Raw genomic sequence first — 144,179 nt, forward strand, 5'->3', positions numbered from 1 at the left:
CAAATGACGTCATGCAATTGTTAGAAGCTTGGAAACGAAGTTTGGCTACCCAATGTGACAGCATAAACATCGATCTAAGAATCGTTGGGCTCTAGCTGGTACGAAAATAAAACCATGGACTTCATATCCTACAGGACACAGAGCTCTACCCACTATAGTGTGGGAGCAAAGTGAGATTTAATTGTTGCGAGAGTTCCAAACGGTTTGAGGTGTAGACGGACCCCAACTGACCACAGAAACCCAATTCTAGTGAGGGAGTAAATAGGGGGCGCGACTGAAATGACCTGCTCTCTTACAGTCACGGTACTCGGGCTAGCTAACGGTATGCGCTCCCTACCCAAAACATTTTAAAAAAAGAAGAAAAAAGGTCAATTGGTGCAGGGAATGATTTTGAACATTACGACCATCATAGCATACACAGTGCCTGTTTTCAATTGTTTGTTCAATACCACATGTAGCTTAAAACAAAACATGTGCCAACATGAATCAGAAACGGGGTCTGAATCCTAACGTTTCACAAAGGGGTCTCGGCACCCCTGTGATCCCAGCGTCCATCCTTGGATTCGCCCCTATATTAGACTGGTGGGAATTGGTGAATTAAAAAAAAAGAAAAAAGGAACTCTCGAGGGTTCCCTGAAATTCTTAAAATCCTAGGTTAAAATCTGTGTCATCTGACACATTTTGGAGGAAACGCAATGTTCCATGTGAAGAAAACAGCTGATCCGAGGAGAATTCCCACTCCCGATTAGAAAAAGAAAGTATGTTCAATGTCGACATGCGGACATTCCTTTACTGAAAGACGTCACATGTGTGTTCGTACCAAATGGACAACGGTCGGCGGATAACGTGTACGGAAGCAGGTGCAATAAAAATAAAACGGATAAATCTGACCGAGGCCTTATGACAAACGTTAGAGTGGCGCGAAATAGACGTATACGGCGAGTGATCAACAAACGCCGCAAATAAGTATTTTAGAACGACTGGTGTGTTGTTACTTGTTGGCTACGGTAAAAACGTAGTTGTCTAAAGCGTAGCAAAAGTGGATTTTAACCACTGAGAAACGAAAGTCGACTGTTAGTAGGCCTAGGACGAGTCAAGTGGCAAGGATATTTTTTGGAAGTCCCATCGTTAGTCAGTGTGGATGTAGTTGCCACATTATGTAATTCCATAATTTCGATAGCCATAGAAGAGGTAACATAACGTTTTAGTATAGGTATAATATTTCAGCTTCAAATTTGCTTACTGAAAAACTGAGATTACGCAAAAGAATATCAAGGGCAGATAACTTGTTATAGCTTGTATTTGTGTTGGCACGTTTCGCGTTTAAATTACTTGCTTTGATTAAATCGTGACTGTCATACGTATATTTTAAATTTTTAAAGTATATTATTGACATATTGAGTTGAACATGTCTTTGATCTAATTGGATATGTGTTAAAGTTATTGCTAAGCAGTATGTCATTGTGACTGTCAGACAATTGTTCATATCATGATCATGAACCCACATGCGGTGACATGGCCGGTGGTTCACTTATTACACTAATTTAACTCTCATCTGCCTATTCTATGTCCTGGTTAGAGGTTGCTTGTTAGTGTTTGTGAAGAAAGATGTCAGTATATTGGAACCCTTCACTGTATATATCCACTAGGGTTATTAACCTTAACCATGATGGCTTAGGCGGGTAACACTAACAGGTCATGTTGACCTTATTGCTGTATACAGTTACGGTTAAAGGACACGGTTTTAGCACAAAACTACCCATGGCGGAGGGCAATATGACCCGATCAAGGGGCAAAACAACTCGGTGTGAACTGGTTTAAAGCGAAATGATCCTTTAGGCCTAACTGGTGTGTCATTCGGAATATATTTGTCTTTAAAAAACTACATTATTAATTTATTATTTTGATATTTTATTTAATCTTTTATTTTAACTGACATTTTAAGAACAGACCTTTAGAAGTATTTGACCTGCATGCATTATAATTGCACTGGATTTTTTTAAAAGGAAAAAACATGACTCTTGCCACTATTATAGGTCATTTTAGAAACAAAATAATATAAAACTAACATGAAAATAAGGTTGTAACACCAAAATACACAGAAACAAACGACAAGTCTTAGAATAATGCTGACATCTATAACCTGTATTATTCTTATGTAATTTTTGTTTTTGTTACTTGTCATTGATCAAATATTTGTAAACGTTTTAAAAGCAATAAAATTTTCATATTACATGTACACTAAGCTGAATATAATATATATATACAGGGCTAGCTCTGACATTTGCCAATTGTGAATTAAAAAAACAATTGGCAAATTTTATTTTAATTTAGTGAAATAATTTCATGAAATCATTGATATTTTGTTACAAGATAAATTAGTTTGTGCAGTTTTTAAAGTTTAATAGATCATTTTGCCAAATTTTCTGCTGACCCAGAGCTAGTCGTGCTAAGATAATATATAGGTCTGTGAAAGTCAATTTAAAGTCATGTGCTTTTTAACACGCTTTTATTTAATAATTAGTACATATTCCACAGGATATTTGTGATTATGAATTGAATTATTCATTTATGAATATCTTTTAGATGAAGAAAAAAGGTTTTGTCATGGTATGCATTTTTGTGAAAATATATTTTTTAATTTTACATTGTAGATACATTTTAATCTAAGTTATGCCATATTCTCGTCTGTTCTCTGAGCATATTGACCCAGAACAAGAGAAACATCATTTGCAGATCCAGCAAAATAGGTAAATTGTTTCAATCATGTTACATATTTCCATATCATTTTAAATAAAAACTAATTTCAGATTCTTAGTTTTGTAATATGAAGACTTTGGTTGACATAGTTGCAACATAATGTTTGTTAAATTATTTTTAATGTACATTTATTATGTAAATTTTAATTTCATCTCATATACATTTTTTTCTCACTGACTGGCAACTTATAATAAAGTGAAATGGACGGGACAAAGCAATATATAGTTGGATTAAAAATATAAGCAAGAAATGTATTGGATTATAAAGTTTTAACAAAAAAGATGTTTAAAATGTTCATAAAATCAAAATTATATACTTTACAATTTATAAAATATTTTCCAGTGAAATTTTATAACTTCACAGGTGATTTTTGTAAGTATTATAAAGATATTTTTACTTCACATTTTAGATGTTGTTCTCGTACTCATTATGAAGTTCTTGGAATAAATAAGAGTGCTACATCAAAGGAAATCAGACAGTCCTTCATTAAACTTTCAAAGAAGGTACAATACATGTACTAATCATTTCATTTTGACTTATATTTCGTGCTTATGTCCATTTAACGTTTAAGAACAGTGTCCTCAGATTTCTAGGCTATCTGTCCAGGACTGTAAATAATTCTGTAATACTATTGATTAAGTAGGATGTCCCATCTAAAATCACAGAACTGACCAATTATGTACATGTAGTTTCAAAATGAAAATATCACTTGGTTATCGTGGATGATCGTTTCTGCTCAAACATCACTAGGTCTACTAGTATAGATGTTTTTCTTTGGATTTTAGCAGCTATGGTAAACATACTGTAACTCCATTTTGTTCTGTTAATGCACATTGAAATATGTTTAGTTAAATAGTTTATTATATTGTCAGAACATTTATGTTGTTTTACAAGCCAGACTGATCAAACATTGCACATATAATTTCGTTCTTCGTACATGATCAAACTGGCAAGTTGTGTATTATGGCAAATGTAAACCATGATGTAATGTTCTACATTCGATCAATTAAAATAATTTTCAAGTTTACTACTATTACTGCTAAAAGTGACCAATGTTTATTGCAAAAATAGTTTATATGACAGCAGTTATACTAATTTTTAAATGGGCTGGAAATAATACAAGTTTAATGACACATTTATTGTGTTTTGCATTTAATACATTCTGTAATCAAAACTAACATTTCTTTAAAATGAAAAAAAGATGAAGGTTATACAAACTAAAATCCCTTTTCACATTAAGCAGAATTTCAGTTTGTGCAGGGCTCAAAGTCCATGTAGCAAAATCAAGAGGTTGTAATTTTCAGTTTTCTATTTTGAAAAATTTACTTTTTGTTTTTGTTTTCATTTTACCAAAGTTTCTGCTCAGTGTTTTATTACATAGGCGAAGTAACAAAGAAGTTGTAAACAGTGAAATGGCTGATTAGCAAGCAAATTGTGGTAAATTATTCAACACAGTTTAAAGGGACATTCCTTAGTTTGCAGCAATTTCTAAGATGTTATTGACTAATAGAGACTTTTTAACGATTGTAATTATATATCAAATATATTTTTCTGCATAAAACATTAGTGGCTGTATATTAAAAGTGTTTCTGATCGTTCTAATATTTGTACTAGGTTACATCTCATTTTATTTTCTAAAATATAGTTTTTTCGTACGTACGAAATTATGTGAAGACAAAATCCAGTTTGGGCTTCTTACAAATATTAAGACGACCAGAAACACATTGAATATACAGACACTGATATTCTAAACAAGAAAATGTATTTAATATGGAAGTTTAATCATATAAATATTTTATTAGTCAATAACATCTTACAATGCAGCAAACTCAGGAATGTCCCTTTAATAGCCAACAATTTGTCTAGAATGTATGGCCATGTATATTATTAATAAATTTATATTATTGTGCATATAGGGCTTTGTTAGAAAACAACATCACACATTTCTTGTTGAGTCTGTAAATGCAATAGCTGATATCTGTATACAGTGGTCCATTTGGCACATGAAAAATAATTTCCAGTTCCAGCAAAACTATTTTAGTCATTTAAAAAAAAAAATTCTGTCTTCATGCCCTATAAAGAACTTATTAATTTGCCATAATGTGTCCTCAAAAGTTCCTGTGGTGCCCTTTTGATCTAATTTCCCTCTAAGGCAATAATTGCAGTGCCCCTATTTCAAACCCTGATAATAGAAGAAAAGAAATAATGGAAAATAATGAATTGTGAAATCGATATACTTATTTTTAACAACTGTTACACATGTATGTATAAACAACAATTTTATTTTTTATTTTTCAGTTACACCCAGATATCAACAAGGACCCTAAAACTCATGAGAGATTTATCAAAATAAATGAAGCGTACTCTACTCTAATAAAGCCATCCAACCGAAAGGATTATGACCAGACTCTTGCGTACCGAGTGAAGGCTAAGCAGTATGAGGCGTCAACAGTATATGGACCACACACCTCTGGCTCTTCAAGCCGTCCAGGATTTCAACATGAAGCTGGGTAAATATTTTTATGGGCGTCTGTATTAGAAAACACAACTTAGTGTATGAATCCACTGTATGTTTAACCGATATCTATATATTTTTTTTTGATAAACAGATCTATGTACATGTTTGAATGCGAAAATACACACTTAAAGGAATGCTAAAGCAAGGCTTTTGGACTGGTGTGCATATTCAACGATACATAATGCACATTATTGCTTAATATCAACAAGTATAATCGTATAGTTAATTAATAAAACGGTTAAATGTGACAGCTATTGTATACATAACGAGCGCAGCCATTTTGTACCATCCCAGTGAGCTGGTGGTTACGTAATACCTAATGTCAGAAATTAGTCTTCGAACTGAAGAAACAAAACATACCTGATTTTTGCGGAAGCATCGCAATGTCCTGTAATAATATTCATCCCAGTAACAGCAATGTTTATATGACAATATGTGGTTTATTTTTCAATACAAAATAAACCACCATTGTCAAAGTGTTGAAATAACTATCTTATATTTTGTATATAAATTAACCCATGTACTGAAATAATAGTCAGAGTGTTTTCTTGCTTAATTGGTCTCTTCTTTCCGTGGCCTGTACCTGTGGTTCTTGATTGGCAGGTGTATATTTAGACGGTCCCTAGACACTGTGTCTAGACACACTAAAAAGACGTGCCTCTTTTATAAAGATCACATGGTATTGTGTGATAACCTCAAATCGTAATGGACTTTACCAGCTTTATTACTGTAAGTAATTCTGTAAAACCCTTGATTAAGTGGACTTTCCCATCTAAAATCACAAAACTGACCAATTACGTAGTACCAGAGAAAAGAAAATTATCACTTGGGTATCGTGAGTGGTAGTTTTTGCTTGAACGTATCCTACCAATAGGCCAAATAATTTTTTCTTTGGATTTAAGAAACACAAAAACCTATAACTCCATTTCGTTATATTGATGCAAATTGAAATATGTTTAGTTAAATAGTTTATTATACTATCAAGTCATTTATGTTGTTTTACAAGTCAGGTTGATGAAAGCGAAGCACCTTGTCGTAAATTAGAGCATTTGTTTACACTGTGCATAATAGAGAAGTTGGACCTGAGCTGATGTCACAAAATGGCTGCCCCCAGTTAGCAGGAATAATCACGGTTTTTTATTAATTCTAAAATTACGCGTTTTTCATTTGTTAAAGTGTCAGTATGTCTTGGTGGTCTGGGTATGCATCTTTCTAACACATAAGGCTCTTGTTGGAGTTTAGTCTACCTTTAACATGCAACATATTTCGACTTGAAAATTGCAGTCAGTAAAACACTGGTTTTACCACCTGAATTTTAGTTGAGATCCAGTTAGATTCATTCTTGCAAATATGTGGAATTAGAATATTTATTTAAGTGAAGTTTTGAACAGGATATTTTTTTTTCCAGTTATTGACAAATTACAAAAAAAAATGTAATTTTTATAATATAATGTTTAATTTTCACAATATATGTTTTAATTTCAGAGCTGATGAAGGCCAGTTCTACTATGATGAAACATTGTGGCACTGGAGAGACCAAGCAGAAGACAAAAATTATGAACAGCAAGCTGAGCAACGTGGTTACTATGGCTTCAAGGGCATAAACAGGATTGCCAATCACAGGATTGTTCTCGGATGTTTGGGACTAATTATTTTTGGTGGAATGATGCACTACTTCACATTTTAGTAAGTATATTATTTTAACATATTTTAACAATTTTATAACTTTATGCTGCTGTTCTGTTGTGTGCAGGTATAAGTCAGTTTTCAATTTTGGAGTTTGAAAAGTACCGTACACAATAGCTGTCTCTTTCTCTTTACCCTCTTTCTCTTTACCCTCTGTCTCTTTGTCTCTGTCTCTCTCTCAGTTGACAATATGTTGAAATAGCAAATAGCCTTACAGTGTAGTTTAAAATATGCTACGGTTTTGTAAAACAAATATTCCGTTCCTTTCCAATCATCCTTATTGTCTGATTCCATCCAATGATCCATAACTATTAAAAGCTGTGGTATGTGACTATCCTGTTTGTGGGGAAGTGCATATTACGGTAATCAGTGGGTTTCTTCTCTAACTATAGACCACATTGTTTAAATGATATGGAGTGTCGTGAACAAAATATTCTTTCCCTGATCCACCACATTCATCTTTTGTAAAAAAAAATATAAAAAAATAAGCTCATTAAAGGTTGTGACAACTAATAATAGTTTCACTGTCTTCATTTTGCTTGTTTCTGATTATATTTTTCAGCCAAAGTAGAAGTCGACAAGTAGAAAAAATGAATGAAAGAGACCAGAAGCTTGCAGCCTACCATACTTCGGCCAGGAAAGATGCTAAGTAGGGATATACACTTAATTTGGTTATGATGTGTTTTAAGCACTATATATTTATGAATGAAGTAGAATGAAACAGATTACCACCATTCTCCCAAAGTTGTGTAATTTCATGTTTACCATCAAATTAAAAACGATTGTTCAATACTGTTTCTTACATTTCCAGTTCCAGCAAAATTGTTTCAGTCATTTTTATTTTATTAAATATTTATGCATTTTTTTAATGCATTTATTTTATTCATTTATTATGTCCCATAAAGTACATCTTAATTTACCATTCTACACCTTATTGTGTCTTAGTGTGCCCTCAACTTTGCTCTGGTGCCCTCCTGATCCCATGCCCCTCTAAGACAACAATTGTAGTGCCCCTCTTTCAACAGAATTCAAGCCCTACTGATTGTCTGCTTTTAAAGGGTACAATTACTTCGGTGTTCAGTTTAGAGAGGTAAACCTCAATGTTAGAAGATGTGCTAATCAAAGGACCATGAAAAATGTGTTATTTTGAGAAAATTCTCATTTATAGAGGGTCCGGTGTTGAAGACTTTTTCTGTTCCATGTTTCTAAGTACCCTATATGATAAGAGTTAACAGGTAGAATATAACATTGACAAAACTATTTTAAACATTAGGGCATCTCCATATATGGTACCTGCTAGTTTTGATATGTTTGTGTGTACCACTATTTGTGGATGGACATAAGAATATATACAGCTGTATTAATAATGAGCATTGTATAAGTTAAACTTACCTTGTTTCCGTACAACTTTCATACAAATGGAGAAATTTTGTATCAATATACATAAAAGTGGGATTCATTTGGTCTCTCATTCTATTACTAATAAGTATGAGAGTATTACATTGTAACAAAATTACTAATACAAAAGCTAAGTTTCATAAATAAGCAATGCTTAAATCAGAAAATCCCAAATGTATCTCAAAATACAAAATGTAATTGGTAAATTCATTTGATATTTGACAACATAATTTGAAAGGTTGGGTAATTATTTAGTGAACGAAACTGGGAAGCTAGAGCTAGTTCTGATGATAGGTACAAAATTTAATGTAATAGGGAAACAAGTTGTTCAGATCACGTCGCAATTCGCTATACAAGTTTCAGAGATCACTACACAATTTTAAAACATTAAACAGTCGAGATTTTGAAAACAAAATGTTCCCTGGGTAAGGCATTAATTTATGATTTTATAAATTATTTGATATTTATGTTTTAATACTTTAAACAGATCCATATACCAGATTATAAATGATAATACTGTTTTTTTAATTTGTATATTATGTTACAGGCGTTTTGGCAATGAGTATCAGTTGGAACGCTTGAAGGCAATTGCAGCAGCGAATAAATACACAACACAAAATGACACAGATTGACACAGTAAGTAACATTATGCTAAGCATATAAATCGTCTTAAAGCTACAATTCCACATATACGTTTTCCGTAAATCCGTAAGTCTATGAATTATAAAAATAATGTGTTTGTGTATCCATGCTATCCATGAACTGGAATCACTTTATGAGCAATTTTTCATGGGTTCACCGAAGAACGTAATCCCACAAGAAATTACGGAAGAAAGCATCTTCATCAATATGGGCAAGAAGTCTAAACTGACCGATGTTTTTACTGTAATCCTTTCGAAATTAATTTCTGTCATTATGCTTTCATGGTTATGGAAACAATCAACATATACAGATTCGCGGTTTCCCACTGTATGTACACAAAAAACGTACATATGGAAACGTAGCTTAATTAGAAGTACTGGCCTCAATGGTATAGTGGTTAAGCCATTACACTTCAGATTGGTAAGTACTGGGTTCACATCTTGATACCTGTGTCTACCCAGAGCAAGTTTTAAGGACTCGATGGAAGATACAAAGCTACCTTAGTGACATCTATCTCACTAACCACTCGCAACTAACCATTAACTCACTGTGCCAGATCTGAAATGTCATTAAATTTTTATTTATCTCATGGGATTGTAGATTATATTTTTCCCATTTGAAATAACTCTAGAGGTGTGGCAATTCACATCAATTTATTATAAAATGATATTAATGCAGTGCTCTAAAAAATATTTTTTTAAATTTGCCATTGGTGAAACCACCCACCGATGGTAATTTTGACACAACCTATGGCAGTTGTTAACATATTTACAAACTATGTGCTCTCCCCTATCAACTTCAGTTTAATAATTGCTACTACAAAGTTGTCTGTGATAAAACAATCACAGTCAAATAGCAGGCTACATGCATGTCCTTGTGCGGATAGCCTTCTGGCTAACCAAATGGGAAGATAACTGTGATATGTGGCCTGTTTACACACCAAAACAGAACACATCATTATACATGTATTGTTAAATACTAGCAGATAATATATACCAGGTGCATGCATTTTGCTGTCATCAAGGATCTTTATCAATGGCAGTAATTTTTATCCAGCAAGACAAAAGTGCCATCAGTGATGCCCCAGACATTCGGTTATTTATGTCTCAATGATGATAATTGCTGTCAGTGCTGTACTGATTCGAAAAATCCTGAAAAAGTCATGGAAAGTTATAGAATTCAGCTGTCATTTCATTTCATGTCAACTTATTTTTGTGCTTATATCCAATTACAGTTCACGCTGGCATGGGCACACACCTCAGCTATCTGGTCTGTCTGTCCAGGACAATGGGTTAGTTGTTAGTGAAAAAGAAGAGGGTGTAGTGGTCTTACATCTACCCACTGAGTCATTAAAACTCGCTCTGGGTTGGAGCCAGTACCGGGCTGTGAACCCAGTACTTTTGACTTAACCATGACACCACCGAGGCCGGTAATTCAGCTGTCAACAAATTGTGTGTACCCTAAAGGTGTATTTAGGTTGAAATTGAAGTGTATGAAATTATTAACAATTATTAGATTTTATTTACATAAAAGTACACGTGAAGATGAATGTAGGCCTACTATAAAACATTTAAAGACTCACACTTGAGGAATGGGAAGAAGCAATGTAAGTCGGATGGCTTGAAAAACTGTTAAAGGCACAGACCCTAATTTCAGCCGGTGAAAATGGACACTAAGTTTGGCTAATCTACAAACGGGTAATATATCTGGATAAAGTTATAATAGAGTGAAACTAAAGGCTGTGAGGTTTAAACAGGGATATAGCATCTAAAAATAGATCAGAGTTTAGCTCGATAACCGTTGCTTCTCAGACGAACGAGCATTTTTAGAATTATGAAAAATGTATTATGAGTATTACAAATACCTGGATGACCAGAAATGTTACGAATATATCAAAATGAATTATCTCAACTATAAAATGTAAGTAACTTCTAATTTTAAATATCAAAACAGTTCTAATAGTAAAAACTTTGTCACAATGTTTAAAAAACTAGGGTCTATCACTTTACAGAAAATAAAGATTGAATTCGATTTGGCTTGTCTGTCTGTTCTTTGTTCCTTTATTTGTCAGACATTCATCACTTTCTGTTCAATACTATATTTTAAAAAGAACATACTGTGAAATGAGCTTATATTTTCATGCTTTTGATAACAAGACATAGATTCGTGGATTGAAAAGGCAGTATTATAAATTCATATTATATGTATATAATAATACATTGGAGAGGTTGACTGCACTAGTTCAGACATTACAGAAAAATAGACCAACATGAACAAAAGTGATTTCATAGTAATTTAAGTACATTATATTTTGTACAGACAATTAGATAGGGCACCAGTCACAATTATGTTTGGGAGTTATGTCCCTTGGCGTGATAGACATTTTGTTTGGTTTTCAGTTTAATACATGTGCATACAGCAAACAACATATTTATATTTTGATATACAAGACTATTTTATGTTTTAGTTTGGGATTATTGGAGATCCATTAAGCAAAATGTTTGTGAAATAATGGAATTTATCATACCTAAGAGTAATCTGCTACTAAAGACATAAAAAAAACGTACATTTTTGTGACATTGTGCACTGCCTATGAATATGCTGAATCTTAGAAGCAGTGGTAGATCCACACTGATAAAACAAGGATAAAGTCAAGTGTAGGTTGTTCTAGATTTTAAAACCTAGGTCTGTGCTTATAAAACTTTTAGTGTCAAGACTCACATCTTTAGTGATGTCACATGCATGCAATTTGCAATGTGTTGCCATGACTTTACAGGCTCAGATTCTGTTGGTCTTGACTCTGAACTGGATAAGCACCAGGCAGGTCCACTTTTCTGAAGAGGCCTTTCTAACCCATACAAGTGACCCTATATCACATCCCCATTTATCAGTAGAAAACTCTGTTTTACTTCTGACTGTAAATACCCATATTTTTTCATAAATCTTTGCAGTTGAGCAAACTTTCTTTTATGTCCATATATCCATTTTGTTTTTACTTTTATTTTAACATATAAACATGAATGTATGTCAGGTAAAAAAATAATTAGATAATAATTTCTTTAAAAAGACATATCATTCACATAACCGAATAGTGAGTTACCACTGAAGGTAAAAAAAACATGTGAACCGAGTTCCGGTGACCCAAGAGTTTGAAATTTATTGTGCCCTGAGTCCCTGCGTCTCAGCTGCTGGTGTGCTTTGTTTTCATGTGAACATATTTCCCAGTGAACATATGCTTTAGCTGAATAAACAAAATATGTTGTCAAAAAACTCTATCAAAGTTGTAAAATGTTGTCTTCCAAGTTTTCAGATATGTAGAATATTTGTTTGAAAATTATTGAAAAGTGTCTAATTTAAACAACAGTTTATTAGTCAGATACTAAATGTTTAACAATTTGGCAAAGGGCAGGGTGAGCCCTGGGTTTCCTGCCAAATGTATTTATTAGTTCCCTACCAGTACAATTGGAGGGGCCTATAGGTTTCATCTCCGTCCATCTGTTTGTCTCTGTGCTGTTTGTCCATCTGTCCCACATATAGTTTTCACAGTGTCTGTTGATATTGAGCTGAAATTTTGTGTATAGCTTAATCATGTACTGTTACATATCACGTTTGATTTTCATGGTGATTTATCCATTTTTGGGAGAGTTATGGCCCTTGATCTTAGGAGATAAATGTATGAAAATTAGTTTTCAAGCTTTTTTCTTCCTTTTTTCAGCAATGCCTCAAGATATTGAGCTGAAATTTTTATGAATAGTTTTATCATGTTCTGTTGCAGATCAAGGGTGACTTTTATGGCAATTTACCCATTTTTCACATAGTTATGGCCCTAGACTTAGGAGACCCTTGTATGTATCAAGCTTTTTTAGTTTTTGTCAATGCCAGAAGATATTGAGATAGAATTTTGTATAGCTTTATCATGTACCATTACAGACCAAGTTTAACATTCATGGTGATTTATCCATTTTTCACAATTATGGCCCCTGAACTTAGGAGAGATGTGAACATCTGTTGGGCCAGGTAAGGGACATGTATTGTTTTATAAGTACTCTCAAAGTAATTGTTACTTTACTTTTAAAATAATCTGTGACTACATGCTTAAATCTTTTTTTTTTTTTTTTTTACCCCATTCCTTTCCTTTCCATCTTATTTGTTCCCAATCTGGCAGCTATTATCCTTAAATGTTTTTTTGCTGTCCATCTCCACATCCCAGTCCTTGACTTTCCAACTGCAGCAAGTGCTTGTCTCTTGTGGCCATCCATACCTCATACCTGGCATTTCCCATCAATTTTAGCTGTGGAAGTGGTTTGACCACTTCGAAGAGTGTTCAAAGATTACTACTTCTGGCATTGTTATGAGGCTTTTGTAACCACCTACTCTACTCTCTTCCTACCGGTGGTTGTTAGTGCTGTGGGTCAGACCAGCTTTATTAACGGCAGAGGACGATGATGCCAGGTGGGTACAGGGAAGTACACAGACACCCATAGAGGAAGTTAACACTGGTAGGTGATGGTATGGACAGCTCAAAAGATGAGTTGCACAAAACTAAAAGAACATGGTCGAAACAGATTGACATAATGGGAGAAATTGTTGTGTTTTTTTTTTAAGAGAATGATAGGCAGAGGGTGAAAGATAAAAAATTAATGAAAGTGTGAGCCAACATTTATGAAATTTGAACCACTGTTGTTAGCTTGACAGCTCAGCAGCTTATTCACTGGACCACAGAGCTCATTGAAATATTACATAATTATTGCAAATAATTTCTTTCACTAATACAACAAATTATTTTATAGGCGGGAATTTGTCCAGGTTGCTAGCTTACCACGTGACTGTGAAATTAAGAATACCTTACAGTACTTTGCTCTTGGCAGAATTCTTGAGTGTTAAAGAAAAAAAGTTTGTTTTGTTTAGCGTTACCACTAATTAATTAAATATCAACTACTGGATTTCAAATATTTGAACATTCTGACACATAGTCATCATATGAAACCCGCTACATTTTTCAATTAGCAGCAATGGATCTTTTATATGCATTTTTCCACAGACAGGAAGCACATTCCACATGATTGAACATTATTACATTTCTTGTTATATTTTCATACAGCTTCACACAGTTAGTTCCAGATGTTTAAGTGGTCATTGGGGTCTGTTTTTTAGACAAATCAATTTGTCATGAAAATAGGATTTTTAGCTAACCTGGTCTAAAGGGCCATGAGAACTTGCATCATGGTACAGTGTCTGGCTCCAATGTGCCGTATCCGTCAATGTTTCACATTTTTAATTTATACTCCAGTTCCACCAGGCAGGTTTCAACTAGATTTTATCCGAATGATCCTTTCATGGCCCTGACCAAGTTTTGTTATTTTTCTAGCTAATTCAAAATCCAAGATGGCCACTCTGGCCTCTTATTAACTGAGACAATGATTACTTCTTCTCAAGTTGCACCAGGCAGGTTTCAACCAAACTCTGTTCATATGATCCTCTCATGGCCCTGACCAAGTGTTGTTATATTTTGAGCTAATTCAAAATCCAAGATGGCTGCCCTGGCCTCTGATTTACTGAGACATTTTTTTACTTCTCCTCTAGTTTCATCAAACTTGGTACAAATAATCCTATTGTGGTCCTGACCAAATGTTGTTATTTTTTTCAAGCTGATATAAAATCGAAGATGGTCACCCTGGAGACATTTTCGACTTTTTCTCAAGTTCCATCAGACAGGTTTCAACCAAAGTTGGTCCAAATGATCCTCTCATAGCCCTGACCAAGTGTTACTTTTAATGCCAATTTAAAACCCAAGATCACCACCCTGGACCAATGATTGACTGAGACCAGATTTCAAACAAATGTGGATTCAAATTATTCTCTCAAGGCTCTTACAAAGTGTTGTTATTTTTTTGGTCACTTCAACCAAACGTGGTCCAAAAGATCTTCTCGTGGTCCTGCTAATGTTGTTATTTAGGGGGCCAATTCAAAATCCAGTACATAGCCATCATGTTTCATCATGCATACTTGGATAAACAGTTTTCTCATGGCATGACCAAGTGTTATTTTTCGCGATGATTTGAAAATCTAATATGGCTGCTCTAGCCTCTGATTGGCTAAAGCATTTTTGACTTGTCCTCAAGTTCCAGCATGCAGATTTCCACTAAAGCAGGACAAATGATACTCTCATGACTCTGACCATCACCAATTTACATCTTCATTTTATTCCCTAATTATGTCAGTTTAATCCATGGTTTGATTTATTCATAATATGTTCTGAAAGTACGCCAGCTATCACACACATTTTTATCTTCCCTGTATAAAGTAAAAGGTGAGATGTAGGTATTATATTCCCGATGGCAATGGTGGTGACAGTGTCAACTTTTGCATTAAAGTTTAATGATAATTTTCGTGTTTAGATCAGTTTGTCACAAACTATAAGTCCTAGTCAATGAAGCTTGGTTTATAGATGCACCTATGAATGTTCATCACAGTGTCACAAACTATAAGTCCTAGTCAATGAAGCTTGGTTTATAGATGCACCTATGAATGTTCATCACAGTGAACCAAAAGTGTTCATGGTAGGTGAGACATTTAATTCTGTAGAATTCTTGTTTAATAAACTATTTTAAGAGCAACAAACTTAATTTTTAATGATCACTTGTAAAATAATTGTTAATAAATGTATCATAAAAAGAAAAACTAAAGGACAAAACTGTATTTTAACTAGAAAACAAAAATACAATTTGTTTACCATTTTACAACACCCATGATAGTGTGTGTATGGTCTGAGGTAGCCCTTTCACACACATCGCATGATGCACTGTGTTTGACTGAAATACCTTGCCATATCATCGGGATTCCCAGCAGAATGCAAGCTACAAAAATGCTGATGTGGCATTTTAAAAGCTCAAATTAAACTGCTATTCATTCACAAATTGAAAAACGGTGCATTGGACCATGAGCCCAAAACAGCAAATATCGTGAACCATGATTAATTGTCGTGCTCAGTGGCAGAGCATTACAGTGATGATGTTCTCAAATTACATGTAATTATATCAAGATATTAAATGGATTAATTTGTGGTTTGGCATGTAGTATCCTATTATGTAATGCAAAAATATGAGAGAAAAAAAGAACAAATAGGAATACTAATCATACATTGAATTGATGTCAATTTTTTTTCAAACAGGTTTATTTATAATCTGCAGAGTATAAATACAAGTAAAACATTGACTACATATATATTTAAATACTATGTGAATGACTGTGATGATTAACTGGTTGTTTATGTTGCTTTGTATTCCAACCTGTATGTATTATTTTCTTTTATTACTCCAGTAGGCACTCATAACAGGGAAAAATAAAAATCATAATTTCTCACTGAGAAATTATCATACATTGGTCTAACAAACAATACTACTGGATGATTTGACGCTTACAAATCAATGACCTTGTCGGTACTAAATGTGACATCATCACAATTTGGCAAACATACACAATGATGTCATGTAGTTTAAAGAGTTTGGATTTACAGCTGTCTGTTTTTGGTGTTAAATTTATAACAAAATGTCATTTTAATGCAGTTAATCATACATTTTGTACCAGAATAAAGAGAACTTTTGTTTTTGAAAATTATCTATAAATGTGATTAAATTACAAAGTTATAGCAATACTCAGAACAGTGCGTAAAGTGGTTTATATCATTTTAGAGACTTTTAGAGAGAAAAAATAGCTCAGGTAATAAATAGAATAACAAACTCTGTACCAGTTATTATCAAATTTATGTCACTCATGAAATAATTTTTATTTGTCACTCACTAAAGGTAGTACTAAACCAAATAACTTCCGGCTGGGTCAAAGTTCGAGGTGCACCGAACTTTTGATAGAGAAGTGAACACCACAAGTCCTGTGATTGGTTATAAATGTGAGTGTGTTGGTTGTGAAAAAGAATAGTTTCATCTGGGTAAAAAAAATGTGCAATTTTATTTCATCTAGTACCAATGTGTCAAGTAGCCTTGTGCTTGAAACATGTATGGGGTACCTGTAAAAAAAAGTACTAGAATTTTGTGCAAACTAGGGTAGTCATAGACGCTACACGTTATCTCAGAAACGAGCAGCTTGACCCCCATTTTTTTCTGATTCACTTTAAGTGTAAGGGGCGGTAGTATTTATATCCGTGGCGTTTATGTCGGTTGATACGTTGCAGGTAGGAGTTTTAGCCACATATGTTACTATTGTCGTCTATGGGATTTGATTTGGTAGTATACACCCTAAAGCTTGTGACAACTGAAAATTATTTCACTCTGAACATAAATTTCATAATAACTGGTAACTTGTTTATTATCCTCTATATAAATGCTTGGATTAGTCAAACTGATAGAATGTGATTTAGAAATCTTTTATTAACTCAGTCTCATTTGGTAGTGTTTACACCCAGATGGAAACATGTGTGGAACCTTGACACCAATAAACAAACATGACTGAACACAAACCAAACCAACTGAACCAGAGTGCAATAATGCCAACAACACAAATGGTTATTTAATATTATTATCTCATGCATATTCTGCATGACTTCCAATTGGTTAATGTTGAGTCATGTGTGATTCAATTTGAGATCATATTGCACCACTCTGTGGTTTTGCGAACCAATAAATCAATATATTGCACTATTTCCAGTGTAAAATGGGGAATCCCCTTTCGATTTTATTAACAGAATAAAAAAATTGTAGCATCTTAAAGATAATGATGTAGTGTGTCACGAATGTCATCATTGTGCAAAACTTATAGTTCTTGCTGGATTGCACAGTAAACTTGCTTGTATATAATGTGTAGGGTTTTTTTTTTTTTTGGCATTGTGATGAGACCAATATAATGTTTTAAGGAGTGCAAAAATTAATATTGATTCTGGGCATATTATTATTATTATTATTATTATTATTTTGCTTCATAAAACATATTGATCTCATTATAATACCATAATTGCTTAATACAGTATCCTACAATATATCAAATTTAAGGATGTGATGTGGCTCAATGGTAGAGCAGTTTCTGAAGTGCAGTGGGTTGTAGGATCAATCCCCATTAATGGATTTATGCTCACTTGTTCTCCAAACTCTAAACAAAATTAACATGCCCATATTCATTCAAGGTTCAGGCATGTTCACCCTGGGCCCAGTTTTAGGCAGGTCCAGTAGCTTGGTCCACGGCAGAAGAGGTGCCAACCAGTTTCCTGTAACTAGTATATTAACGGCCATTATTGGGTAGGATTAGCCGTTTGAAGTAAATATCTGTAAAAGTCACACTAAAAAGGATGTTCACATACAATCCATAATCATACATTGATGTCTGTGACCTCATGAGCCCAGGAGATCTAGAAATGAATCAATGGCATGATGGCATAATTTGTTCACTGAAAACAACAACCCACTTTTATCTTGATCTGTTTGGTTCAGTCCTTTCAGCATCAAAATGTTGAGGTTTAGAACTTTTCATGAGAATTTACTGAGTATGATTATTATTATTGCTAAATGTTATTAGCACAGTCCTAAATGTTTTAGTCATTCTGTATAAAATTAGCAATAACCTCATTTGTCTATTGTCAGCTAAGCTGAGCCCTGATGTAACATGGAGCTATGGAGTTTAGGGGTGGGAGTGGGAGGCATGGTTTTCTTACTCATGTTATGGGGCAAAAGGCAAATATACATTTTGGAAGGTGGGCATAGCCTACATACTCCCCTGGTTACACTAGTGAATGGAGAATGTTTTCAACACTAGTGAATGGAGAATGTTTTTGAAAACTTTATATGTAAAAAATATACTTTTAGATACTGACCGTGTAAAGTGAAATATTTTTTAAGCAGCCGCCTAAGAGGAAAGAAAAATGTGGCCTGTTAGGACAGATTAGTTATTATTATGGTTTAGTCTGTACTATGTTACGGTAGTTTAAAAAAAACCCAGTGATTTACCTTTTAAGACAAGTTACTGCATATAATCTAAGTTAGTCTGTTCTATACTGAGAGGCATAAATAACACGATGGCTATTTCACTGAATAATCTTCTATAGAAATGTCGAATCATATATATTAAGTATGTGGACAAATAATATATTGGTAATAATTGTAAGTGAAAGAGGATTTTGTTCAAATCAGAGAAAAAATTGAATAAAATGAGTTTTCAGCAAAAAGCATAACTGGTGTGTTTATTACAATACAATATTGTATATGAATTTTTTTTGCATGTGCATTGCCTGCTCTTGTCTCCCCAAAAGCAACAATTTTTTTGTGTTTTCTGTCTTTTTTAATATGCCATGGTAAGTAATGTTTAAAAAAGTGCTGTTTTATTGCCAAAAAACTCAGTTGTGTTTTTTGTTTAAAACCACATTTTAAATTTTTTAAATCCCGATTTGAACAATATCTTCTTTCAGTTGCAGTTGTTACCATTATATCATGTGTCTGCATGCCTAATACTGATGACAATATTTCTATAAGAAAATATCAGCGAAATACCCAATGCGTTATTTATGCCTCTCAGTATATATTAAATTCAGGAAAATAGTGTGGTAGCCTATTAAGACAGGTGGCTGCTTAAACAGGTTAGTCTGTACTGTTAAGTTCAGAAGACTAGTAAGGTGGTCTGTTAAAAGATTAATACAGGTCAGTTTGTTGTATGTTAGTTAAAGTTTGTTTTGTTTAATGACACCACTAGAGCACATTGATATATTAATCATCGGCTATTGGATGTCAAACATTTGGTAATTCTGACTCGTAGTCAACAGAGGAAACGTGCTACATTTTCTTAATGCAGCAAGGGACTTTTATATGCATTTTCTCACAGACAGGAAAGCACATACCATGGCCTTTGACCAGTTATGGTGCACTGGTTGGAAGGAGAAAAAAACCCAATCAGTTGAATGGATCCTCTGAGGTGGTTCAATCCTGCGACACAAGCACCTCAAGCGAGTGCTCAACTGACTCCTGCCCCTTGTAATATATTAGATTCTATAGAGTAGTAATATGGTATTTTAAGACAGGTGGCTGCCTAAAACAGATGGCTAGACTTGCAGGTTTAACTATAAATTTTACATTTTGTTTTTTATAGCGATAAAATTTTATTAATTGATTAATTTAAAAACTCTTTAACTGTGATAGTTTTCAAAATGTTTTCAGATGTTACATATTGTTCTGTGTTACAACCATAGTTATAAATAATTTGTGCTTTAATTAAATTAACTAATCAATCAATCAATCAATCACGGTGCGTTAAAACTGTGAAGAGAAAGCTTTGAGGGAGGTTAAATCCAGATTTATTACTACCACAAGCCATGGATTAGCTGTTGTGTTGAATGAGCTGATAAGACATTCAGGCTGTACCATTGAAATAAGTCATCATTCATGGGACACGTGAAATACAAGATTGTTCTACCGCATTGTGGCCAGGTGTTCACTTGAATCAAGTGGCCATTTGTGTGAGTTGACATTCGTTTGTGCTACAATGGACTGGCAATCTCTCAGCCCATGTAGTGTGTCATTGACACTTGTCACTGAGCCTCTCAACGCTGCTGTTTACCTGTTGATTTGAGAAACCACAAAATCTTTTACAGCTCCCTGATCCGTCGTATAATGTAGCCCAGGTGGGGGCTGCATAATACCACTTAAGTGGAAGGATTTTTGTTACTATAGAATAAAGTGCATATTTACTTTCAATTGCCCTTTCACACGGAATAGGTGTCCCGTTTTATGAACACTACGTTAGCTGCGATAACGAGAAAGAGGTGGCCACCTTAACACGTGCATGGTCTGTATGGTGGAGTATTTGATGCAGGAATTCGTCTCAAAGTGATATGAAGTAGTTGTGTAAGATTTTGTCTCATCTCCCAGGCACATGCCAAATCAGGCCCTAGATTGTGTGATCCTGTTCAAATGTTACAATGGAATTTTTATGGGCCATTTAATAGGTTTTGATATGTCAGGTGTTGGGTGGTGAAATATTGGTCAAACAGTCTCGGAATATGTGCAAACACACACGCACACCTGCAGAATGTTTTAATAATATTTTTTTCTTTTCATGTTTTATTGTGGTAAAGAAAGATTTATTATTGTGTATTGGTTTACCTGCACATGTAGGACTCAAGTTTTGAGATTCGTCTTATTTGATTAGTTTGAGAATTTAATATGTACCTATTAAAATTTGCAAAATGGAATAAAAAAAAGAGAGACTTACATTATCCATTTGTGATAGTATTGTAAGGGTAGCATTTGGTGGGTTTTATAGTGGTAGAGTGTAGTGATATGTTGTAATGATCAATTATAATTGAAATGGCTTTACCAATATGACGATGATCATAAAAATGCATAATCAATTGTGGGAAAGTAAAGTAAAGTAAAGGATAGCACAAACCATGGCCTTTTTTGAACCAGTTATGGATCACTGGTTGGTGCAGTGGTTTACACCTATCCATTGAGCCTTGCAGAGCACTCACTTAGGGTTTGAAGTCGGTATCTGGATTAAAAATCCCATGCCTCGACTGGGATCCGAACCCAGTACCTACCAGCCTGTAGACCGATGGTCTAACCACGATGCCACTGAGGCTGGTCCAATTGTGGGAAATGTTAACTAATTGTTCCAAAAGTTTATATGCAGGCGTGTGGCCTTGTTTTCATGTGTACCTAAAGAAAACAGATATTGAATCTGTATTAAATGTAAAATTTGAAAAGGCTTTGCTGGTGAACAGGACATAGGTGCATAGTCCTAATGTAAAACTTTCTTAAGTTTATATTATTCTAACCGATAGTATAATTGATAGTTGATCGGTTGGTGCAAACTAATTATAACCAATGATCAGTGATGAAATTCCCACCGATTGCCAACTCTAGTAGAGCGTGCACCTGAGGTGTAATTTAAGGATTGACACCAGGCATGTGTGTCAGAAATTGTGCACGGTGGGGGGTCTAGACTGGCAAGTGAAGTTTATAGGGTTATGTTCCAGGACTTGAAATAGAAAGTAAAGTATAACTTGCTGTTATTTGTTTTTAAATAGCAGGTCAAAAGAAATATGGCCTGCTGAAAATAAGGCAGGGGAGGGTTTGAGATAGTGTGTGAAAAATTAAGACTTCTTAGATGTATTTTAGAGCATTATGGAATTAAAATAGAACAGAAAGAAAGAAATGTTTTATTTAACGATGCACTCAACACATTTTATTTATGGTTATATGGCGTCAGACATATGGTTATGGACCACACAGATTTTGAGAGGAAACCCACTGTCGCCACCACATGGGCTACTCTTTCTGATTAGCAGTAAGGGATCTTTTATTTGCGCTTCCCACAGGCAGGATAGCACAAACCATGACCATTGTTGAACCAGTTATGGATCACTGGTCGGTGCAAGTGGTTTACACCTACCCATTGAGCCTTGCGGAGAACTCTCAGGGTTTGGAGTCGGTATCTGGATTAAAAATCACATGCCTCGACTGGGATCCAAACCCAGTACCTACCAGCCTGTAGACCGATGGCCTAACCATGATGCCACCGAGGCCGGTTTTAAAAATAAAATAGAACAGAATCACAAGCTAAATAGTAAATGAGATAGTCATACATACATCTCTTGACCTGCAGTTTTTTGCTGGTTTTAGCAGGTAAATTTCTGGTCCACCTGCTAGGTGTAAAAAAAAAATGACTGTTTTTAGCAGACCACTTTTTCAAGCCCTGTACTACCTCGGAAAATACATTTAAAAATTAGAAAATGTTCTTGGAGCTGGGGTAGGGGAATGGTTGGGGGGTGGGGGGTCACCTGGGGACACCTTCAGCGTACAAAATTTTTGTTTCATTTGAACAAGTGATATAAAGCATGAAAATCCAAGGCAGTAGTGTGTGCTGTCCTGTCAGTAAGAAAAAAAAACCCCATTTAAAAGACCCATTTCATGTAACTGGAATGAGTATCTTGCATGTTTGCATCAATAGAAGGTTGCCTTTGTTACACCAACCCATTAATTCAGGCCGACAGCCCAGGAATGCAACAGAGTTGCATGCCAAAGACAGCATGTGTGAATATTAGTTAAATATAAATATGAAAATATGTCTTATCGTCCCCCAAGTAAACCTCTGTAAATCTACCTCTCCATTATACTGACTGATGTGTGTTGTATAGGCACTCAAGTGTTACTCCTTGCGACATGCAGGGTAGTTGGCAGTAGTCATTTATCCGGTTATAAATCATCGTGTATAGAAAGTATAACTTTTCATCCCAGAATTTGTCACTTATTGAAATTCGCAGTTGGATATAGCTATAGACCCCATTGTCCTCGTCTTAATGTGAAATTACTGATGCAAGATGTGGAAAATTTGAGCTCCCTTAGAAAGATATATATCACTTGAAAGTATTTAATGTATATTTAGACATACTTTAGACCTTGCCTGTGCATTGTATCCATCAGCATGAATCAAATTTTTATTGACTGAAATGAGAGCCACACTGTTTGCCATCACACAAAACCATGAAGACGTTTTTATTGTTAGTGTTTCCATCCACAGGTCGTCCGTATTGACTGGTAACTTCTTTATAGTGTGCATCTGGTGTGGCTGTAGGCCCATACATAGATCACCATTCTCTTCCAACACCCTATGTTCCTAGACGAGATCTTTTGAGACTTAAATAATAAAAGAATGACTCTCACCACCCACCATCACCACAGAAAAGAAAAACAGAAAGACACACCCACTAATCTGGTATTGATCTTATTTCATGTAAATTAAAGGGACATTCCTGAGTTTGCTGCAATTTTTAATCTGTTATCGACTAACAGATACTTTTTAACAAATTGTAATTACATATCAAATTTTTCTGCATAAAACATTAGTGGCTGCAGGACTAGCTCTGGGTGAGAAAAATATTTTGCCAAATTGTCTATTCAACTTGAAAAATTGCAGAAAATCAAGTTATTTTCTAAAAAATGTCAATATACCATTATTTGGCCAAATTAAAATAAAATTCACCAACTGCTTTCACAATTCGCAATTGGCGAATTTGTTGAGTGACAGAGCTAGCCCTGGGCTGTATATTACTATATATGTGTTTCTGATCATTCTAATATTTGTACTAGGTTAAATTTCATTTTATTTCCTAAAATATTTTTTTTCATATGTATGAAATTATTTGAATACAAAATCCAGTTTAGGCTTCTTACAAATATTAAGATGACCAGAAACACATTGAATATACAGACACTAATATTCTAAACAAGAAAATATATTTACCATGTAAGTTTAATTGTAGAAATATTTTATTAGTCTGAAACATCTTACAATGCAGCAAACTCAGGAATGTCCCTTTAAATAACTGGTGATTTATTATGAAAGTTGCTATTGGAGAATTTGGGGAAATATTAAGCTGTGTTTTTGATACTTGTGGCTGTATGAACATATTGAGCTGTCTTTTGATGACTCTGGAGTTCCTGGCTGTCAATGCAGTACTTAGTCACAATGAGCATAATTATATACTGACGTCCAAAAGAAACTATACCAAGAACAATTTATTTAATTTCCTTTATTGGAAATAAAATGGTGGTTAAATAAATTTCTGCTTTCATGGATTGAAATTTTGTTCCCAACATGCCAAAACACCACTCTCCAAAATGCCAAAACACCACTCTCATTAATGTATATATTTTAAACATGCATGTTTTTCTTCAGTAGTCTCTCAAGAGTGTTGGTATAATTTCTTTTGGTTGTCAGTATGTAATAAAAATAATATATTGTTTTGTTTTAGTTTATGAAATAAGTAATGTTAATTTAATAATCTTGTGGGTTTTTTTTTTTCAGGTTGTCTGGCTAGCTTGCTGTGTGTGTGATGTCTTCAACTAAATTGTATGTGCTTACCTCAAACCTATAACAAGGACAGTGTGTTCCACCAGAGAATCATTGTATTATATAAGGGATATCTGATGCATTAACTGGTTACATTTTTAATCTTCGGTTCAGTGTTGGAAGAAGAATTGTGTAATTTAATGTAACAGTTGACTTTCTGCAAGACAGTTCCTGGCAGCTGGTCATTTCGGTATTGGGATCATGTTGGTGAACATGAGTGTTTAATAAGCTGGACTTAACCTTTAATATGCCAACCATTTGTTAAAGGAATTCAACCCAATGAAAGCGAATGTAAGAGACATGACACTATAGTTTTAAGTGTTACTTGACAATGTATGAACAAATTGTACAACTTTATGTAGATAAATATTTAAAGTGTGCAATTTGGATATTATTGTAGGAAGTGTTGAGGTAGAAATTACATGATTATAATTTTGTGGAGTTTGTTGTTTAATTTGCTCATAGACTTAAAAATATCAATGATTTACTGAAATAAATATGTACAGACATTAATGTAGTCAATGTTTTTTTTTTAATCATTGTCAACTAAAACCTTTTCAAACAAAGTGTGTAGGTATGTGTATGATGTGCATTATGGCTTGTAATGTAGTTTTTACTAATTTTAATAAATACTTAACAATAACATGTAGGTCATCCTGTAACTTACACAGTGAAACCCCTCCAAACTGGACACCCATGAGACCAAGTAAATGTCCAGTTTTAAGGGGTATCCAGTTTAGAGAGATTCTATCCCCTACTGATATTTTAAAAGGGACTGGAAAATGTCCAGTATTGTGGGAATATCAGTTTACGGAGGTCTGGTTTAGAGAGATTTTGCTGTATATTCTACTTGTATGCTTATCAGACATGTACACATATCCGTACATGTTTGATGATACCTAAACTCATTTTAAAACACAAATACTCACTTTTAAAGAGTAATTTTACATGGAATTTTGTATATACATTGTCAAAATATACCGATTCTGTAAATGGATTGTGCTGGTGAGTTGCTAGTACTAGCAGCAAATCTGCAAACATATGTTATTGAAGAATTTTTTAATATTATTTTTATTATATATATAATAATATGAAACAATATTTGAATGCTCAAAGATTGAGATTTTGTGATATGAAAATGTCATATTTTCGATTATAAGGAATCCACAGTAACAACTCGGTTAACCAATTAAAAAATTTGAATCTCATTTGGAAAAATGTTGTCATGAGTGTAAAATAAAGTCTGTTGACAGAATTGTGATTTTTGCTAGTCTTTTCTGAACAGCTACATGGTAGAATTGTCTTGAAGACATTAGTTAAAAGAAACAAGTATGATTGACAATCATGGCTAGGTACAATGCTGTTGTGAAATGAAATGAAAAGAAAAAAAATATTTGTTTAATGACATCTAAATACATTTTAAACAATGTTTGGTGTGTCTTAACATCATTATTTGGGAGGGGACAACCAGGAGGCAGAGTCTCCGAGGAATGAAGGAATGTTTTATTTTAATGACTCACTTAGCACATTTTAATTATCGTTATATGGCATTGGACATATGGGCGTCTCTTTCCAATTTTTAGTTGGGAATATCGTATATGCACATTCCACAAACAGGATAGTACATACCAATACCATTGCCTTTAAAAAAAAAAAGTATTTATTTTTTAATTTTCAATAAAGTTTGGCTAGCTTTTTATTGTCAATAAAGTTGTCGTTTACATGTCCCACGCAATCTAATTAAAATTAGCTCCACTATTACATGTGGATCTAAAGACAGCCAGTTGGAGCTCATGTCCACCAATCAAAACCTTACTTGCAGAATCCTGCCAGTGATTTAAAAATAATTTGAAAACATTCCGAATTATCCTGAGTGTATACGACATGTTTCGTGTGAATTACGAATGCCTTAAAACATGTTTTATTTTATAAAATAAATAATTTGTAATGTAAAACTGAAGACTGATTTAGTTTTTTTTTTAATTTTATAAATAAATAAATAATTTTTAATGTAAAATTGAAGACTGATAACCCACCCCGTAGGCCTACGTATTGGTATGGTTCGCTGTACTGCGGCCACTAAAATAGACTCGCCCGATATTTTTAGAATTTGTATGCTCCCAAATAACGTTATAAAAGGCGAAGTGTGATTGGTCAATATTTAAATTATTATTTACAGACGAAATGTTACCTGGACATTGGGGACTACGCAGTGTTGTTAGTTTTAAATCACTGGCAGGATTCTGCAAGTACGGATTTGATTGGTGGATTTAGATCCACATGTAATAGTGGAGCTAATTTTAATTAGATTGATGTCCCACGTGTATGCTGATCCTCCTCGTGGTGCAGGGATGGCGACATTACCATCTGTTTTCTTGAGACTGACGAATACAGCTCATATTCAGTATATCTTGGCAATTTTAATAGTAGTTCTATATGCATCTGTGATAATGTTTTCAAATATGTTTTATGTCGACAATTCGGTGCCATATTGGTTTGTTTACCACAGCTCTATATATAAAGAAATTCATTGTCTGACCAAAGCGTTTATTTTTGTCTTTTTCATATTTAATATTAATATACTTCATTTTGTCTTTCATAAATTCGACTCTTTCATAGCTGTCTACATTATTTTTATGAATAATTTTGGAATTTTAAAGTGATGTTAATCTTTGACACCCAATGGCTGATTTATTTTTATTTTTTTTGTGCTGGAGTGTTGTTATATATTCATTCGTTCATTCATTCATTCACTCACTCTCTCACTCACTCATCCATGCAGTTACATGTACAGAACTGATCCTTAAATCAAATATACGCAACAGAAATTAATTGCTGTCGGTGCACGTATAGTAGAGGCAAAACAATGCAGTTCCGTGACCAATTTACCGGGACAAAGGTTTGAAGGTGTTTTTCGTATTTTCAAAGCCACCTGAATAAAAGTATCTGGGTGACCCTCTCAAACGTGTGGGCTAACTCTGCCAAGTGGCGAAATCCAAGATGGCCGCCATAGTCGCGACTAATCGCAATTAGTCTAGGCGTGAGAATGCAGCTTAATCAATGGGTTTGACGTGCACTCTTGTCTTGCATCTCGGTGCAGTGTTGGTGCAGTATTCGTCCACCCTATTACAAACAACACCTGCTGTTCCGATTCATGCATCAGCACATTATTTATGAGTTTAATGTCTCTGTACAATGTGGGGTAACTGGTGGGGACGTTACAAAGGCGTGTTGTCTGGTTTGTGATGTATGCCTGTGTGTCTTCTGACAGGGACTACAATTTCGCCTATGAAACCTTTTGGGTATAATTCATCGAACATTTAGCTACATTCCCTGTATAATGTGTCCATGAATTCACACACTCGAGTCATGGCCTTATTTAACTGAGGTGCACATGGGTAGTTGCACGAGCATACGTACGTACACTCACTCTTACACCACCCCACCCCCACCCCCGGAAAATGCCCTTTTTAGTTTAAAAGTTTCCTCATTTTTATACTGCCACCCCACTTTTGTTAGGCTAGATACGACACTGTAATAAGTTTTAAATTTTAAGGCAACAGTTCTGTCCGTTAAACCAAGGTGCTTTTAAAAAACTAAATCTCAAAAGAATTTAAGGGTCAGACGATATTTTCGACATTATTTTCTGAATGTCAATTATATTAGCTAGACCATAATGTCACGCATGGTATTGTTCCATTTTGATGAAAGTGGGTCTAAGCAACCCATAAATGAATTAAAATCCACTGTCATTGACACTGTCGACTAGTTTTAATGGCGAAAACATGCTTACATTTGCACGTAAATTATGGCGAAAGCGAAAGGTCTGCTAAGTGCCCATAACTTGCTTTTTCACAAAGCGCTTCATTTTCACGCTTTGCACGTGTATTCCATGTTCCCAATGCTGAATTTCCGTATAATTGGAGCTTGCGTTCGTGTACGGTGCACACTCCAAATTCGACAATGGTACGACTTCAACTGACTATCGAAGATCGAGGAAGGGCTATTGCTTGGCTTCAGGATGGCAATACGCAAAGAAATGTTGCTCTGAGACTTGGTGTCAGTCAGAGTGTCGTTGGCCGACTGTGGCAACGGTACTAAGCAACGAATTCTGTTCGAAATCGTCCACGTTCGGGAAGATCCCGAAGCACTACAAATAGAGAGGACCGCTACTACATCACCAATATGGCTCTACGTCAACGCACAACCACTGCACGCCGATTACGTGACAATCTGCGGACTGCGACTGGAACTCGAGTGTCTGATCAAACCATACGCAATCGTCTTGAGAGCCAATAATCTACGCTGCCGTCGCCAGGCTGTTCGACCACCACTCCTACCACGTCACAGAACGGCCAGACGTCACTGGTGCACGCTTCATCTGCGGTGGCAACGTGTTCAGTGGGGTCGAGTGATGTTCACTGATGAGTCCAGGTTTAGTCTCCAGTTCAACGACGGTCGGGTTTGTGTCTACAGACGTCCTGGGGAGCGCTTCGCTGACGTTAACGTTAGACGACGTCACCGGTTCGGTGGTGGCAGCGTCATGGTGTGGGGCGGCATCTCTATCCACCACAGGACCCCCCTCTATGTGGTGGATGGCAATCTGAATGGAATCCGCTATCTGAATGAGATTATCCGGCCGTTGGTTCTCCCAGGCCTTCAGCAGATTGGCGGCGGGGCAGTTCTGCAGGATGACAATGCCAGACCCACCGCGCCAGGGTGGTAACGGACTTTCTCAGACAACAAGGTATCGCCAGGATGGATTGGCCAGCATATTCGCCTGACTTGGCCTGGGACGAATTAGGCAGGAGAGTTCGGGATAACCATGCCCCTCCGGTCAACCTTCATGATCTGGGTCAACTTCTTATGGCAGAGTGGCAGGCCATTCCCCAAGAGTTCTTCAGACGTCTGATCAACAGCATGAGGCAACGATGTGTCAAGTGTATTCGCGCCAGGGGTGGATTCACACACTATTAAACGAATGTTCTAATGTGTAAAATCCATGTTTGACAACCTTCAACTTTGACAGCATGTCATGTGACTTTCTTGTATACAGTGACGTTTATTTGTGTTTTTTTGTAAATATGGAACAATAAATTAAAATTTTGGTGTAGTTTACATCATCAATCTAATACACTCTGAAACTTATTTGGTTATACATTTTTGACCCTTAAATTCTTTTGAGTAGTATATATCTCTATCTGTCGTAGTATATATGTGGCGGTGATTTTATAGAATTATTAAAATTAATTAATGTTTACACTTATGTACGTTTCATATAAAATCAGTGTGTAAAACTTCATTCTTTCTATGGCCTGATTTCTTTAACAACTCAAGAGATACCTAAATATCGAACTACGCTCCCCACTTCAAAAGCCTATGAAATGGACACATTAATTTTGCACTTCATGCATTCTTTACAAGTTTCATATGTGTTCCAGGTTTATAAAATTATATTCATATACAAAGGAAAATTAGAACTGTTCCATCACTAGAAAGTGTGTTAGTAAGCAAATCTAAATGCAACTGCGTTCGTTGTTTGCATTTTTACTTTTAAAAAGATTGGTTAGATGTGAAGTTGGTAACTAAGGGTACGCGTACCATGCAGCGTACTGGCAGAACCAATAAAAGAACTTGAAAGATGTCAATGATCAGGTTGCGTTCGATTTTAAAACGTATAATGAATTGCTAACATCAACACATATTGTTGAATGTTAAAGTCTGTATCAGTGTCGAGTTATCCGATTTAACGAAGGTGCGATAAGGTGTGTGTGCCGCCTTTCGGTGTCCTGTATCGGATTAACTCGTGAATCGATTCATGTAGCATCAATGCAACATGTTATCATTTTGTTTCGGGCAACAGTATTCTTTGACCTTTTTCCTTTTTCTTGTGCAGGTTTCATATTTCTGAGCAAACGTGAAAAACTCGACGTCGTCCCTAAACCCAATTTTGCACCAGATACTCTGTGTGTGGTGGCGATTTGTTACATTGTATTGTTGATAAAACCTGTCAGAGAGGAGATTTCGTAGCCCAGACTCGTGTGTGTAAAGACCAGGTCTGACTGACAGTGTTGTCTTGTCTTCTGATCAAACATACCGCCAAATGAAGTACATGTCGCCGTGCTCTAGCAAACTTCCCCGAAGATCCTCTCTCTTTCTCTCTCCAGACACAGTTACAACAGTGCTCATACTTTCAGCAAGCGCTTGTGTAAAGGGGTGGGGAGTGGGGTGGGGAGTGGGGTGGGGAGCGTGTTCAGGTCGAACCCATAACCTTGCATAACTCGACCCCCCCCCCCCCCCCCCCCCCCCTCCTACCTCCATAAATTTCTCTCGCCGCTGTCTAGACCCCTCCTTATATAAATTCCTGCACACGCGCCTGGTTCAACATGCCTTTTTTAAACTTTGTGTCAATTCTTTTTTCTTCTTCTTCTTCTTCTTTTTTTTGTTTTTGTTTTGTTTTGTTTTGTTTTTGTTTAAAATAATGTTTACAAAATAGACGATTTTTCATCTGAAAAAAAAGACATTTGTTCATGTATGGATTACATTTTGCACAGTTTCTCGTTGGTATACTAGTAGCATTTTGTGACATTACGTTTTATATTATGCATTTTTTAATACCAAATGTGAAAATATATAGTATGTATGTTTCGACCCCTGAACCCCCACCCCAAACCTTTGCACACGCTTCTACAACCAAACGTCGACAGTGTTCTTAATAACAGAATATTAAAACAGAAAAAAACACCTAAATAATTAAATGTGTGTGTATATATATATATATATATATATATATATATATATATATATATATATATATATATATAGTACAGTATTTAAAAAACAAAAAACACAACACAATGTTGACAAAAAAGTTTATTTAGCTCAGGACATTTTGCAACATATCTACGGAACGAGTTAAAATGAAAACATTATGACTTCCTTTGCACAAACAAATTGTAGCATTGCTTGATTAAAACGTGGAGATGTACACAGCAGCGTTGCAACTAGTATCAGTAATTAACAAACATACATTGCATGTATATAAACATCAAAACTAATTTACTTTGCAGAATAAACAATAACTTAACCATAACAAGTGCACACAATGGGCCGTTGTATATTTTCGAAGCTACAAAAGATCTGTAATCATACCGACTCAAATCCATTTAACAAAATGTGATACATTTGAAAAAATTATATTATTTTTCTGACTAAAGCAAATAATGATCATATTTAAAATCTTCTAAATAATTTGTAATGATTAATTTGATCTTAATATACGACACTTGAAAACGACATACAAACAATTAGACAAAAAATAAATATACCTAACAACAATTTTAATTTAATGAAATATATACTTGTGTATAATGTGGGCATTGTGAATTTTTTTCCCTTTTTGTTCCATCAGTTGATTGTAGCTGCATACTCAGTTAGCATTGTTGTTACTATGTTCACCACGTATACACCATGTGTGGTGTATTTATATTTGTTTTAAACTAAGTGCTGTCTTTTTGTATGTCGTTCGTTAGTGTCGTAGGATATATCTAAGTATTGTTACGCTTAATATAAATCATGCACCACAAAGAACACCTGATCGACGTTTTTCAAATATGTCAGTCTTATGAATATTCATAACTCCACTATAGGATACCACCCCAGCCATAAGCTAGCACCCATTTCTATGGTATATATGTTTTGTTTGCTTGTTTTTAAATATAATGACTCATTAACATTTAAATTCAGACATGTTCATGCATGAACAAACACATTTATTTGCTTGAATGAATGTATAATTATATTCATTTTGCATGTTAGTTGATAATCGATACTCGGTCACCGGTTTGGGATTTCAGTGAAACAGTTTTGCGAACAATAACGAGTGGTTTGGCTGTCTGTGGAGTAAACTATATAATTTTAACGTATGTCAAACACTTATCAACAGATAATCTGTCGCGCAATGTATTACGGCCAGTTTCTTTACAAGTTTACAATTCGAAGTCCATAGTGACATATTATGAAGAAAATTAATATAGAATAGGGCCTAATTTAAAGCATACGTTTTTAACATTGTTAATGACGTAGCCACTTTAGAAATATACGGGGTGTCTCAGTTCTCCCTCCATTATTTGTCCACAAAAAACAACTCCTTGTACACAAAAGTTACGCTTGTTTTGCGTGTTACTGGAGTTCGTTACAACCCTACTCTTGTCTTACAGGTTGTACTATACCAAACACAATTTCAAAGGCGACAACGATAACGTATGCAGCAAAAATATTATATGCAGTATATCAACCATAAATATGAATACTACAATGTCTCCCATAAAATATCATATTGACTGAAAAGTGGAACCTATCATGGCGTATTTTCGATATAATGGGATCTTTTTTATAACACCTCTAGTTTTACACAAAATTGTAGTACCTTTACGTTTTACACGAACATGTTTCAAACACAAGGATACTTTACAAATAAAATAAATGGCATTCATTCATGCCCTCCCTTAATAAAAAAAAAAGAACCAAGGCAACAGACACTGTCACATGTATCACCGATGGCAGGACTGGCAGTGTTAACTGCTGTATCAAAGTTTCGAGTCGCTTTCAACTTTGACCCAGCTGGATGTTATTTGGTATAGTGCTACCTGTAAACAAATGACTGATCTTGCTAAACATTTGGAAATATAACTGTGTGCTCATTGTCCTTGTAGACTTATACATTGCTTGTGTTTGTAAGTAATTAAAATGTCTTGCATGCACACTTGGATATAGCAGTAATGCATATAAATACATTTTCTTGTAAAGCACCCTGTAAGTCCAGCTTAAAAACTTTTATAGTGTAGTTTACTCTATTCATTCTAGCTCATCATGAGTGATAGCGCTACTCATTTCTGGCAAAACCATTATTATAGTGTACAAGTCGGATATCAATGGATCATTAAAGCTGACAGAACCAAAACACAAGAAAGAACCCAATGTACAATCTGATAAAGCTCTTTGAAGCAGTAAACTAATAAAAACGACAAAAACATTATCACATTCGTAATCCTCTCTAAGGTTCATTGTGACAAAATCTTTAAAACATCATTTAAAAAAGAGTTTTGATAATAATACTGGCAGTTCACGTAATTTGATGATAGTGCGGTAGTGATCGATTTTCCTTACACCAGTGATACTATGATTGCAACATATATAGTTGTACAACAGTGACCACAATAATAATTAATGATTATTCACGGAATCCAAAGCTCTGTATTATTGTGCTTGGAGTAACCAGATGATTTTTGAAACACGAGGATGCCAATAATGCTATGGCTGGAACTAGAAAGCACATGGAAATTCACATCTCCGCTTACAGCGAATAACACCAACCGTTGAAAAGAACACAGAACGATTCGGTCAACTGTGTGGGATTCTTGCTACCTCCGTCTTTTAGGACCAGTCCTATCGATCCGCAGCAACACAAAATGCACGTGCAGTCCCCGATCTAGGCACTCATGTCAACTGATCAACTGCAAAAGACCGATATTTAAAACTTTTAGTGAGAGAAATGACACGTTGTGTTGGACAAGATGTGATTGTTTAAGTGATAACATTAAAACCTTTAAACAACAAATTTACAACAGGTCTAGTCAAACCCATTTCTGATCATAATGACATCAGATCGACAATTTGAAATAAAAATGTATGGGTAGACTTTAAATTTGTTTTGTTTGTTTGAAAAAGTTGTTAATATTTTGGTCAAATTCATTTGTGTTCATTATTCGAGGATAATGATTCGTTATAGAAACAATATTTTCAAAAAAGACGTGCTCAGTTGTATGGTGCCTTGCGGAAACTGCAATGCTGCAATACGTGGACAAAATGTAAACGTGCAACAATTAACGATATCAAACTAAATAATATGCAGCTTACCTGTATCGGACAACAAACCATTGACACCATAGCTGTTTTATGAACCACAACACAACGATAGTTTTACCTTCCGAGACTGAACATAGCGGGAGAACTAGACACCGGTAATTGAAACCAGATGCATTGTTGACTATTGTTTAAAGACCAGGGCCCCGTTTTACGAAGCGATCTTAGGTCTAAGAACACATTAAGTGCATAAGGTAGTCATGCAACTAAGGCGAGGGGTCTAATTCACAAGGATCTCTTAGGCTCTGTTAGACAACAAAGCATCCTCTGCGTAAGTCTTTTAGCGAGATCGCAAAGTTGCGAGAGTTTACTGAATTAGGCCCCTGGGCACTAAGCTCGCTTCATAACACGTGGCCCTGAATAGTGTATAGATATATCTCAACAAAAATATATCATTCAAGACGCACAACCTGACGTGGCATAAACACAATTTAACAAATGTTTCATGTTTATTTAAAAGACTCCACTGACAAACAAAACAAAACAATATACAGTAGTTCAAATGAGAGAGGATGCCCTTTTTATACCTTGCTTGCTACTTATTGTAACCGTTTTGCCGTCCCCGTGATAAAAAAAAAGGTTTAGACGCGATGTCAACCTTGTTGTCTGAATTGTTTGATTCATTGTAAATATAGATGCTGCTGTCGTGAGAAACACCTCAATGGCGTAATGCAGGTAAAAGGTTTGGAATACCAACAATCTAGACTGTAACTATCGTAACAACTGAACTACAAATACAAAGTTGAAAAACTTAACAATTCATGAATAAATCATTCTTATTATTATCTATTTTTATCGAGTCGCAGGTACCAATCACGATCAGTTACACAATATGGATTTGCACCTGAACAGTATGTCAATCGCCGTTCTTCTAAACAGATACATGTATATCTTAAACATTTCAATCGTTTGGACATCTGTGCATTGACATATTATACTTTAACATTTTTACTGTCATTAAAATAATAAAGCAAATTAACAACAAAACTAACATAGATGTTTGGGTATATGCTATAGTTTGGACCATAATCATGCACCAACGCAGTCTTCTTTTAACAAATGATTTTATATACACATAATTAAAGAAATTGTAAACTAGGAATATGTGACACCACGTTAATACAACATAACCAATCAATGCTAATAAATATACTAAATTATAACCAATTATTTGAAATATTTTTACTAGCTATTTGTGGGAGGGGGATGTGGAAGTAATTGCTCCCCAGTAATGCGTTAATGTTTAGATGGTTTCAAACGCAACTTCCTAGCATCTTGAGTACAAAATTTAATGTGTTAAACGACAATTTTTAGCTTTAATTAAAAAAATAAATATTTAATTTAATGATCTCAGGTGAAGAGGTGGGTTGAGGTACAGATCCTTGTTCCTATGAACGTGCTTTCTAACTAAAATGATTCTATTATGTTTTGTCATTTAAGTGCTATTAATATCTCTAAATACTGGATACACATTCTGTACTATTTCCACATTGTATATTACACACTATTTACATGTCTATAACTTAAATATTACATAGCTTATTTACATGCCTTTGGCAGTGCACCCATTCTTGTACAAAAGTTATTGAGAGAAAAATAGCTATTTTCAAGGCTTTGCCTTATTTAAATGACTTCATTGACAAACAGAATCAACAAATATTCATGTAAAGCGAGGTCATGGTTTCTTTTTAAGACATTAAATGAAATACAATTAGTGTTAAATTATTTGTGGAGAAAATTACAATGCACGAAACGACAGGATATCATTACGTAAACACCATACATTTATAATAAATAGAATAAGTTTAGTTCTGAAAAGTAATTTGAGAATGCATATCTTAATACTGATTTATATCATAATTTAATTTTTGTGTATATGTTGACGAATGAAAGTGGAAGAAAAAACACATACTATTTTCTAGTGTATTTTATTATACAGTACATAAGTACGATATAAGCCTAACATATCTACCTTATATACATTATATGTGTCATGTATTTGCATAAGAATACGTAAACTATATAGTCTAACACTATACAATTGTTATGGTAACCAAAATAATAACTCAAACGTAAAACTATTGCCCCAAAATATGGTTTGTCACATAAAACTGTGTTTGAATTTGTGTCTGATTGTGACCCAAGTTTCCATACATTGACCTGATTTAAAATGTTTACCAATTGATTTTACATCTGAATTATCTTATGCTACTGTTGATGTGATATATTCATCACAGAGTCTAATCGGACACATCTACTCTGAAAATAATCATTTGTATTTGGCAGATTTGCACGTGTCACTTGTGTTCATGTAATATCCACTGCACAGACAGACAGGTCTATTAAGACCATTGAAGGACCAGTCCTTTATACGCAAGCCAAAGGATATCTGCAGACCCCTTGATAAGCTGGTGGTTGGTATATTAGTCCTGCGTCCAGTGACAGCGAATGTCACTAACCACCGTGAACAGCTTGATTGGTTCCCGATGTAGTCATTCGAATTAACGTGAAGCGAACGTTTTCCTGTTCTGTCTGGTTGAACGCACGCCATATTCGATTTCTATCTTTAGTTATTAATTCTATATTTATCTGCATAATTTGTTCACAGACAACTAGATGGAAATGAATATAACAGGTCACAAAACTATTTGTGTAGGTAAACAGTCGGTCTCGATGCCATCACATTTAAATAATATCCAATCATAAATTAAGACAAACGTCTTACATCCAATCACAACGACGTTTAGGCTGTTCGGAGAGAACACAACCAACCACCAACAGTCACCACTATCCAATCAATTGCCTTGTAGTATTGTTAACAGACATGGTCATCAGAGTTGTTCAAGCTGTAGCAGTGAAAGCCTTTTTAGTAAAACACGACCATGTTTATAAGCATTGTGAGTCAATAGAGTCCATCACAATGTTGTGGACGGTTTACGAGTCATGGAGATACTTACTAAAGGGATTTTTTCGTCCTCTTCTGTTATTATTTGGTAGCACATTATAATAGTTATCTGAAATAAAATAATTATTATTACAAAGTGAGCAAATAATCATGAGAGATTTAAAAGACTAGCAAAGTACAAATCTACATAAAAATGTTCATTCATCTATCTGGTTATAAAGAACACGAAATATAATAACCACATTTAATAAATCCCCTCTGAACACAAATTCCTATGTTGAACGTCTATATCAAAATTGCCATCACGGTCAATTAATATGGGGTTCACTATAATAACTGATGGAAAGTATAACTATATGATATTCTACAGCAAGAATGGGCATCCTCTATGAACAGTTCAGATTCTTGCTATTATTATAACCAGTATAAATCGCTATTAAATGCTGAATGTTATTTACACATGAATATCCCTTTGAGATTCCAAATTGCATTATCAAAATTTAGATGTAATAGTTTGGGTTTTGTGTAGATACTGGTAAATTTAATAATATTGTATACGAGAGAAGATTATGCACTTTTTGTCAATATAATAACCAGGGTTTTTTTTTATTGAAGATCAGCTCCATGTATTATTTGTATGCAAAAAATAGTTATTTGAGAAATATGTACATTTTACCCTTTGTGAAAGTAAATGCTGGCCTACCATTAACAATTATCTTCATTAATCTGATGTCATCTCAAAACGAAAACTGTTGACTAAATTTATCAAAATTCTTATACTATGTATGATTGAGAATGAATGGTGAACTGGGTTTTTTACACTGAATATTTATAAATGCACTGCCTTACTATTACTATAATATAAAATTAAATGGCAGACAGTTATGTGACTAAATCATGTAACGCATGCTCTTAAATTGTGTAAATTGATTGTCTATCTGTCTGTCTGTCTGTCTATTTACTGTTATTTGTGTGATTTCTTATCTCTTTCTGTCAGTATATAATAACTGCACGAATCAATTTAGGCAAATTGTTTTCTTACTGAATCATCATCATCATCATCATTATCATTTGATCACAAGTATGATTATCACTTCTAAAATTATTACTATTACTTCTACAACTATTATTACATTTAAAAATTTTTTATAACACATATAGTATCTTATGTTATTGACATTAAACAATATTTAATATACTTTTCCATAATTAGGCAAAAGAACCAACTTTGGAGAAAGAAAGAAAGAAAGAAGTGTTTTATTTAACGACGCACTCAACACATTTTATTTACGGTTATATGGCGTCAGACATATGGTTAAGGACCACACAGATTTTGAGAGGAAACCCGCTGTCACCACTACATGGGCTACTCTTCCGATTAGCAGCAAGGGATCTTTTATTTGCGCTTCCCACAGGCAGGATAGCACAAACCATGGCCTTTGTTGAACCAGTTATGGATCACTGGTCGGTGCAAGTGGTTTACACCTACCCATTGAGCCTTGCGGAGCACTCACTCAGGGTTTGGAGTCGGTATCTGGATTAAAAATCCCATGCCTCGACTGGGATCCGAACCCAGTACCTACCAGCCTGTAGACCGATGGCCTGCCACGACCCCACCGAGGCCGGTAGAACTTTGGAGAATGACCCAAGTACAAATGTAACAAAACCTGATGTCTAACATCACAATAAATGTATTTCTATTTACGATCTCTAACATTACCACTGCCTATATGAATACTAGCATGATACTGAAGCCAACAGTCACTTTCTAGTAACATGACATACCTATATGGAGGGTATTTGAAGAGGGGTGGGGGTGGGATGCTTAGGATATATGAGAAGTGAACAAATAAATGCTAATTTAATTCAATTAATAAACAAAAGTATTTAATGTTTTAAAAGATGAAGATAAAATACATGTTGCTCAATACTCCAAATCCTGGTTGTTTTGGGGAAACAGTTTTGTAGCATTAATGTTAAAGAGATTAATCAGTAACACATGATGGCATGCAAGAAAGCTATACTGAACATACAAGTGTTAACATGACAAGCTTTAGTTCACCAAAGCGAAATTAATTAAGTAATTAAACAAAATCCATCATAAACAAAGGTAAGCTTGAAAACCCGATCATTTCGACCATTAGGCTAATTTCATATATTTCTTCAAGTATTGTGAATAAAATAGGACACTGTTTAATTATTTCAAAGTAATATTGCTTATAAGTTGGCATAGATTTGCATGTGTCCAAACACTGTATAAGTAGAATTACTAAAAGTTTAACACCATCCAATATGAACGAAAGAGACTCCCAAGAAAACCCCCACCCCTCCAACCCTTAAAACACAGAAATAACTCATTGGTTATTGGATGTCTCCACAACAATATATAAAGCTAGACAAATTATGCTCTAACATTTCTCATAATAATTGTTCAGTTAAAATTAATTTCGGTTAAAAACTGAAGTAAGTCCACCACAGTAAGTACTGAACGATCTGGCCTGTCGAGCTATATATAGGCCTACTGTTGGTGAAAAATAACAGCCATGCACAGATAATGCCGCAACAAAAATGAAGGAAGCATGAAACGAAAATCACCCTTACGGTTCAGTCCCATACATTCTCTCCACTCCGCTACGGTAACTTTCTTGTTGTTATCACTGTCACAATACCGTAAAAAGTTCCGCCTACATTTTCGAGGATAACTTTTATTTTTTAAATTAGTTTTTCTAAATGTTTTCCATTCCTTTCGGTCCAGTACCTGTTGGAGAAAAATAACATCAAGAAGTTAAAGAAATGAATTAAAATGGTAACATAATTTTGTAAATGAACGTTAATGTAGTAATTTTGTACAAATACAAACATTGCAGTAGTGTCGGTTTAAACAAGCATTTTGATAGTACTGCTAAAGCAATAAATGAGTAAATTGCCATGAAAGTCAAACTTGATCTGCAACTGTGCATGTTAAAGCTAAATTAAAAAAAATAAAATAAAAATCAGCTCAATATCAAGCATTGTGAACAACAGGTCCGGAAAACTATATATGGGACAGACGGGCAGACATATAGAAGGACGGAGATGCAACCTATAATGCCCTCCAGTTAGACAGATAGGGGACTAAAAAACCCCCAATTAATATGGTATGTGGACATTATTTCCAGTTCAGTTGAATAAACATTCTATGAACGTTTCCAATTCACATGTCTACTTCTTATATTGACTGACCGAAATTTAATTATATTCCATCTGGAAGATATACTTTTCACGCTTCAAATCCTTCAAATTTCAGTAGAAAGTTTAAAAATTACATTAAAGGTAAATGGTTACGTTTGACCAAGGTACCCATAGTTAAAACACTGGTAGTCTACGATGCAAGCTCGGTGAAGTCCATTCACAAGATGGCGCGAAGATCGCGCAACCCCTACTCTCTTATTCCCGCATGAATTGCTTAGACTGGTCGCGCACAATATTATATTCCATTTATACATGTACATCCCTTTTTATTCTCTAATTTAGGTGGAGGAAAATTTACACCCACCAAAAAGGGATTCCTCACTGCTGAGTACATTGTACAGTGGCGGATCCAGAAAATCCATTGGGTGGGGGGGGGGGGGGGGGGGCAATGATATGAGGCGGAATGCCAATGGAACTTTGGGGGAGGTTAATTAATATATAATAAAATTATGACTGTCCCCGCTAGATCCACCTCTGAATCATCTTGGCTTGGTAACAATCTACTCAAATTAAGAACCATCATGAACCTGAAACAACGGACGATTCGCTAAAGTAATCTTTTAAAACTTTTAAAGCACTTTTAAATTAATTTTTTTAACAATGTGAACTTTTGTATATCAGATAACACAAAATATATATAAGTGCGCACTAATTCACAAAAAAGGCAGCGGGCTCCATTAACCGCTCTCTGGATCCGCCGCTAATTTGTGCCAGTGCTACCATCTTCTGTAACTTGAGATATAAATGAGATGCGAGAGTAACAGGTTATGCCTCGTTCAAGTCACGAGATCTGCCAAAACGTATTCAAAATAGCAAATAAAGTGGCGATATTGCCCATCGTATCTTGTGAAAAATATGATAGGTGATAAGAGCTATCTGTTTAACGCCCACAGACGTGTGCCCGATTCAGGTGTTAACGTCAAATGCAGCAGGAAATATTGCCATAACCCATAATCCTCATCCCAGTTTCACAAGATAGTCTCTCTTTATTTCTTCTGGTTGGTCTTTTTTTAGGGCAGTGCGAGAGTAATGGGAATAAGCAATGTACATGTGGAGAGAGAGAGAGAGAGAGAGAGAGAGAGAGAGAGAGAGAGAGAGAGAGAGAGAGAGAGAGAGAGAGAGAGAGAGATAGAGAGAGACTCTAGAACGGAACGAAAGTTTATCTAGAGAAAAGAAAGTCGATCTAAAGGAAATCTAAAGAAAAATTTCTTAGACTATCACTCATACCATAGAATACAGTCCATTTGCGAAAACAGGGAACCATGAATAATACTAAACCTCATAAAAAAAAACCCCTCCACTTTGGGTCCTCTATGTCAAAACAGGGTAGGTAGAGAGAGAGAGACAGAGAGACAGAGAGACAGACACACACACACACACACACACACACACACACAGAGAGAGAGAGAAAGACATACACAGAGACAGACACACAGACAGACAAAGACAGACAGTCGCACACATATTTTTAACATCATTCAAGATCCAAGTGTTTGTAAACATTAGGGCTGAATTTACAAAGCCTGTTTATGTCTTAGACGCGTGTAAATACATACATTTACAATGATTAAACACCTGCGTTACAGCAAAAAAAGGGCTTCGTACATTGGCCAATAGTCTATACCCCACTCCCTGTACTTTCTCGAATATTATATTCTTTTCAATGACGCTTAAACATAAATACTGTAATTTAGACAACGTTACACATTATGAATGCAATATGTTAGTTGGTGCTTATACACGACATGAATATACAAACGCCTTACCCCATTGCCATTCATATCAAGAGACAAGAGCTTCCATTCTGCTACTTTTTCTCTAATCTCGTTTGATTTTCTATAAAAATAAAAAAGTGTCAGCCATTACATTCATCATTTAAGACAACAATACTAAAATGTCACACATCAAAGTAATATATCAAACATTATATATTAAAATGTCCTAATTGTAAATTCTCGATGCACAAACAAGTAAAACCCTGTTTGTTAGGTGGGGCATGTGTTCAGGACAGTGTGCTTGAAACTTAATTACGAAAGATATAAACACGAACGTAGGTGTAAGTACGAACATATTATTTTTAACTTAAAATACATCAAACGAATCTTTATAATGGTGAAAGCCATAAACCCATGCTATTAAATATAACTTAGAACACTTTTTGTCTATCTGAATTCATAACCATAGACCTACAATATGGACTGGACTTACAAAGCCCGGTTTTTTTTTGTCTTACACAGGTGCAACTACATGTATTTACAATGCTTAAACACCTGCGATTTGAGAAAAAACAGGCTTCGTAAGTTTGATCCTGTATGAATATATTACTGTTTAAGCACAATAAATGAAAAAGCCTCATACGGATATTTATGGTGTGTCATAGGAAATCAAAATCTCAAATGAACACGTGTTGTTGTGTGAGGCAAAAAAGGCCACGTGGTTAACATCAATACTAATATTTAAACCAACAAAAGGTAATCAAAAAAGATATGAGAAGCGATGACACTTGAAAAAGTACCCATACTGATAATAGATAATGCATCTGTGTCCATGCTATTTGTTACATTTAAACAAACACAGGTGCGAACGCGACGCATCCAGCAAACCTATTGGGGGATTAACCTTTTACCTGTAGAAGATTACCGGCAGCCTAGCCAGCCCCTGCGTTCACATGTTGCCACAAGAACACGCCCACCTCATGTGACGTAGTTGGTCAAAAGACACTGCGTGGATTACGGACGTGACGTCGTTGCTTAGAAGACGGCGGCTGGCTTACTGCTAGGATAAACGGACTTGGGAGCAAGTGGTGTGCCCAGCATGCCCAGGAACGAATTCTACGTAGCAAATTTTGGATAAGCCTGCAACGAGTCCGACCAACCCGCACGTTGTGCTTTGATCTCGCGGGGAGGCCATTCCACGTCTTGTTGTATATTTAAAATATTAACTACCGTCCTTATTTCAATATAGTCTAGAGGGTTTTTTCCTTTATTTGACTTGCTTATCTTGATCACTGGTTTAACAAAGTAATTTTGTCTAGTTTAAAAGTCTTCACTCAAATCAAGACTCAAACGCTATATACGTATACTATGTAAATGTCCAACACTCTACAAACTGACTTTGACCTATTCTCTGTTTTTCCCCGTTCCAACAAGTGCCCCACAACTGGTATATTAAAGGCTGTGGTATGTGCTTTTCCTGTTCGTGGGAAATCCTTGCTGCTAATTGGAACATGTAGCGGGTTTCCTCTGACTACGTGCCATAATAACCACGTCTGACATCCAACAATCGATGATTAATAATTCAATGTGTTCTAGTTGTGTCGTTAAACAAACTTTGCAGACTACATGCCATTTGAGTCCCACGTTTTAAGCTCACGTTTATTTGTTAATGCGACCCACTATCTTATATTATAATCAAGCTATTAACAAACAAAAATACATAAAATCAACAAAAATAACGTTTTCAGCATTCTGTATAGCCCATCAACTCTTAGAACCTCATTTGTAGAACCACAGCACATACACGTGGGTAATTCCATACGTATCTACAATACAACAACATTCATACGGTTATTAGGGCTGACCTTAGCTGACCTTGGTGCTATACCAAACGTAAGGGTACTAACCTTGGTAATGATGTGTTCCCCGTTGCTTTTGCCATCTCCTCTGCAAGGTCATTCATAAGGTCGACCAGGAAACGACGTTTTAAACTTAGAGGACATCCTACATCACAATGTATAAGAGATACGGTTATCTTATATTAGAAAAAAATATTACATTTCCATACATTCACTCAAATACTTATACACAATGGTACTTTTGTATCATTAATTCCATGTAGGCATTCGCAACATTTTAAACTAATTATTTTTGATTGCGACTTATATAGAGATGCGATTTTCAACACCATTATTTCATAGAATCGGAATATGACAGCGACTGGTGAGAGAGATGGGGTGGGTTCAGCTATATATTAATAATAATTGATTTTCAACTCGGGGGGACGGGGCATCCGCTACAGACTCTTATGCGGTTAGCTCCATTTTAGATGAAGATATTATTACCTTTTTTTAAATACAATGCATACATGATCAAAATAATATTAAATTATAGTCAAACATTTGCGGAAACACTTTTACATTTATGACATTTTGGTTAACTTGGGGTTTGTTCCATAAATAACCACATGGGATGGAAGCGTATGGGGAATATAGCATTTTATTCTCTACGTCTGCTTTATCTTTTTTTCGTGCAAATTAAGTTAAGTTGTAGATGGCAGGTATTGAGAGAAAACCCCCAGTAAACCACGTGTGTAAGCATTTGTGGTGGAGAACAAAGAAATTGGTGGAGAGTACTAGAAAAAAGAACAATAACAACAACATACACACACACACACACACACACACACACCACACACACACTTCTAATTAACCATCTGTGGAACAGCCCTTGTAAATGAGGGAAAAGAGGAAATAAAACTGGAATGTACCTTTTATCCTACCTTTCATCTGGCGGTCGTCACTGATGGTGCAGTTGGGTTCCTGCTCGAACGATGACGTAGTTCCGGGGATGGGCATGCCGGTCTTCTGCTCCACACACCAACAGATCCTGGTGACGTTGTGGCACTGCGCCTTGTCCCACATGCCGTTCGTCTGGCACGCGGGGATGTAGATGTTGGCGTTGGGCTCCTTGTCCGCGTTAGCCTTAGCGGCTGCTCGCTCCTCCATACAGCTTCTAGAGTCTAAGGAGCAAAACCAAAGACGAGTTATTCTGGTACTATACAATTTTAATAAATCACTACATATCATGCTAGGTAATAACTATCAACTGCCAGCACAAAGTTTGCCAACTTTCTCTTCTCACGACTACGACTGTCCAGTTGCTAGTCTGGGTGCTCTTACAACTCGATTCTCGTCGTATAACCCAGTTAATCTGAGCGCACCCGTCTAAGTTGTGAGTTGGGGAAATTACAACACAGCCATCGAGTTGGCCAACTTCATCGTGACAGTTAACAGTCTGAACCTAGCATTAGTTATGGTAGTAAACATAATTACTGTTTTGGAACTTTCAATATTATATTAAATAGATTATGTATTTAAAATATTACTCGGTGTATCATACTTATCCTGGATCATTTAGCCAGCTTTGGTAGTTGAATCACTGCGCATCTTTCACCTTTTATCAAAGTCATCAGTTTGACCTGGGTATCAGCCGCAAACGATGAGACGGTCAAACATAGACATGTGTAATGCTGCTTGTTTTCGAGATGTAACAGAAATTTTGTACGGACATTTATTTATATTTTTGATGTTCAAAATATATTAATTTTGTTAATTATGTTTCATGTTGTTTTTGTTTTTTGTTTTTTTTAAAACAGCCAAAATATGTTCGCGGTAAATATTTTGACCTTTTGCTTAGGGTTATGGATGCTGCGCATTTAATTACATTAAGGTTTCAAAAACACAGTGGTCTATAATTAGATTTCAAAACAAATTTGTTCATTACTTTCAAAACAAATTTGTTGATTACGTTTCGTAGTATGATTATTATTTTTTTGTTTTATCAGCCAATGACGTCTGTTCGCCATCCTTTCCTCCGCTGCCTCCCTCCAAGCCTCGTAGTACAAGCAGACGACAGCAGATCCAACAGAGCTAGTCCCTGGTCAGAAGGCTTTGATAAAAGGCTACATGAAGTGCAGAGCAAAGCACTCAAACTAAAGTCACTACCAAAGCACGGACCCAGTCCACCAAACTACATTCACTAAGCTGTCCTAGGCATTCTCTTACTCTTGTCTCTTCTCAAGGTAAAGCACTTACAAAACATTTTAAAGTTTTTTTTTTATTCAGAAATAACATATATATTTAAAAATTTGATTCATAACATCAGAAATCATACTAATCAAATGACCTCTCCGTAGCAAAGCCCTGTTTTCTAAATAAATACCGTATATGTTCAGGAATAAGAATATTTCATGTGCAACTGTTCGAATTAATGTTTAATAGACCAACTGTTTAATAACTCCTTAATATTTATTTATACTATAATTTGATATCTGAAAAATCCACAATGTGTGATAAAAATCATGATTAAATAGGTTTAGATACATATTAAACCGTATTGTGCAAATTTTAAAATGCAGAAATGCTCAATCTGATTAGGTAAAGGAAGGGTTAAGGGCTCTGTACGGAGAGGTCAGTTTTAGCACGTGATCTTACGGTCAGACTTTTGTTTCCGTTTTGGCTGTGAAGCGCTCGACAGCCGCGGTAAATGAGGTTGAGGTTTCCACTTTGCAAGGTAGGGAATACCATCTACAGATTTAGAAAAAAGCAAAAAAAGACAACAATCCATTATTATTTTTACTGCGGCCATCCACAATGTGATTTTCAAGGATTGGAATGTATCTGATACGAACGAACGCGACAAGGGAAGGGTAAACTGTAATAGAATGCTTGAAATTAAAGCATTATGCCTGCGCTAGTGTGGAAGAATCATGCAAGTCCTAAACCCACCGCTTCACCGTGTCGTTTGTACACGAATCAGACGAGATGAAGACACAGAACACGCTGAAAGTAACACTTGAAGCACACTAAGGCAAAACTCTTGGACAAAGCAAAGCAGAACAAGCAATACTCAGTTAAATATACCTGGTCCTCTTACAACGTATGTTATTTCAGAACAAGCAATATTCAGTTAAAGATACCTGGTCCTCTTACAACGTATGTTATTTCAGAACAAGCAATACTCGGTTAAAGATACCTGGTCCTCTTACAACGTGTGTTATTTCTGTGAAAACTTACAGTCTTCCTTTAAGTAGTAATTTATCACATTTAGTTGTGTGAACTTTACGTGTTAATCTTGAGACGATTACATTTCGATGGTCATGATCATTTGAAGTGTTCTAAATTGTTACACACCCTGCAGATTCTTCTCTATAATGTATTTGTATAAGATACTTTCAAAAAAGAAAAAATGCACCCTCACCCCCCCCCCCCCCCCCCGAAAAACCCCCCAAAACCCCCAAATAAAACTCTCCACCAAAACAACTCAAGTATCATGAAAATTCGGAACCGCGTTTAAAACCACATAAAAATACAATTTTGAGCTTCTCTAGACAACAAGTAACACACTGAATGTAAAGAAAACAAACAGTCTAAGCTAAAAAAAAAAAAAAAACCCAAAACAAACAAAAAACTGGTAGGTTTCAACGCGAGATGCTATACAATTGCTTTTTGATGACAGTGTACCTTTAAGTAAAGTTTTCGAAAAAATCGGTCATCAAAACTTGGCATCCATTTTTGAAACTAGAGGAAAAAATTAAACAATATAGAAATATTTCTATGAGTATATTTAAAAGATATATAATACTTAATGGTGAATAATAATAATAATACACGGTCATTAAAACAGAACTGTTTTTATCGCTGATTCCCTGTAATTACTAAAGTCCAAACATGTTAATTTTCTTTTTAGAATTTCAAATTATGGTGTTTTATGCAACAAGAATGATCGAGGGTTCAGCGCTACGCAGTTATGTTTCTATTTTAGTTAGTCTTGTTCTGCAATGCTCAAAATGTTCTCAAACAAAAATAATTGTCAGTATTAATTGCCTTCTTCGATTTTTAAACCGTTCTTACCCAGATGTTACAAAATATAATAATATGGAATACAGTTGCAAATGCTGGTTTATAAAGGGTTAAACGAAACTGTCTAAACGGTTAATAGTATCCTAAAATAAAACTGTTAGCTTTCTATATACTTGATAAACGTGCTCCCAAGAAAACCCCCACATACACGTAATAAGATGTTAACTGGTGGAACCCATGTGGTTGTTTGGCTTTTACAGTCTTGTCTATAGCAACGTACGTATAAAATAGTCCTTGCTAATTGAAAGAAGCAACTTAATAGTATACAACAGCAGCTGGATTCTTAGCGTATTATCTCCTCCTCTCTCTCTGTTCTCTATTCCTATCCCTCTTAACCCCCATCTTTTTTCTCTCTCCCCATGTCTGTGTCTGCTCTCTGTCTGTCTGTCTGTCTGTCTGTCTGTCTCTCTCTCTCTCTCTCTCTCTCTCTCTCTCTCTCTCTCTCTCTCTCTCTCTCTCTCTCTCTCTCTCTCTCGTGTCGACATTCACAGTGTTAGACATCAAAATTGAATGACCACTGATTAAACAATTTGAGAAGATGTCCTTCAACAGAATTAAACATTCCCTTACATCGACATGGGTCCAGCATTCAATTTCAAAGTCTATTCACTAATATTTTGTATTTAGAACACATTGTAAGTGTTCTCAACTTCCTAACAACCTGATCCTATACTTCTGAAATCGTCCCAATACAGGTTTGACGTAATACACGTCAACAGTGTACCACATACTGTTATTACAAGTTACTCTGTCAAACAAACCTTCATCCAAGCAATCCAACGTAGGCCCTATATAATGCATTAATACTTGTAACAACTTGAGTGTACTTCACAACATTGAAAAGACAGGACGACCTGACCGGAAAATAAATAACGTTTAAAGTTTCGATGACTTTATTTCTTAAATGTCAGAACATCCGATAACCATTATAAAGAAATGATTTGCAATTCTAAACACACAAATGGACGAGGCAATCCCTGAGAACACGTGCTGTGTGATTATCTATAAACAGTTGAGAGTACATTAGTGGTTTCACAAAGTGGGTTAGGAACGGCATACTTATTGACAGAGCTTCCCTGTCAGGTGCGATGAATAGTATGATAGATCTTTCTTATTTCCCATTCTAACCAGTATTTGGGTCGAGGTATGTTCTATACTGTCGGAATGTGCTTATAAAATACGTTTTCTGCTAACAGGACGGAGCAACATATATGACAATTGTCTATATAATGTAGTCACGGGTATTCTCGCTATTTTGACACTAATCACCAACAACCTTTATTTGTAATTGGTGTAGAAGATACAAACATTAACGAAAAAAGAAAGGAATTTGCCAAAGCAAGTATATCAAGCATGTATATTTTACTCTTTTTTTTTCTCCGCTGGCGGCACTTGAAAATTCCTCGGTGACAATAATCCATTTCACTAAAAGTGTCGTTACATTTGACCTAGATTGCATTAACACTCACAAAAATCGAATAATGGGGCGTCGCAGAAAAAAACGATGACGATCTCTTCTAAAATGTTAAAATAAATAAATATAATATATATATATATATATATATATATATATATATATATATATATATATATATATATTTGAGAATGCAGCTTCAAATGCGATAAAAACATGATAAATATTCTTTTGTAGGGTAGATAGGCTAAATAAATAAAGTTTCCTTACGGTAATATACTTTATTTCAGTTTTACTATATTAATATTAAAATCAAACCATCGAACTGAAGTCAAAGAAATAATATAGATAAATATTAATTCGGTCTGAGCCATTGTTTACCAGGCCCGTATGAATCGAAGATGGTGTTTAACTCGCACAAGTTGGAATATATTCACGACATCTTACGGGAACTCATTTAATATTTCCATACACTATTTATTACTATTATATGCTTCTATAATGCCCTAGTTTAGATACTGGAAATCCGTAATGAGCCGAAGTGATTCTAATATCAATGACTAGACGATGCAGAATCATCTACCCCGATTCGTTACTTTTTTGCGAGCAGTCAGGCTCAACAAAGCAAGTCATTTATTATTGTTTACGAAGACACTGCACATTCACACCACAGCATACAAAATATATCTAAATTTAGGTTACACTAAACTCCTATTTAAACAGACAATGACTATTGTTTCTCTCCCTTCTTCGCGCAGTCAATAACTAAACCCGTCTAAATCTATTCATGTGTGAAATGTTTGTTCCACTTGTAATATGTTCTAACGATTTTAAAAAGATATACCCCAGCTATATTGTTATATCTGCCTTTGTAAGAACACCCATATATCTTGCAACAGAATATAAAATAATTATAAGATGTGTGTATGTTATTACGGGTCAACGATTCTCAAAAGTCAGACTGCAATTAAAATTAATGTATGTATTGCTACAATTGTTATATGCAAAATACTCGTTCTAGCTGACTAGGTCTAACAATCTGTTATCGTCAACGACTATAGTGTTCACAAATATGAACAAACCAAAAATCGGCTTCAGTATAAACATTAATATCAAGATAGCTGAAACTTCAAACAAACACAAAAAGCATCTTATTGGTAGTAGCTCAAATGTAGAACAATAGACTCTAAAAGCAGTGTCATCCAGACAAAACCATACTAAAAAAAACCCAAACAATAACAAACAATATATTGATTGTGCCGTGAAAAATGTCAACTCAAAGGTGGCGAAGTTCGTAACAAAAAACGTAGATATGAGAAATATGAGAAATTTAGATATTAAACATATATGAGAAATTTAGATATTAAACATATATGATACATTTAGATATTAAACATATATGATACATTTAGATATTAAACATACACGAGAACTTTTAAACGTGTATTCAAACCAATAAGAGAAGGAAAAGAAAACAACTTTCATCAGGTTTTGTTCTAAATATTATTTAGGCAGGTTATACAAGTATAATCAGATTTTTGGCGAATAAGGGTCATGTCTGGACGAAACTACCAACTTGACTATACATTTTGATATACTGAAACATTATCTATAAAAAGCGAACATAAATCTACCAACAATACAGACATGCACAAGCAGACGTTCGAAGCTGGGAAATCATGCATGAATATTCATCAGGGATGCAAGCAGATGATAATGGTATGGCGGAAAGACAGACTGATAATATTGTACACAAAGCAACTTCATTGTACTTTATTCCATCAACAAGTGCGACTTAGATTTCAGATTGTTCTGTGCCTCACATTTCAGTCTGCATTTTATAGATGTATACAGCAATCCTTCTTAAGACTTTGCAACTAAAAGTACCCACTGGTGACAGGGGTGCGTCTGAGAGTGGGTCGTCCCAATAAGTTTAAATTAGTAAAATAAGTATGCCTTGTTTCACAAATTTATTTTACTATTTTGATTTATTGGGACTTTATTTTATAGTCCAGTTTAAGTTTGGATATCAGATGATATCTCAAATAAGACACTGGTGAATGTAACGCAATGAAGATAAATATAGTCTAACTGAAAAGGAAAATTACCCAACTACTATCATTATAACGTTTTTACTTAGAATATTTGCAATATAAAAACATAGACACTAAATGCATACCACAATAATACAAATTTGACCGAACACATTAGACAGATAAACATATGGACTAACGAATACAGTAGAAAGAAAGATTAGATCGCCATAAAGAAATCAATATTTAGACATGCACAATATTCATCACTAACATTGCATTCGAAACTGTGCCAGTTAACTCTGTGTGTAATCACATGATATATGTAATCAGCTAATAGTTTTGTTCTTGTATAAAATATTGCAATGTTTAAAATAGTTTTATTATTAATAACTTCCTTAATAATATTAATAATGTTTAAACCACACAAACTAACTACATATATTTACATATCATCTGATATTGAATTTTACTAATAATATATTAATTAGCTTTAGCCATCAAACATTACATAATTTTTTATTTCACTATCCCTCTTTCCCTTTTCTTCTTTGGATTTAATTTCTTTCCAATCTAGCAGATTTTGTTTTTTGTCTTTGAATTTTTCAACAGCCAACCTTCACACTCCAGTCCTTGTCTCCCCAAACTCGACATGTGCTTGTCTCTCGTGGCTACACCTGCCACTTCCCATCAGCTTTTGCTGTGGGTTTTAATGGTCTGACCACATTGTAGAGTGTTCATGGGTCACTTCTGGTATTATAAAATGGCACCTGTAACCAAATATTATGCACTTCTTCTAACGGTGCCGTGGGTCAGACCAGCTTTATCAGCAAAAGAGGAGGAGGATGTCTGGTGGCTTTCAGGGAAGTACGCAGAGACTTCACCCGTGGAAGAAATTGAGATATATTGGCGATGGTGTGGACAGCTAAGAAGACAAGATTTGGTGAAATCTGACAGAACAGAGTTGAAATAGACCAAAATTGTAGGAGAATTAGATTTTCATGTTACAATAGTGAGAGTGATAAGGAGGAAATTTTAAGTATCACCAGTGCAAGACGAAAAAAGTATTTTTGCACAAGAAAGATCACACACAGTGAATGAATTTAAAGAATGAATGTTGACACTCCAATACAAAGAATGTGTCAGCTACTGGGTGTCAAACAAAGGTAATGACTGGGCTTAAATTACAAAAACATTCGAATTACTGGTGGTCTACTAACTAGTAACGTAGTCAGTGATACAAATTGGAACACATTCAGCAAGGAACCACCCGATTGAGTGCACTTGAGACAGGTGACGTATGGTTAATGATATTAGTATCAGTCTACTTGGCCAGATCAAGTAGCCTACAGGAAGAAGGCAAAGTAAAATATTTAGCACAATATCCTATCATGCTATATGGGGAGTCACAGCAAACGTCGACGCATGCTTGGATAAACCCTCTTGATCCGGAATAAAAGGCTGTTGAGGATAACCGAAACGTGTAAACACAGCCTTACATGCATCGGTGGGTAGCAGTGACAAACAAATGACGTCATACCAAACTGGGAATTAGTAATTAGTTTTTATGACGTAACGCGTAAATAAAATATTCCAAAACGTTCCAAATAACTGTCATGCGCTATGGCAATATGTTAAAATTTGTATTTTATCGAAAATATATAATATAAATATATAATGAATTATAACAAGTGTTAATTAACATCAAATACCTTGTTTAATGACGTCGATTATTGATTAATGTACATCAGTTAAAAAACAATAAAATGACGTCATGTGTTAAATAACATCAGTACCACACAGTTCAATGACATGCACATACGTCAGAACACGGTTAAAATGACGTCAAACAAGAAAGAAACTGTCTATACCTTCCCGTCTGTGCTTGTCTTGTGGCGGCTCCGTTGTCTGCCCATCTGAGTTTAAAGTTAGGAACAAACGAAAAGAAACTATAAAATAGGACGTATACAACACTGTTCAAAACTACGTAAAATATTGCACGTGCCCGGTCTGCCGGAAGTATTAGTGTTAGTAATGACGTCAGTGCCATCACTCTGCAGGGAAACAGAAGCAAGAATATAGACAAAAGCGTAAAGCAAATTAAAAAAAAAAAAAATTGAAATCGTTTGCAAGATTCTTCTTTATTTATGATATTTCGAATAAGTATTTTTGTATTTTATTACTAGTTCATATATTCATATTTAAACAATAACTTATTTTATTCCTGTTATATGTATATGTACGAATTGCAATCCTGGCCGATTCAGGCGCACGAAGAGACAACAGAGACCAAGAGAAGAAACCCCAAATATTTCTTATTATGAATTTAAAAAAACCACGACATTTTAACCATATAAATATAATTACATAACAATACAAACAATTCGATCATCAAACAAGACCAGTATCGTAAATACGTTGCTAAAATTTGAGGCTTTGGGACACACTTTCTTTATTTGGGCATACTTGGCAGAAAAACACCAAAAACGAACTTGGACTGTCTCAGAAGATTTGTGAGAACTCATTACAAACGTATATCGATTGGGCATAAAACAAAACAAAAATTAAAGTTTTTGTCGCTGAAATACAAAGGTGTAGGGAACATTTCTTTATTTGAGAATATCAGGATCAATATAATTAAAAAGTCATGAGCTTGGGATATCTAGGATAAGTCACTGAGAGCTTTTTAAAAGCAAACTGTGATAGTGCATCAAATCAAATAAGTATCAAACTATTGTTTTTACCTTTAAACCCTATTGACAATTGTTTTCTCTCAATCTCCGTTTCAATCAGAAACGTTACACATAAGTAGAAGGTTAATGCAAAAGGGAGGCGTGTCCCAGGCAGTGCGAACAATCAAGAGTCTGACAAAGGACATCATTTAAACAAGGTTCAGTTGACATATTCCTTCAACAGGCTATTGGTACGTGGTAAAAAGCTCTAGAAGTTGCTACATGTGGACCTGCTACTTCAAAATAAACTAGCAGGCAAATTCTTAAATTCTACAATATTATCCAATTCTGACTTCTATACGTATTCTGTTCTTCATTACTTTACTCATATGGACACAACAATTAACACTATCCCCTTGTTATTATACCGCTATGTGTACAAACCTTTAGAACATCCAAAGCTTTTGTTTTTAAATATTAAAACAAATAGTATGAAAATTAAATATTGGGATTTCTTCTCACGAAAGTTACCAACACCAAAGCAAATTGTTATGACAAGAACTGCGTTTATTGCTTGTGCAGTTTTGTCGGCATGTTGAATGAAAATCTGAACAGAAGTTTAAGTTACACATTTTCACGCAACACAGTTTTTGGTTTTTGAAACACTGACCAAGCAGTCTTTCAGACCCGTTTGTTTCTTTCAACTGAGCTGCAAAACATCTAATTTGAATATTATCAAGTAATGTAGTCACACATTTTTCATTTGTATTCATGGCGTCATTATTATTATATTGATGTCACAATTCTTTGATAACGTTTTTAGGGTATTCTCCTTTTTAAAAATTTCGTTTTTGGTTTCATTTAATCAGCTATTTCATAACATTGTAAAGAGGATAAAAGAGGTATTTAAAGAAAAAATATGATTAATCGTGTTTAGTTAATTTAATTTAGGTTTTAAGTGTTAAGTTTAAAACACAGACTAACAAAGCATACATTTAATACATGAGCTTTCTATCTTATTATAATTATTATTGCGTTTCATTCCCGTTTATTAAAACAAAACACATGTAATTCAATATGAACGAATTTAGCTATTACGTAACTCACATTAACATCTGTGCTACGTATTTCTGTGTTACATAAATTAATGTATGTTTTAGCTAACATAAGCTATTTAATTATGAAATTAGCAACCACAAACCCAGTAACTATTACAAGACACGCATATTGTCAACTGTAGAGAACATTTCGTGTACATATCGCTATTTTATTCGAAAAGTGATAGAGTTGCAAGAATGAATTAATGTTTAACGACACCCCAGCACAAAAATACACATTAGCTATTGGGTGTCACAAATATTATAATATTTTGTTAGAGTTGCAAGAATGCTGTTTAAGATCCATCTAAACATCTTACAAACGAAAGAGAATATAATACTTTTTTCACAAGACGAAGTTGGTAAAATAAATTAATAAAAGACCGTTCACTGCTAACTGGAATGTCTATAACCATGTTGTAGAAGTGGATTTTCACTATTCTGGGGAGGAAAGGGAACAGAAAATAACAATTGTTTAATAACGCCTCAGCACATTTTATACTAGAGCTATCTAGTGTAGACAGGACAGTATATGCCACGATTTTTGATGTACCTATCATAGGAATATTGGTTTGGATTGTGAACAAATTGGGTCCATTGACGACGATCGATCATATGTCTTATCAAACGTTTTACCACTCAGCTCCACTCCCTCCCAATCCGTTATTAGAAATGACCAAAGTTGCAGCCTTGTAGGTTAGGTTTAAGTACGAACATAAATCTGAATGGCAAAACCGTATTCCGTGATAAAAATCGTCTCTCTTCATAATGCAGAGTTGAAGAAAAGGTGCTCGTCCTTAAGAGGACTGCCAGTTTCCTAGGATATTCGTAACAGCCTGTAGGATTGTTACTCCCAAACTAGTTCAGAAAAAACCCCACTTGCACATGAAAAAGCTCAACGGAATATATACAGCTGTGATGGCATGCGCTCATGAATCACTGTAAAAGTAGTGATGATATCAGGTGTTCGTGAAAGATTGGCATATCCTGTCTCACCGTCACGAGCACAACCTACAGCCATCAAATACATAGTACAATGTTTACCAAAAAGATGAAAAAGCATGTACATGGTCAAAATAGTGTATTGCATCAGACATTTTAATCAGTGATGCGTCATATCGTGAAAATTGAAATGGCTTCTCAGTGTCTACCATAAAAAAAATTTGAAGACTTCCAGGAGTCCTTGGGTGTTATAACCATGACCAAACAACTTCTTTACCAGAATAATATGTTGGTCTTTAAAATCGGCATATGATGAGCATAAGTTATCGTCGGGCTTGCCATCATTACCACTAGTACCACCCTTATCGCCACACACAAGTTTGATTGCATAATCTAGACGTCTGACACCCGCAGAAGGTATTAGAACTGTCACTGATAAATTTGTCTCAACACAAAAATACAAATTATAAATGAGTTTGCCAAAGCTATCTTTCATTATCTTAATTTTGTCAATGCAAATAAAAGTGTTTAAATGCCACTGGTGTTGTTTGTTCAAGCACACGCTGGTATTCCATGGCTATCAGATTATTGAACGAGTCACCAGCAACAAATACGATTAACCTGAGATAGTTTTACTTTTCATTAATGCTCAGACGTAAGTATTCACCCAGTGTCATACATATTGAACATCGTGACTTATGTCGTCGTTTTCTAGTTGAATGTACTCAGTTTCACACTATACTATAGTACGATAACGGCGTTGATGCTGAATTTCAATAGACAAATCCAAATCCGAACAGTGTTGTCATGCCTATATGATATCCAATTGGATTCAAGAGACGTCTAACCTGGTTCCAAAGTAATTCACTAAAGGTAGTTCAAAGAATAGTCATATGTCGTGGAAGATTGGGGTTTGATAGCTGTTAGGAACACCTATTATTCGCCAAGCGGTGAATTAACCCGTATAGTTTGTTGTGTCCTAACAGGTGATTAAAATAGAAATTAAAAACAAAATGTGTAGAAAAACCTAAGCATATTGCTTAATGAACGGTTATTAGGCGTGAAATATATAGTAACAACTATGCGGCCTTCAGACTATATTGTGTATCATGGAGTGGCGTAGTGACGCGCTGTATTTCAATTACTTTAAAAGAGATTCATACGCCATACGAAGTAGGACTACTTAGTACGTTCACAGACAACTGGCCGTAGCCCAATGGTAAAGCGTTTACCCGATGCGCATTAAATCTAGAATCGATATCTGCCAGCGGACCCAGTCGCTTTTTTCTCGTTCAAGCCAGTGCTCCACAACCTGTGAAACAAATGTCGTATTTGCTTGGTCCTTAACCATATGTCTGATGTCTTATAACCGTCATAAAAATGTGCTGAGTGCGTAGTTAAATAGAACATTTCTGCCTTCCTTCCAGACTGGCGACTATAAATGTATATAGAGAATAATACATGAGTGGCCGTTTATCTCACAACGAGATGTTTTAAAATGTATCTAACGAGCGAGCGAGCGAGTTTCATACATTTCTAAACAACGAGTTGTGAGATAAATGGTATCTAACGGAAACGAATGTATTATAATATTTCTTACATATCCTCAAAAATCAGGTTTTAAGCAAATTTTAACATCTTTTTCGACTTACAGTCGTTCCACTTAAAGGTCACAAACACATGATTGTCAGGTTAATTATACGTCATAGTCTAATCGATTTCCATCGCGCTGGTTTTTTGTATTGGACGTATGGCATTGGTGACCTGGTCATGACCTAGGAGCAGCCAGTCGTATGTCTTAAAATTGTTAACACATGTACATGTGTTAACATAGTACGTGTTATCATAAATAACACATGGTGTTCTCACGAATGGTTGTGTAAGAAATATCTTTTGGAAAGAGTTAATTTGCTGTCAAATTACGCGTTGCTGACGTCACGCTGCGCCCCGTTTACGTCTTAATCTGTCTCCAGCATTATATTTGTTCTATTGTTCTTAGAAGAAAACATTGATGCTACTCTTTAGGCTAATCCTTACAAATGTATGCAACGAAAGTCTCTTTTCTTCTTCTGATTGTACATTAAAAAACAGCTGATACTATCTCCTTTCTCATACCAGTCGCACAGCCTTGGTAGAAATGGCAACCAGTCCACACCGACAATGATAAATCGCACATATCTCAGGCGAGCGTTCAGTTGCTGAGTTACATAGCACAACTTACTCAAACGTTCGCATTTGTTTGGAGATAATCTATACGGATATACATTTTTTATCAAGAGTAGAACGTTGTTTACATGTAGGTATTTCGTTTGAGTTTAATATTTTACACTAAACTCAAAATGAGTGAATTGTGAGTTAATTTTTTACTTAAAACAGTTATGTCAGACTGTAACAGAAAACTATCTAAAAGACCATAATTTTACAGGCAATCATTTTTTTCTTAAGAAAATTATGTCGGTAACAGAAAACTATTTAAAGACCATATTTTAAACTATCTAAAAGATCATCTTTTTACTGGTAATCATTTTTCGTGAGAGAATTATGTCTGTAACAGAAAACTATTTTCTCAAACTTTATTTTATACCTTATTTTTACTTTATAAATGTCAACCGCATGTCATAATTACTGTCTACAACATTTATAACAAATATACCTTGTGCAAATAAATTATAAAATATCGCATTTCATTCATTTAGTTGAATACAGGTGTATTTTGGTATTATGTGTATTGTGTTATGCATAGTGTAATTAAAGAAAGCAACAGATCTTCCACACCATTTCCAGGAGATAATATGTTGTACAATTTAATATATAGTCTTGATTCAACTGACTGCAGTTCGCGACCAGCCTAGACAAGTTGAATCTCTCCTTCCAAATGTTTATATAACATTGTTGTGCCAAAACGTGGGTTCAATCTTAATTTGTAACCTAACCTTTCGTTAAAATTGAATATCGTAGCTACGACTTTTGAGTCTAAATTTTGTGTCTAAGCACTGAGTCTAGAAAATGTATAAGTACAGCCCTGGATGTAATCAATCTTAAGTAAGTGCATTTATATCATTGACTTAGTTGACAATATACGTGTTACTTGATTTACACTCAGATTCATTTTGAGCATGGTTTCAATACTTGATATACAAATACAATGAATGTATTGGGACGTTCTTGTTGTGCAAGTTTTTATAAAAAAATTAAAATATTATCTAAAAACACATTCGTGCATAAAAACGAACATTCATCTTATCTTCATACACATCATTTGCTTACAAAACACTCAAAATGCAAACACTTCCTTTGCTCACAAAACAAAATACAAACACTTCCTTTGCTCACAAAACAAAATACAAACACTCTCTTTGGCACAAAACACTCAAAACAGCAACACCTCCTTATCTCACAAAACATCCAAAATACAGACACGCAACACGAATATGTTTAAAAAACAGTTACATTCAAATCTGTAAAGAAACCGAAAGAAGAAGAAAAAATCCACGAGTATTTCATTAAATGTTTATGGGCGTTAACACTGGAAGTGCTCAAAATGAATCTTTAAACAGAAGAGAGCAGAAGACAGCAGTTAGTTCCCATTCCCACATTTTGTAACGTCGATAGAAACAAACGGGTCAAACAGCTTACTACAAATCAGATGTTTGCTAATTGTGCAAAAAGTAATCTGAAATGGAGCAAGATGTTTGCTGAAAATATCAAAAACATGATTATTTAGACAGCATATGTAAATAAATCACACATTAATAAAGATTTTAAATATAAGGAAATAAATTTAAACTGATTCTGTTCCTGTATCAAAATATCTATTAATTCTATATTAAACCGTACCAAAATATTTAAAATTTAAAAAAATAACTTTCATTTCTTTTGGTTTCTTCTATTTTTTGCGTGTATTATATTTGACGTTTGTCTTGTTTCCAGTTAGGGTGAAAATAAGAAGTTAACTTCATAAAAGGACTGAATTTGCATGGTCTTTAGTCTTTAAAACTGAATTTTCATTGTCTTAATTTTTTAAAGAGTAAATGAGCATAGTCGTAATTTTAAAAGCTTTAATGGTAGCATATCTTGAATTCAGATTGACACAGGAACACATTTGTTTCCTGTATGTGATATTTGTTTTCAAGAAAATCTTACCGTACGTCATTGCAATCACATAGTAATCCAACAAAACACACAGTCTGGTAAACCAGACGTCATAATCCAAGACGAAACTCACAAGCACAGAAGATAACTATATCCACTTGTTGACAAGGCATACTTACATTTCTGGTCTATTCCGAGACACAACGTCCATTCCGTTGGTTCTATCCTTTTATTACTATTGCTATCACAGAAACGACGAAATCTTTTGGCACATGCCTTTGGTTTAATTAGTTTTTTCACCATACGGTGAAATCCACGAATTTCCTTAAAACGTAGCACGTTATCACCATCATAATCTAACTGAGTATATTTCCACTCCACAATTATACGTTCCTTCTGAACGTCTTTGCTAGAATCTTGTTTTAATTCTGAAAGATAAAATCAAATCAAATCAAATCGGTACATATTTTTGCTTTAAGCTCTATCCTTTTGCCTTAACGGTGGTAACACGATCAGATATAGGTATCCGATTTTTAAGGATACCACTAGGGCACATTGATTTATAAATCATCAAATATTCAGTGTCAAACATTTGACTAGTGTGTGTGTGTGTGTGTGTGTGTGTGTGTGTGCGCGTAACATATTCGCTTTTTTGTTGTCCCGTAGTTCATTATTCAGGATACAAATTAAAGGCATGGTCACACTGCAGTTACTAGAGGCAAGAGTTGCACGGACTTGAAATAAACATTGTACGCACGACCCTCTTCAACTAACGCTCACTATCATAAGCTAATTTTTAAACATTTGAAACAGCTAGCCACAATTAAATTATATACTTAAAACGATAAAAGTAACGCAAGGTGAAAAATAAGAAAGTGTGTTGTTTTGCGTGGTGATGTGAAAATGACAGTTACTGTAGTACATTTGTGATTTCAAGTTAACAGACATTTAAAAAAAAAATCTATTTTAATTTATACCATATATAAACATTCACACTATGGGAATTATTTAGAGGTATTTGTATATATTGGCGTCTCTCTTGTTACCCAGTATATACATTTCTATATGAATATACCAATATCAAGTACTTTTTGTGACAAACAATATATAAACATTTTCATACAATTTATTTAGTTGGCATTCAGTGAGTTCCTTTAGTAGGGAGACTGCTGTGGTGAAAGTCGGCCCTTAAGGGCGTTGATAAACTGGAAACAACTTAAGGTATTTTCTCTTTTAAAAATACTTCACCTGACCTCAAAACAAATGCATATTCCCCTAAGGATAGTACTATGGTTCGAACATCCCAACAGCCAATGGGATGGCCTACAATTCTTCCAGTGAGTCCTCCTTTCTGTTGCCTGTTGGGATGTTCGGACCATACTACTATGCTTAGTGGAATATGCATTTGTTTTGAGGCCAGGTGAAGTAGAAAAGAAATTGTAATACCTGGGGAATTGAGCGCTTCTGCTCTCTGTAATCTGTTATATTCCTGCGTGAATTCCCCAACAAGATTGGAATTAAACACTTGACGATCTGCCGGCGAACAAGCTGAAACATAAGTAATCAGTTTGCTTATTACCACATGGACTCTCAGGAGAAAGGATAATAATGCTTATATTTATGCAATATAATTATTAAGTATTACTCTGCAGTACAAGACAATATCTTTAGAATGTAATATAATAGGTATTTTCTTTACAAAATATCTTAAAACGTTTATGTTATATTTTGTAGTAAATAAATAAATTTAAAAAATTAAAAAATTAAAAAATCTGTATTAAATTTGTTTTAAATTAATAAATAATTAAATTAAAATAAAATAAAATAAACAATCAAACAAACAAACAAACAAACAAACAATACCTTTCCTCTTCCGTGGTCGACCTCTCTGTTTCCGTTTTCTACGTTTTCCTGTAGAGAATACAGTGTAGTAGGTTTATTATAATGCAAATATTATAATATGTCAAAATATCGCTTTTTTGTAGCACGCATACAATTACCTCAGGTGTGTGTTAATCATTAATTGCATAGTCATGAAGCCACATCTACTTAACAGCTTAATCTTTGAACTTGAACAAAGATTACTTACACTAACACCGATACATTTGTGTAGACAAACACATTATGCAAATAAATACAATTTAAATACAATAGAAATTTACATGCACTTTCCCACAGACAGTAAAGAACATACTACAGCGTATGACCAGTTCTGGTGCACTGGTTGGAACGAGAAATAATTCAGGTGAATGGATCCACTAAGGTGGTTCGATCCTGCGACGTAAGCACCTCAGGTAAGCACTCAACTGACTGAACCAAAAACGTCAGGAAAACTATTTTTTCGTAACTCCTAAGTTTAAAGGGCATAACTCTGTCAAATATAGGTAATTCGACATGAAAGTCCAACTTGATTTGTAACAATACATGATAAAGCTATACACAAACGTTCAGCTCAATATCTCAAGCCATTGTGAAAAAACAACATCCGGAAAACTATATGTGGGACAGACGGACGGACAGACAAAGAGACAGGTAGACAGAAGGACGAAAATGAAAGCTATAGTCTCCTCGGGTGGACCGGTAGGGAACTAATAACATGTTAACATTCTTCTCGTTTTGTAAATAAAACATGTAAAAGAAAATTTCCATAACTGATTGCAATCAATCATTTAAAATAGCTCAATACCTCGACATCTGGGTCGTCTCCCCTTCACTGAGGTTGCCGGTATGTGTCGTCCATCTTTCGTGACGCACCAGCAGAAGCCTGTAGTGCCGTGGCACTGTACCTCGGCGAACGTGCCGTCATGTTTGCAGACAGGCACGAAGACTTCTGACTTGTGCCGTAACGACGCCTTGTTCGCTTCATCTCGCTCCAGGAAACACTTCTTACCTCCACCCACATTGTAACTGTTGCCCCCTGCTGGATCTGTAACACATCCCGGATATCTTTATTAGTAGTAATATATACAAGAAATCTTCCAAAGGGAAGTACCCTTTTAAAAAGGTGAATAAACATAATCACTCTTATGTCGATTGTTTTGCCTCATATCACGGCCTTTGTCGAAGAACACTGAATGAATGAATGAATGAATGAATGTTTAACGACACCCCAACACGAAAAATACATCGGCTATTGGGTGTCAAACTGTGGTAATGGAAAAACAATCTGATGATCATTATCAATATAAAAATGCAATAGTCATTGTCGAAGAACAAGCACAAGTATTCAGAACCACTCTTTATTTGGAATTCTCAATCTCACGGCCTTTATCAAGGAACAGGTGCAAGTATTTAGACCTTTTTTGTCTAAATACTTGTATCTGTTTCATAACGAAGATGGAAAATTCGAGATAAGAGTCATCATGTTTATTTACTTTCATTAGTATTATTAATTTAATTTGTGTCGAAAATAACAAAGTAAATGTATTTGCTTTATAAGTATTTCGATAAGTTTGAGTATTAAAGAAAGCTGAAAAACACAAAAGAGAAATGTATGTCCATTTTAAACAGGTGATCTTTGTAACAAGTTCGATTGTCCACCTATTCAGTATAAAACAAACAAAAATTACGTTCCTACCCTTTTGTTAAAAAAGTACGTATGCTTTATAAAGATTTAGTTATGGATTCAGCAAAATAATGCGCGAGAGAATGAATTCATGAAACATTATTCAAATAGTTATGCCTCTGGGTGTCGTGAAAGTTTCTTGTAGTGCATCATCTACATAATACTATATTAGTGTCCAGGGCCCGGTTTATAAAGCGATCTTAGTGTTAAGATCACCTTAAGTACATAACTACCTTAAGTTGATCATGGCGCTAAGATCGCTTCGTAAAACGGGGTCCAGGAGGGGTTTTGACATAGAGAACCCAAAGTGGAGTTTTACATGAGGTTTAGCATTATACAGTATATAGTTATTTGCCAATCCATGGTTCCCTGTTTTCGCAAATGGACTGTATTTTATGGTGTGAGTGGTAGTCTAAAGAAAAATAATTCTAAAACAGTACATTTTACATTCCTGTAGATCGACTTTCTTTTCTCTAAACTTTCGTTCCGTTCCAGAGACTCTCTCTCCCCCCATCTCTCTCCCCCCTCTCTCTCTTCCTCTCTCTCCCCCTCTCTCTCTTCCTCCCTCTCTCTCTTCCTCCCTCCTCTCTCTCTCCATCCCCCCTCTCTCTCTCTCCCCCCCCCTCTTCCCTCCCTCCTCCCTCTCTCTCTCTCTCTCTCTCTCTCTCTCTCTCTCTCTCTCTCTCTCTCTCTCTCTCTCTCTCTCTCTCTCTCTCTCTCTCTCCTCTCTCTCCTCTCTCTCTCCTCTCTCTCTCTCTCTCTCTGCTATACAAAACTCCCCTTCCTTTCCCCTCTAAGATATCTGTCACTGAGTCTGTTACAAGCTGCTAACTGTAACAAAATAATGGCTGTTTTTATGGGATTTTTTTAATACTCAAACAGAAAGCTTCCCATATTTCCGAACTGATCGCAAGTGCTCTTTACCACTTAAGTCCCAGTGCAAGCTATTTAGCCACCTGTAACATCCGTCACTGTGTTTTCCACGTTTATCTAACAATGCCGATATGAGTTTAGGTGTGATGAGCGTTGTGCGTCAGATAATGGATGTTAGAGATAAACTCAGTATTTGTACCAGACAGCATGTTCGCCTAGAATCAAACTTAAGCGACGCTGGGCTCGTTAAAACGTGGTTGAGTCTGGGAACGGCGAGTGTTGCAGTTATTACTAGTGCTCCGCGACTGGTATATCGTAGGTTGTGTTATGTGCTAGCTTCGCTGTGGGAAAGTATGGGGAAACATCTTGCTGTTAATCAGTACCAACCGGCCTCGGTGGCTTAGTGATTAAGCCTTATGGTTTTGTTAAAAAGTTAAAGTTTGTTTTGTTTAAAGAAACCACTAGAGCACATTGATTGATTAATTAATTAATCATCGGTATTGGATGTCAAACATATGGTAATTCTGACACGTAGTCATCAGAGGAAACCCGCTACAGAATTAGCTCCAGCGGTTACATAACAAATTAAAATCAATACATTAAAACTGTCTTTTTGTTGTGATTCTTTTTTTTTAAATTCTATTTTATATATTATATTATAATGTTACCCGTTTGCATTGCAAGTAGCGTAGACACACAGGTATATAGCTGCATGTTGGCTGTACATGTTACAATGATTACGTCTGTTTCCATTGAACGTGTACAAATGACCGAGAAATCAGTTCAGCGTAACACAAAATACAAAACTCGGATTAGAGATTTATATGGTCAATCGCTTCCGGTTTTATATCACGTCTGGTTGACTCTTGATTGCTTAGGTAACGTGTCCGCTGAACCGGTTCCCGGACCTACGTTGACACTTGCAGGTGTTATTAGCTATTCAATGGCGACACTTACAGGTGTTATTAGCTTTCAAGTGGCGACACTTTCAGGTGTTATTAGCTATTCAATGGCGACACTTTCAGGTGTTATTAGCTATTAAGTGGCGACACTTTCAGGTGTTATTAGTTACGCAGCGGCGACACTTTCAGGTGTTATTAGCTATTAAGTGGCGACACTTTCAGGTTTTATTAGCTATACAATGGCGACACTTTCAGGTGTCATTAGCTATTCAATGGCGACACTTTTATGTTTTATTAGCTATTCAATGGCGACACTTTCAGGTGTTATTAGTTACGCAGTGGCGACACTTTCAGGTGTTATTAGCTATTAAGTGGCGACACTTTCAGGTGTTATTAGTTACGCAGTGGCGACACTTTCAGGTGTTATTAGCTACTAAGTGGCGACACTTTCAGGTGTTATTAGCTATACAATGGCGACACTTTTATGTTTTATTAGCTATTCAATGGCGACACTTTCAGGTGTTATTAGTTACGCAGTGGCGACACTTTCAGGTGTTATTAGCTATTAAGTGACGACACTTTCAGGTGTTATTAGTTACGCAGTGGCGACACTTTCAGGTGTTATTAGCTATTCAATGGCGACACTTTCAGGTGTTATTAGCTATTAAGTGGCGACACTTTCAGGTGTTATTAGCTATTCAATGGCGACACTTTCAGGTGTTATTAGCTATACAATGGCGACACTTTCAGGTGTTATTAGCTATACAATGGCGACACTTTCAGGTGTTATTAGCTATACAATGGCGACACTTTCAGGTGTTATTAGCTATACAATGGCGACACTTTCAGGTGTTATTAGCTATACAATGGCGACACTTTTATGTTTTATTAGCTATTCAATGGCGACACTTTCAGGTGTTATTAGTTACGCAGTGGCGACACTTTCAGGTGTTATTAGCTATTAAGTGACGACACTTTCAGGTGTTATTAGCTATTAAGTGGCGACACTTTCAGGTTTTATTAGCTATACAATGGCGACACTTTCAGGTGTCATTAGCTATTCAATGGCGACACTTTTATGTTTTATTAGCTATTCAATGGCGACACTTTCAGGTGTTATTAGTTACGCAGTGGCGACACTTTCAGGTGTTATTAGCTATTAAGTGGCGACACTTTCAGGTGTTATTAGTTACGCAGTGGCGACACTTTCAGGTGTTATTAGCTACTAAGTGGCGACACTTTCAGGTGTTATTAGCTATACAATGGCGACACTTTTATGTTTTATTAGCTATTCAATGGCGACACTTTCAGGTGTTATTAGTTACGCAGTGGCGACACTTTCAGGTGTTATTAGTTACGCAGCGGCGACACTTTCAGGTGTTATTAGCTATTAAGTGGCGACACTTTCAGGTTTTATTAGCTATACAATGGCGACACTTTCAGGTGTCATTAGCTATTCAATGGCGACACTTTTATGTTTTATTAGCTATTCAATGGCGACACTTTCAGGTGTTATTAGTTACGCAGTGGCGACACTTTCAGGTGTTATTAGCTATTAAGTGGCGACACTTTCAGGTGTTATTAGTTACGCAGTGGCGACACTTTCAGGTGTTATTAGCTACTAAGTGGCGACACTTTCAGGTGTTATTAGCTATACAATGGCGACACTTTTATGTTTTATTAGCTATTCAATGGCGACACTTTCAGGTGTTATTAGTTACGCAGTGGCGACACTTTCAGGTGTTATTAGCTATTAAGTGACGACACTTTCAGGTGTTATTAGTTACGCAGTGGCGACACTTTCAGGTGTTATTAGCTATTCAATGGCGACACTTTCAGGTGTTATTAGCTATTAAGTGGCGACACTTTCAGGTGTTATTAGCTATTCAATGGCGACACTTTCAGGTGTTATTAGCTATACAATGGCGACACTTTCAGGTGTTATTAGCTATACAATGGCGACACTTTCAGGTGTTATTAGCTATACAATGGCGACACTTTCAGGTGTTATTAGCTATACAATGGCGACACTTTCAGGTGTTATTAGCTATACAATGGCGACACTTTTATGTTTTATTAGCTATTCAATGGCGACACTTTCAGGTGTTATTAGTTACGCAGTGGCGACACTTTCAGGTGTTATTAGCTATTAAGTGACGACACTTTCAGGTGTTATTAGTTACGCAGTGGCGACACTTTCAGGTGTTATTAGCTACTAAGTGGCGACACTTTCAGGTGTTATTAGCTATACAATGGCGACACTTTCAGGTGTTATTAACTATACAATGGCGACACTTTCAGGTGTTATTAGCTATACAATGGCGACACTTTTATGTTTTATTAGCTATTCAATGGCGACACTTTCAGGTATTATTAGTTACGCAGTGGCGACACTTTCAGGTGTTATTAGCTATTAAGTGGCGACACTTTCAGGTGTTATTAGCTATTCAATGGCGACACTTTCAGGTGTTATTAGCTATTAAGTGGCGACACTTTCAGGTGTTATTAGCTATTCAATGGCGACACTTGCAGGTGTTATTAGCTATACAATGGCGACACTTTCAGGTGTTATTAGCTTTCAAGTGGCGACACTTTCAGGTGTTATTAGCTACTAAGTGGCGACACTTTCAGGTGTTATTAGCTATTAAGTGGCGACACTTTCAGGTGTTATTAGCTATTCAATGGCGACACTTTCAGGTGTTATTAGCTATTAAGTGGCGACACTTTCAGGTGTTATTAGCTATTCAATGGCGACACTTGCAGGTGTTATTAGCTATACAATGGCGACACTTTCAGGTGTTATTAGCTTTCAAGTGGCGACACTTTCAGGTGTTATTAGCTATTCAATGGCGACACTTTCAGGTGTTGTTAGCTATACAATGGCGACACTTTCAGGTGTTATTAGCTATACAATGGCGACACTTTCAGGTGTTATTAGCTATACAATGGCGACACTTTCAGGTGTTATTAGCTATACAATGGCGACACTTTTGAGGTGTTATTAGCTATACAATGGCGACACTTTCATGTGTTATTAGCTATTCAGTGGCGACAGTTGCAGGTGTTATTAGCTATTCAGTGGCAACACTTGCAGGCGTTATTAACTATTCAGTGGAGACACGTTCAAATGGTATTAGCTATACTATAGCGACAGTTTGATATGTTATTAGCTATACCCTAGCGCAGTTTCAGGTGTTATTAGCTATTCAGTGGCGACAATTTCAGGTGTTATTGGCTATTCAGTGGCGACACTTTCAGGCGTTATTAGCTATTCAGTGGCGACAATTTCAGGCGTTATTAGCTATTCAATGGCGACAGTTTTGTGTGTTATCAACTATAAAATAGCGACAGTTTGAGCCGTGTTATTAACCATACAGTAGCGATTTCTCTCGAGTTTGATGTGGACACAAGGAGGTTTAGATCTTAACAAGGCACTCACACAGGGCAATGTCGGCATTTCACATCTGCGATCGCCGGCTGTACACAGGCCCTTATACGAGACAATATGTTACACAGTAAACGTCCACACAAAGATTTGTGGGTATGCGACGGTCGTATAAGAGAGAGCGACGAACCCCGTCTAAGCGTGAGGCTCGTACATTTAAAATCATTGACGGCACTCGAGGCCTCTTAATGCTGTTTGCTCAGTACTTTTACAGGTGATCCCAGGTGTTACAGGTGTTGTACTCTCCATTTGTTGGGTCAGGTGCTCGTGCCGACTGGTTGCCGCGAGAACACGCCCGTGACGATAACACGACGGCGACGCGTCATCGTGTTGGTGCAGCTGCGAGCCCGGACCGTGTACAATGCAGCCGTACGTTCAGACCACGTCGCCGTTCAAGTGTCGCGGACACATTATAAATCATCTTTATTTTCATTGAAGCTATTTTCAGAATTTCAGAGTCACAGTAATAACAACGACTGATTTACAGTGACAAGATTTATAATCAAAACTTAGTCGTCAGCAAATATTTAATGTCGCTGCTTTTTCGCTTGTTTTATTTTGTATATTGGGGGGGGGGGGTGGATTGGGTGTGTGTGTCGATGGGGGGGGGGGGGGGTTGTGTTTTTGTAAGTCATAAAATAATGGTATATGTCTCGTCAGACGAGGTTATTATACTTGCCAATATTTAAACACAAAACAAAATTGACAATATATCACCAAATCTAGACGGATTTAACACAACTTCATCACTCTCGCAATACGTACAAGACTCCAGAATTTGCAAAAGGGGGAAAATATTCAACGTCAACACTAGCGCGCGTTCAGCGAATCGCTAACATTAGCAAATGATTTGACTGGTTCCCGATATGGTAATTCGTTTTAAAATAAAGCGCATGAACCAGTATCGCGAAAATAAAATTCTTGTCTGTCCGTCTGAACACAGCAGCCGACGTAAAACAAAGCTACATCGACTTCTCTGTGATTAACCATCCACTCCGGTCCAGAACAAACAGCTCAAATAGCTGATAACTGTGCCTAGAGCAACGTGCTTACCCTTTAATTAAGCGAACTTGAAAACTTAATGGATGAATGAAGTGTCTGTAATATTTAGATCGGTTCATATCGGTGTATTTCGTGTTAATTGAGCGCAACTGGCTTTTACTGAGCAGTAAAAAATTTAATACAGATAAAACCATCAGCATAATCGGTGTTATCATTAAAGGTGTTAGCAGACGTAGGACATAATTGGCTCCAAGTACGGCAACATTTCGCGCGCACGTGTAGTATCAGCGGAACGCCTGAACAACTGTCAAGTAGAAACAGGTGCGCGCTGCGGACTTCCGCGCGCTCTTGAGCCGAGACGAGCACGTAACAACCATTCACGGTTAGTTATCAATTTGCTTCATTATTCCGAAAGACACTTTCCTTTTATGTGGAGAGCTATTTATCGGCGACACTCTAGACAAATGGAGACGGTTACTAAATGATGTTCAAAGACATTTCACATGTTTTAAAGTTAAAACCGTGCCGCACACCTGTAGGTTATATCAGATACGTGTCAAAATTGAACGTTTAGCGTGAGAGCCAACCCGTTGTACAAAGAATGAGCGAACTGTTCATGCAGAGAGGCCTGGGCTCCGTTCAGCCAGACCGACCAGAAGAACGTTCTCTAGACTGGTTTACGCGCTTTACGTTAAACCAAATGACCACATCGGGGACCAGTAAAATAGACCGCCAACGTTAGCGTCGCTCGCTGTCGCTGAACACGGGGCTGATAAGAACACCTCGTGTACAGTGGTTCCTGTGATTATTAGTAAAATATACAGTTGTTATGGTGGGAAAGTCAATCACGAACACGTAAGCGTTCATCAGGAAAAATTGCGCATTTAGTTAGTTTATATAAAGTTACATTAAAATCATGCTGTTTTGTCTTATAATTTGTAAAAAGGTATACTAGAAGCATAGAGTTTATTTTGTTTAACGACACCACTGGAGCACATCAATTAATTAATCATCGGCTGTTGGATGTCAAACATTTGGTAATTCTGACTCGTCATCAGAGGAAAACAGCTACATGTTTTCTAATACAGCAAGGGATTTTTTATATGCACTTTCCCACAGATAGGAAAACACATACCACGGCCTTCGCCCAGTTGTGGTACACTGATTGGAACGAGAAAAACCCTAATCAGCTGAATGGATCCACCGAGATGGTTCGATCCTGCGACACAAGCACCTCAAGCGAGCACTCAACCTACTGAGCTAAATCCCGTCCCAGAAGCACAGAGAGACCAGTTTCGGTGAACATAAGCATTCGGTTCTAAAACATTTAATATTTATAAACAGACAGTTGTTATTAAAATAGTTAATTTGTTATTAGTATCTCTACGCTTCAAATGAGCATTAAATTAGCTGCTATTTTGCAAAGTTTCCCGCACGTGCGTCAAGGACCGTAGCATGCGTCAGCCGTAAATATTGTTGATTACGTCACCTGTTTCGATGAGTGAAATGATTAGTGGTATAGCTTACAGCCAGGACTTTCCGAAACAAATCACTTCAGTGTTTTATCAAAACATGTATGTTGTTTAATAAAACATGTACTTATAATAATTTATAAAAATGATTTTAAATATTTTAAGGCAAATTACAAAATGTAGTCTTCGCGAACCAATATTAACAGACATTTTTGGACAATTCTGATTCTTGCAATTGTGTTATAAGTTGAGCAAATAAATGGTTATAATGGTAAAATTGTTTGGTTACAAATATAAGATGCATTCAGAGTTTTCATAAATAATATATAAACAGGCTGGCTTTTGCCCGAATTAAACCAAAATGCCAAAATCTGCTAACAACATTTATTCATATTAGCATTTCTACCAAACAGCTATATAGCATTGCAAACGAATCACTACGCAGTTTTACATGGAATAACTAACTGAACTAACTGAGGATAGAATGATGGAAATACATGGTAAAAATTTCTCAGATTAGCACATTTTACCCGAATATCTGTATAATTTTTTGCCCAAATTTGAAGTTTTGCTCCAGGACTGGGGGGGGGGGGGGGGGCGGTTGTCTCCCCCTACCCCCTGTCTCGTACGCTTATGAATGAACATATATTTTGGCAAGTATCTGTGAAGATAGTTTTGTCAGCAGGCGTCTTGACAACCATGTGACTTGATAACTAGATAGCAGTACAGCTGATGAGAGACAAAAATAAAAATGTATTTTAAAATAACGTTTTCTTTCAAATTAGTCTTGTGCCATGTTTATGCTTTCTTTGCTCGTTTTAACCTATGTTTACGAATATTTCTATGTATATATGCAATAAAGTTTAAAAAAATTCAAATTCTATATATTTTCTATATGTATGAAAAGACTAGTTCATTATTTGTTTGATGGCCATTATACAATAGATAGATAGATAGATAGATGAAATATAAAACAGAAGATAAAATGTTAATAATGAATACTGTTAAATCATCGATCACTTCTACTTCTTTTCCTTTTCTGTCCTTTCAGTTTATTCAATCGTTTTTGTACCGGCCTCGGTGGCGTCGTGGTAGGCCATCGGTCTACAGGCTGGTAGGTACTGGGTTCGGAGCCCAGTCGAGGCATGGGATTTTTAATCCAGATACCGACTCCAAACCCTGAGTGAGTGCTCCGCAGGCTCAATGGGTAGGTGTAAACCACTTGCACCGATCAGTGATCCATAACTGGTTCATCAAAGGCCATGGTTTGTGCTATCCTGCCTGTGGGAAGCGCAAATAAAAGATCCCTTGCTGCTAATCGGAAAGAGTAGCCCATGTAGTGGCGACAGCGGGTTTCCTCTCAAAATCTGTGTGGTCCTTAACCATATGTCTGACGCCATATAACCGTAAATAAAATGTGTTGAGTGCGTCGTTAAATAAAAAAAAACATTTCTTTCTTTCAATCGTTTTTCACAAATGTTTACTTTCATTGATTGATTGATTGATTGATTTATTTATTGAAAATTGCAGTCGCCATTATTGTACAATTTAATGTTTATAATTGGGACAGGGCCTCGTGCTATAAAATATGCTTTGAATCAAAACAACAGAAACAACAAAACACATAGTAAAGTAACCCAAGCGCTTTCAATTATTCTCAATTATGAATATCTTCAAAGGAAATAAAATATCGTTACAAAACGTTACATATACCAGTACAATCAATGTTGTAAATAGTAACGTAGTTTGCATGCTGAATGTTTATACACAACAAAGTTCCTTTTTAATTCTGTTTATCTTTATCTAATACACAACTTACCCAAACAACGACCTTTCTTTCTCACTTTGACCCGTCGTCCGTCGCATTTCTTTGCTCTTTTGAGTTCGCACGGAGAGGAGTATGTGAGTCCGTCTGTCCCGCACACCAGCCGCCGTTTGGCTGTTGAGCAATCCATTTGGCAGTTCGATGCTCGCAGGGAACGGAAAAGACTCTTAAAAAACAAATACATATGTAATATTATTAGGGATTTAGTATCAGTGGCGTAGCGAGGAGGGGACGGGGTGGTTTTACGGAGGCCACGCCCCTCCCCCTCCCCCCCATCAAACCAGTTTTTTAAACTATTAAATTTGATAAAATCATACATACATACATACATACATACACACACACAACACACACACACACACACACACACACACACACACACAGTGTGGGTTGCACCCCCCCCCCCCCCCTATAAAATCCTGGCTACGCCAGTTTAGTATTGCCGTATAGCCTTGCTGTAAAAATCAATCTGTATAAAAACCATTTTCTAAACTAGACCTCTTTTATGTGCATGTTTTCTGTCTGTATGATAAAGTTAGTTAATTCTAAAGGTTTTTTGTTCGATGGTCATTATAGGCAGGCTGTACTGCAATATACATATGTTATATTAAATACTAGTAACTTATGTCCGAGAAGTAGTTTGAAGTAATTACAAGACAGTAATAAAATGTGATTTTGAGAGGGGGGGGGGGGGGGGGTAGGTTTTTTTAGGGTTTTTTTTTTTAGTTTTAGTTTTAAAATACCGTCATACTGAAATATGTTTATGTATAACCCAATAAAATTCAATGTCTTTGGATTTAGACCGTTTTTCGTTTTGTAAAAGCTTTATTTTACTAAATCCAAATGACGCTTCTGTTTCACGAAGTGTTTTTACAATCAAAACGTTTTACCATTAGAAATCACTGATTTTATATACGAGATCAGATTATAGTATTTGCCTTAAAACAAATGTTTCGTCTGGTGAATCGACAACACATTTTATATTGTGTTGATGTACGCTAATATTAAGTCACCGATAATATTATTGCACCCCTTTGAGGAACAAATCACACATGAAGGCACTAAAAATAATGATTTGCGATGGTGCCGTTAGTTTTAAGGTCCAATTGTTGGTAGATTTATCAAATGATTGGTTAGTGCTATTCACAATATCATACAAAGCGGTATTATATTTGTACATCGCATGAGGTCATGCTGTTTTAACGGTACATTTATTTCAAATTCCATTTCCGTGTCATCCGAAGTCGGTCATTTAAAAATAGTTTTCTCTTGGAAACATCTTTAATCGTCTAAATGAGAAGAATCGCTGACCGTCTCGTTATCTGTCAAATCGCTCGGTGATGCGTGTTGCGTCACTCGGCTATTTTCAGCAGCACAGTGAAGAAACTTCGCGTTGGAAAACGATCGACACCCAGGCACAGTATCTTTGAATCAACAAGAACGCGAGCTGTGTCCAAGATTTCCATCAGACCTGTTGAATCGACAGATCAAACAGAGCATTTCGTGAATGTTTAAAAATCATCCTGTAATGCGATATTTCAAGGGGATTCATTAAGGCAATTGAAGAAAAACAGCCACCTTTTTCAACACCACAATGAGTCTTTGTCCTCTCTGTGAGGGAAGCCGACCTGTCAGTTTATCATGGACGTCTGTAACGCTTTCTGGAATCTTTGAAGTTGTCCTGTTTACAACAGTGCATGTCTCTTACTGTTTGGATTAAAGTTCACATCTATTACCTAAGCCAGATTCTGTCTGATCGTCTTCCTTCATAAATGAACTTCAATAGAAATGGCATCGTCGTATAGAGAGGTGTAATCTTTTGTCTCTAGTTTGTGGAAAGTATCAACAATATTAAAATCTCTTTACATTTCACTTTGAAGAAGTGCAGATGCATACACATTGGAACAAACACCAAAAAATAATAAGACGAAAGAAATTGCGCATTTGCATATTAAATATCAATGACTGTAACAAAAAGGGCGTCCGTCTAACTAAACGCCAGTCCCTTTCTATTATATGTTTGTTTGACGAAATGGGTAACACGATGATACGTCTATCATTTGTGTTAACGACTTTAGTTGGTAATAAAAGTAAATTGTGTTGTAAATATCGAAACTATTATAGAATTCGTTTTCATGCACACAATAACGACTATGTTGACATAAAATCTCTTAAAATAAAATATATAATTATATTGATGTGACTGAAATCAAAGCGATGTATCTTGAAATAATGGTCATCCCGCGCCGTTTATTCTATATATTTGTCCGTGTTACATTGACCATGGTATGGATTCGGAACTTCTTTTTGTAGTTAAATTTCATTTTGAAATATATTTCAAATAGGGAGTTGATGGACACAGCAATACATATACCTGTACTTCCTTTCATGGATTTATTATAAAGTTTAAAAACATGAACGGATTTCTATGCTTTTGTGTAATGTATAACCAACAAAAACTAACCTTCCTTTTGGAACTACCAAAATAAATGTTCAGCCAATTGGACAATGTTATAGAATCCAATGTCATGCGTCAAGTAAACTCTGTTTTACAAATACACCATTATTTACAGTTCAGAATTTTACCAAATATTTTTATATATGCGATATAGTATCCAAAGCCCACTTTATTGAAGTAAAGTTAAAGTTCGTTTTGTTTAACGACACCACTAGAACACATTGATTTATTAATTGATTTTTATTGTATGTAAAACATTTGGTCATTTCGACTCGTAGCAAGGGGTCGTTTATATGCATTTTCCCATAGACAGGATAGCACATGCCTTCAATATACCAGTCGTGACTTTGTTGTATAGTGCATTGTATAGAGAACTACGTTGTTACACTTTATCTCTAATTACTAACGGAGTTTCAAGTCATATAAATTATTTTAAATGAAGCTAATTTGCTACAATATCAACAGAACGTTTGAATTCAACATATAAATTATTACGAACGTCATTTATTTAGTTCACCGAGTACGTAACACTGATCATCCTCTTAATTAAAATGAAATTTACGATGTGAACTGCTTCTTGTAATGCAAACCAGAATAATCGTTATTTATACAGGTAAATTAATGAGAGGTACTAAACATTTAAGACGTCTTCATCTTCTGTATTAACGGGGATGTATGTAGCTCAGTGGCTGAACGTTCGCCTGAGGTACGATGGATAATAGGATCAATCGCCTTCTATGGACACTGGACCCTGCCCCCCCCCCCCCCCCATTCTGACCAGCGTCTCACGACTGGTACAATGTCATGACCTGTAATGTCCTATATGTCGAAACGTGTATATAAAATCCTAGGGGAGTGGTGGTCCTCCTAAGAACAAGCACCTGAAAATTAATCATGGATACAATCACGACTTTGATTTTGATATCGGAATACTGTTTTGTCGTTCAGATTCGGTAGGAATAGCTTATGTGGAGGCAGCGGGGGTTTTCTCTGTTCATTTTTCGACCATGCGTCAAAGTTACCATATGTTAAACATCAAACAGTCATAGTTTAAAACGTACTGAGATGTTAAATAAATATTCATTTTCTTTCCTTTCGCCAATATAAAATAATTAATCCTGTATAAAATTACCCTCAAGTTTGTTTTATTATTTTAAAATAACGTATTACACCTGAAGGAAATGCATAAAACTAATATCGTGTTAAGGTATATTCGTATCAGTATTACCGTGTGACTACAATATAGCCGACGGCACTAAAATACTATAGCCTAACACGTGTTTTCTCAACTCATTGTCAGTTACATAATAACGGCTGTTTTATCTGTCTGCATATAACATACATACGATCGTAAGATTGCTTTTATTGGTAAATGTATACTCTTTCTGAATACATAGACGAAACTGATACAATATCTGTATTGTATTTAGAATAATTAAAACGAAAAGCGATAGGTGTATTTTAGTATACAATGCTATAAGGAAGGAAATGTTTTATTTAACGACGCACTCAACACATTTTATTTACGGTTATATGACGTCAAACATATGGTTAAGGACAACACAGATATAGAGAGAGGAAACCCGCTGTCGCCATTTTATGGGCTACTCTTTTCGATTAGCAGCAAGGGATCTTTTATATGTACCATCCCACACACAGGATAATACATACCACGGCCTTTGTTACACCAGTTGTGGAGCACTGGATGGAACGAGAAATAGCCCAATGGGGCCACCGACAGGGATCGATCCGAAACCGACAGCGCATCAAGCGAGCGCTTTACCACGGGGCTACGTCCCCCCCCCCTCTACAGTGCTATAATGACTACCATGTTGACAAATGGCTTCCACATAACATTTACGCGTATCTAACGTGCAAAAACGATTTGGATAAGTTTTTAAAGAAACCGTTGTAAGATAAAAGGTATTTAACGGACACGAGTATACTATTCTATTTTTTGCTTATCCTGAAACAGGTATAAAGTCAATTTCAATGTCTTGTCTAACTAAATCTTATTTACGGCTCGTGTTTGCACGTTATAGATAGCGACTTGTTTCATGAATGTTAATTTCAGTGGAGGCTTTGGCTTTGACGTCTAGAGTTCAGTCACTTTGGGGTAAAGCGTATAAAACAGTCTAGGGAACGTTTTCCACTATATCTGGCAGAATGAACTCCAAGTGAAGCAGTAAAAAACAATGTGTGTGGTAATAGGCGAAATTTTAGAAATTTGCTGAGGTGTCGTTAAACATTATTTTATTTTATCCACCGATTGTTGCACTACAGTACAACCGATGTACTGTTATCTTTACCCAATACGTCCTCGACGTGTCTGGTTGTTACATGTCAGGCTTCAAGGCGAAGGTCAACAAGAGTTATCTCCCACTGAAACCAATATATAGCTTATTTGACAGGTGTTCGTAATCCGTTGATCCCTCGGTTTATTCGATACAGATATTCGCCAATTACACACGTGTGTCCTCCGCCACTAACGTAGGTGGTGTGTACATAAACAATACACCTGTCACTACAAACAGACTGGCCACGGACTGTAGTGTCGGTGGTCGAGTATCCAAGAACAGTTCATATATATATATATATATATATATATATATATATATATATATATATATATATAATGTGTGTGTGTGTGTGTGTGTGTGTGTGTGTGTGTGTGTGTGTGTGTTTATATATTATTTATTTATTTATACCTGAAGGTCTATGAGCTGAAGGTCTATGAGCCGAAGGGTTGATAGAATTTAGTCTGAAGGTCTATGAGCCGAAGGGTTGATAGAATTTAGTCTGAATTCTATCAACTAAGGGTTGATAGAATTTAGTCTGAAGGACTATGAGCCGAAGGGTTGATAGAATTTAGTCTGAAGGACTATGAGCCGAAGGGTTGATAGAATTTAGTCTGAAGGTCTATGAGCCGAAGGGTTGATAGAATTTAGTCTGAAGGTCTATGAGCCGAAGGGTTGATAGAATTTAGTCTGAAGGGCTATGAGACGAAGGGTTGATAGAATTTAGTCTGAAGGACTATGAGCCGAAGGGTTGATAGAATTTAGTCTGAAGGGCTATGAGCCGAAGGGTTGATAGAATTTAGTCTGAAGGGCTATGAGACGAAGGGTTGATAGAATTTAGTCTGAAGGACTATGAGCCGAAGGGTTGATAGAATTTAGTCTGAAGGGCTATGAGCCGAAGGGTTGATAGAATTTAGTCTGAAGGACTATGAGACGAAGGGTTGATAGAATTTAGTCTGAAGGACTATGAGACGAAGGGTTGATAGAATTTAGTCTGAAGGACTATGAGCCGAAGGATTGATAGACTTAAGTACTATAGCACATATTTTGCAAAACAATGCAAAACAAATTTGTGATAAAAAGGCATGCAATAAGTATCATGAATTTAGCAGTACATGCATCTTATGGCATTATATTTTTTACTAATACTTCCCTCCTACCTTTCTCTTACAAACAAGCGAACCAAGCGTGTACCCACTTCCTAAAACCCATTTTCAACAATTGGTGAAATTGTGTGGTAAACATTTTTACTTGGTAAAACATATCATCATTAATTCTAAGTAAAACAAATTGTGTGACAAACACGTTTACTTGGTAAAACATTCCATCACACTGAACAATGCCATATCTGGCATTGGTGTTAGACTTGTTATAATTAAATTTATGTAATTTGATTTAAATTATTATCAGTGCATCTGATACTAACGTGCTTAAAACACGAGGGCTGTCAATGAAAATGTTTGTACGAAACTATAGTAGTCCAGACCACAAACGATTTAATCTGCCATTAAAAAAAAAAAATCAATTTTAAGGTAGAGATGATCTAATGTCTACATATATGGGGAGTACAGTATGTTTACTGAAAAGTTGACAATAGCAACTTCAGCCACATGTGTTACCATTGTCGTCTATGACATTTTCTTTTATGGAATGCACCCTCAAACACATTGAAAAAAAAAGTAACCCACAGGTAAGGTACAGGTAGGTCTAGCTATCGCGAAACGGCTGTGAAATAAGATAGCCTAATCATTAGAATTTTTTTGTTATAAAGATAGCAGGTAACTGATCGCTCATCCATTGTGCGTGAATAAAGGGGTTTTCATTTTGTCTCTTACACTAAGGGGCGTGTTAGCACTCCGCCATGCAAGCGGTCGACAGGCCTTTTTTCAACGTGTATCTTTTTAAGCACTTCTCATCATAACGTAACCAGATACACACAACAGAAGTTATATTATAATTACCGGCTTACATATCATAGTCTTGGCTTTTTAACTCTACATTTCAGACATTACCACGGCGTGTAGCACGCTGGGCATATTTTCGCTTACCTTACGTTATATATCTTGTACCAATAAAAAAAAAATGAAAAGCAATTGCAATAAAATTGAAAGAACGTATTGCTTTATTACCGTAAATGACCGATTACAAACCGTGGACCTCTATTTTTTTCACATGCATTATTCAACGTCCGGCAACTATAAGAGTCCCGACTTTTTTCTTCTCATATAACCCATTCACCTGAATATTATTAGAAATCCAGGCAGTCATAACCATACGAGTCAGGGGTGGGGGTTGGAGTGGTCTGAACTGTCCTCCCCCTTAGTGCTGGAGCAAATCCAATTTCACCATGTATTTGCATCATTCAACCCACACTACTAGTTGTAATCCAGGTAAAAATACGTATTGATTCGTTTTCAGCCTTATATAGCTGTTTGGCAGTAATGCTAATATGAATGAATGTTGTTATACAGATTCGGGCATTTTCGTTTAATTTCGGCTAAAATCATTCTGCCCCCTAAACAATGGGAGCGCGTACGCCTATGCAAGCAGTAATAAAGTATTTCTGGTATTTGAATTAGTTTCACTGTAGATCATAAATCATGGTGCATAGTGTGTCATGAATACTGCACTGTGTGGTAAAAGGCATATAAAAGATCCCTTTCTACTATTCCGAGGCGACAGTGATTTTCTTCCTCGTATAGACCAGGTATGGAAATAACTACGTATTTGACTCGTAGTCGCTATGGTTTAAGAATGGACTGACGTGTTGTTAGACAAGCATTCATTTCCGGTCATTTTATGATCCATGCACTTAGTGTTATTGATGGAGCGGGATCTAGCTCGGTCGGCAAAGCGCACCCTCTGAGGTGGTTTCGTCGTAGGATCGAACCACCTCAGTGGACCCATTCTCTGATTACTTTTTTCCTCTCCGTTCCAACCAGTTCCCAACGAGTGGTATGTCAAAGACCGTGACACGTGCTCTTCTGTCTGGGTAAATGTATATAAAATATCCCTTACTGCTGATGGAAAAATGTAGCGGGTTTCCTCTGAAGACTACGAGTCTAAATAACCAAATGTTTGACATCCAATATGCGATGATTAATAAATCAACGTGCTCTAGTCTTGTCGTTGAACAAAACAAATTTTAACTTTGGTGTTGTTATCTTCCATATTCAATGTCTATACTGTAAGATATGCCCGTCACTCTCATGACAGGTGTCGCCTGTACCATTACTGCCTTGACAGTGATTCATGAGCACACGCCATCACAACTGTCTAAATATCCTTTGAGGTTTCTCTTCTGCGTGATTGAGATTTGTCAAACAGATCATGGAGGCGTCAGACCCCCCCCCCCCCCACACACACACACACCTCCCGCCAAGGCAAAGTAGGAAGGATGTATCGTCCTCAGAAGTGGCAGTCCTCCTATAGGCGAAGTACGAAGTCTCATCCAGGGAGTGATAGTCCTAGTTACGAAGAAAAATGTCTCGTCTTGTAGAATGACAGTCCTCTCTTAGCGTCGAAGTAGAAATATTGTATCATACCATGGAGTGGACGACCTAGCGATGAAGATGGAAGGATGCATTGTCCCGGGAGTGACAGTCCTCATAGAGTTGGAGTAGAAATGATATACCATCAAGGAAGCGACAGTCCTCCTAGCGACAAAGTAGGAAGAATGTATCATATGTTGAGTAGCAGTCTTCCTTGCAACGAACTAAAAAGGGTGTAACGTACTGCTATGATCTTATCAAAACGTCCTTTGGACTGCCGTCTGCAGACGTTCTAGCTTTCAAGCTTCAATAGCGATAACCCCTGCACGTGCTGTAACCTCACCGTGGTACAGGGGTGTAACATTCTCTTTGAGAATGGCCAATACAGCACAACTCCCCTTGTTTTCTTCGGGATACAATTAAAGTTTTGAGTAAAGGTCAGTATCTATCTGTGATATTTGTATTTTTGCACAGTTCTTTAAACTGTTTTTATTTAAATCTTGAATTTTTATATTGATGTTGATCATCACTTTATTTGTTTGCATTACCATAGTTTGACACCCAATAGCCGATGTATTTTTCGTGCTGGGGTGTCGTTAATTCATTCATTCATTCAATAGCGATAATGCTTTTGCCATGCAGGGATTAAGTGGTTGTTTCTGAATATAAACATGAAAAAACTTGTCAAAATGGCAAGTCATTATCAAAAAGTGTTGTATCCTCTTTTATTTCGACCCGTCGCATTTTTATAATTTGTATTCCACTATGGTATGAAAATATGTATATGTATGCATTGATCTTGTAATGATTAAAACTGGTCGGAATGGTAAATTACAATCAAGCATTAAGCAAAAGGTTTCCATCCATTAGCTTACTTCTCTTATTTCGACCAGACGCATTTTTATAATGCAGACCACTATGGTTTAAAGGTAAATAAGCACGCATTTATCTTTTTATAGCTGCGCTCGCACGTGCCTATGGACTATCTTCTGTGTAGATATCGTTGTATGGTTTTGGATAGGCTGTTGTTTTTGTTGGTGGACTTTTTTTGGTCGTTCTGACTGAATATGATAATGTTCCGGTACTGCAAGCAATCCATCAAGAGCATTCAGGAAAAGCATTTCCGATGGCATAGCTTTTGTTAAAAATCGTAACATAACAAATATGATCGTTGCTTCTATTTTCCCCCTGCAACATACCAAAGAAAAAAATCATGTTTTTTTTCTCTCCTTTATCAAATAAGAACACCTTCCAGAGACGGTTCTAGAGCCATGTGTTGTACGCGGCGACCTACCCTGTGGGCATTCGGGAAAATGTTCGTGCCAGCCGAACGCGGATGACACAATGAATACAGAAACTATTGTAAGTAAAAACGTATTTTGCGATTATCTTTGAAAAACAACGCAGCTCCGTCTTCTTTGCTTCTGCGTGAGAAAACACAGAAACCGCCAATGATTACCAGACAGCCCTAGAGCATGCACACTCCATTGCAATCTCAGCGTTCCCTGTCGGTGTGTATCTAAACTCTGTCTTAAGGGCCAGAGCGGTAACACGTGCTACACGCGATTCTCAGATAAGGGCACAGAATGAAAAGAGAATGAGCCGATAAAAGACGAAGATACGCGAATGCCGTCGAAATCACAACTTTATCATCTTGGTAAATATCCTCGCTTCTCTGGCAGGAAACATCCGTTTTTATTTATAGAGACACACGTGTAGAATGTTATATAAATTGTTAGAGGGAGAGATACGCTTATGATGTCACGAACTACCGCATCTGTGTTTATTTATTAAACTAATTAAAGGAACATTCCTGAGTTTGCTGCAATGTTTTAAGATGTTATCGATTAATAAAATATTTCTACGATCAAAGTTACGTATTAAATATATTTTCTTGTTTAGAATATTAGTGGCTGTATATTAAACGTGTTTCTGATCGTTCTAATATTTGTACTAGGTTAATTTTCATTTTATTTCCTAAAAATATTTTTTTTCGTATGTACGAAATTATTTGAAGACAAAATCCAGTTTGGGCTTCTTACAAATATTAAGACGACCAGAAACGCATTGACTATACAGACACTGATATTCTAAACAAGAAAATATATTTAATATGTAAGTTTAATCGTAGAAATATTATTTTATTAGTCGGAAATACCTTACAATACAGCAAACTCAGGAATGTCCCTTTAAAAAATAGCAGTAGCTGTGAGCATGATGTGAACTTGTACCATTCATGATAAATTGGTCTAAACGTTCTTGCTGAGCATTATAGTAATCCAGATAGCGTTTTGCGAACAGATATTTTACACAAACGGTAATACGATAACACTGCACCCAGTTTGTATGATTTATTCACCACCCCAAAAGAAAAACAAATAATAATAGAAGAAGAACAAACAAAACACAAACAAACTAAAATAAATAAAACAAAAAGATCAAATAGACAGTTTGTCTTCAGTTTTATAGGACGATTCTCGCAAAAAATAATCGAGAATAAACTATAGTGTATAGTGTATAGTATAAACTTTGATCTTGATGGTGATATTGGATACTGTTTATCATTCAAGCAAAGGTACTAATTACATCAGTTTTAAAGACAACATTAAATTGGAACCTTACTTATGACTACTAAATAAAACCAATAGATCTACTTGTGTTGAGTATTGTACTACCAACCACAAGCTACCAATCGAAGTTGGAAGGTGGGAGAATTTTCCTAGAGATGAACGTAAATGTTGTTTACGTGATGAAGATGTCGGTGGCGATGAATGTCACTATTTGTTTCAATATTTTGGGGGGGTTTTCAATAAAGCAAGATGCATCTGTACACCAAAGTATTTCTTTACTAGACCAAATATTGTTAAATACCGTGAACTGTTTTGTAGTACGAATATTAAGTTACGAAATAATATCTGTAAATTTATTGACTGTTTTAAAAATATTTAAATCCTCAAGCTAATGGATTTATTTATTTAGTTATTTATTATGTCGGGCTGTAGTAATATGTATTGTACATGCAGTAGTAGCTGCTCATGTGTCATTGTATGTGATCTCACTTCAAATAAAGTTCTGGGGCTGTAGTAATATGTATTGTACATGCAGTAGTAGCTGCTCATGTGTCATTGTATGTGATCTCACTTCAAATAAAGTTCTGGGGCTGTAGTAATATGTATTGTACATGCAGTAGTAGCTGCTCATGTGTCATTGTATGTGATCTCACTTCAAATAAAGTTCTGGGGCTGTAGTAATATGTATTGTACATGCAGTAGTAGCTGCTCATGTGTCATTGTATGTGATCTCAGTTCAAATAAAGTTCTGGGGCTGTAGTAATATGTATTGTAAATGCAGTAGTAGCTGCTCATGTGTCATTGTATGTGATCTCAGTTCAAATAAAGTTCTGGGGCTGTAGTAATATGTATTGTACATGCAGTAGTAGCTGCTCATGTGTCATTGTATGTGATCTCACTTCAAATAAAGTTCTCTTTTGCGGCTTTTAGGGGCGGGACGTAGCCCAGTGGTAAAGCGTTCGCTTGATGCGCGGTCGGTTTGGGATCGATCCCCGTCAATGGGCCCATTGGGCTATTTCTCGCACCACGACTGGTATATTAAAGGCCGTGGTATATGATATCCTGTATGTGAGATGGTGCATATAAAAGTTCCCTTGCTGTTAATCAAAAAGAGTAGCCCATGAAGTGGCGATAGCAGGTTTCCGCTCTCTATATCTGTGTGGTCCTTAACCATATATCCGACGCCATATAACTGTAAATAAAATGTGTTGAGTGCGTCGTCAAATAAAACATTTCCTTCCTGTTCTGTTTTGTTCTGGATAGGCAGACATTCCGGTAAATACATGTACTATTATCTGTGTGTTCAAAACCGTAACTAGCGCAATAATACGAAAAGAAAAGAAACAAATATTTGAGCATGTTCACAAATACATTAAACAGACACAATGCTTTGACTAAGAAATTATGTTTTCAATCAAAATACAAAAAAAGAAGAAGAGTGTTTTCTATTTTAAGAGTGGTGGGATCTGGATACGTCAGTTAAGTAGAGCGGTTGCCCGTCCTAATCGGCTGGTATAGCAAATGCCGTGATATGTGCTCAACTATGTGAAAATGGATATAAAATATCCCTTGCTACTAAAAAAAAAAATGTAACGGGTTTCCTCTGAAAACTACATGTCAAACTTGTTTGACATCCGATTGGTGATGATTATTAACTCAGCGTTCTCTAGTGGTGTCGTTAAACAAAACAAACTTTTACGTTAGTTTAACATTGTAATTTGTGTCCGCCTAGAGAATACTCTGTATTGCCGTGCCGTGATGCACGTCTTTTTGAGGAAACCTTGTTAATTTTGGCGAAAAAGACTCTGGAATGATTAGATTCAAACAGTGGCTGATCGGAGATTTCTCTGTATAATATCTAAGGTTGCTAGAAAGATGTCAGCTGTGGTAGGGCAGATAACTCAATGATTAGATACCGCAACTGATTGATCAAATCCATTTGTGACATTTGAACTCTGCAGCTTCGCTCCAGCGTTAAAGTTATACCAGTTACTTTCACTTTATCCTTGACATATTATAAACCAATACTTGTAAAAAATAAATATTACTCTAGCAAAGATAAAATGTTCTTATCTCCATGTAGCGACCGTTGCGTGTCCAACCTAAGGTGTGATGTGACTCATAGTCTAGAGCGTGAAATAAGAAACCCGATTCGAAGCTTGATAATCAGCGAGTGTCGTGCCTTTGACGATGTGAGTTTTAACACAGGCATGGCAATAAACGACTACATTATCGCAAGCTAAAACAGGACAACAACATGATAACAACATGACGTGGAACTAAAATATTATCAATAATTTTAAACTTGTTATGGAATATACATGTATATGCCGACAATGTTAACACACACTCACACTCACACTCACACTCACACTCACACTCACACTCTCTCTCTCTCTCTCTCTCTCTCTCTCTCTCTCTCTCTCTCTCTCTCTCTCTCTCTCTCTCTCTCTCTCTCTCTCTCTCTCTCTCTCTCTCTCTCTCTCTCTCTCTCTCTCGTATGTGTGTTGTGTGTATGTGCGTGTTTGCATGTATGTTTGTATGAATGTATGTGCATGTAAATGTATGTATGTATGTATGTATGTATGTATTGATGTATACACTCTGAGCTATTGAGGCATCCATAAAAATAGTAAGCATTGATGTATGAATATCTATATATTGTATGTATGTCGAGGTTGACTGTTACATACATAGATATTAACGCACTGGGGCAGGGGATAATTAAATCCGTTCTGGCCTTACAAATTGTCCCATGTCGTTGCTGGGACTCGAACCTGTGGTACCGAATCGCCCGCAAATTGCAAGACTAACCACGATCAGGGGATAAAAAAAAAAGTTGCCTCACAAATTATCTCATGCCGTTGCTGGGACTCGAAACGTAGGTACCGAATCACCCACAATTACCAGTCCACCACCGCAACCACTCGGCCACCCAGCCATTCTATGTAAATATGCACGCGCGTGCGTGCGTGCGTGCGTGCGCGCGTGTGTGTGTGTGTGTAGGTAGCTAGGTAGGTAGGTGCCATGTATGTACAGACTGACGGGCGGCGAACGGTCAGACAGACACGATGTTTATACATTACATTGTACATGTTTGACACAACCGAGCCTTTGAAAGATATTTTCAAACAAGCAATTCATTGACAAAACTCTTGCGTCAAATGTTACAGTGTTTCGTCGTGTTTCCCTCCCACCTAGGGCGAAGCACCGCCTGTGCCTTTGTGCTTCAGACTATAACCGAAATGAAACCCTATGTTCAGCGTACTTTTACATTTCCAACCCCCTTGCACACTTCAGCATAAATATTTTTACTCAACACAACGATTTTTAACACCAACGAAAAACACCACTTAGACACTGGACGCTTTAAAAACCAGGTCCTACAATGAATTTTTGTCAAGATTAAAAGCAATGACAGTGTTAAAAAGAATATTAAATGATGTTTAAAGAAAACATATCGCATCATATTTCGCTCGTCAATGCGTGATACTCTCCCATTGTTGTCCTAAACTGAGGACTCCGATGGGATGGCGAGTGTCCCGCTGACGCCATCCATTATATCTTCATCGCTTGAATCGACAGCTCATAAATCTACGTGCAGCACTCGAGGGAAGCGCCGGGGACAAGTTAAGGGGAAGATAATACCTTTATTATCAAATGATTAGTTATGTGACTCTGTTATGCACATTCACAATTATTCGCGAGCGTGGTTACGGCTGATTTGCCGTCTGGTTTACAAGCGGCGTGACGTTACAGCTAACGCCAACAGACGGCGGTTACGTGGAACCGGCTTGGCTTGTCACGGGGGACCGGACAAAATTTCCTTCAATGTAGGTGTCGCGGTCCAATAAAACTGTTGGGCTCTGTGCAGCGAACACCTCAGGTGGCGATTTGTAGCTCAACGGCTGGGATCGCCAGTCTCGATAAGATAACATAATGTGTCGAGGCGTGTTGTCACCGTGTGATGCTTCACATCCGTCAACGAGGGGCCAAGGTGGCGCAACGCCACATCAAAAGTGAGAGTCACATTTCACAACTGTAGTGTGATTTACAGAAGAAAAACAAAATGTGTTAGGAAAGAAAATGAACAATTGTTTACCACGATCTCAGCATATAATAAAGCCACGGTACTTGCTAACATATGGTTATTTTGATGATTGATCTACAGTATAAGAGAGGAAACCCGCTGACACCATTATGTTACTACCGAATATGGAATGGAATGGATTGTTTAACGTGCACATTCAGAGCAAGCTGTTGTAGCGCACGGCTGTCCTGGGCACAGGTGACGGCCTCGGCCGGCTCCTCCGTCTAGGACAGGAAAGGTGTGGTGTGGGTAGGAGGGGGGACCGCCTGCACTGGCAGGTGCAAAGGAGCACCATCAGTTCGACCGTAGCCGGTAACCGAATAGCTGCAATGGATCTTTTATGAGCGCATTCCCTAAATCAGGAAAGCCATACACAACTACGTTTGGTATATCAGTGGTAGATCACTCGTTGGTAAGGAGGGAGTGGGTGGGGCCTATGGAGGCATCGAATCCTCCGAGGAGGGTCGACACTATGAGCAGTCTACCACTGAACGACAACTGCCCATTGAAGATGTGTTACACTTACAAGATGGTGGAACACCTGTCAAGTTAAAAACAAATTTAAAGTTAATTAACCGACATCTGATTTGTATAGTAGTTTACTTATTAGCGGGGCGGGACGTAGCCCAGTGGTAAAGTGCTCGGTCTAGGATCGATCCCCGTCGGTGAGCCTATTGGGCTATTTCTCGTTCCAGCTAGTGCACCACGACCGGTATATCAAATGCCGTGGTATGTGCTATCCTGTCTGTGGGATGGTGCATATAAAATGTAGTCGGTTTCCTCTCTATGACTGTCAAATTGACCATATGTTTGACGTCCAATAGCCGATGATTAATAAATCAATGTGCTCTCGAGGTATCGTTAAAGAAACCAAACTTTATTTAGCAGATGTCCGTGACTGCACATGTCTCTTTTAAAGTCGCAGACCCTAGTTTCAACCGTGAAAATGGACACTAAGTTTGGTTAATCTACAAACATGTAACATATTTGGAGTGAAACAAGATTCTGTGAGGTTGAAACTGTGAAATACCCTCTAAAAATAGACTAAAACTCGACTCCATAACCGTTACTTGTCAGATGCACGTGCTTTTTTAAAAATGTGAAAAATGCATTTCGTGATATTAAAAACACCAGGATGACCAGAAACATTTCGAATGTACGAAAATAGAAAATCTAAACATTACAAAATAAGTAAAGTATGATTTCAGTTATCAAAAACGGCTCTAATAGTGAAAAATATGCCTTAGTATTTAAAAACTAGTGTGTCACTTTAATACCTTATTATATATTATTCTGCCATTGGCTGTAAGGAAATGGAATGTCAAGAGATGAAAGAGCAGAAAGCAAATCAAACGTATACTTTTTTTTTGACGAAAGCCTTTAACCGTAATTAGCACAAAAGGAATACTTTGACTGACAACAAATCACTATACTAGTATATATATTTCTTTCAGTCATTTACTATTGGGTGTCTAGAAAAGTAACTCGATTTACCCATTTGATACAATATATAATCTTGGATAATGTAACCTAATAAATAGGAGTGTGCGTTCGCTTAATGCGCGGTCAGTCTAAGATCGATCCTTGTCAGTTGCCGTTGGGCTATTTCTCGTTCCAGCCAGTCCTGGTTAACAAATGCCGTAATATGAACTATTCTATTTGTGGGATAAATATAAATATAAAAGATCGCTTGCTGCTAATCGGAAAGATTAGTCCATTGCATGGCGGCAGTAGGTTTCCTCTCTCTTATTTTTGTTGTCCTTAACCGTGTGTCCGACGACATATAACCGTAATTAACATGTGTTGAATACGTCGTTAAATAAAACATACCTTTCTTCCTAATAAATATTACAAATATTACTAGTACATGTTTACACTGGCAAAAATATTAAAATATAGAATGAAATTATATTAAATGTTTAAACACTGGTATTAGTTTGTTACACCATGTACTCTTCTTTCAAATTATTCCACTTTCTATAATGGTTGGCTTAGAAGCCAATCTCTCTCTCTCTCTCACTCACTCACTCACTCACTCACTCACTCACTCACTCACAATCTCTCTCTCTCTCTCTCTCTCTCTCTCTCTCTCTCTCTAACACACACACACATTCACTCTCTCTCTCTATCTCTCTCTCTCTATCTCTCTCTCTCACTCACTCACTCACTCACTCACAATCTCTCTCTCACTCACTCACTCACTCACAATATCTCTCTCGCTCTCACACACACACACACACACACATTCTCTCTCTCTCTCTCTCTCTCTCTCTCTCTCATACACACACACAATCTCTCTCTCTCTCTCTCTCTCTCTCTCTCTCTCTCTCTCTCTCTCTCTCTCACACACACACACACATTCACACTCTCACACTCTCACACACACACACATACATACACACACACACACACACACACAATCTCTCCCTCTGTCTCTCTCTGTCTCTCTCTCTCTCTCTCTCTCTCCCTCTCTCTCTCTCTCTCTCTCTCTCTCTCTCTCTCTCTCTCTCTCTCTCTCTCTCTCTCTCACACACACACAATCTCTCCCTCTATCTCTGTCTGTCTCTGTCTTTCTCTGTCTGTCTCTGTCTCTGTCTATCTGTCTCTCAGACAGATTGTTGCACCTGTATATTCTTTATGATGTAATGGAGAGGTCTTAATATAGGCATGGCCTGTTGACCGATCCATGACCATTATAATTTGGTAATAAATATGTTTAAAACAAATAATGATTTTTTATGCATGAACATGTACATTGTACAAGTAAGGGATGGACATTGGCATAGTCACCAACTTGTTCCTTATACATGTAATAGATTTAACTATTGTCTTCAGAAAAGTTGATTTGGGAAGTGCAGACGCGTATGAGGGAATTTTAGCGGGAGGTTTGGGGTCTAGACTGTGACGAGCGAAAATTATGCTCTCCGGAAAATATTTTGGAAAAAAAAGAAAGAAAAAGTGCTTGAGCAAGAGCAGTTTACCCCCCGACACACACCTGCACATGCGCCTGAAGTGGCGTTATTAACTCACTATAACTTATATAATGCTACGGTCTGGATTCGAATAATATAACTAAACCTAATTTTAACAAATATTAAAAACATTTATTGGGGTGGGGATGGGTCAGAATAATTACCACTTGCTCCAAAAGGGCTTTTTAAAATTAAAAGGCAACCTTCCTCTGCGATTTTTGTTTGAGGGGGTGGGAGAGAACTTACTCCCCTCTAGGAAGGCCCCTGATAACAGATACAATGCTCACCTTTCCATCCACGCCCGCCAGCTGTGGAGACACTGTGCTAGTAACACAGGAGATGGTCACAATCAGAGACAGTGCGGAGAAGCTCCAAGTCGTAAAGTTTACCATCCTAGACGTTTTCTCCTCGGAGAACACCTCACCAGACACGCTCTGTGGAATCACATCTTTCTACATCCGTGACGAAAATCAAAAGTGGCGAATCCATCTTTTAAGTGAATGGGCACACAAACATCGTGATAGTGAAAAAAAAAATATTTAAAAAAATCCACCAGCTATCTTGCAGACGCTTCTTCTTCAATGAAGGGATGAAATTCGCACCGGAACATTACTCCCGTCAGCGTTTGTATGTATCGGCAGATAGTCAGTCACTTGATAGTATTATGTTCATATAGTATACATGGGGCCAGCTTTATACCAGTCACGTGACCCAGACACCCCGCATATTCAGCCATACATATTCATGGGCCTTTTAGCAGGTTTCATACCAAGCCGATGTTTAGCCAAGAGTGAAACGAGCTGATTTCACGCTTAATTTACTCAGCCAAACCTAATCTTACTGCACGCAATAGACAAAAATAAAAAAATAAAATAAAACACTGCTGCCGCACCATCTCGATCCCTACTTGATCCGCCCTGGGTTCGTTTCATTTCATTTTATTTCATTTTTTAATCTAAAGTTAATGGAATGCTCGTTATGCAATTCCTGCTTCTTTTGTTTATCGTTCCAAATTAAAATCACTATCAATATTTCCTTAAGTGATTTCCTCAGTAATCCATGCTTAGAGATGAGGTAAGAGAGACTATTTAAATGTACGTTAAGCAAGTTTGATCGTCTGATAGTTTCCGCGCTGCGGTGCAAAATGTCGTCTGCAACGACACGAGGGAAATATCGTCTGCAACCGGGGCGTCTAGCCGCCTCGCACACCTGATCACACCTACAACAACAGAGCAAACGTTGTATTATTCAGCGAAAGACAAACACACACAGCAACATGCGATTGATAACCCCGCCATGACAAGGTTAGCCCTTTTTTCTTTTTCAAGACTTGATAACCTTATTATCATCCCTTTTTCATATGCTTGAATGTTATTTCTATGTGTCTTAGTTGTAAGAGTGTTATAATTACCCTTTTCTCTAATTACCGCAAAACTAAAAAAGGACATGCTCAGTGAATAAAATGATTAACGTATCAGTCTTCTAGTATGAAATGGTTACCTAGATGAAAACTATATGTTCATTCATTCATTCATTCATTATTAATCTATTCATGCATTCATTCATGCAATGATTCATTGATTTATTCAGCACATATTCATTCACGGGGCTGGACGTAAAGCGCTCTCATGACAAGCGGTCAGTCTGGGATCGATCCCTGTTTGTGGGCCAATTGGGCTATTTCTCGTTCCAGCCAGTGCTCCACAACTGGTATAACAAAGCTCGTGGTATATACTATCCTGAATGTGGGATGCTGCATATAAAATATCCTTTACTACTAATCGGAAAAAATTGCCCATTGCATAGCGGCAGCGGTTTTCCTCTCTCATTATCTGTGTGGTCCTTAACCATATGTCCGACACCATATAACCTAAATTAAAATGTTTTGAGTGTGTGTCTTTAAATAAAACATTCCTTTTCGTTTTTATTCATTCACTTACCGGCATCGGTGGCGTCATGGTTAGGCCATCGGTCTACAGGCTGGTAGGTACTGGGTTCGGATCCCAGTCGAGGCATGGGATTTTTAATCCAGATACCGACTCCAAACCCTGAGTGAGTGCTCCGCAAGGCTCAATGGGTAGGTGTAAACCACTTGCACCGACCAGTGATCCATAACTGGTTCAACAAAGGCCATGGTTTATGCTATCCTGCCTGTGGGAAGCGCAAATAAAAGATCTCTTGCTGCCTGTCGTAAAAGAGTAGCCTATGTGGCGACAGCGGGTTTCCTCTAAAAAACAGTGTCAGAATGACCATATGTTTGACGTCCAATAGCCGATGATAAGATAAAAAATCAATGTGCTCTAGTGGCGTCGTTAAATAAAACAAACTTCTTATTCATTCACTTTTAAAAAATCAATTTAGTTATTTTCATGCTTATATCCAATTAAGATTCAAGCACGCTATCCTGAGCACACACACCTCGGCTATTGTTAAACCCGCTCTGGGTGGGAGCCGGTACCGGGTGTTGAAGCCAGTACCTGCCAGCCTTAAGTCCGATGGATTAACCACTACACCACCGAGGCCGGTACTCACTCACTCACTCACTCATTCACTCACTCATTTATTTATTCGTTCACCAATTCATTCATTTACAGTCATAAGTGTATCTTATGATATTTGTGTATGTATACATTTTTTGTTTTACATATATGTTGTAATTACAACCAGATTTTATGTGTATGTAGACTAATTATGTATTTAATAACTATGTGAATGTAAGATCAAATAAAAATGAAACAAAACATTCATTCATTCAATATAAATTTTCTATACATTAGTTATGCTGTAACGCCACATTTGTTTGTATTAACCTGGACGTTTGTTGCAAGTAGTTAAAATGGGCTTTCTTTCTTTCCTTTTTTTCCTTTTTTTGTGTGCTATTTTTCTTTTTCTGTTTGTTTTAACTGATGGTTGGAATCAATTCGCATTAGATCTGGCAGCAGCGACATCAGCATCTGTCTCTTGGTTGATATTCAGATTGAAGTATTTTGTATTAAGGATATTAATAGCCATTGTTTTGCTTGGGAGACTAAAAATGTTTGGTTAAGGCCATAATCAAATAAATGTTAGATTTTCATCCTTTTGTTTCAAAGTGAGGGCGACGGGTGAAATTTTAGTTTTTAGTTTTCTTTCATATCTTGTACACAATTTTGTTTGGAAACCAACCAACCCGCCCTCCAAAAAACAAAACAAAACAAAACAACAACAACAAACCCACAACCCTCCCCCACAAAACAAACAACAACAAACAAACAAAATAAACTTTTATATATATATATTAAAGGTCTAGGTCATAAGATAATTTGGTTAAAGTCTGCATTATATTTTCTTGCAATCTTGGGATTATAGTGGTCATTATTTGCAAAGCGTATGTACGCACAATATGGATGAAATAATGTAGGAAAAAAAACAGAAAGGAAAAGAGTATCATTTTCATTTCAACTTATTTTCGTGCTTATATCCAATTAAGGTTCAAGCACGCTGTCCTGGGCACACACACCTCACCTATCTGGGCTGTCTGTCCAGGACAGTGGGTTAGTTGTTAATTGTTAGTTAGTGAGAGAGAAGAGGGCGTAGTGACCTTACACCTACCCATTGTTAAAACTCGCTCTAGGTGGGAGCCACTACCGGGCTGCGAACCCATTACCTATCAGCCTTATGTTCCGATGGCTTAACCACGACGCCACCGAGGTCGGTAAAAGTGTGTCAACCTACTAATCCCACGAATTACGTGACTTGAACTAGTCCATGTATATTTTCCCTATTAGCTAGCGCTCGTTATCTAAAAACCAACGAAGTCAGTTTTTTTCTGATTTATTCACACGTAGCCATAATTCAGTTAACAAAATACAACAAGTGAGATATAACGATTATTTATCTTGCTACATAAAGTACTATTCTGCCATGGGCGTATGGGGATTCTTTGATTTAGGGGGGGGCTGGAGGGGTTGATTTGCCCGAAATTTGCCCGAATTTCCCCCACTGTTTTGCCCGAATTTGCAATTGCCCCCCCCCCCCCGTCCCCCCCCCCCGGGTCGTACGCCCATGTATTCTGTACTAATTAAATATAAATATTTTCATTTATAAATATTTATAAACATTTTTAAAGCCTACTTGGTTTTCAGTCCATTAGCGCATTTCTGCTTTATAATTTTAGTTTAAAGGATCCTACTTTCCTCCACATTATTACAGATCGGTCCTTATCAATGATAATACACCAACGATATGTCCAAGCGAGGTAAACAAAAAATGACAGTAAGTTTACACGAGTTGTTCCCCTTATTACACCTTCCCATCCATTATCGCTGGACCAACGCATGCGTCACTATTCAGTACATTTCAAATGTACATTTGATCATAACATAGCTAAAGTTAATAAGAAAGAAAGAAATGCTTTATTTAACGACGCACTCAACACATTTTATGTACGGTTATATGGCGTCAAATATATGGTCAAGGACCACACAAATATTGAGAGAGGAAACCCGCTGTCGCCACTTCATGGGCTACTCTTTTCGATTAGCAGCAAGGGTTCTTTTATATACACCATCCCACAGACAGGGTAGTATATACCACGGCCTTTGATATACACAGAGAGGAAAGCCACTTTCTCCTCGCATTGGGCTACGTTTTCCGATTAGCAGAAAGGGATATTTTATATGCAGCATCCACCATACAGGATAGTACATACCACAGTTACACCAGTTGTTGACTCTCTTATGCACCTCGTAGAACTCTGTTCGGCTATAGGTTCCCCTTATTACACCTTCCCATCCATTATCGCTGGACCAACGTACGCGTCACTAGTCAGTACATTTCAAATGTACATTTGATCATAACATAGCTAAAGTTAATAAGAAAGAAAGAACTGTTTTATTTAACGACGCACTCAACACATTTTTGGTACAGTTATATGGCGTCAAATATATGGTCAAGGACCACACAAATATTGAGAGAGGAAACCCGCTGTCGCCACTTCATGGGCTACTCTTTTCGATTAGCAGCAAGGGTTCTTCTATATGCACCATCCCACAGACAGGGTAGTATATACCACGGCCTTTGATATACACAGAGAGGAAAGCCGCTTTCTCCTCGCATTGGGCTACGTTTTCCGATTAGCAGCAAGGGATATTTTATATGCAGCATCCCACATACAGGATAGTACATACCACACTGTTACACCAGTTGTTGACTCTCCTATGCACCTCCTAGAACTCTGTTCGGCTATAGGTTCCCCTTATTACACCTTCCCATCCATTATCGCTGGACCAACGTACGCGTCACTAGTCAGTACATTTCAAATGTACATTTGATCATAACATAGCTAAAGTTAATAAGAAAGAAAGAAATGCTTTATTTAACGACGCACTCAACACATTTTATGTACGGTTATATGGCGTCAAATATATGGTCAAGGACCACACACATATTGAGAGAGGAAACCCGCTGTCGCCACTTCATGGGCTACTCTTTTCGATTAGCAGCAAGGGTTCTTTTATATGCACCATCCCACAGACAGGGTAGTACATACCACGGCCTTTGATATACACAGAGAGGAAAGCCGCTTTCTCCTCGCATTGGGCTACGTTTTCCGATCAGCAGAAAGGGATATTTTATATGCAGCATCCACCATACAGGATAGTACATAACACACTGTTACACCAGTTGTTGACTCTCTTATGCACCTCCTAGAACTCTGTTCGGCTATAGACAAGTCATCGCGATCCTGTTCCGCAGAAAGTGCGGTCACTAAGATTCGACAGTTGTAAGTATCTATACATGTTTTGCAGAAAATGGTCTCAATTAGTGCTCAGGGCGGGCAGACATTACTAACTATATTTGTGAAAGTGATATCAATTAATACCCACCTAAAATAAGGAATAGGAAAATCACTTCATAATGTTAAAACCCTTAGGTGTATCAAAAGAGAACGAGATCTATGAAATTATTTTCTACCATATTTACAAATGGCAAGTACATTTCGTATATAATATATTGAGTTGGAATATAATTCAGCAACCGGGAAGGGTCACACGAACCTAATTATAGAACCAGAAATGCTCTACAAATGGAGAAATCAGTATATGTTTTTATTGCGTATAGTCCAAGTCATTGCGATCTGTACAGTTTATTCATTGCGAGTTTCGTTTTCTACACTTGTGAAGAAGGAAATATTTTATTTAACGACGCACTCAACACATTTTATTTACGGTTATATGGCGTCAGACATATGGTTAAGGACCACACAAATACTGAGAGAGGAAACCCCTGTCGCCACTTAATGGGCTACTCTTTTCGATTAGCAGCAAGGGATCTTTTATATTCACCATCCCACAGACAGGGTAGTACATACCACGGCCTTTGATATACCAGTCGTGGTGCACTGGCTACATCGAGCGAACGCTTTACCACAGGGCTACGTCCCTTCCCTCTACACTTGTGAAGTCATCTCGATCCATGCCAAATGAAAAATGAAAAATGAAAACTATTTTTAGACCTCTTTAATCCGATTGTCATAAAAAAGTAGAAAGTCATTGTTTGCCTTTTGATAGGATATGATTTTACTGGAAAACATATAAGTAATTGAAGTATTATGGCGTACATGGTATTCATGTTGATTTTACTATGAGTCTGATCATGTTGATTTTACATGACCTGATCATATTGTGTTTGTACGCAAAATAACGTCCGCATTTGGAACACCTTTCTGTCTTCATGTTTCCGTTATACTTGTTCCTATGCCCTTTATATACTCTTCAAAAAAGTAGGGGAACTCTAATAAGAATTTAGAATTGCCAAAGGTATATTAGCTGTGGGGAATGGGTATATGATAATAGTGAATTCATTGGGCAAAAATTACAACCGGTAGTTCAGTATTACAGTAGGTTTTATGACCACCAAAGATCTTGAAGGACGATTGGGGTCAGAAGTGAAATTTGACTATTGACTAAAAACAAAACAGTAACAACTGTATGATCAACAGAATGAAAAAGATTGACAGAAATAATGTTCCACAGTGATTAATGGACCTTCCTGGTAATTGTCAAAATCAAATCGAGAATGACACCCCCCGCACGTGTATGGGGCAACTGCGTGATGCACGTGCAAACTATGGAATGTGTTTGGATGTGTTGATAAACAGACCTGAACGTTCTTTACTAGGATGTCTGTGGTCAAAACGTATGTTCGGTCTAATAGTTGTTCGAGACTCTCAAATTAAATGCAGAATTATTTTTATTTGGTATACAAAATACAACTAAAACAGATGTAGGTCTAGATTTTCAAATCTTGTTTTCCAAATTCTTTATTTATAAAAGCAAAGTGAAAAATTGTAGCATGGGATTATGTGTGAATGACTGGATGTATGTTTGTCTTGTTACATGTGTGTCTAGAATTTTTTATTTTTTTATTCAATTGCCAAATGTTGTATTCACAGTGTTGGTGAGACTTGTAAAGGAAGAATATTGTAAGGTGATGATTCGGGGCTCCCCAACCCTGACATGACCTATTTTCTGTGGATAATAAAGAATTTGAAGAGAAAAAAACAAACAAAAAACAAACACAAATTTAATATACTGAACACCATTGAAAACGCACCATGGTATTGTATTCAATGTTATACGTTTTAAATGAAAATGCACACAAATTGTGAACTGTAAATTCTGTAACTTATTAATTTACCATTAGGAAATTAAAATAATGAACTTTTACAACAATGCACTTTATCGATAAATCATAAAACCTTACAATCTGGAGATAGTCACCAAAACGCAACACATGTCGCACTTCTGAAAAATAACATGCAACAAGTGACTGTGCGTGCAAATTGTGATAGCTTAGATCACGGCCTATAAAAGCCACTGTAATTTTGTACTGTTCCTTTATGTGACAAAACGTTATTACAATGCCCGTATTGACACCACAAGAACGCGAAAGAGCAGCTGGGATGCATGATGCTGGATTATCAAATCGCGCTATAGCACAACGTCTTAGATGTCATCACTCAACAATATCGAGACTGTTTAGTCGTTTACAACAAACTGGGACCACTCGACATCGACCACGACCTGGCCAACAGAGGGTTACAACACCAAGACAAGATCGTTACATCATCCGCACACATTTACGTGATCGCACACAACCAGCTGCCCGCACAGCACCTACGATTCAAGGGAGACGTAGTCCAGTTACCGCAAACACTGTACGACGCCGCTTACTTGCAGCATGATTGCACGCTAGACGCCCCTACGTTGGGCCATTTCTTACATTACTACATTTGAGCAGTTGCCCCCCCCCCCCCAACCACACACACACACACCCATGCACAAGCGTCCAATTATGTTCATTGCATAAATATATAATATAAACTTAAAATGGTAAAACGGCACTCCATAGATAACAGTGACACGGCGGAAATTTCGCTGTGTCGGCTACCTTTGCACTGTTTATACTAGATATAATCAAAAGCCTATTAAATCTTACAGAGAAACAGAAACTCACGAAGTGTCGTCAAACCTAGACAAAATGTACGTAATGCTTGCAACAACAGTAATGTTTTGTTTGCACTGATACTCGTGAGTTCATGCAATCGAATCTGTGAATGTCGATTTGTTTTTTTAGTGTACACTCAGAGGTTGCATCACACCAAATCATGGGCTTCCGGACATTGTTCAGTGTATTAACAACATCGATTTGGTAACGGGCCCAGGAATTTTGATTGGGGGGGGGGGGGGGAAGAGGGGGGTCAAAAGTAAGTTTTATTATCTAACGTTAATGGAGCGCGTTGATCCTGAGAAGGGGTCGTTCAGCGCATGACGTAATGACTTGTTTTGACAGAAGATGACATGAAATTCTTGTAAATAAATAAACAGTGGTGAATCTAAGGGGTGCCTCAGCCCCCCCCCCCCCCCCTAAATTTTGTGAAAGTTATTATTTTTTTTTTTTTTAACGTTGGAGAATCCGAGGAATCCCTTCGGGAACAGTTTGTGGCATTCGGCCATATGTCATTGCTCCCACCAATACCCCTACCTCCATTAAATGGATTTTCTGGATCCGCCACTAATAAATAATTAATAATCATAATAATAGTAAACAGGAGTACCGGTGAGGTACATGATACACCCATCAATTTGATGGAAAACCATATCTATATTAATGAATATGTTACAGGTATGATTCTAATTATGTGAAATGTTTGCAATGAGATATATGAAGAGTTTGTTTTGGACCAACCACCATCCCAGGTTGTTCCTACATGTGGTATGATGGTCATGTATGCATCTGTAGTGTATGCATGATATAATCTGGACAATGATTTAATGCTATGTGCAGTAGACCGTGAAAAGTAGATCAGAGTGATCTAGTAATAGTACGCGACACACCGCCATCCCAAGTTGTTCTTACATGTGAGGTTTGATGGTCCTGTATGCATCTGTATGCAAGATATAAGTTTGTTTTAAGTTTGTTTAATTAACGACGCCACTAGAGCACATTGATTTTTTATCTTATCATCGGCTATTGGACGTCAAACATATGGTCATTCTGACACTGTTTTTTTTTAGAGGAAACCCGCTGTCACCACATAGGCTACTCTTTTACGACAGGCAGCAAGGGATCTTTTATTTGCGCTTCTCACAGGCAGGATAGCACAACCCATGGCCTTTGTTGAACCAGTTATGGGTCACTGGTCGGTGCAAGTGGTTTACACCTACCCATTCAGCCTTGCGGAACACTCACTCAGGGTTTGGAGTCGGTATCTGAATTAAAAATCCCATGCCTCGACTGGGATCCGAACCCAGTACCTACCAGCCTGTAGACCGATGGCCTAACCACGACGCCACCGAGGCCGGTCATATCCAAGATATGGTCCAGACAAGAAAAAGTTAACAGACGTACGTATGGACCTGACGGACGCACAACGCCATTCCATAATACGACCCATCTTAGATAGGCGTATAAAAATAAAAACTGGTCAAAAGGATGGCGATGGCCTGGTGCCCTTTAACCCAAACAGATCCGCGTAGTGACTGATTGTATGCGACGAATCTGTCCACTGAATTAGTTTTTGTGAAAATATTGGTATTTTTAATAACACATAGTTGTGTACGTGTGTTATCAAATTCAAAACATACGACTGGCTGGTCCTAGGTCACCAATGACAGACAAAAACAGCACGGTGGAAATCAGTTACACTGTGACGTATAGTTAACCTGGCAATCATGTGTCTGTGACGCGTAAGGCAGCTATAAGTGCAAATGGTTGTAAATATCTTTTAGTCCATAAAGATGTTAAAATTTGCTTAAGACCTGTTTTTTTTTTAGGATATGTAAGAAATATAATAATACATTCGTGTCCGTTTGATACCATTTATCTCACAACTCGTTGTTTAAAAACGTATCAAACTCGCTTTCGCTCGTTAAGTACATTTAAAAAAAACTCGTTGTGAGATAAATGGTATCTAACGGCTACTCATGTATTATTCTCTATTTAAATATTTAAATGTATGTATTTCCATTGTATGGATTTTCAGAATTGTGTATAAAATAGTATATCGACCAACCAACCAAAACTCTGTTTACGTGCTTATAGATCTATCCATTGAAGGTTCAGACACGTCCATCCCGATCGCCAACTCCGACAAATGTCGGATGTATCGATCGGGACAGAAAGGGGGTTGTTTGAATATTGTGGGAAATGTATATTGTTGTATATTTCAAATGGGGGAGGGGAGATTATATAATATGTTTGCGTCTGTCAAAAAAATATAGGAGGCTATTGCACAAATTTAGTTAATTATTGACGCGTTTCCTGAGTTTGCTGCAATTTTTACAATATTATCGACTAACGGAGACTTTTTAACGATTGTAATTACAGATCAAATATATCTTTCTGCATAAAATATTGGGGTCTGTATGTTAAACGTGATTCTGTTTTTCCAATATTTGTACTACATTAAATTTGATTTCCGGTGCCCTGGAATAATTTAGTGTTAGTATATAGCTATTATTGATTATTTAATTACTAAAGGAGACATATACATATACATTCAACCTGTTAAAATCTATTAGTTATTAATAAACGTTGATGAAGTTGAACATTTGTTGGGGATCTTTTGCCTTCATTAGTAGGTTAACCACTTACCAGACACCCAGTTTTCCTGGGTCGTAGCAATATGGCGTCAGACATATGGTTAAGGACCACACAGATTCTGAGAGAGGAAACCCGCTGTCGCCACTTCATGGACTACTCTTTTGAATTAGCAGCAAGGGATATTTTATATGCAACATCCCACAGACAGGGTAGTCCATACCACGGTCATCCATATACAGTCATTGTGCACTGGCTGGAACGAGAAATAGCCCAATGGGCCCACCGACAGTGATCGACCCCAGACCGACCGCGTATCGAGCGAACGCTTTACCACTGGTCTACGTCCCGCCTCTCTACACTTGTGAAGTCATCGCGATCCATGCCAAATGAAAAACGAAAAAGGAAAACTATTTTTAGACCTCTTTAATCCGATTGTCATAAAAAAGTAGAAAGTCATTGTTTGCCTTTTGAGGGGGATATGATTTTACTGGAAAACATATAAGTAATTGAAGTATTATGGCGTACATGATATTCCGTTGATTTTACTATGAGTCTGATCATGTTCATTTTACATGACCTGATCATATTGTGTTTGTACGCATAACAACGTCCGCATTTGGAACACCTTTCTGTCTTCATGTTTCCGTTATACTTGTTCATATGCCCGTTATATACTCCTCAAAAAAGTAGGGGAACTCTAATAAGAGTTTACAGTTGCCAAAATTGTAAGGTATATAAGGTGTGGGGAATGGTTATATGATAAAAGTGAATTAATTGGGCAAATATTACAACCGGTAGTTCAGTATTACAGTAGGTTTTATGACCACCAAAGATCTTGAAGGACGATTGGGGTCAGAAGTGAAATTTGAAAGTTGACGGTTTTTTATCAGTAAATAGCAAATTCAGACAATAAAAATGATTAAAAACGAAACAATAACAACTGTATGATCAACAGAATGAAAAAGGATTGACAGAAATAATGTTCCACAGTGATTAATGGACCTTCCTGGAAATTGTCAAAATCGAGAATGACACCCCACGCACGTGTACGGGGCAACTGCGTGATGCACGTGCAAACTATGGAATGTGGTTGGATATGTTGATAAATAGACCTGAACGTTCTTTACTAGGATGTCTGTGTTCAACACGTATGTTCGGTCTAATAGTTGATATTAGCATTAATATTTCAGGTTCCCCTACTTTTTTTCAAGAGTATATTTAGCTGTTGACTTTTAGACTGTGTTGTACTAAATGCATTGGTAAGGACCTTTCTTTTCATGAATCTTTTTAGTGTGCTGTCTCAGACCATCACACACATGCCAACGGTTTCAACGTTAATGGTCAGTGTAAAATAAAATGTCAGCAGTCACTCTATTAAAGTAATACCCAGGTAAAAATGTTCACTTTGAGATAATACATCTGTAAAAAAACAAACACACCCAGTCCCCCCCACCCCCACCCCCCCAACCCCCCCCCCCCCAAAAAAAAAAAAACCCAACAAAAAACAACAACCCTCCTATTTCTTGTACAACGTTTTATTTGACCAATCAAAACACCGCTTGCATACATTTCCCAGCACTAAACGTCTATGTGATTTTCTCAATTAGGAAACAACGTGGGTGATGGATTTCTTTTTTTAATTCCAGTAACTCGTTTTTTAGAATCAAATATAGGCTGGCTAATGATGTGTACAATCACCAATGGAGCATCCTTAAATATTCAAAATTTTGTAATGAGTAAGGAACTTATGTTTCAGACTAGTGACATTTCCAACTTAGGAAGCATTTTCCATAATAATCCATTCTGTTGACATTTTGTTCGTTGACCTTCTGTCTTCACACCAAAACCCCCCAGCTTTCCTTCTACAATAATAACTAGTTAATGACGTAAGATATCGGCTTTATCCTGTGAAAGTAAGAAATGGGAAATTCCGCGAGGCCTTTGTAATGTTGTATATAAACATTTATATATTTCTGATTTGTTTTTGCAGATTATAAAGGCAATGAATTTACACCTCTTAATAATATAACAATTAATAATAAACAAATACTGTTTATATATGGATATTAATGTACAAATGTTATGTAAATATATGAATTATTGATTAAATTAATTTTCTTCCATGATGTAAGTAATATATTTAAAATGTATTAAATATTAAAAATAGATTTGATCTAATAATTAATATACTGGATATATTTTAACATAAATAAAATCTAAAATAGTATTTTAACAGCTACACAAAAAGTGTAATAAAAAAGGAGGAATGGCAGACACATAGCATCGAGATGAAAAAAAACCCCAAGCCTGAAGTAACACCACATGGGGAGCGCCCTCTAAAAGAGGAACGTGAGGATGTTTCAGTTCAGGCGTCGGAGTTACGGTTTAAGAGTTAAGCCGTCAGAATTAAACCTGGTAAGTACTGGGTTCGCATTCTTGTACGGACTCCTATCCAGAGCAGAGTTGAGTTTTAAAGGCTTAATGTTAATCTGAATGGTTAAGGCCATTACACTGACTTCTCGTCCACAAACCACTAACAATTAACCATTAAGCCACTGTCCTGAACAGCCAGCCCAGATAGCTGAAATGTATAGCCAGGGCATCATGTATGAACTGTATCTGAATAAAAGCATTAAAATGAAGTTGTTAAAAAAAAAAGAATAAAAGAAGAATGAAGATAAAGAAGAAGAAGATGTTGCAGTTCCTAACTTGTGGTTCATTACGTTATTTCTGGCACACGAAGTGCGTTATAAACTCATCACTCTCGCTAACAGTTTCATTAATGATCTTGAAACCAGCCTTGTAAAGCGCCTTTCGGACATTGTCTGCACCCCACATCGCTCCCGCGGCGGCCGAATCTGCCTGCTGGAAACTTGATGGAAGACACATGAATGTGCTGGCAGTGTAGTAGTAGCAGGCGTGCAAGTTGTTTGCATGCTGTGCCATGCTTCCTGGAACAGTACACTCAATCATACTGAACACTTGGCCACGTTTCAGACACCTGTACAATTCCGACAATCCTTTGTCTGGTTTGGGTAGATCGTGTATGACATCCTGTACAAAACACCAGTCGTACTTGTCCGAGAAATCGGTTGGTAAGTCCATAATGTCGAGCACTTCAAATTCGATATTCTTCAGGTTCAAAGAGGACGCCATGTCTCTTCCAGTTTCGATGGACGTTTCAACGACATCCCCGCCAAGAAATCTGGACTTTGGGAATCGTGTAGCCAGACCAATAAGCACTAGGCCAGTGTTACAGCCTAGTTCTAGCACGTCTATCCCCGAATCTGAAATAGAAAAATAAGAAAATTGGTGTGGGTAATGCCAGGCTCAGACTACCAACTACCAGCACAAAGTTGGCCAACTTACTACTCCCGACTTCTGCGACTGTCCAGTTACTAGTCTATGCGCTCTTTCAACTCGATTCTCGTCATATAACACATTAGTTGTTAATCTGATCGCATCCGTTGGGAGTTGGGGAAATTACAACGCAACCATCGAGTTGGCCAACTTAGTCGTGACAGTTGACAGTCTGAGACTAGCATAAGACTATGAATAAGAAAATGTTGGCAATACAAACGTTTGCTGTATGTGGTTGTTTAAAATCATCTCATCAATGTTTTTCAGTGGCTACACATATAAATTTTCACACTGGGTCTAGAGAATGAGAGAGGAAACCCGTTGCTATTCATTCCCATTACCAGCAAAGGATTTTAAAAGCATCCAGTCATGCACCTTCGATTTGCATTCCATTTTATATAATTGTTTTCAATAAACTAATAAAACTGTTTAAACATATAAATTCTACCAAGTTTCTCCTTCAGTCCAGGAACAGCTGGCAGTAGTTGATTTTCGATTATACCCTCGCAGTTTTTGTTTTCACCGATTAATTTGCAAACAGACGTACTCTGTGAATAGTTGATACCTAAAATAAAGTTTCAAAAAACCCATATATATATATATATATATATATATATAACAGACACAAAATGTCTCAAATACATTATACTGTAAATTATCACAGTTTTATATTACAATATATTTATGATAGTAAAAGCCGTGTGACCTGAATAACTTTAAAAAGTTCTTGTTTTGTCTTGTCTTATGGTGGTAAAATCACAAAAAACGCATAGTAAGGACCATATCCAATTTATTCTAAATGATTTCAGATATCACAGTGCTAAGTTGAATGTTTCTTTTCACACCCATATATTGTAAAAATCCGAGATGGTCGCCACATGAAAAGTAAAAATATCATATATTTATGTTCGACAATTTATGAAAGAAAGAAAGAAGTGTTTTGTTTAACCACGCACTCAACACTTTTTTATAATGGTTATATAGTGATAATGTGATCGGGCTGCTGGTGCTCCCTTGCACCTGCCAGTGCAGGCGGTCCCTCCTCTCCCCTCCCCCACCTTTCCTGTCATGGATGGAGGAGCCGGCCAAGGCCGGCTCTTGTACCCACGACAGGCGTGCGCTACAACAGCTTGTTCTGAATGTGCACGTAAAACCCTATGACATGACATAACAAAGTGTTCCCTTTATGTTTGCAGACATAAGAGATCCTGAAAATAACGTTATTCTTGAAAAATGCATAGATATTCATTTTATGAATTATAACAATTCTGGTTTTTTTTGTTTAGTTATTATTTTTTTCAGATGAGTTATGGTTGTACTCTTATTTTTAGTCCATTATATTATCTTTTTCTGATCACTTTGTTTTGGTTTCATATCATTTAACTCATTTATTACCATTCTGGTTGTTTAATGTGTACGTGTAATATAGGCGATTGAGTACATTCTGTCTTAACACACAGGTATAATAACACGTGTAATTCACACCAAAAAGTACACTGCGTCCATCTTGTGGATTAACAGAAATTGGTTAAATTAAACAGACTGTCCTGAGTTTGATTCCATTGTAAGATGTTTTTGACTAACGGCGCCTTTTTGGTGAAAAACAATGACATGGTGAATACGTTTTCTTGTTTAGAATATCAGTGTTTGTAAAAAAAAAAGGGGGTTTGTTGTGCTAATGTTTGTAGTAGCAAACACCAGATTTTATCTTTCAATAATTTCGTACATACAAAAACAAAATACATATTACGTAGTGCAATGAAACATTACTGCTACAAACATTAGCACACGGCCGCAAATACATTGGACATTCAGACACTGGCATTCTAAACAAAGTTAAAGTTTGTTTTGTTTAACGACAAGACTAAAGCACATTGATATATTAATCATAGGCTATTGGATGTCAAACATTTGGTAATTTTGACATATAGTCTTAGAGGGGAAACCCACTACAATTTTCCATTAATAGCAAGGGATCTTTTATATGCACCATCTCACAGACAGGATAGCACATACCACGGCCTTTGATATACCAGTCGTGGTGTACTGGCTTGAACGAGAAATAGCCCAATGGACCCCCCGGCGGGGATCGATCTCAGACCAACCGTGCATCAAGCGAGCGTTTTACCACTGAGCTACGTCCCGCTCTCTGGCATTCTAAACAAGAAAATGTATTTATTATGTAATTTCAGTTGCCTAAAGGACTGCTATTCGGAAATATCTTTACAATGGCTGCAAACTTAGAAGAGTCCACAAGAATATGCATTTTAAACGCAGTCTGATTGAAATCATCTTCACTGGTCTATAACAACCTGGTTGTAGATCAGTTGAACTGATTCCAGTCAGACTGATCGTAAGCGGAGATGATCTGATCCGATGAACATACTTACCATAGGGCCCGTCTTTTTTAAAACACTCTGTGAGTGCGTTAAATCTCTCTGCGAATGCAGTAGGGAATGCACACAAAACGGAATACTCTTGTAGATGCTTCTTATGTTCCTCGGGTACGTGGAATTGAGTAGAATCGTCCGATATTTCAACCACACCAGCCGAGACTAGAGATCCAAGCAACTCCTTGATATACCTGAAACAAACTGAAACATGCATAGGCGGAGGAAGGGGGGGGGGGGGGGGGGGGGGGGGGGCACTGCTCCACCAACTCTGAAGACAATTAATTTCCCACCCTCCCAGCTGAAAATTTAATTAATGTGTAGCTGGCCCCTCCCAAAGCTGTTATCTTCCAACACCCATGCTATTATTACAGAAATTACTTATTATATGACAAACTAATATTGGTAGTTACAGAAAAAAGTAATATTATATAGAAAATCATCTACACAAACGTATGGGGATTATTTCACATAGGGAGGGAGACTAATACACCTATTAAATCAGTATCACACAGAAACAAACAACCACAGTGACTAAAAGGGAGTAATTACATAAATACAAAATATGAGTCGATTCTGGTAAAACTGTTAATCCATTCTGGATTGTGTTTAATTTGTATTGCTAATGTTGATATAAGCTTAGGTACAATAATATGTGAAGTACCGACTACTGAACAGAATAACAGAGGCGATGGTTGCAAACGGAGTGCATGTCCTTCTATATAGCATTAGTGGCTCTTAGTCTATATCACATTTATTAATATCAGTAAGATCTTGGATGTTTGTAATGCACCTTTGCCTTCCATGAGGCAACATTTCCTGAAAATGACAATCCCTGTTTTACAGCTTTCTTCCAGTATACTGTTTAAAACAGATACACTCATTAAACCTGTACACCGATCCATTTCATACTATTATCCTGTTCAATTATTTATACCCAAAGTTTTTTGCAAATGTTACGTTTATTTCCTATTCGATATTTGTTTTCTTTGCATTTACATGAAAACAAACCCAAACCCCGACAGGTTTTATATACAAATCATCATATAAAATGCACGAAGTTGACTTAATTCCACTTTTTAAAAATCTCTGTGTCTTTTGAATGCACGTTATTTCTCCTATAAATAACTAAGGTCATTTGCATATCAAAAGCACCATTCTATAGTGCGTTTCAAACTAATGTTCGGTTCTATCGTCCTATCCGCACAAATCGTAGTATGACCTATATTTAAGAAAATATCTGTAAACATAAAGCAGGCGCGGATTCAGGTGGGGAGTTCAAGTGACAAAACCTCAGTTTGAAAAAAATATTATAATTATATTGTGGAATACACAAGCGCGCGCGCTGAAGAGAGAGGCAGACAGACAGAGAGAGAGAGAGAGAGAGAGAGAGAGAGAGAGAGAGAGAGAGAGAGAGAGAGAGAGAGAGAGAGAGAGAGACGTCATTTATGTAACGACGCACTCAACATATTTTAATCTATGGTTATATGGTTATAGGGAGAGAGAGAGAAGAATATGGTATGCATGCGATTGGTGGAGGTGTGACCCTCTGCACAACCCCAACCCCGCTTAAGGCTTCTTTTGTATATGGAGCGGGACGTAGCTCAGAGGTAAAGCGTTCGCTCATGGTAGGTCGACTGATCGATCCCACATGGTGGACCCATTGGGTTGTGTCTACTTCCAGCCTGTGCACCACAACTGATGTATAAAGGCTATGGTATGTGCTATCCTGTCTATGGGATGGTGCATATAAAACGTCCCTTATTGTTTATCAAAATTGCTTATCGAAACAGTGGCCCATGTGGCGGTAGCGAGTTTCTTTCTCACTGTCATAATGCTCTTTAACCGTTTTGTCTGACACCACATAAACGTATATCAAATGCGTTGAGTGTGTCGTTAAATAAACATTTCTCTCGTATGTATGTGTAGTCTATATGCATTTCTAGTCAATTAGTTTATAGGTTGTTAGGTTGTTTGATAGTTAATGATATGGAAATAAATTGTTTTTGGTGTTAAAGAGTTCATGCATACATTAAAGTAATACTCCTGATGGGTATGGAGAAATAACTTAATCAGTCGACGAACTCATTTCTTCATCACTATCTTCGTTAAGGGGGACTATCACAGGGGGTATTTTATTTCTTATAAAACTATTTTGTTTTCTAAAATCTTCTTCGATCTTTATTACATGTTTAACTGCGTCAGAGAAGTGTGTAGGTGTGACAGAGTTCAATGCATGTGCAAGTTCTCTCCGCACCGTGGTCATTTTACCATCATTATGACGAGCTATGTGCCCTTTGACTTGACTCCAGATCAGTTCTATCGGATTGAGTTCAGAATGTCTTGGCGGCAGTCTTAGACACAAGTGCCCATGGCGTTCAGCAATATCATCAGTAACAAATTGCTTTGCACATTTGTTACTTTTCACAAGTTCATAAAGAACTGGCTTTGTCATGTTACTCTCAAAAGGTATATTTTTGTTTCGTAGCCACGACTGAATTTCTTCCTTTTTAGCGTTTAGTTCAGGACATCGTGTAATCTCAGTTAATTTGTTGTGGTAGCTTGCGTTATTCATGACGATAACAGAAGGTTCTGGTAGAGAAGGCATAAATTGTTCTTCAAACCATTTGATGAAATTTTCATGATTCATCTCACCATGATAGTCTCCGTCTGGTTTTTTTAGCCTCAAAGATCAATTCACAGCCATCTATCAATCCATATTTATCACAGCCAGCATGACAAATAATAAGTCTTTTTCCCTTCCCAGTCACCGAACAGAGTTTAGGAACTCGATCAGCAGCGTCTGATTTCGGCAGGTGATTGGCGGTACTTGTGCCCGGGTGGATATCTGTCCAGTGGTGGGATGTTGTGTGGTTGACATTCACCCAGGTCTCATCTTGATACACTATTAATTACCCCTGTTCTCGTAAACTGGATATTTCATGGAGATAGGACAGTCTCCTGTCTGATATATTGGCGTCCTCAAAAATCACTTTTCCGGTTGTAGACATATGTTGGTATTTAAAATCGAGGTCATGGAGTGTTCTTCGTAAAGTTGATATGGATATGTTGATTCCACATTCCTCCCTTAAAGCCACGTTAATCTTATGTAATGTAGGTAATTCGCCCTCTCTATAAAATCTGTATACTCGTCGTCTAATAACATCTTTATCAAATAAATCGATGAGTTTTCGGTCGCGTTTTTTAACAGTGATTTCTGTGCTTGGATTCGTAGAGCTTAGATTTTTCACAGTTCTTTTTACTGTTGAAACCGAAACTTTAAGTGCAGCGGCAACTCGATCGACAATTCGATAAGAAGCATACCTAGGTCTACCGCGCTGATATTCATCTTCAAAATAATCGAAAACGTTCTTAATACACGATTTTACATCAACTGAAGTGTTTTTCGATTTACCCATATTTTTCCTCAAATAACAATAACAAGAATGTCGACTAATACATTTTCAATGAATTTATATACCCTACCTAACTTGTATTTTACGTGGTTTACACATTGCTACAATAGCACGTGCAGTCATAGCTCGAAATAATGATGTTATTGACCAAGCAATGCTATCGTATTTTGAACATTCAGGGCTGTGTCTGCGGGATGAAAAAGTGGTTGAACCCATACAACAGCCCTTTGGTTTTTCGCATTACAAATGTAACACCCAACCCCCAAACCCCAGCCCCTAGCACCACCCTAAATACTATATATATATATATATATATATATATATATATATATATACGTATGAGTTCCCAATTTAGAGGCAAATTAAATAACATTTTAATTATTATTTGATGTTGGAAGCCTTTGACATTTTATCCCCCCCCCCCCCCCCCCCCCCCCCCCCCCCGGTCTTTTGGGTGCGGTGTGTGAGGTGATTTGTGTTTATTACTGTGCTACACCTCAGTTGTGTTAGGTTAGGTATGGTATGCTAATATATAATTGATATAATAAAATAAAAATACATAATACATTAGCTAAATTTATTAAATATAATGCACCTACAAGAAAGGGTTACATGTTCTGTTTGTTTACATCTATGTTTAACGGAAAGATTAGACAATGCTGTTACACACTGCAAAACAATAATAACCTTGATTTAGTGAAACAAGCTATAATGGCCTTCACGTAGCCTCAGATCCCAATGTTTTGATATGCAAATGACCGTAGTTATTTATAGGAGAAATAACGTGCATTCAAAAGACACAGAGATTTTTAAAAAGTGGAATTAAGTCAACTTCGTGCATTTTATATGATGATTTGTATATAAAACCTGTCGGGGTTTGGGTTTGTTTTCATGTAAATGCAAAGAAAACAAATATCGAATAGGAAATAAACGTAACATTTGCAAAACACTTTGGGTCTAAATAATTGAACAGGATAATAATAGTAATACATTAGCACGAGGTGAACTTTAATGTTAACAAGTTACACTTGAATGTAAACTATATGCTCTTAATTTCGGTCTAATAATTGCCACTACAAAGCTTTTTAACATGACATAATCAAAGTCAAACAGCAGACTACCCATACGGATAGTTTTCTGGATTCCAAATATAGCAGAGGCAATTTAATACAGATCCGTGACCAATTCGTGGGGATAAAGGTTTCAAGACGTCTTCAAAGCCTTCTAAATAAAAGTAGCGGAGGTGACCCTCTCAAACGTGTGGGCTAACTCCGCCAGTTGGAGAAATTCAAGATGGCCGCCAAAATGATAAACACACGTGTGTGTCGGCTTCTGCTTGTGGTATGAAGATGGATTTCATGTACAAATATATATATCTGTTTGGCGGTCACAGATTTAAATGTTATAGAACAGTATGGGATAAGATATGATAATATTTCGAATGATAATTCATAATAGTTGCCAAAATTCACTATTTATTTTCATTTTTATACAACTGATATTAAAAAAGTTGCATATACAGTTGCTGTGTTATTCGTATTCTACCTGCTTTGGATACAAGATAAATGTAATGAAACTTATTCAACAAATACTTAACACATTTATAATAAAATAAGTAGCGATAACATTGTCATTCTCGGGCTCCGAATCAGTTGGTCAGTTGGACTAGATTTCTTATTCCGCATTCTGGCATATATTATCCTCTACCTCTTAAACGTATTTCTCCTTAAAACCAAAGATATTTAAACAAAATAATCTGCATTAAAGAGACTGCTGCTATTATTACATGTTTTCGACTAACAAAGTATTTTTAACAAATGAAATTACATATGTCTTGTGTTTCTTGTTATTCTAATATTTGTAGGTAGCCCGAACCATATTTTACCTCTAACGATATCGTACGGTACGTGCTAAAACAAATTAAATTAGGTAAGTACAATGCAAATGGAGCTACTACATACATTAGGACGACCTGAAAGACATTCGATATATAGAAACTGATATTATGAATAATAACTCTATTCAAGATATAACTTCAATTTCATTTTTTTTTAAAGTTAACTGGTTGGAATATAACAAAATAAATTGAGTTTTGGAAGATGTAATATATACAGCGATTATTAATCTTCCATTAGCTTATTCTCTGCACAAAATTCATCCCAAACGAAGGTATGACAGAGTCGCAAAGGTTTGTAGACATAACTCACTGCCACGTGCTTTGTCTAAAGAGGAAAACTGATCATAATGTATGCACTGTCACTCTTCTGTGTATGGTAACACATGCGCCAAAAGCCTACTACAGCTTTCGTAAAAACACGTCTGAATGAGCATACGGGTGTGCATAATATTTCATGAGTGAAACTAAGTATTTTAGAGAAATATTGCTCAAATTATTTTGAGGTCGAAGTACCTTTAATATTATAGAAAGAGGTACCAACCACCATCAAGTGAGGAAGGTGGGATATCTAGTTTGATACAATTGAACAGTTGATGCTTTGTCGATTCAACCTTGATGTTATAAGTGTCCTGGTTTAGCTGAATGCCAAGAGTTATATATATACTATATACTTGGATCTGTCATCATTTTAACAGGAAGAGTGGTGCGAAGCGTTTTCAAAACCTGTGAACATCCTCAGATGTTATTACCCTCTCAAAGACTGCATCATATCCTGTGATATATTTAGAGGTATATGAATCTGGTAACCATCCTAACAATAAAATGTGTTTTTGCCGTTTTCTCGTTATCCCAGGATCAACGTTTACATTGTGTACAACATATGGAAATAACAACATTCGTGTCTCTATCATCAACAATACAACATCAATTATACCAGATATTCTAAGTTGGTTATAGATGTATGCAATTTAATATATGTTCATGCTGACATTGGGATTCAACTAATGTGGTGTCATCTACGTCAAAAGATTACTCCCACAGCTATTTGTTACTGAATAAGCAAGTAATAAGATGAACGACAAAATACTTACCATAATCAAAATAGCATATCTGTACAAGCAGAGTCAAACGAACTTTGCCGTGAATCACTGTGTATGAAATACCATTCTCCAGGACCACACGTTCTTCCTACGTTGTACCGAATGAGGACTGTTACTACCGTAGTACCAGGTCTGATTTGTCAAACTTGCACAAACATAGTTCGATGGACATTGAGACTAGTAATGACACCACTGTCGGCATATATTGAACATGCGTTACTAATATTATGCATCTCAGTAGTTAATATATAAACACTACAAGCAGGAGATAAAAAATCTGCTCGACATAAAGGAACATTGACTATTGACTATTGAAAACGTGAAATCATCTGTTTTAACATACAGCTTAGTTTTGGAGTCAGTGTTGCTTTGAATCTCTATGTATAGATTGAGTATGAAACTGGTTTGATCTAGTCAGTAGTTAATGTCTTATGTCTAACTTTGGTGTGTAAACCAGTGGGAGTTAATATGTTATCCTGCTAGCTGTTATAATGTTATATCCTGCTAGCTGTTACTGAATAATATAAAATCGGCATTATAGCGGGTAGTGAAATTAAACCTTTCAGTCAGATTATTTTGTTTTAATTTACCTGACTAGTTAAAACATAGTTGAAGGCAGGATTTCCAAAGGAGAATAATGGAGAGGAAGTCAACACCAGACCAAGACTCTCACTACATCAACTGAACCTGCTGCTCAATTATTACAAACAAGATTTCCCATGGCCACCTTTTTCACTTGATCATGGATGGCACTTGATGAAATTGCAAGGACACAAGACCTATGCTTCCCAAGACATTAAGTAGTCTCATATCAAAACACGGTATTAATGGCAACCAAGTTAGAGGATGTAGAACATACAGCGTGTCTGACTTAACAACGGATTTGGAGCTTCAGGAGGAGATACCATCCTAGACATAAATTATCATTTAAAAGTTTCTTTTCATTTTTTCCAAATCAGGTTGAAAGCAAATAAGAATAACACAGCAACTATCTATGTGACTTTCCTAGATGAGTCCCGTGAAACAGAATGCAAATTTAACAACTATTTTGGATTATCGTCTGAAATAATTTCATATATTATCTAACACTGTTCGGGTGTGTAAAATTGAATTCTTTGAGAGGCTCCCCCCCCCCCACCACACACACACTTTTATTCAGAAGATTTTGAAGATATGAAAAACACCTTCAAACCTTTGTTCCCGTAAATTGATCATGCAACTGTATTATTTTGCATCTACTAATAAGAAGATAGCTCTGATATGTTGTCATATACCCCCCGAGGAAAGATAACTAAATTTTACTGACTCACCGATCTTTGGAATTGTTACGCTCTGCGATCTCCGATATCGTCAAAGGACTATTGGTGGCGTAAAATACGTCCAGCAAGCCAGTCTGTTTAGCCAGCGCCACACTGATGCCAGCACAACTACCATAAAAATAGTCCGAGAGCTTTGTCTTGTATTCTTCAGCATTCATGTTTACCTTCCAGAAGACAAAAATGATTTCACTTTGAAAGTGACAAAGGTTTATTTTATTTAAGCATAATTACCAAATTGCTAAACTGTTTTGTTTTAGTATAGATATCTGATTAGTAGACGATACGTCCATCTTTAGACATGAGGTACAGAATATTGTTATGGCATATTTCTGGCGTCACTGATGCATTAGGGCCACGTTGGCTTAGCCAGGATTATATACTGGGGGAGTGCCACATTGGGGGAAGGGCCCATGGCTCAACCACTCTTGACAAAATATAACAGACATCTACAGATCTGACTGATGATGTTTAGTGTGATATGAAAACAATTTGTTTGTCATTGTTTTTCCCAACCCATATCGTTGTATTTCCTTTACATCTGGAAGGTCTCCTACTAAGTCTTTAGTCATTCTGATACGTTGTAGGTTGGAACCGGTGCTAAGATGCAAACCCAATACTTACTAAGCTGATGGCTTAAACATTACGCCAGAGAATGTAGAGAACGAAAACGGTATTTGATGTTGGCTAGTAAAATGTATGGTGTTACGGTGACTAATCATCTCCGTCGCGTTTCAAGGAATAGTTTAACAAAATAAAGTTTGTTTTGTTTTTCGACACTACCAGAATATATTGATTACTGGCTGTTACATTTTGAGGTTAGACGTAAGATAATTCTGACACGCAGTCTTCAACGGTAATCCTCTACATTTTCCAAGGACGAGCACCTGGAAGTGGATCATGGAAGCGATCACGACTTCGCCTTACGTCCTTTCGACTGTCTTGTACAGCGATACGATGTTGATAACGGAATACGGTTTTATTATTCACATTTATATGCACTTTACCGCAACAGAATGTTTACATACCACGCCCATTGGTATGCCGGTCATAAGGCACTGGTTGGAACATGGGGTCCACTGGGAGGAGGTGTGGTGAGGAGGGGAGAGGGGGGGGGGGGGGGGGCGGGTCAATTGAACAATGGATCCCGTCCTTAAAAGAACTTAATAACGTTCTAAAGGAAAGGGCAATAACTTGAAGAGTATATCAACGCTTATTTAAAAAACAAAAAACATTAGACAAACCTACCTTGAGCAGCTGAATAATATCTAGCAATACTGCTTAATCACTAACGAAAATACCTAACGAGTAGTCTGCGGGCCATCGATATGTACCCGCAAGTCTCAGCTAACGCCACGTGTCATTCCGAGCAAAGGTCAAGTTCCATGACCTTTCTCATTACATTGAGTTACCGCCTTCGTCTTATTGTTTGCTCGCCCCTACGTACTCAAGAAAGAAATGGGGCACACACATTGATTAAAATCAGGGCTCGAGTTTATAAAACTGTTAAGAGTCTGACTCAAGACTCTCATTGAGACTGAGACTTTAACGTCATGACAACACCATGCAAATTGTCTGTATGTGCTGTCATTAGAGATATGAGCTCAGAGTCCTGCTTATGACATTTTTAGTTTGTGTTGTTTAACGACATCGCTGGAGCACACTGATTATTTAATCATCGGCTATTAGACTGTTAGAATCTTGTGTCTGGACTCTACAAGTTTTATAAGCACCAGGCCTGATTGTAAAGTTTTTTAAGCACGGTCGAAGAGATCTCGTTGTTCATTCAGTGTTGTCTGCCTTAGTAAATCTGAATCAAACCGTCATTCCATATTCACGTGGTTCCACATTCGACCAATCAAACCATTCCTCGCATAAATCTACCATCAGCTTGTTGTACACTAAATGATTGTTGACAGTCAAGGATTCAGCTGGACACGACGTCTCATTAATAATGGAGGAGAAGAAAGGCATATTTTCCAAACGACACTTCAGGACAGAACAGTTTAAACTACGGCTACTTGGTGTCTAACATATGGCTATTTGGAAACGTGGTCGAGAGAGCGAGAAATAAATAAAACAGTTGCCTTGAAAGAGGCTATTCCGAGAAGTAACAGATCTTTTATATTAATTTCCTCATAGGCATAACAGTACATACCACAGCCTTTGACTTATAAGTTGTGCTGGGGCGGGACGTAGCCCAGTGGTAAAGCGCTCGCTTGAACGATCTATATCGGTAGGCCCATTGGGCTATTTTTCATTCCAGTCAGTGCTCCACGACTGAAATATCAAAGGCCGTGGTATGTACTACCCTGTCTGTGGGATCCCTTTCTACCAATGGAAAAATTAAGCAGATTTCCTCTGTAAGACTATATATTAAAAGTACTAAATGTTTGACATCCAATAGTCGATGATTAATAAATCAATGTGCTCTAGTGGTGTCGTTAAACAAAACAAACTGTTTACAAGACGTGGGGCACTGGTTGGGACGGGCGATCAATTCTGCTATTCACTGTACCTCACTGAACGCACTATTGTGCAGGGAGGGGATGCGAGTCATACTCCCCCGGAAAATATATTAAACATTTGAGCAGTCAGACCCCTCTCCCCCCCCCCTCCCCCCACACACACATGCACAAGCGTCTAATTATGTTCATTACATACATACATACATACATACATACATACATACACAGTGACGTAGGGAGGTTCCAAAAAGTGAGGGGCACATTTTTATATTTACACTTACACTATTATAAAGCACATATAAACATTAAATGGTAAAACGGCACTCCATAGATAACAGTGACACGGCGGAAATTTCGCTGTGTTGGCTACCTTTGTACTGTTTATACTAGATATAATCAAAAGTCTATTAAATCTTACAGAGAAACAGAATCTCACCAAGTAATGGTAAGTGTCGTCAAACCTTGACAAAATGTACGTAATGCTTGCAACAACAGTAATGTTTTGTCTGCACTGATACTCGTGAGTTCATGCAATCGAATCTGTGAATGTTGATTTTTTTTTTAGTGTACACTCAGTTAGAGGTTGCATCGCACCAAATCATGGGCTTCCGGACATTGTTCAGTGTATTAACAACATCGATTTGGTAACGGGTCAAAAGGATGGCGATGGTCTGGTGCCCTTTGACCCAAACGGATCCGCGTAGTGACTGATTGTATGCGACGAATCTGTCCATTGAATTCGTTTTTGTGAAAATGTTGGTAGTTAAAATTATTTCTTACACACCCGTTGGTGAAAAAAACACCATGTGTTATTTTTGGTAACACATAGTTGTTTACACGTGTACGTCTGTTATCAATTTCAAAACATACGACTGGCTGTTCCTAGGTCACCAATGCCATACGTCCAATACAAAAACAGCACGGTGGAAATCAATTACACTGTGACGTATAGTTAATCTGGCAGCTACAAGTGCAAAAGGTTGTAAATATCTTTTAGTCGATAAAGATGTAAAAAATTTGCTTAAAACCTGGTTTTGTAAGAAATAGAATAAGACATTCGTGTCCGTTGAATACCATTTATCTCACAACTCGCTTTCTCGTTAGATACATTTTAAAACAAGCAGTGGCAGATCCAGAAAATGTATTTGGGGGGAGGTGGGGTCAATGGCATGAGGCGAAATGCCAATGGAACTTTGGGGTACGTTTGGAGGAGATCGTATAAAAAATTAAAATTAATATATAATAAAATTATAACTGTCGCAAAATTTAGGGGAGCGGACCCCGGACCCCCCCCCCCCCCCCCCCCCCCCCCCAGATCAGCCTGTGACAACCCGTGGTTACACGTTTACTGTGTGGGTAGTCTACGACACTGTCGATATTATCATTCATCAGAAAAAGTTTTAACATTATTAACAATGGGGTCTGGTTTAGTGTAATGTGACCAAGGTCCACTTCAGTTGTTCTGAACTCTTCACAATAGGCGTGCGCTGGTTCACAATACAATACTGCGTACACTATTCAGTTTTGTGTTGTTTATATCTGCTAACAAACGGCGAACTTAGACATGTTTGGGGAACAATAGGTCACATATGTTGCCATTACAAATGGCACAATGGATTTTCAGAATTGTGTATAAAATAGTAGATAGACCAACCAACCAAATCTCTGTTTACGTGCTTATAGATTTATCCACTGAAGGTTCAGCCACGCCCATCCCGACAAATGTCGGATGTATCGATCGGGACAGAAAGGGGGTTGTTTGAATATTCTGGGAAATTTAGATTGTTGTACATTTCAAATGGGGGAGGGGAGATTATATAATATGTTTGCGTCTGTCCAAAAAATAAAATAAATAGGAGGCTGTTGCACATTAGTTAATTATTGACGCACAGAGAAAGAAAAAATTTATTTAACTTAATTTGATTATTTACAATTAAACTTCACTATTAACTATATGCCCTTTAGGTTTTTAAGGTCAGCAAATGATTGAAAATATTCGCATTCAAGGGCCCTGGGGTTAAAAATAACAAAATATGTCGCTTTACCTGTCATGTGGCGTATTATATATAGAGTCTATGTAAGGCCGGTAGAGACAGCGTATTTTCTCGTATCAGAGCATTATATGTTAACTTGGACATATCAATTCCCATTGCCGACAATGTTAACATTCTCTCTCTCGCTCTCTCTCTCTCTCTCTCTCTCTCTCTCTCTCTCTCTCTCTCTCTCTCTCTCTCTCTCTCTCTCTCTCTCTCTCTCTCTCTCTCTCTCTCTCTCTCTCTCTCTCTCTCTCTCTCTCTCTCTCTCTCTCTCTCTCTCTCTCTCTCTCTCTCTCTCTCTCTCTCTCTCTCTCTCTCTCTCTCTCTCTCTCTCTCTCATATACGCAGCATTGAACACACCCAGGCAGAGTGCATGCATACATGTGTTGTGCCTTGCATTTAAAGGGACTGTCCAGACTTTGTTGTCACTGTAAGATGTTTCCGATTAATAAAACGTTTATAACGATCGCGGTCGCTCCATAGACTGGTTTTACCGCCTAGATAAATATGATATGATAGAAAGCGATGGTACCAGTCATACGGTTCGCGAGTGCTCCACTCACTGAACACGCCACTGGTTGGAGAAGGTGGGAGGGGCTATAATATTATGTTCCATCTTACGTTTATACCAATCCAGTTTTAAAATTATAGATACGAAGGTTTAACAGATTTCAGAATACACCGATGTTGGTCTACAGGAAAAATTTCTAAGTAGCTCCCAACCTTTTATTACTAATATCTATTATATAACACACCTTCGACCTATCCTCTGGTCCCGCTAGTGCATTCATACATGTGAACATTATTTCAACAAATATTTAATTTTTACTGAATTTTGAAATAAATAGAGGCTATGTAATGGGGGTTTTCGAATACGATTTTTATGTCAACGAGTGAGGTGTAAAAACATTTTCACTCATTGCTTCGCAATCACGAGATGACATAAAAATCGTATTCGCAAAAATACCATGAAATGGTCTATTTATTATATACATCTTTCCTAATTTTTTTACAATATCTTTCTCTTTTTTGTTAATAACTTTCGCTTGTCCTATCGAAAACACGTAACGCCATATTTCTTTTCCAGAAACGTTACTTGACCATAGACTTTTTAAAATAAATTTGAATAAAAATTATCTTTATTTAATTATTAAATTAACATTTATTTAATAATACTGCTGTTCAAACATAAATAGAGTGAAAATATAACTTTTCACCGGATATCACTTTTATGATTTCCGTAGATCTATATATTTCATTGCTATGTATATAATAACGGAAAATAGTTCTATTTCAGATGGATACAGTAGCGTACCAGAAGAAAGTGTCTGACTATTTCTCTGCAGCTTGTGTTCAGATGGTCTTACAACTGGCGAAGGATGTGGGGATTCTTGACATCTTGTTCTCTGCAGAACAACCACTGACCTCCGTGAAAATAGCAGAGCTAGGGAAGCTTAAAGAAAGGTAGAAGCTAGAGAGCCTAATTACATTTTTTAAATTTCTTTTGCATTCAACAAAGACAAAACGTAGAATAACTAAAACATGACAGTATACTGTTGATTAAACCTAAGCATATAACAATAAAGTGTTAAGCTTTTATGATGTTATAATATTTTAACATTTGGAGTGATCGATTTTTCCTCAAGATGCAAGTCACGTCCGCAATAGGACATATAACAGATACGGTATAGGCAACATGCTACCAAATCAAACCCAGAAGACGAAGCTAATTAAAAGATGCTAAAGTTGCCATGTCCTGCATTTTAATCCATGCAAACTATGCTACAACATCTCACCATGGCCTATGTAACTAGCCTGCAGACTTTTATTTTTAGTATTAATGTTTTTCCATTCCTCACAGGCACTATTTTTATCCAAGGAAGAACATTAAACAATAATTTTGTAGTCCAGTCACTACAATTTCGTGCTGAGGTGTCGTTAAACATTCATTCATTAATTCATTCGTTCATTCATTCCAATTACTACGAATGGTATTGTTTGTATGCTTGGCTATACAAAAACAGAAATTACTGGTAATGTTCCAATGATCGATTATAATCTAAAATTGATTGATTGGGCTCTACCGATGTACTGATCGATCATAAAAATATGTAACCGATTGTCGCTGAAATTGTTAACCGTAATTGTTCCTATAGTATAATGATACAGTTGCTATAATATGCCGAGGTTTGTATTTGTTTTCATATACTCAAGAGGTAGTAATGGTAGAATGGTTGATTTCTAGTATCGTTACCGGTTAACAAGGTGCGGGACATAGCATATACATAGCAGGCTGGTCCCATTGGGCTATTTCTCGTTCCAGCCAGTGCACCACCACTGGTATATCAAAAACCGTAGTGTGTGCTATCCTGTTCTTGGGATGGTGCATATAAAAGATACCTTGCTACTAATGGTCCCCCTCTGGCGTATTTGTCAAATGACCAAATGTTTGACATCCAATAGCCGATGATTAATAAATCAATGTGCTCTAGTTGTATTATTAAACAAAACAAACAAACTTTAACTTTATCGGTTAACACGACAATAAATCTAATAAATCGAATCCTTTTTAAATTCACAAAATGTCTAACCGATTGTATAATCGAAACTTGATCTGTTGGTGCAAATTGATAATGACCGATGACCGATGAATAAATTCCAATCGATTCCAAACACTAGCAAATATCAAAATATACGGAATTGTTTACAGATATGTGAGAGAGATCATTGGAGCCCTGGCAACATCAGAGATAATCCAGGTGGATGAGAGTTCCACACAATTCCACATCCCCGATGACCACAAAGCCATACTTCGCAGGGTGACCGCTTTTGGCAAGGTGGCGCACTGCATGGGACAAAGGATGGGACAAATGAAAGACATTCTTAGCAAAGATGGCCCGGACGGTAAGTATAAGCATATAATTTCCACCAAAGAGACTATAGGTTTCGAATTCGTCTTTCTATGGGGCGGGACGTAGCCCAGTGGTAAAGCGTTCGCTTGATGCGCGGTCGGTCTAGGATCGATCCACGTCGGTGGGCCCACTGGGCTATTTCTCGTTCTAGCCAGTGCTCCACAACTGGTGTAACAAAAGCCGTGGTATGTACTATCCTGTCTGTGGGATGGTGCATGTAAAAGATCCCATGCTGCTAATCCAAAAGAGTAGCCCATAAGTGGCGACCACGGGTTTTCCTCTCAATATCTGTGTGGTCCTTAACCATATGTCTGACGCCATATAACCGTAAATAAAATGTGTTGAGTGCGTCATTAAATGAAACATTTCCTTCCTTCCGTCTTTCTATTTGCCTGTCCCACATATAGTTTTCCGAACTTGGTTTCAGCAATGTCTAAAGATACTGGGCTGACATTTTGTGTATAGCTTTATAATGGACCGTTACAGCTCACGTTTGTGAATGTATCCATTGTTGATAATTATGACCAGATAAAGTTTGACTTTAATGGGAAATTATTCAAGGGTCATAACTCTGTCAAAATTGGAATTGATCCATGTTTGACTGAGTTGATGTTATAGCTCTAGAAGTTAGGGTCCGGTTGGGGACATGTATTGTTTTAGTAGTACTCCCAGGCTGCTTCTTTTTAAGTATTGATTTAATCTACAGTCCGTTTGTAGACGTGTTCTGAAATAAATAGAAGTTTCGAATAGCTGATACTGGTATTTTGTGTCATCAGTAAATTAAAATAATAACACACACACACACACACAGACACACACACACACACACACACACACACACACACACACACGCAACAAACAAATATCGATGAATGCGTGTTTTTAATTTGTATACACGTACGATTACCGCCTAATATCATGTGTTCACTTGCAGGAATGCGATTTGATGGTGATCTGTTTGGTGCATTTGAAGAAACTAGAATACTAACACAAGACTCTATCTTAGACAATGACATCCTCGCCTGCTTGCCCGAAGTCAAGGATCGGCTAGGTATGTTGATTAATTAATCATTGACTATTGGATGTCAAGCATTAGGTAATTCTGACACATTCATCAGAGGAAACCCGCTACATTTGCCTAATGCAGCAAGGGATATTTTATATGCACTTTCCCACAAACAGGATAGCACATACCACGGCCGTTGACCAGTTGTTGTGCACTGGTTGGAACGAGAAACAACCCAGTCAGTTGAACTGATTCATCGAGATGGTTCGATCCTGCGACGCATGCACCTCAAGCAAGCACTCAACCGACTGAGCTAACTCCCGCCCAGGTATGTTTGTAGTCCGTATCGCATGTACGTGTAAATTTGAATTCAATACCCGAATGATGTATGTTCCATCTCAATGTTTTGAGGTTTTCATCATTGTCGTTTAACGCCATTTGGGTGTGTGTGTGTGTGTGTGTGTGTGTGTGTGTGTGTGTGTGTGTGTGTGTGGTTGGGGGGGGGGGGTAATGATAGATTAACGTACACATGATTACTCGATTTGGAATTATTTAAAACTAGGGAGCTCCGTTATCTATTGGATAAGCTGCTGGACAATCAAGTTGACAACAGTAGTTCAAATCCCATCAAAGCTGGGTGACACTTTCATTTATCTTTCTCATCTATGACTCTCTCTCTCTCTCTCTCTCTCTCTCTCTCTCTCTCTCTCTCTCTCTCTCTCTCTCTCTCTCTCTCTCTCTGTGTGTGTGTGTTTGAAATTGTTTTTCATTGTATCATTATTAAATAATTACTGTTGTGTACATGTATGCACGTACGCGTATGAGGTTGCATGTTTTGAAGAAGCATCATCTTACCTCAGCAGGGACATAGCTCAAATTTAAGACCTATTTGATGCGGAAAAAATAACCGGTGGTACTAAGAGACCTTTTTGTAAAATTGTTTTCTTAAAACATTTTTTTTTTTTATAGAAAAGGGAATAGATGTTGCTGAATTCGGATGTGCTCAAGGAATACTACTTCTGAATCTCGCAGCTCGATATCCCAAGTCGACGTTCCTTGGTAGCGACATCTCAGAGTCCTGCGTAGAAAAAGCGCGAACACTGGCAGCAGAGAGAGAGCTGACAAACGTCTCATTTGAAGTGTATGATCTCCTGGACCTGCCGGAAACCATCAACAATTCATTTGACTGGATTTTCTTACGTGATACTTTGCACGATTTACCGAGCCCGGCAAAGGCGCTGCAAGGCATCAAACAAGCCTTGAGGGAAGATGGAACCGCGAGTATTGTTGAAATAGGAATGCAGGGCAAGTTAGCAGATGTCAAGGGAGATATCGTCTGGGCTCGGATGTTTTCGCTCAGCACGTTCTTATGTATTCCCGAGAGTTTCCAAAGACAAAGTTCTGATGCTTTTGGTGCGTGTTGGGGTGTAGAGAAAGCTCGTCAGTTGATTAAAGATGCAGGGTTCACTCTAGTTAAGGAGTATTTTAGCGAGAAAAATACCGCTTCTGTTAATTATGTGTGTCAATTGTGAGCCTGTTTTTAATTACAATTCCGTATTGTCATTCAATGAATTGTGTAAATTTGAAACTAATAATATAAAGAGTGGAAGAACGTTTGACGATGTATTAACCTCATAACTCTTGAACGTCTACATATCTACATCCACTCACACCTAAACCTTAATTGAAAATAAGCACGGACGGACGCATAATTATTTTCAAAGTGGCATCTCCAGTATTGCAAAGTACAATAGCATTAAATATAAATAAGACAATTCATATTAGAAACGTGCAGCCCACCTAAATTTAGACTGCTAAAATGAATTACATCCAGAGGCACTTGGGAATTCAAAGGTTATTCACGCTCAGTATATTCCTATGGATCCGTGTCAGTATCACATCTGTGGATCTAACTCTGACTTTATGTTGTACAATAAAATGAATTCCCTGATGAATTAACCTCTATCTGTGATAGAACAAAATACGAATTACCGAAACAGCTTTTGCCGTTGTTTTTATTGGACAAATATATCAGTGCTTCCTTTTGATCTAGCAATACATTACTCAAAATCAATATTCATTTGAATAGACTATAAATTCTCGATGGAAGCAAGAATAAAATTTAGAACAACTTGAGCTCAAATGACCATGCAAAAGTGGTTGTTATAGACAGGTGACCTTCATATACAAGTCCAAAATATCTAGGATTGTAATGTTGTACTAGAACGATATACATGGGCAATTATATCATTAAGAAAAATAAAAACAAGTTTACTACATGAAGTATTGTTTAAAGTCGCAGACCCTAGATTCAACCCATGGAAACAAGACACTAAGTTTAGTTAATCTACAAACCTGTAACACACTTGGATAAAGTTACAACAGAGTGTATTCCCGGGAGTTTCCAAAGACAAGGTTCTGATGCTTTTAGTTCATATTGAGGTGTAGAGAAAGCTCGTCAGTTGATTAAAGATGCAGGGTTCACTCTAGTTAAGGAGTATTTTAGCGAGACAAAGACCGCTTCTGTTAATTATGTGTGTCAATTGTGAGCCTGTTTTTAATTACAATTCCGTATTGTCATTCAGAGAATTGTGTAAATTTGAAGTTAATAGTGTAAAGAGTGGAAGAACGTTTGACGATGTATTAACCTCATAACTCTTGAATTTCTATGCATCTATATCCACTCACACATGGATCTTAATTGAAAATTTTCACAAAAAATAAAAAGCAGGACAGACGAAGTATTATCCAAATTGGCATCTACAGTATTGCAAAGTGCAATAGCATGCATCATGGGCGGATCCAAGTGGGGGGGGGGGGGGACCAGGGGGACGCTTCCCCCCCAAAAAATTGTTCAAGTGCCCTCAAAATGTCCAAGTGCCCTTTTTGTTTGTAGAATTTTTTTTTTTTTAAGTAAACAATAATTATATTGTAGATAAATGAAATCAAGATTTTCGTGTACATGCGCAAGCTTGCAGATATGTGTCTGTGTTATTGAGTCTCAATGGGGCCCCATTGAGGTTCTAACGCGAGTGACGCCAATTTACTTCATTATTGCTAGTATATTATGACGTAGAACTGTAGGAATTCATATTAATTGTAAATATCAAAACTTGTAGTAAGGTGCCCTTTTGACGAGTCAATGTGCCCTTCTTTTTTGGCCCCCCCCCTAAAAATATTTCCTGGATCCGCCCATGTGCATTGTAACTGTTCCAGCCAGTGCATCACGACTGGTATATCAAACGCTGTGGAATGTGCTATCCTGTCTGTGGGATGGTGCATATAAAAGATCCTTTGCTACTAATAAAACATGTAGCGGGTTTTCTCTCTAAGACTATATGTCGAAATTACCAAATGTTCGACATACAATAGCCGATGATTAATAAATCAATGTGTACTAGTGGTGTCGTTAAACAAAAGAAACTTTAAGAATTGAATTCATATCAGAAGCATGTAGCCGACCTAGATATTAATCGCATTCTCCGCTAAAATCAATTACATCCAGAGGCATTTGGGAAGGAAGGAAATGTTTTATTTAACGACGCACTCAACACATTTTATTTACGGTTATATGGCGTCAGACATATGGTCATGGACCACATATATTGAAGGAGGAAACCGCTGTCGCTACTTCATGGGCTACTCTTTTCGATTGGCAGCAAGGGATCTTTTATATGAACCATCCCATAGACAGGATAGCACATACCACGGCCTTTTATGTACCAGTCGTGGTGCACTGGCTGGAGCGAGAAATAGCCCAATGGGACCACTGACGGGGATAGATCCCAAAGCGACCGCGCATCAAGCGAGCGCTTTACCACTGGGCTACGTCTCGCCCCTGAGGCACTTGGGAATTCAAAGGTTATTCGCGCTCAGTATATTTCTATGGATCCGTGCCAGTATGACATCTGTGACATCTAACTGACTTCATGTTGTACGGTAAAGTGAATTCCCTGATGAATTAACCTCTATGTATCATTTTCTGTTGAAATTAAAAAGCACCCAAAGAGCAAGAACAGAATACGAATTTTCTGAAACTCCTTTCACTTTTGTGAAGCTCAAATGACCAAGCAAAGGTGGTTGTCATAGACAGGTGGCCTTCATATACAAGTCCAAGATATCATAGATTTTAATGTTGTATTAGAACTCTGTTAATGTACGATATACATGTGCAATTATATAAATAAAAAAAAAATACAAACAATTTTATTGCATGAAATATTATTTAATAATGTTTTGTAAAATAATGTTAAAGTTTTATCACCCAACTTTCCCCACATTTCATAGTTAATCCAGAATAAAAAGTTCAGTTGAATAATTGAATACGAGAAGGTGCTACACTAGTCTACTAATGTTTGTGAATTAAACCTATCCAAGCACTTTGTCGACTATTATTTGTCAACTTTTGTCGCCTTTACCCGACATGAGACTAAACGATACTAACAACTGTTATTTTATAGACTCAGAAGCACCCAGGAGAAGAGGAGAATGAAACTGTCTGTGTTCTAATACTCTAGGTTATTTCTGACACACAAAGAGCGCCGAGAACTTGTCCCTCTCACTGGCTGTCTCGATAATTATCTTGAAACCACTCTTGTAAAGCGCCATTCGGATATCATCGGCCTGACACATCGCTCCTAGAGCCGCCGAGTCTGCCTGCTGGAAACTTGATGGAAGACATACGAATGTGCTGGCAGTGTAGTAGAGACAAGCGTGCAGGTCGTTCACATGTTGTGCCATATTTCCCGGCAATGCACCCTCAATTAAACAGAGCACGTGGCCAGGTTTAAGACATCTGTACATTTCTGATAAACCTTTTTCTGGAATTGGTAGACTATTTACAACATCCTGAACAAAACACCAGTCGTATTTTTCGGAGAAAGATGTTGGCAGGTCCATGATGTCGAGCACTTTAAATTCGATATTCTTCAGGTTCAAGGAGGACAGCATGTCAATATCTAAACTTTTATAATAAAAAATAAAAAAATGATTTTTGAAAGGTGTGATAAACAAAGTTTCCATAAATATATGTCATATGGATCCACCAATTCCCACGTTGATGTGGTTTGTATAGGTGTGAAGATTGTTGGAACACAATTTGAAATTTTGAACATTATTATCATGGAAGTAACATAAAAGATGTTTATTATCTGAAAATATTTAGAGTTTTGTTTGAAATTATGATTAGTTTTGTTTTCCTTCGGGCTAAAAACACGTGTATGTTTCTTTATTTTTCGTTCCAGTCAGTGCATTATCACTGGTATATCAAAGGCCGTGGTACGTACTACCCCGTCTGTGGGATGGTGCATATAAAAGATCATTTGCTGCTAATCCAAAAGAGTAGCCCATGAAGTGGCGATAGCGGGTTTCCTCCCTCAATATCTGTGTGGTCCTTAACCATATGTCTAACACCATATTTAACCATAAATAAAATGTGATGAGTGCGTCGTTAAATAAAATATTTCCTTCCTTCCTTTAAAACATAGGTGGATATTTATAATGCAATAAGGGTATTTTTAAACCTTACTTTCAAATACTGTTAAAACATCATCGATTCGCACTGCATTTTATATAACTGTTATTTAAAATAATAAAACTGTTTTAAACTAAATTCTACGAAGTTTCTCCATCAGTCCAGGAACAGCGGGCAGGAGTTTTTTTAAAATTATACTGTCAACCTCCTTAGCTTTATAGTCGCTGAGTACCTGACAAAAGGACGGAAACTCTGAATACTGAATACCTAAAATATAAAAATATAGATAGGATAGCACTGATCGATTTAAAGAAATCCGAATCGCTGCTTCAAGGTGATGACCTTGATGTTAAAGCCACACCGTTCAATGAAATTAACTTTACCGAAATCGATATCTACTATGTACAAGTTAACTGTGCAAATGCAATTGCCGTAAATAGATTTCTATGGGCAAAGACATTTAAATTTCTTTTAAACGTGTTTTCAGATGATAATCAAGAAATTTATATAAATTACCATACGCTCCGTCTTTTTTAAAACACTCTTTGACTGTATTAAATCTTTCTGCGAAGGAAATGGTGTATGAACACAATATGCCATACTTTCGAAGATACGTCTTATGTACCTCGGGTACGTGGAATTGAGTAGAATCGTCCGATATTTCAACCACCCCAGCCGAGACTAGAGATCCAAGCAACTCCTCGATATACCTGAAACGATAGTAAAATGCAAAATACAAATGAGAGATCACTGCACATAACGGTCTCCTGAAAATATGGAAATCTAAAATCACTTTACATAATGTATTTTATTAAAAAATATATATATACTAGAAGATAACTGAATTATAGAATATAAACGAATAAAATGTTTTATCACGTTCTCTAAAGCTGCCATTATGAAACTTTGATACAGCCATTATAACCCAATTTAACAATATTTTCGTGCTTTGTGTGCCTATGCAATAAATACAAAAGTGCGGATATTTCGGGGGGGGGGGGGGGGGGGGGGAGGTAGCTTTATCAGCAAATTATAACTAATTAATTTAGTCATTGGCAACCATAACTGACTTTTAATAACTCTTACCGATCTTTAGAGTTGTTACGCTCGGCTATCTCCGATATCGTCAAAGGATGATCGGCAGCGTAAAAGACGTCCAGCAGACCAGTCTGTTTAGCCAGTGCTAGACTCATCCCAGCACAGCTATGAAAAAAATACTCTGAAAGCTTTCTCTTGTAGTCTTCAGCACTCATGTTTATTGTTTATCCTAGGAAACACAACAAAATCATCATATATATATATATATATACAGTACGCGAACCAACCATAATTGCGTCTAGACGACGATAAAGCTAGACGGCGTCTAGACTAGTCGGGGAAAAAATTGAAAAATTCCTGTTAGACGGTTGATCGGCGGTCACTGCAAACGTGCACGAGCTACTTGATTTGAGCCTCTGAACTTTTTCTTGTTGTCAATTGCCACTACGGTTGTTGTTAGTTACACTACGTTATGAATTAAGAAAAAAAATTATGTATTATTTCACGTGGGTTTTGTTTTCGAAATCGCGATATACGTGTTTACAAGGCATTCTCACTACACTGAAAATAATAACTAAATAATTAATTTTTATTGACCATTAACCCTTGTAAATCGTTTAATGGGAAACGATTACAATAAGCAAACAATAAAAAGGAGTGTATGGAGAGGGGAGAGTTCTTCTGTTTACTAACAAAAGAAGTGAAATCGAGAGAAAAAGTGGGAAAAGAAAGAATAACTTGGTTTTGTGCATGTGATATTTGGCACATCAGCGGAAAGTTCATTTCATTTGTGAGGGGAGGCCGAATCTGTTTTTACGTTTACTGTATTTAAAAAAATAAAATAAATAATAATGAAAAAAGAAAGTGAAAACAATCAAATAAAAATGTTTATAAAAGGATGGGGGGGGGGGGGGGGGGGGATACTGCGAGTTAGACGGGAAATTAAAAAAATATATAAATATTTTAAAATAATAATGTTTGCTTTTGCCTACGTGACGATTGTCACGGGCAGTTATGGATGTTGTCTGATTTGTTGGAGGGGAGCAAGTTTCCAGGTCCTTAGAACAATATCTGGGGGAGGGTGCACAACTACTAGCGGGGTATTTCAGCGTCCATAGTGTGGAGACGGGTTACAAGTCATATTTTTACCTGTATTCGTTTTCGTCCTTGAGTACAAGCGGGGCGGGCTGTACCTTCCCCCCCCCCCCCCCCCCACCTCATTTTCCACGGGCCTGTGATGTCGAATCTGTTCACTGGGTTATAAATATTTTTTTAATTTTATTAATTTTTTTGTTTGGCCAATAAAATACGACATTACATATATGGGACGGTGCGGTTGCAAACAAACAAGCTTCATTCTGTCACGCCAGTCCTGGGAGAGTGGCAGTCATCCTACAGGAGGTGCAGGAAGGATGAAGTAGTCTTGTGCCGTGTCCGCTTCGGCGACACATATTTGACGCATTCATGTATTTTAAAGAAGGACCCCCTCCCCCCTCCTCAGTGTGAACATTGGCAGTATACACTGACTGTGCGCCACATTTTGGTGGAGTGTGATCATCTCAAGCCGACAAGAAATGATATATTTGGCAACAGAAATGTTTTAGAATCTTTTAAACTCCATCCAGAATTAATTGTAAAGTTTTTAAAACACTTCTATACAAAGTTTTAAAATATTCTTACCTTGATTTATGTATTATATTGTACTTTTCCCCCACAGCTTCTTACACAGTGGTTTTACGTAAATATATAAATAATGTTTTCATATACTTACTTTTGTGATGCCCAATAGCCGATGTGTATTTTTTGTGCTGGGGCGTCGTTAAACATTCATTCATTCATTCAATCGTTAAATTTGTCAAAAATAATAATAATAATAAAATGTGCCTACAAAACTATGTTTCATTGTATGTTCATCGCCGAATCTACCAACGATCCGAACTATCGCTAATCGTTGGTCCTTTCGTCTGTGAGCTGCTTTGTTAAATAAATGTGTCTTGACGTGATTTCCAAAAGGAACATGGGTACAGGTTTTATCTGGAACTGTTGTTGTTGCAGATGTATTCTCTCTAGCACCCATTTACCTTTTCCTCCATTAATTGCACCAATATTACCTGTATCTGTTTACCGCCGATTTGACCAACGATCCCAACGATCGCGGGTTACATTTCGTTTAAGAACTTTGTTACATAAATGTGTGTTGGCGTGATTTCTAAAAGGAACATGGGTACAGGTTTTATCTGGAGCTGTTGTTGTTGCAGATGTATTCTCTCTATCACTCATTTACCTTTTCCTCCACTAATTGTACCATTATTACCTGTATACGTTTACCGCCGATTTGACCAACGATCGCGGATTACATGTCGTTTACGAGCTTTGTTAAATAAATGTGTGCTGGAGTGATTTCCAAAAAGAACTTCGGTACAGGGGCTGTTTGTATTACAGCTATATGTATATATTTTTTTTTTTAGGACTGTCGTTGTAGATATCTCTCTCTACTGGTTTTTTTTTTGTGTTGCATTGTAAGATGTTTCTGACTAATAAAATATTTCTAGCCCGTGGCTAGTGGTTTTTAAGTTCGGGCTAGTGAGAAACACAAAACCACCTCCACCCCTCTCCTTATCGCTCGATCGTGTTTTGGTTTTTTTTTTCCATCTTTCTCTCGGCTGAAATTTCGTTTAATAAATTTGATTGTGACGTTTGTCATCGAATAATATCAACAACGCAATCAGTATATAATAATAATCCACTTGAACTAGGTCTGGAAACGGCAGTAACATGCTATATCTACATCGTCACAGTTACAGCATGCATTTCAAGTATTTAAACGCCCATACCAACAACAATAAGAACAACAAGAAGAAAATGAAGATGTTTCTTCATGGGGGTGTAGAATTGAGGATCTTCTTACAAAAGCTGTCAGACAAGGAGATGTTCATCATTCAGATACTAATGAGATGCTTCGATCCGTTTTCTGGAAGGGACTACGAAAAGAACTTCGTGATATTTCTGGTCACAAGTATGATAGCATTGGAGATTTTGATGAATTGAGAGTTGCCTTGAGGGTCATGGAAAATTATCAAATGCAACAATCTGGAAAGCAAAGATAAAAAACACCACATCCTGTAAAACAAGCTTCAGTAAGTACAGAGACATCTGAATTGCAACAGATCAAAGATATGTTCAGATCGCTTTCTTCCGAAGTATCAGATCTGAAGAGAAAGGAGGAACAGTCTTGTTTAGCTCCACAGCATCAAACATCGTTTAGGGATAATCGTCAACCTTTCATGCCAAACTCCAGGACATCCCCTGCATCTGGTGGTCGAACTATGCCCAACCATGATTATACTCCAAGAGGACAAGGTAGAGGTAACAGTCGGGAAAGTGAAGATTACGTACCAACTTGTTATCGATGTGGTCAGCTTGGACACATTGCTGTTGGATTCGTTTAGATCACAGACGGCGTGGTTTAAACTTGAATCGGCCTATGGGAAGAGGTCCTCCGTAGGTGTTTGTAACAAAAGATCTCATGATACAATTGATGATGTACCAAGTGGTTTGTTGGGTTCATCTAATGAAGTAGACATTGTTGTTGAAGGTGTTGTTTGTCATGCTTTATTGGATACAGGGTCTACAGTATCAACTGTTAGTGAGTCATTTTGCAAGAAGTATTTTCCAGAAGTTTCTATTCAACCATTAGCACATATTCTGGATATTGAATGTGCTGATGGGTTGTCTTTGCCTTATTTAGGGTATGTTGGTGTTGATATTTCTGTGAAAGGTGTTTCTGGAGTAGACTCAAAACACTGTTTGATGTTTAGTAGTTCCGCATAGTCGGTATGCTGACAAGATTACTATTATCTTAGATACTAATATACTTTCATATTTTTTACAGGATTGCAAGAAAAAGCATGGTGAAAGATTTTTGCAGAATGTCGATATGCATGTACCATGGTACTTAGCATTTCGAGTCATGGTATTGAGAGATAGATATTTGTCAAGACAGAAATGGCGACTAGCTGTGGTGAAGAGTGCAGAGCGAGAGAATATTATTATTCCAGCTAATTCAGAAGTTGTTGTTAAAGCTTATTTGGATACGGAGGTAGATTATCCTGCTAGTTGTGCCATGTTACAGCAAACCACAGATGCAGCAATACCAGATGATACTGACATTGTCCCTGGGTTGATTTCGTATAAGTATCGGGATACTGGGGATATACAAGTTTGTTTATCAAATATCACTACTAGAACTGTTGTTGTGTCCCCTAGTGCTGTTATTTGCTAGATTCAACCCGTAACAGTAGAAGATGCATCTTTAGTAGAAACGGTAGAGGAAGCAGATTCCATACTTATAAGTATTGAGTTGTCCTCTACTGATCTGGATCCAGAACAGTTGGAAAAAGGTGTTGAACTCTTCAACAAGTATCGAGATATTTTCTCAAAGAATGATGAGGATATTGGTCTCGTTGATTTAGTGAAACATAAGATTGAATTGATTGATGAGATCCCATTCAAACAACGCCATCGTCGCATTCCACCATCAATGTTTGATGAAGTGAAGACACATTTACAGCAGTTGTTGACAAGTGGAGTGATTAGGAAATCACACAGCCCATGGTCGTCGAATATTGTTTTATGCAGAAAGAGAACTGGAAAACTATGTATGTGTGTTGATTTCCGCCAGTTAAATCAGAAGATCAAGAAAGATTCTTATGCTTTGCCCCGCATAGATGAGATTCTAGATTTATGGTCTGGTTCTTCTTATTTTTCAGTTTTAGATTTAAAAAGTGGCTATTATCAGGTGGAAGTTGAAGAAGATCACAAAGAAAGAACTGCATTTACAGTGGGTCCATTAGGTTTCTACGAGTTTAACCGTTTACCTGTTGGCTTAACGAATGCTCCTGCAACTTTCCAGAGATTAATGGAACAGTGTTTGGGTGATCTTCATCTAAATATTTGGTTGATCTATCTGGATGATTTGATCATATTCTCATCATCATATGAACAACATCTAGAAAGGTTAGAACGAGTGTTTGCTTGCATTCGATAATGTAAGATGAAGTTGGCACCACAGAAATGTGATTTCTTTAGGAATAAGGTGAAGTATGTTGGACACATAGTTAGTGAGAAGGGTATAGAGACAGATCCAGAACAGATTGAGAAGGTTATTAATTGGCCAACTCCATCCATTGCTGAAGAAGTCCGTCAATTTTTGGGATTTATCGGATAACATTTATCAAGAATTTCTCCAAGATTGCCAAGCCACTAACAGAACTCATGCCAGCACCAAAGTTGTCGAAACATACCAGAAAGAAAACCAGTAGTTCCAAGATATGGGAATGGGGACCATCTCAGGAACAAGCATTTAAAGAGTTGAAGCACCATTTGACGACGCCACTGATTTTGGCATATGCTGATTATAGCTTGCCTTTCGAGTTGCATACAGACGCCAGTGGAGAAGGTCTCGGTGCCGTGTTATATCAAGTCCAAGGTGGGTCTAAACGAGTCATCAGTTATGCTAGCCGTGCATTAAGTAAATCTGAAAAGAATTATGCTGTGCACAAGCTAGAATTTCTTGCTTTGAAGTGGGCAGTAAGTGAGAAGTTCCACGACTATTTATATGGTCATACTTTCACTGTATACACTGATAACAATCCTCTCACGTACATTTTGACATCGGCAAAACTTGATGTAACAGGACATAGATGGCTTGATATTATCTACAGACCCGGAAAGAGTTGAAAGCTGAAATACAGACAGAGATCAGAAAACAGGTGACAAATGAGTGTGTCAAAGCTATTTGTAACCTTCAAAATGTTCAACCTTTTGTTGAGACTCTTTGTTGTTCAGCTGATGTGCTTGATTCAACACAGGTTGACATTTCCAGTTTTCATATTGATGGTTTTACTATGAGAGACTGGTGGCATGCTCAGTCGGTGGATCAGGAATTACGTCCCTGGATACAGATAGTGAGAGAGGGGAGGAAACCTAGATGGAATACCTTGAAACCAACTCCTACTAACCATTCCATGTTCAAGATTTTTCATACTTTAAAATTGAAGAATGGGGTCTTGTATCGTGATGTAAAGGTAGATGAACAGTTTTGTGAACAGTTGGTTTTGCCACTGTCTTTTGTGTCAAAGGTACTACAGATGTTACATAATGATTCTGGACATCTAGGTAGAGATAAAACCTTATCTTTGGTAAGGGATGGATTCTTTTGGCCAGGAATGACTAAGGCAGTGGATGAGTGGATAAAGGGTTGTGATCGTTGTGTCAGGTGGAAAGTTGCAACTAATATCTGAGCTCCCTTGGTTAACATCACCACAAGTCAACCGCTAGAACTAGTCTGTATGGATTATCTCACGTTAGAGACATCCAAAGGTGGATACCAAAACATTTTGGTTCTAACAGACCATTTTACACGTTACGCGCAAGCTTTTCCAACTTGTAACCAAACTGCCAGGACAACAGCTGACGTTTTCTTTCACAATTTCGTGGTACACTATGGTTTTCCAAAGAGGATCCATAGGGACCAAGGAGCGAATTTTGAAAGTAAGTTGATGAAGGATCTTTGTGAGATAGCAGGAATACAGAAATCCAGGACTATTCCCTACCACCCATGGGGAATGGTATGATGGAGAGATTTAATCGTACACTTTTGTATATGCTTGGAACACTTGATGCTGACCAGAAGAAGGATTGGAAATCTCATGTTGCACCATTAGTCCACGCTTACAATAGCACTCGTCATGATTCTACACAACAAACACCTTTCTTTTTAATGTTTGGCAGAGAACCACGTCTGCCCATTGATGTAGCATTTGGTCTTTCAGGTAGCACTCCAAGACATAATTTAACATCTTATGTTGAATCTCTTCACGATAGATTGAAGAAATCTTATGAACTGGCCTCTACTTCAGCACAATCGGCGAAAGAAAGACAAAAGAAGGCATATGACCAGAAAGTTAGAGGAGCTACATTACAGACAGGTGATAGAGTACTGGTTAAGAGATTGGCATTTGAAGGTAAACACAAGCTTTCGGATAAATGGGAAGAAGAGGTTCATGTCATCAAAGAGCAGCCAAATTCTGATATACCAGTTTTTGTTATTGCTAGAGAGGGTGGAATTGGCAAGAAACGTACCTTGCATCGAAATGTCCTTCTTCCTATTGGAGCTGTTCCAGAAACAGTACCAGTAGTCCCATCGGTTCCATTAGTGAAACCGAGAAAGCGAACGGTAATGATCCCTTCATCAGTTTCTGTCAGAGATTCTGATGAGGATAAGTCAACTGAGGAGGAGGAGGAAGATATCTTCATGTATACTGACAAGCAGCCTTCACCTTTAACTGTGGATGACAGTGTTCCAAACGATGCTGTTAGCGAATCCATGGAGGAAACAGAGATATCTGTATTTGGTGGCGACGACCCCATGTTGAGTACAGATGAAGTTAGTGAAGAGGGTGATGGTGGGCTTGAAGAAATATCAGAACAGTCAGATGGGATTAGTGATGATGAAGCATCGATGGATCTCTCTGGTGCGCAAGATGAAGAGACTGGAGTAAAGGTTGTTGGAATTGACCTTTCAACAGTACAAGCCAGTACACCACCTACGGCTCCTCCTCGTGTGTTATCAAGAACACCACCAGTACCACCCAGACTCCTCCTCGTGTGTTATCAAGAACACCACCAGTACCACCCAGACTCCTCCTCGTGTGTTATCAAGAACACCACCAGTACCACCCAGACTCCTCCTCGTGTGTTATCAAGAACACCACCAGTACCACCCAGACTCCTCCTCGTGTGTTATCAAGAACACCACCAGTACCACCCAGACTCCTCCTCGTGTGTTATCAAGAACACCACCAGTACCACCCAGACTCCTCCTCGTGTGTTATCAAGAACACCACCAGTACCACCCAGACTCCTCCTCGTGTGTTATCAAGAACACCACCAGTACCACCCAGACTCCTCCTCGTGTGTTATCAAGAACACCACCAGTACCACCCAGACTCCTCCTCGTGTGTTATCAAGAACACCACCAGTACCACCCAGACTTCTCCTCGTGTGTTATCAAGAACACCACCAGTACCACCCAGACTTCTCCTCGTGTGTTATCAAGAACACCACCAGTACCACCCAGACGTACGACACGGATATCCAAAAAGCCATCTTGGATGTCCTCGGGAGATTTTATTATGTCTCAAGTCACTTTACCAGAGTGGCAACAAAAGGTAGAATGTTTAACTCATCTCATGAAAACAAATATTTTAACTGATAAATGCAAAGTGAGCGATGCAATTTTGAATGTTTTAATTAATACATAATTATATATTGCAATGATAGGGACATCATTCACTGGGGGGGGGGGGGGGGGGGGGGGGGGGATGTGTGGCAGACATGTACTTTCTGTAATTATAATATAGTAAACTTAGTTTTGTATTTCATGTCCCATAACTTTTTTTCTTCAGTATATTTCTTTCTGTACTTGGCTTGTGTGGTCAATTTCAAATTGCATGTTTTACTTGTGTGGTCAGTGAATACCTGTGACATCTCTTTGTTTCTTATAAGGACTATTTTCATGTGCTGTCTGTGAAGACAGTGTCTTTAGTTTTGATTGGGCTGCTGACCATGACATGATCAGCTGATGTTAGAAGGTAGCCATTCTGCCTTTATTGAGTCATACTGGATGGTGGTTTCTTTTGGGCTCGTGATATTTTGGTGTTCTGCATCTTGATATAAGAATTTATGTAAAGGTTAGTCTAACTTAATATATAATACATGCTATATTAATATGTTCTAAATATAATGCAATAAATATAATTAAAGTTATAAACAGTAACATTAGTAATGATATTAGCAATGTTGAAGATAAATTTATAAGTTGGGTATTCTGCTTAATATTTAAAGTAAGTTATTTTAACTTCAGGTTTACAGTAGTCTATAAGTGACGGTGGATATGGTTGAACAGAACATCTTAAACCTCACGGGTTTGGTAATATTATCTCATTTTATAGTATCAGCTAGTAGTAAAAGTGTTTTTACTATAATTATTGTACATTTACCTATTTTGTCATTTTTATTGACCAGAATGTTATATATCATTGTATTATCATGTTTATATGTCAATTATGGCCAGATTAATTCGTAACAGTTTAAATATGCATATACAGTTTAGATAGTCGTATGTCATTAATGTTTTAGATAGTCGTATGTCATTAATGTTTTAAATGAATAATTGTATGTATTTCGCATAATGTTTTACCTTAATGTATTTTTTTAATACATATAATAATAGTATGATTTTGAAATGAATTGTTGTAAATACGTATATTTTCAGAATGATAATGATTATACTGTATATTTATTATATACTCTTCAAAAAAAGAAACGCAAAAGGGTACAAATGGGTTATAACTCCGATTTTATGTTTCCTACCGGTTCATGCTTTGTGAATATAAGGTCATTGCATGTCCCAAACACATTCCCACGGTTACATTCGATAAAACGCAGCTACTGTACAATAAAGTTCCAAAATGTGAATATTCGCAAAAACGCAGCCACGTGCAAACCATGTCACCACTGCACGTGCGTTGTCTGCACGTGCAACATAAACACCGACAGTATAAAAGTGCAGGGTGTTCGCTTGCCTGGCCTCTGTATCTGGCCGACAGTTGACAATCCAGGACATGCCACGTCTCAGTGAACCGCAGAGAAACAATGCCATCGGCCGACTAGACGCAGGCGAATCCAGAACGGCCGTTGCCAGGGCATTCCATGTGTCCCCAAGCACCATCTCCAGACTGTGGGACCGTTACCAGCAACATGGATCAACACGTGACCTCCCTAGATCCGGTCGACCACGGGTCACTACCCCCGGGCAGGACCGCTACATCCGGGTACGCCACCTTCGGGAACGATTGACTACTGCCACCTCCACAGCCGCAGCAATACCAGGTTTGCGCAGGATATCCGACCAGACCGTACGGAACCGCCTACGTGAGGTAGGAATTCGTGCCAGACGTCCAGTTCGAGGTGTCATCTTAAACACCACAACACCGTCGACTCCGACTGCAGTGGTGCCAGATTCATCGACAATGGCCTCAACTGCGATGGAGACAGGTGTGGTTCAGTGACGAGTCCCGATTTCTGCTCCCACATCATGATGGAAGATGTCACGTGTATAGGCGTCGTGGTGAACGTTATGCGGCAAACTGCGTGCAGGAAGTGGACAGATTCGGCGGGGGTAGTGTCATGGTGTGGGCAGCCATCTCACACACTGGCAGAACTGACCTGGTCCACGTGCAGGGCAACCTGAATGCACAGGGCTACATTGACCAGATCCTCCGGCCACACATCGTTCCAGTTATGGCCAACGCCAACGCAGTGTTCCAACATGACAACGCCAGGCCTCACACAGCACGTCTCACAACGGCTTTCCTACAGAACAACAACATTAATGTCCTTCCTTGGCCATCGATATCACCGGATTTGAACCCAATTGAGCATCTATGGGACGAGTTGGACCGACGCCTCCGACAGCGACAACCACAGCCCCAGACCCTGCCCGAGCTGGCAGCAGCCTTGTAGGCCGAGTGGGACACCATCCCCCGGGACGTCATCCGTACTCTGGTTGCTTCAAAGGGCAGGCGGTGCCAGACAGTTGTCAACACACGCGGAGGCCACACCCGGTATTGACTCCAGATGACCTTGACCTTGGTGGTGTGTCCTATCACTTACTCACAATGGACTAGAGTGAATTGTGAACAATCCTGCAACATTTGGTAATTATCGGACTCACCATTCAATAATTAAATCAATTCTCCAAATGTTACGACAATGTGGTTTTGCGTTTCTTCTTTTGAAGAGTATATATTGTTATTTATTATTGTAGAGATGGGTTTCGTCTCCGTGATCTACAATAAACTGTGCAAAGCTACATAACCGGTTGTTGTCATTTCGTGTACCGAGCACCCTGTTACATATATATATGGCTAGTGAATTGTTAAAATCACCTATTCCATGTTCCATGTTTTTTTAAATCCTCAAACTCTAGGCGTTTGGTGCTTGTGGATAGTTGTGTATCAGTTTTAACTGTTATTTTTGTTCCCCTAAGAATTCAATATAACGCAGGTGGGAAGGTGTGTGTGTCCTGTGATCGTGACTATGTGGATCTTCAAAACAAAGCTGGCTATGACACAGCACAACTCGAAACGAATCCGACAAGTGATATCTTGAAATCTGAGCCAGTGTCTTTCCACAACATTAATTTTCAATCCAGACCCCGGCAACCTGATCTGGAAGTTGTTTAAACCATAGTTATCATATGTCCTCTCTGTGAGGTATTTCGACACTGGTCTGTAAAATGCAAAAGGAAAATTGTTACCGGCATAGTGGCTGCTCCAACAAAACAGCGACAAGGTATCATTTATATGCATTTCCCCATTGACAGGAAAGTACATATCACAATCTTTAATGTACCAGGTGTAAAACATATCTAAATACAGTTTAATGCATTCGTCATCAGCACTGATCTGGTGCGTGATTAAGTATAATGTTTGTCTAATGCGCTCCGAGAATGATATACATGTACACACACACACATTTTATTTAAACACACTATAGCAGTAACCACTTTGTTATAATGACCAGATATATCTCATCATTGGAACATCTGAAATGCTACAATTATTCCAGTTAATGTAGTAATATCTAGATATTTTAGCCCAGAAAATATGAATGTGCATACATTTCAATTACTACAATGAACAATATTTATTATTAGTATGCATATTTATTTTATGCCATTTATATAAAAGGGGTCGCTTCTTCTAACCAATTAGTTATAATATGAACTACCATGAACGGACTCCGATTTAAAGGAAAATACTTGACCTGTATCTACTAATTCATGTTCAACTATATCTCAAATATTATATAATGTCTATAAAATATACAATGACTAGAAAGGTTACAATCCTGTGATGATGCCTTTGAAATAATATAAACTAATTTCCCTCTATGCTAATAAATTAAAATATTTTATTGCGTATGGTCATAAAACATTTATCATCTTTGCGCCGGCATCCTTTTTACAGTAAACAATTGCCACGCATTTTCATTTTAAATTGCAACTTAAATTTATTTTTTATATAATATTCAAATTGTCTTCAAAATATAGACATAGCTAGATCATAATTTTTAACTAAGGTTGTTGCATATGGGAGCCATGTTTAAAAAAAGAAAGAAAGAAAGGAATTTTATATTTAATGACACACTCAACACAACTACAGGTATGTGGTGTCAGACATGTGATTAATGACCACAAATATATTTTAGAGAGGAAACTATGGGCAACTATTTTTTTTATTAGCACCAAGGGATCTTTAATATATGCATCATCCCACAGACAGGATAGTAGGCCTACATATCATGGTCTGTAACACCAGTTGTGAAGCACTGGATGGAACGAGAAATAGTCCAATGATTACACTAACAGGGATCGATCCTAGACTGACCGTACACCAGGCCAGCACTTTACTACTGGGCTACGTCCTACCCCCGGCAAATTAATTTAATTATATTATTGTTTTCCTCTAATACACATAGTAACTATTCAGACTAAAATAAGGGAAAACAGCTTTCCTGTTTAACTAGTTTCTCTGTCTCTGTTCAGTTAATATTTTCTTAACTGCGTGTTTCTTCTGTAGAACTAAATGAACTCTGCAATTACTTCTTATTAAACTATTTACATAACCGGCAATTATTCAGCAACTAGTTAACAACACACACATTTTACCACATTCTAGATGTCTAAGAACTAAACACTTCCAGCTCTCCCCCCCCCCCCCCCCCCCCCCCCCCCCCCCCCATTGTCTGCAGTCCATCTCAGATTATCACAAACGGACCGGTCATCGTGAT

The 144,179-nt window shown here is 37.0% G+C and overlaps 5 protein-coding genes across 14 annotated transcripts in view; 2 read left to right on the forward strand and 3 right to left on the reverse strand.

Annotated features, from left to right (window-relative positions):
- The first annotated feature begins 906 nt into the window (after nt 1–906).
- LOC121371372 (dnaJ-like protein 60) lies at nt 907–26,105 on the forward strand. 3 transcript variants are annotated; one of them, XR_005957793.1, is made up of 9 exons: nt 907–1,191; nt 2,655–2,750; nt 3,170–3,263; nt 5,059–5,270; nt 6,764–6,964; nt 7,527–7,613; nt 8,910–8,998; nt 23,519–23,713; nt 24,806–26,105. XR_005957793.1 is itself a non-coding variant. In XM_041497206.1 (8 exons), the coding sequence occupies exons 2-7, from the start codon at nt 2,674–2,676 to the stop codon at nt 8,992–8,994; spliced, it is 756 nt and encodes a 251-aa protein (XP_041353140.1). In that variant the 5' UTR covers nt 933–1,213; nt 2,655–2,673; the 3' UTR covers nt 8,995–8,998; nt 24,806–26,105. The 3 variants fall into 3 exon arrangements, 2 of the variants coding, with proteins under 2 accessions (XP_041353140.1, XP_041353139.1); XM_041497206.1 differs by lacking the exon at nt 23,519–23,713 and having other exon boundaries at nt 933–1,213; XM_041497205.1 differs by lacking the exon at nt 23,519–23,713 and having other exon boundaries at nt 940–1,191.
- A 5,605-nt stretch (nt 26,106–31,710) lies between these two features.
- LOC121371373 (SPARC-related modular calcium-binding protein 2-like) lies at nt 31,711–92,635 on the reverse strand. Of its 6 annotated transcripts, none has more exons than XM_041497210.1 (14): nt 92,049–92,635; nt 73,878–74,049; nt 63,486–63,725; nt 62,663–62,710; nt 62,246–62,347; nt 60,979–61,227; nt 53,868–53,945; nt 47,122–47,214; nt 45,408–45,647; nt 44,533–44,629; nt 42,677–42,746; nt 40,275–40,437; nt 37,732–37,788; nt 31,711–34,365 (listed from the first exon to the last, which is right to left on the reverse strand). In XM_041497210.1, exons 1-14 carry the CDS (start codon nt 92,151–92,153, stop codon nt 34,349–34,351), a joined length of 1,731 nt encoding a protein of 576 aa, XP_041353144.1. In that variant the 5' UTR covers nt 92,154–92,635; the 3' UTR covers nt 31,711–34,348. The 6 variants fall into 6 exon arrangements, with proteins under 6 accessions (XP_041353144.1, XP_041353145.1, XP_041353143.1 ...); XM_041497211.1 differs by having other exon boundaries at nt 45,396–45,647; nt 53,868–53,912; nt 92,049–92,634; XM_041497209.1 differs by having other exon boundaries at nt 40,281–40,437; nt 45,396–45,647; nt 92,049–92,634.
- Nucleotides 92,636–104,368: 11,733 nt separating this feature from the next.
- On the reverse strand, nt 104,369–119,356 carry LOC121371375. Its single transcript, XM_041497215.1, has 5 exons — nt 119,233–119,356; nt 116,323–116,495; nt 108,600–108,793; nt 106,658–106,774; nt 104,369–106,136 (listed from the first exon to the last, which is right to left on the reverse strand). Exons 2-5 carry the CDS (start codon nt 116,487–116,489, stop codon nt 105,574–105,576), a joined length of 1,041 nt encoding a protein of 346 aa, XP_041353149.1. The 5' UTR covers nt 116,490–116,495; nt 119,233–119,356; the 3' UTR covers nt 104,369–105,573.
- Nucleotides 119,148–126,705, forward strand: LOC121371374 (uncharacterized S-adenosylmethionine-dependent methyltransferase Rv2258c-like). The gene is made up of 5 exons (XM_041497214.1): nt 119,148–119,241; nt 122,130–122,296; nt 123,543–123,736; nt 124,679–124,795; nt 125,720–126,705. Exons 1-5 carry the CDS (start codon nt 119,239–119,241, stop codon nt 126,280–126,282), a joined length of 1,044 nt encoding a protein of 347 aa, XP_041353148.1. The 5' UTR covers nt 119,148–119,238; the 3' UTR covers nt 126,283–126,705.
- A 2,254-nt stretch (nt 126,706–128,959) lies between these two features.
- Nucleotides 128,960–144,179, reverse strand: part of LOC121371377 — a 28,177-nt gene continuing 12,957 nt past the window's right edge. For 2 of the 3 annotated variants that reach the window (XM_041497216.1, XM_041497217.1), the window contains 3 exons: nt 131,310–131,490; nt 130,740–130,933; nt 128,960–129,708 (listed from right to left, as the gene is read on the reverse strand). In XM_041497216.1, coding sequence (XP_041353150.1) covers nt 129,269–129,708; nt 130,740–130,933; nt 131,310–131,476 — 801 coding nt within the window. In that variant the 5' untranslated portion in view covers nt 131,477–131,490 and the 3' untranslated portion in view covers nt 128,960–129,268. Of the gene's footprint in view, nt 129,709–130,739; nt 130,934–131,309; nt 131,491–142,644; nt 142,665–144,179 lie in introns of those variants that run through there. The other variant, XM_041497218.1, reaches the window with a different exon arrangement.

This window comes from Gigantopelta aegis, chromosome 4 (assembly GCF_016097555.1).
Source record: "Gigantopelta aegis isolate Gae_Host chromosome 4, Gae_host_genome, whole genome shotgun sequence".
In the NCBI taxonomy this organism is placed as follows: Eukaryota; Metazoa; Mollusca; class Gastropoda; order Neomphalida; family Peltospiridae; genus Gigantopelta; species Gigantopelta aegis.

Bases quoted from the DNA above. Each gene is read 5' to 3' on its own strand.
- LOC121371375 (XM_041497215.1), bottom strand. From the start codon at position 116,489: ATGAATGCTGAAGAATACAAGACAAAGCTCTCGGACTATTTTTATGGT. The intron at 106,775-108,599 runs GTAAGTATGTTC...ACTTTATTTTAG, and splicing joins TAAAAAAGACGGGCCCTATG to GTATCAACTATTCACAGAGT. The intron at 106,137-106,657 runs GTAGAATTTATA...TTTCTATTTCAG, and splicing joins TGGACTGAAGGAGAAACTTG to ATTCGGGGATAGACGTGCTA.
- LOC121371373 (XM_041497208.1), bottom strand. From the start codon at position 92,153: ATGGTAAACTTTACGACTTGGAGCTTCTCCGCACTGTCTCTGATTGTG. The intron at 62,711-63,485 runs GTATTGAGCTAT...TATTCTCTACAG, and splicing joins GAGACGACCCAGATGTCGAG to GAAAACGTAGAAAACGGAAA. The intron at 53,946-60,978 runs GTAAGTATGCCT...CCTATTTTATAG, and splicing joins TCTCGGAATAGACCAGAAAT to TTTCTTTTCGTTTGTTCCTA.
- LOC121371374 (XM_041497214.1), top strand. The intron at 123,737-124,678 runs GTAAGTATAAGC...GTTCACTTGCAG, and splicing joins TAGCAAAGATGGCCCGGACG to GAATGCGATTTGATGGTGAT. The intron at 124,796-125,719 runs GTATGTTGATTA...TTTTTTTTATAG, and splicing joins CGAAGTCAAGGATCGGCTAG to AAAAGGGAATAGATGTTGCT.
- LOC121371372 (XM_041497206.1), top strand. From the start codon at position 2,674: ATGCCATATTCTCGTCTGTTCTCTGAGCATATTGACCCAGAACAAGAG. The intron at 2,751-3,169 runs GTAAATTGTTTC...TTCACATTTTAG, and splicing joins TTGCAGATCCAGCAAAATAG to ATGTTGTTCTCGTACTCATT. The intron at 5,271-6,763 runs GTAAATATTTTT...TTTTAATTTCAG, and splicing joins GGATTTCAACATGAAGCTGG to AGCTGATGAAGGCCAGTTCT.